The sequence below is a fragment of the Desmodus rotundus genome, chromosome 2, assembly GCF_022682495.2.
Source record: "Desmodus rotundus isolate HL8 chromosome 2, HLdesRot8A.1, whole genome shotgun sequence".
Lineage (NCBI taxonomy): Eukaryota > Metazoa > Chordata > Mammalia > Chiroptera > Phyllostomidae > Desmodus > Desmodus rotundus.
Genome location: NC_071388.1, coordinates 164,985,932 through 165,130,110, shown reverse-complemented (window position 1 = coordinate 165,130,110; position 144,179 = coordinate 164,985,932). Strand labels below are relative to the sequence as shown.

Here is a 144,179-nt window from a genome sequence, read left to right as displayed (position 1 = left end):
AACCTGCATATCTGGATGCAGTAAAGCATCTTACCTTCAGCCACTGAGACCTGAAAGTTAAGCCATTTCATACCACAGTCAGAGCAATTTCTGTGACACTTACATACCTTTGCTACTAAGTTAAGAAGTATTTTGAATTTTGAATTGGACAATGAGAAATAATTCATTCCAAATAATAAGACATGATCTGTCCTTGCAGACTAGAAGCTCTCTGTCTAGATTATGAGCTCGTAGGGGGCGGGAGTCTGACTCTGGATTTCCGATTGTGTGATTCAATGCCTTGATCATAGTGAATGTCTGAGAAATCTTTATTTACGGATGGAAAGAATGAATACAATAGTTGTTTCTCAGCCTACATCTCAGAAAATTACGTTACAGTTAGGACTCACAATTCTGTTTCTTGCCTGCCTTTCTTTGGTTTAGCCTTCTGATTCATAATGATTACCTTCATATTCTACATAATGTTGTTCATTTCCATATTTCTTCCATCCATCCTACATAACCACAATTGGCTTTATTCCTTAAGGATTTGTAAAGCTAGGTATCTGTGTGTTATCCTCTCAGGTTCTTGATCTAGTAAAAGTTTCAATATTTAATCATTTTATGAATCTAGTGATATATGTAGGATGCTAATACTAATGCTAAATGATGAATTAATAATTGAAAACCACCCCAATAGGTGTGGCTCAGTTGGTTGGGCATTGTGCTACAAAGCCAAAGGTCACCAGTCTGACACCTGGTCAGGGCACACGCCTGGGCTGCAGGTTTGTAAGGCAACCATTCGGTGTTTCTCTCTCACATTGATGTTTCTTTCCCTCTCTTTCTCCCTCCCTTCCCCTCTCCAAACATAAATAAATAAAATCTTTGAAAACTAAATAAAAATAAAAATTGACAACCTAGTCTTTCTTATGGGCACTAGAGAAACATACAAAAGTATTTACTTAAAGGAAATAATATTACTATGTACATCATTTCCTATATGCCTTACAGAGAGTGTATGGTTCAATGATCTAAGCCTTGAATATAAGAACTGACTTTTATGTCTGTTTCTGAAGTTCTCTCTGTACAAGTGACTTCATCTGGAAAATGAAAAGTGAGTCCTGTTGAATAGTTGATGTAATAGTGAATCTTTCCAAAACCATCTGAAATATCATTTTAAATAGAAGAAAAAAAACCCATCAAATTCCAGTCAGTGAAACTTTTTTAAGAGGCTATTTTAGGTTTAAAGTAAAAGGTGAAAATTCAGTATAGAAATTGCAGGAGAAAAAAGTTTAGCCATTTATGTGGGGTTTTTTTTTAATATTCTGTGATGTCCAAAGAAATTTGACTCAGCCTTAAGGAAAATCTATTTAACTTAATGACAGTTTAAGGGGATTTTTAAAATCTAAGATGGGGAGTAACTAAAAAGCATAAGCAAAATATTCAAATTCAAGGAATCCAGGATTCCCTGACAACCTTTAGAAAAGTTACTCTATTTGCCTATGGTACTTTCCAGATCTGTAAAATCATTTGCCAGTAAAGACTTTAATAAAGGTAAAATTTAGTGTCAGACAAAGCACTTTGTGGAAAACTATGGAAATCTAGACTTTTAAAATCTCATTTTTCCTTTAGAAAGTAAATTAATATTCCACTTGAGACTAAGCCAATTTTGTATTGGCATGATCTAGTTACAGGTAAGCCAGAAATGAAGAGAATTGAAAGGGTCACACTCAACAGAAAAATACAAAATATTAATTGGAAGCATGGAAGAAGATTTATGAAGCTTGAGACTTTTTCCACCAGAATTAAACTCTTTAGGTATGTGACTCCGAAATCATCGAGTCACGCCTGATGGCTTCTCTACCACAGAGGAACCAATGGAACTCAGCCCACATTCAGACGAGTCACTTTTATAATCACAATTGATATATGTAGGAGTTTCTACTTTACAACTTATGTTAATAAAATAAAAGAAGAGCAAAGGTTTTGCTACCACAGAGGAAGCATCTAGTTCATAGCAAGCACCCACGTATGGTAGCCGGAAGCTGCTGCATACCTTATGTTTCCAAGGGCAAAGGTAGTAAATGATCCATGACTAGGAGTTCAGGCCCTGGTTTGTCTTTTAAGTCATACTCAAAAGGTTTTTGCATTAAACAGTGGCCGAAGCAGTCAGACAATAGGAAAGGTTGTTCAGGAAGGAAGACTTAGGAAGTGATGGGACTGAAAGGATTGTTTCTAGCCTTTTGGAATTTCCTAAATGTAAAACTTCAATACACAGATACACTCTGCTCTGTGTATACCAAAAAGCTTCTTTGCTCCCTGGGGAAACGTCTTTGTAGGGTAAAAGATACAGGCCTTCTGGGCTCCACTGATCACTCTGAAGTAAGAACCAGATGATATATCCTTTTAAACTTCAAATTGTGCTTTTCAGTGTGCATGGTAGAAAGTGGGTGGGTGAAAATTTTATAGATAGTTTTGTAATATTGTACAGTTCTTCATTTCATATGATACATTGTGGGAAAGCTGTGTGCAAACCAATTATTTTTTTAATGTGTTCATTTTGCTGGCTGAATAAAGGCATACAAGCCTGTACTCTGGAAAGTCAACAATAACCCTGCAATCTCCTCTGTGTAAATCTAGACATCATTCATAGTGAGGTTTGATTAAAGCCAGGTCTACATACCTTATTAAATTCCATATTTTTATAGCAATTTTACTTCTTATATGATGTAAATATCACTAATTCTTCCAAATCTCCTTGGAGGATGAGAAGGAAACACTGTTAATCCAATTTTATTTCTATATATGATTAACCAAATCACTTTGACTCAAATGAAAGCTAGTTATTATCTCCCTATCATCCTGCTAACACAGTATTGGAATATGTACGTGAAATCAAAGCTGTTGGAGATTTACCTATAAAACTGGATTTCTGGCTACTACTAGCCAATATTTTAATGTTCATTCCTACCCAGTAAAAGTGGATAGAAACATCATGTGGAAAACATTTATAGCATGTATGAATCTGGTACATAGTACATGGGTGGTCCAATTACAGCCTGTAGAGCAAATCCAGCCCACTATTTGTTTTTGTATGGCCCACAAATGTGGATTTTACATTTATTAATGCTTGAAAATATTCAAGAATATTTTGTGATACGAAAAAATATATGAAATTTAAATTTCAGTTCTCACGAATAAAGTTTTATTGAAACACATCCACACTCCTTCATTTGTATATTATCTGCAGCTGCTTTTATGCTACAAAAAAGAGCTGGATAATTTAGACAGAAACTTTACAACCCACAAACCTAAAATATTTACCAGCTGGCCCTTTACAGAAGTTTGCTGAAATCTTACATAAAGTGTTTGAAGTCATTTGCATCCTAACAGTAAATAGTGTAACAATGAAGAATTGTATCCATGTTGGATTAAAATAAAATATTAAAATATAATAAAGTTGCCTGAGATTGAAATATGTATATATTATGTGGACATATAAGGTCTAATATTACAAAGAGAAAATAGTCATTTGAGATAGTGGCTACACAAATTATTTTATTTTATTTTATTCTGTTTTATTTTTTAATTATATTTTATTGATTATGCTATTATAGTTGTCCCAACTTTCCCATTTTCCCCCTCCACCCAGCACAACCCACTCCCTCAGATAATCCCCTCACCTTTGTTCATGTCCATGGACCATGCATAAAAGTTCTTTGGCTGCTGCATTTCCTATACTGCACTTTACATCCCCATGGCTATTCTGTGACTACCAGTTTGCACTTCTTAATCCCCTCACCTCTTCACCCATCCCTTCAAACCCCCTTCCCATCTGGCAACCATCAAAACACTCTCCGTATCCATGATTCTGTCTCTGCCCTTAGTTTGTTTTTTAGATTCAATTGTTGATAGATATGTATTTATTGCCATTCTATTGTTTATAGTATTGATTTTTTTTCTTAAATAAATCCCTTTAACATTTCATATAAACAATGGTTTGGTGATACTGAACTCTTTTAATTTTTTTTTGTCTGGGAAGCTCTTTTTCTTCCTTTCAATTCTAAATGATAGCTTTGCTGGGTAGAGCAATCTTAGCAGTAGATCCTTACTTTTGATGACTTTGAATATGTCTTGCCAATCTCTTCTAGCCTCCAAAGTTTCTTTTGAGAAATCAGCTGACAGTCTATGGGAACTCCCCTTTAGGTAAGTAACTGCTTTTCTCTTGCTGACTTTAAGAGTCTCTCCTTATCTTTAACCTTTGACATTTTAATTATGTTGTGTCTTGGTGTGGGCTTGTTTGCATCCATCTTGTTTGACACCCTGTGCTTTCTGAACTTGTATGTCTATTTCCTTCACCAAATTTGGGACGTTTTCTTTCATTATTTTTTCAAATAAATTTTCTCTTCTTGCTGTTTCTCTGTGCACTGACCAACAACCTCTGCCCTCTGTGGAGGGTCACCTGTGCAGGGGCAAGGTGGTGGTGATCTGATTTGGTCTGTAGTTGTCCACTGCGTACACAGGCTCTGGGGTTTTCCAGGTGATGCAGGCCAGGGTTAGCCACCATCCATGTTCTACTAGAGGCCACCCAACATAAGCTACAAAGCAATCTGCAGATGGTACAATCTGCAGATGGCTACTACTTGTGCTGGGCTTGGAGGTTCCCATCAAAGCCAAGCTATGATCCAAAGCTGGCTGCTGCTAGTGCCAGGCCCAGAGCCACTTAGCCAGAGATACAGGGACCGGGTGCTCACTGAGGCTGGTTGTAACTTGTTTGAAAGGATTTAGAAAGATATGAAGCTTGAACAGAGACCAGCCATTCATATGGAAAAGTCGCTGTTACAGCTTGGGTGCGCCATAATTTGGGTGGGGGAAAGCCTAGGGATTCATCACGGCAGAGCAAGCTATGTGAGCAAAGTTAAAGGAGCCTCTGATATGGCCCCTCCCCTACCAGCTCTTTGGCTTTGTGAGGGAAGGTCTCAGAAAAGGAAGAATGCCCTCTTCCTGCCTTTCTGTCTGGGAGAGAATTGTCCCCCAGCTCTTACCCTGATGCCAGACACTTTAGTTCCTCCCTGTATGCCACTGGTGCCTTTCAGGCTGGTACCCCACTGCTGGAGCGCAGAGGAAGTAAGTCTGTGTAAGTCTATGTGTGGGCTCTTTAAGAGGAACTGCTTGGGAATTCAGTAGTTTTTTTTCCAGCAACTCAAACCCCTCTGGTTTTTACAGATAGAAGTTATGGGGACTTATCTTCCTGGCACTAGAACCCTGGACTTGGGGGCCTGATGTGGGGCTCAGACCCCTCGCTCCTGAGATATCCCTCCCAAATTTTTATCCACTACACATGGGTATGGGGCCAGGCTGTTCCACATCTCCACATCTCCTACCTATCTGGATGGATGTAGTTTTTTTTAGTTCCATAGTTGTTGGATTTCCATTCAACTTGATTTCTGATGGCTCTGCATGATGGTTGTTCTATAGTTTAGTTGTAATTCTGATGTGGTCGTGTGAGGAGGTGAACCATGTTTACCTATGCCTCCATCTTGACTGGACTCCACATAGATGATTTTAAAATGAAATTAAGTTCCCTTTCAATAGAAGGGAAAAAATAATTATAAATAGATGTGGAAATGAATCTATAGGTCATTCCATTTGGGGCACTTTGGTCTGAGAACCAAAATTTTTTTGGATGTAATTCAAAAAAACAAGGGACAAGCAAATTCAATAAAGAAGTAACTCCATTCAGATTATGGAAAGAGAAATGATAACACTATTAGTAACATATTTGAGTGACTTATAATAGAAGAAACATGCTCAGTGAAGTTTTTAAATACTTCCTGAATTTCATACATCTGCACAATTTTTCAGTGTTTAGTTCTGTTTTGGAAGTGTTGTCTTTCTTTCTGGTAATGACAACAGACCAAAGAAATAATTTTACATTCTAGTAAGTCTAGTAGGCATTTTACAGTGCTACCTGGAGAATCAGCTTGATTCTGCAGCTGTTTAACAATTCTTACATCAGGCTGAGGCCAGAACTTATGAGGTAATGCAGTGTTCTGAGATACTAGAGCCCAGGATTATAGCTTATTTTAATGTAAATGAAGCTATTTCAATCAAGAGAAGAAATAAAATCATTTCTTGTTCATTGATTATACCAACTGGAAAATAAATGCTAATGCTCCTCAATCACACTTGATTGAACCTTTAATTCAGAATTTTCAACTTTTTTCATCTCATGACACACACAAACTAATTTCTAAAATTCTGCAGCACACCAAAAAATATATTATATTTTTTGCTTATCTGACAAAAATATAGGTATATTTGTTATTCATTCACACCAGACAACTATTGTTGTGTTGGCTCTTGTCATTTTTCAATTTGACAGCCTAAGGGAAAAGAGGTCAGTGCCTCTGACTAAAGAGTCAGGTACTTCATGTTTTAAAAACTCTTGCAGCACAATTGAAAATAGCTGCTTTAATTCTAAATTTCTGTGCATGTTAAGGCCTTTTGATACGCTCAGATTGCCTCCAATAATTTATAGTAAGGTAACATGTGGCAATAACGAGAACAGGACTCTCATGGAAGGAAGAAGTGCTGTATCATATGTGGGCCTCAAGGGCTGGGGAAGGAGGCTTGGCCAACTAGAACACCCACAGCAGCTCCAGGTGTAAGGCTATATTTATGCATGTGCAGGAGACTCGCTTCACCTCTCACCTTGATGGTGGCTTATTTCTCCTGTCATCGTTTCTATGGCTCTTGCCATCACCTCCTAAATCCTTAATCTTTAGGATTCAAAAACAAGAAGTCAGAATGCATGGAAATTCTCAAGAATTCTAGAAATCCCAAGTTTTTTGTATTTTCTGTTAACAATATTTGTGTTGTTCAGTAATAATACAGGATCATAATAATTAACAATGATTCATTTCTCTATGATAGGATTATACAAAATTTTCAGAGGCTTTTCTGTAAAAGTTATATAATAATAAATTTTGGTTATTATTATGACCCTAATATATTATCATGTAAATATATATTATATGTGTATAACCATGTAAATATAATTTGTATAAATAAAGACATAAAATATATAACATGTAAATATATAAAATGTTATAAGTATGTGAACATATATACCATGTAAAAATGATCTCTACCTGATTATAAAAATATATGAAAAGGAAGAATAACATTAAAAATAAAATAATGTTAAATAAAAGCAATTTTAAAAATTATAATAGAATGCCATAAATATTTCATATTTAAAATTATCATTCTTAAAGTAAAATTTCAAAATGCACCTAGAATTAATTGCTTGTTTGACATAGAAAATTTTCTTTTATTTTGCATTCATGTTGGTCAAATTGCTAAAGGTGTGTCCAAAAATATCTTCAGGTTGGGGGCATTAGGGTACATCTCTTTTCATAAAGTTTATTTTCTTGTTAATGTTGAAAATATCTGCTTGCCCCAATTTTGGTTTTGCTGTTGAAATCAATGTACTTTTGATAACTCAGACCTTGGATCTTTTTCTGATTTTGTGTAGTAATATTCCACAACATACACACCTTTTTCTCTCTATATATATTTCTGTAACAGTATTACAAAGATCTGTACCCTATAGTGGGTATTCAAACACTGAAAATGTCAGCAATCATTATTAGGTAGTATTCAAATTATCTAACATTCAGATTTCCCAGCAGGTTAGCAACTTGTATCACACTTCATAGAATCATGCATGAAAATTATCTGTTTAAGGACTCATTTTGCTTCCAAAACATATGTCTTAGAACACTATTCATAGGATTTGTATGAAGTGTACTATGCATATACACTTATTAATTTATTTTAATTTGCAAGAATAACTCATCAACAAAAGTTGGGGCTATAAAAATACACGTGTAACATGGCCGCAGCTGCTGTAAAGGGAGTACAGAGCAGGGGTCTCCTAAGGGCGGGGGATCCCCACCATCACTCCCAAATCCTGCGGCGGGGAGAGGGGCGCCCACAGAGCAGAAAGTACAGCATTTAAGACACATTGCAAAACAAATGCAGGTGAACCTCCTGTGCCTTCCTGAAAGGAAGATCTTGGAAGCTGCAGAATTGTGTACGTGACTGTGAGAATGTGCAGTGACTTGCAACGTAGTGAGGGGGAAGCTCACAGAGGGCCTGTGTGAGCTGAGGTCGGGGTGGGGACGGATGCCCTCCTGGATACCTGTGTGCACTGGAAACTCTTGCCCTACTACACATAGCAGTCAAAAGAAGGTCAAAGGCACTGGGGAGCTGACAAAAATGGAGGACACTAATGCACCATAGAAAGATCTGGATGTTAGATCATGCAGGAAGTTCCGAGCATAGCGTTTAAAATTGGAGCGGGAAGTCTGAAAGTCAGTCAGCCAGGAAGTCCGCAGGGAGGTCTGCAGAGAAGGCTGCCACGAGGGCAGGAGGTCTGCCTGGAAGCCTGGAAGTCTGCCTGCAGAAGACTGCAGCAGAGCTGGTGGTGCGGCGGGAACCTGCCTGGCCAATCACACAGAGACCTGAGAGATGCTTGGAGCTGAACTGTGACTGGGAATGCTGAGCTGCAGGCTTCTGCTTTTTTGAAAGACAGTACCTCTGAGTGGTATATTCTGAAACTGGCCTAGTTTGGCAGACAGAGGCAGGACTGTTTGGTTTTGGGTGTTGTTAAAAGGACTTAATGGCAGAAATCTGCCATTATTCTAAATCTGTATAGCCTTTAAACAAACCATCCCTTTCCTTTTTGACCAAACTCTTGCCTTGGGAGTCATGCTTCTTAGTGGTGGGCAGTTGAATCCCATGGCTGTTCCAGAGCACCATTGACGGGTTCTCTAACACTGCAAGCTCATCAGTTCTACATGCTCCTGACCTGTTCCTGGAAAAGTCAACATAGACCTTTGCCTACACTTGTCAGCATTTCCTGTTCTTGCTTTCAGCTTGACATCAGGAGCTTCCATGAATCTCGTGCTGTCTCAAGGTTGATTGTTGGGCTTTAATGCTCACAAAAGAATTGGGTACATTGTCCCTGTTTTCTCAGTTTCTCACCTAATTTTTCTATGGGCTCAGAATTCAGAAAAACAAATTTCCTGAGAAACTCTGAGAAGAAATTTCCACATGGAAATACTATGACCAACCAAACCTCTCCTCCCCGCTTATACTTCTTACTACAGCTTTCCATTTGCCTTCAAAATACTAAGTTCTCTAACTGGCCTGGCTCACTTCTTTTGTCACTTCTTCAGGCTATATTATTGTCTCCAGGTTGTTCTTGGATTAGATGCTTCTCTCTGGTTCAACCAGTTGTGGCTTAGAGGAAATGATGACAAAACATATAGCCTGAAGCCTCAGCTCCAGGTTAGAAATAAGGTAGCTTTTCCTCAGAGTTTGTGGGCAAGCTGTGCATAGTGATTAACTGGTATAATACTCACTACAGCTTACTTTGGAGGAAAACATTGCCTGTGAAGTGAAATAAAATATCACTGCCTTGTGAAGAGTGGATCTCTAACACTGTAGGATATTTTTGTTGTTTAGCATCTATATATATATACTAAAGACTAGAGGCAGAGCCAAACTGCTCTGTATAGCAAAGAGAGGAGAAGCATTAGAATTTGGGCATTTGGGGAGAAGACAGGAGCTAGGGAAGGTGAGGGCAATGTTAAGAGTAGAAGCCAGGAAAAGGGAACTCCTGTTGGCAGCACAACCAAGGAAGGGACTTTAAAATCAACAAAAGAAAAGCAAAAGTAGGAATTGGATGTCTTTCCTTCCAGTGACATATTCTCTTCCTTTGATTTATTTCCTTCCATCCTTTTCCCCTTTTTGCTTTTTTGCATAATTATAAAATGGTTAAAACAGAGCCTTTTGGTTATCCTCCAAAATTTCCACTCCCTTCTTCCATGGTGATAGAGCCCCAAATTTCTACACACAGCTGTCCAGACTGGAGACTACATTTCCCAGCTTTCCTTGCAGCTAAGAGTGGCCTCTTGACTGAGTTAGACCAGAGGGATCTATGCAGGAAGGGCATGTGGCAACTTCTGGGAATTATCCTTCACAGAGGGCATGAGTGCCCTGTGCCTTTTTCCCTTGATCTCTTCCTTCGTCCTACTGCCTGCAAGTACAGACATCTCCATCTTTAGTTTTGAGGCCGCGTTCCTGAATAATGGAACAACAAGATTAATGTCTGTGTGCTGTCAGCATACCAGCCCTGGACAGCCAAATGAATTTTCATTTAACAGGCAAATAAGCTTCTGTCTACTTTAAGCCACTGTTATTTAGGATTTTCTTCACACGTATTTGCTTGAAATCTTGAGCAATTTAGGTATGTGGATTTTGCTATAGGCCACCCTTTTCACTTAATACTATATAATACATTTTTATTGCCAACTATTCTTTGTAACTACTATAGACTGAATGTTTGTGTTTTTCAAGATTCGTGGGTTAAAATTCTACCCTACCACGTGATGGTATTAAGAGGTAGGGCCTTGGGAGGTAATTAAGTCTGGAGGAGCCCGCAGGAATGGGATTAGTGACTTTCTGATGGACTCCAGGGCTCCCTCACCCATACACACTGAGGACACAGTGAGAAGACAGCCACCCACGAACTAGGAAGCAGCCCCAGGCACGAAGGCACTGCTAGTGCCTTGATCTTGGTAACATCTGGAGTTATGAGAAATAAACTTGTTGTTTACTAACCACCCAAACTCTGGTATTCTGTTATAGCAGCCTGAATGGATTAAGACAGTAATCATAATTTTTAATGGCTGTTTACAATTTCATTTCATAAATGTAGCACAATTTATATAAGCAATTCCTATTATTGAATGTTTAAGTTGGCATTTATTTATTAAGCTCTAAGAGCTCCCTAACCTACTAGAAACACTAGTATATAGTACCAGATGGGGGTAATTATTTTTGTGACTGTCCAGTTACCGTGACTCTTTATTCAATAGCATTCTCGTCTTCTTTTGATTTGTGCTGCTGCGATCTGATACTAAATTCTTATACTAGTAATTTCTGGTTTATTTATTCTATTCCATTAATCTATCTGTTCTTAGGCCAATACTCTATTTATTTTAACTATCATACCTGTAACATGACCTATTTAGAAATAATATGTTAAAATACAACTTTTTTGGAGGGACTTGGGTCAGTCTGTTTTACCCATGTATCCTATAACCACAGTTTCTTTTCCAGAGCTCTGTCTGTTATTCAAAAACAATGCTAATAATAATGACACCTTGTTTTTCCTCTAAACAGTATTTATTTCAGAGCCCTTCAAATGTGTTGTTTCATTTGAGTTCTAAATGGAGTTGTTATGACATTATTCAGATTAGCCACATTCAACTACTTAATCTTCCAAAATCTGAAACCAAAGGATTTTAAACAGAGGTTACAGTCTGGCTCTCTGAAACTGTTCTGAAACGCTCCTAAGGAGGCAGCTGTCAACTCTCCTGGCTGCAGCCCAGAGCGTTCACCGCAGATTACTGATGGTGTTCCGCGGTCAGGTCAGAGCCTGTTAGCCTCTTGCTAACTTTGGTTGCAGCTGTCTGCAGTCACGCTGGGCATGTGAGGTCCAGCAGCACAGCACTCAAAAAAAAAAAAAACCCAAACCAAAAACTGTTCTCCGCCTGCTTTAAAAATAAATCCCTATAAAGTAGGACAAGTAATTGAAGCTTTGTAATTTTTCAGCTTGGGGCCTCAACTCTGATCTTAAATTGATGAAGCATTAGTAGATGTGCTTAAAAAGAGGCGAGAAGCCGTTGTTTGAATAATAAAACATGTGAGAGACATTGTACAGATTTTCAAGTCGTACTGCTGACAACAGGATGATATACTCTACGCAGAGTTCAATGGGCTTCTCAGAATAGCGTCGATTTTGTGCAAAGGGATGTGGAAAGAATATAGTCTTCTGTACTTTAAGTGCTTTAACTACCAACAAGATGTAGTGCAAGGGTGGTAGGACAAGAAATTCAAGCAACTTCTAAGACAATGTACTTTTTAGAAAAGCTTAAGTACCAAATAGATTAGCTGGAAATTTTCTGTAACTATATATGTATACCAAGTCTTTAAATGTTATAAAGAAAAGGCTATAGTCACTGTAATCACTAGCAAGAAATTAAAATAAAAGATTAAAAGGAGAATTTAAGAAATTCCTTAGAAATCAACTTTCACATTCAGGCAGTCTAAAACAGAAAGATACATTAGGTGGAAATAATGATCAGATTGGAAAGGAATCATCACGGGCGCTAATCTAGCCATAAAATAGTTCTAACTTAGGCCAGTCCGCTTATACAAGGAACTTCATGAACAAAAAACTAGAGGGAACGGTAGAAAGGTTGCTCTAAATTAGAGTTTCCCAAGTTGGTGCCATCTGAATAAATTGCCACAGAATATGAATATGCATGCCGTGAAAAACTGTTCCATGCTCACTTTGGGTAGGGAAATGCTGGATTAAACACATTTCTACATTACCGAACTTCCTGAGGCTTCAGCAAACTAAAATAGATTTTGCACCTCCAAAAAGGGCTTTAGGACGCAGCAATTTCCCAAATTTACTTGACCTCTGCTGAGGTGAGCTATTTCCATCTCCTGGAACACTGATTTGGAAAATACAGCTCAAAAGAAACATGTAGGTTTTCAGACATTTTTCCTTACAAGTCAGGCATGCTAAGAGAGCAAGTTAACACTTTCTTTGATATTCTGCCAACAGAAAATTCGAGATTCTGCTGTGGTGCCACCCTTAGATGATTTGACTGGTCCTAGGGAATTGTGGAGCTGCTTTTAACATTCAAAGAGTACATCAAAATTGTCTCAAAACAGAAGTTTAAATTAAACTCCTTTAAATTAAATTGTCTTCTTAAAAGAAGAGTTCCATTACTGAGTTATTCGTTTGTTCCATTGGTAAAATAGAATTTTAGACTTGGGAAAGAAATAAAAGAGCACGTTTAGCCAGTCCTCTGATTTATAGATGGGAAAATTGAGGCCCAAATGAGCTAAGTGGTTTGTCCAGGATTATTCGGTGAGTTAGGGTGAGACTCCAGTTCTGACAACTCTCAGGTCCTGCTCTCTTAGTCTCATAACTCCCATACAACAGGCCAGTTATTCTTTTTTTAATTTAGCACATAAAGAGAAAAATGAAAATTAATGTACTCAGTGCTTCACCTCACAACTGTCTCTGGAATTAAGAGTTTCGTGTCTTTTTATTTAGTGGCCAGACATTTGTAGTTCTCTAATGCAATGCTACAGCTTCTGGATCTCACGTGTTAAAAAGATCCAATGACAGCAACGTGGAGAAGGGATTAGAGTGAAGAAGGCGAGAAGCTATGGCAATGGTCCAAGGAAAAAGCGATGAAGGCCTGAAATATGACATGCGAGCAAGAATAGAAGCAGAGAGCCTCTTCTCTGAAGAGAGGTAAAGGTGGTCTAGAAGCAGGATAAAGTGAAGACAGGGAGTGGATTGGTTCAGGATTTCTTTTGGAGGTAATATCACAGGACCTGCTATTAGACTAGATGTTACAGGTGTAGCAGTTAAGGAGAGAAAGGAGTTGAAGATAAATTCCAGGTTTCTGGCTTAAACATTTAGGTAGATGACGATGCCCCATTTTGAGCTGCAGAGCTAGGAGACAAGCTGGATTAGGGGAAAACATGTTAAGTGAGACACTGAAAAGCATGGCAAGTTAACAATTGGATACACAAGAGTTCAGTACGGAAGAGAAGTTTGGGCTCCTCGGCAGATAACACAGATTCTGTGTATAAAGTCATGAAATGGGTGGGATTCTCTCTGGAGAACATGTGTAGAAGGAAGAGAAGGCTCACGGCACAGAATATCAAGGTCAGGAAAAGAAGAGGGTGCGCCAACTCAGAAGACCCCAGAGTGGTCCAAGGGGTGGGAGTAAAGTTAGGTAGGACCTGAAACCTCTATTGGATTTATCCACTAGGAGCTCAGGGGTAGAGGAATGAACGGCAGAAGAAGAAAATGAGATTTAGGAAATATAAGAGAAAGAGGTGGGACTTTGGAAACAGGGAAGGATTGAAGATGGGTAGGGTCACAGAGAGATTTGACGTGGAAGGACAGGAAATTGAGGGAATTTTGTTCCTCTGAAAAATCTTCTTTACTCTTTAAAATAGAAGCCAGTTTGTCTTCTAAGACAGAGGTAGTATGTTGCAGGGGTTTAACTAGACTAGTGGAGAACTACAAATAAATGTTGAGGGAGCCATCAACAGCAGACTCATGAATGATCGTTGAGCACAGTTGACAGCCCAGCTCACGTGGAACTTCAAGATGCTGAGGGAGCCCTGGTCCATTCATTATGAATGTACATGAAGGAAACTTTGGCATTTAGACTAAGAGCTAATTTTAATACAGAACTGATGAGCTTCTGGGCTAGTCTTTCATTTTGGTCAATTGCTCACACCTCAGGTAAACCTGTGCAGTGGAAATAAGCAACCCTAACTCAAAACAATACTGTTCACCTGCTACTGCTGATACCTGGACTGTAGCCTGTCTGCAGAGGAGGGAATAAGTCACCCTAATCCTATAAACTTGGAAATCAAAATTACACAGGGGATTACAAAAATCCCCTCTCATGGATCCAAGAAGAGTTGATGATTTGTCGGTCTGTTTGGCTTTTTCACTTTTGTTAGGGTAGAGGGGTGACTTCCCAGCTTCTTACACTTGGAAACAGAAACCAGAAGTCTATATGTTTTCAAAAATTTTTATTTTTAATTTTAGAGAGGAGAAAGAGGGGGAGAGAAGCATTGATGCAAGAGACAAACATTGACCAGTTGCCTTCTGCACCCTCCCCGACTGGGGACCCAGCCCACAATCCAGACATGTGCCCTGACTGGGAATCAAACCAGTGACTTTTCAGTTTGCAGTATGATGGCCAACCAATTGAGCCACACTGGCCAGGGTCAGAAGTCTATACATTTTAGATGTGAGATCTGTGTATTGCAAGTATCTTCTCTGTGGCTCATCTTTTTATTCATAATAATATTTTGATAAACAGAAGTTTATCATTTTATGTAATCCCCTTTATAACTTTTTCTTCATGGTTACTATTTTTTACATTTCTTTTAAGAAATTTTTACCTATCCCAAGCCTACGAAAATATTCTCCTAAGTTGTATTCTAAAACTTGTTAGATCTTTAACAAGGAGTGTTAGATCTTTAATCCATTTGGGATTGAGTTCTGTGTATGATATGAGGCAGAAGATCAGGATTTTTCCCCACAGTAGATACCAGCTGGCGTGGCATCATATATGGAAAAGACCATGTTTCTCTACTGCAGAAGTGTCACCTGTGTCATAAACACATGACAGATGTGACCTAGAACCAGGATGTCGGTTTCTTTTCTGCTCTCTGCAGTGCATGACCAGACACTGTGCTGGGCCCTCCAGACACTCCCTGGACAGCCAAAGGCCACTGAGCAGCAGCCCGGGGCCCATGACCTCATTCCTCTCCTCTGCCCGGACCTCACTGCAGATCACAAAGCCATCATAAAATTGATGAATTTTGTTATGCTGACTTATTCACAGCTTTATGATAAAGGTCTCAATTATCCTCAAAAAAAAAAAAAAACCCAAAACCCCCCGAGGGGTCTTAGTCTCAAGATAATGTATTTCATTGCCTTGGACTTTCTCAGAATAAATGATCGATATGTTTACCTACCTTCTTGAATACTGTAAACCTAAAATTTACTCACGTCAAAATTCTTTTCTGATATTTAGGAAAGTTTCTGCTTGTTTCTTCGCTGAAATTGCACTCCAAAATATGAAACAGAGACATCAAAGAATGACATAATACTATATCCATAGAGGATGGAGTAAGTAATTCAGAGTGAGAAAATGCATTTCAGGGAGAAGTTTGAGCTAAATAAAAATAATTTTTCAAATAAGACATTAATTATATTCCCATCAGGATCAAAATCTGTAGTTTAATATGTATTTGTATAAACTATTTATGAATATAGATGCAGATACAGGCACACTTCCTAATTGCTTTGTAAGTAAGTGCTCCGTAAATGCAGCATGGCCTTCGAATTTCGCTCCAGGTTCTGGGTTAGGCAATACAGAAGTCTCCCCTTGCAAACCGCGGCCTTCGCTGTGTCTTCACATGGTCTCTCCTCTGTACTCGGGCATCCCCGGTGTCCTCTCTGTGTCTAAACTTCCTTTTCTTATAAGGACACAATTTAACCCATAATAGTACATAACCAAGTTCAATTAATTTTTAAAAAGTTCTTCATATATCCTTGAGTCTGTGTTGGAGTTTAACTTGTAACTTTAAAGAGAATGCAAACTTATTCATGGAACTTAAAGTAAAATACATTCATCTTTAGTATAGTTGCAACAAAGATACAATGAACATTTGAACTCACTACCTTTTCAGTATTAGGAAACAAAAATTTGATTAGCAAAGTGAGCGTTTGGGCCGTGCACTACGAAGGCCTTTTCAGATACAGTAGTTAAGTTAATTAGCTCCTTCTATTGTTCTGTAAATAGAACGAAGATATGGGATCTATTTTAATCCCCCATAGTATTATGTTGGAACCCATGTATAAAATCATGGGAAGCAAAATACATAATTCCTCATGATACAATGCATTCAGTTGGGTTTCATTTATTATATTTTCTTAGGATAAAATATTTCAGAAATAAAATTAAAGGAGAATTTTCTATATTTTTGCTTAAAAATTTTTTTTGGCTCAAAATAATAATTATTTGTCCACATTAAAGGTCAGTTTTTAAATGGGTTTAGAGGAATGTTAATTCTCTACTAAAACCAAAAGCAAAAAAATTCATTTAAAATATGACAGACCATTTCATATTTCTTATCATATTTCACTTTTTGTGGAACAAAGGAGACTATAGTTTTGGGCTAAACTTACTAGGCATTTATTACATTTTATGAAAATGTAAATATGTGTTTGAGTATCTATTACACTTTCTAAAAATAGTTCTTTCAAATGCAAATAAGTATTTATCTCTCCACATAATACAGTGCTCTTCCTCTAACCCCGCCTTTTTTTTCTTTTGAAGAAAATACAGATCACTGAAGATAAAGCAAAATTAAGTGATTTGACTCTTCAGCTGGTGAAATTTCAGTCTCATAGCTGTGCTGTGTTCCTGTTTAAATATTTGCCTATAGAGATGCATTTAAGAAATGGCTGCTACCATGTGGAAATTTCACAGTGGGCAATACTGTCAGTCAATTAGGTTGCCCCATTTTTTCCAGCCTAGTGTTTTCAAGTTGCAAATTCTAAAATTGCATGTCATTACCATCAACCACCAAGTAGAATGATTTAATTTTAAATCCTTTGTCCATTAACTCAGTGAGGAAATGATTTGGTGATTAATTTAACCTTTTATCACCATTAGTGCCAAATAATTAATAATGATAAATTATTATCATCTGAAATATTATAACTGATCATTAAATGCATACATTTCATATGAACAGGAACTATATATTTTCTTCTTTTTAAGATTTTATTTATTATTTTTAAAGAGAGGGGAAGGGAAGAAGAAAGAGAAGGAGAGAAAAATCAATGTGTGGTCACCTCTCAAGCACCCCATACAGGGGACCTGGCCTGCAACCCAGGCATGTGCCCTGACTGGGAATTGAACTGGAGACCCTTTGGTTCGCAGTCCCGTACTCAATCCCTGAGCCATGCCAGCCACGGCTATATTTTCTATAAAATATTAGAAATATTTATTTCATCCATTCAACGCATACTTATCAAGTGCCCACTATGTACCAGAAACTGTCATCGTTAAGTTTATGTTCCTAAACCAAATAAAACAAATGAGTGATATAGTATATTAGAAGATATTAAGTGCTACAGCAAAAAAATAAAATAAAATAAAAGCAAGGAAATGGAATTGAAAATATGTATGTGAGGGTAAGAGAGTGCAATTTTCAATAGGATGGTCAGAGAAGGTGACATCTAAGCAAAGACTTGAAGGAAGTGAGGGAGGGTATGAGCACGTGGATGTGAGGAAGAGGTAAAGGTGACCAACCATCCTGGCTTATCTGAGACTAAGGGGTTTTCTGGGGTGCATCCTGGTGCTAAAACCAGGGTAGTCCCAGCCCAGGCAAACCAGACAGGTGATCACCTGGACATTGTTCCAGATAGAGGAGAAAGGCAGAACAAAGGCTTTGAGATGGGAGCATGCCTGGCTGTTTCAGGAACTACAATAATAAGGCCAGTGCAGCTAAGGAGAGGGTGAGGTCGGTAATATGAAAAGGTCGCATTGTGTTGGGCCTTGGAGTGGATAGTCACTCCACCCCAATCCTCTCCTTGTGGTTGATGCACCCATCCCTAGCTACTGCCAATAGGCTCATGCTGTATCTTTCCATGGTCCTTGCCCTTGGCTGCAGAGAATTGCCTCCCCCAAGGCTGTGTACCTTTCAGGAAGCATCTAGTGACTAGTGACGGCTAATGTGGGAATAAAATGGCCTAGCCCTCTTCTCTCGATTTGGTCCATTGTAGCTTAAGGTGTGTGTTATGTGCCATTGGGTCAGCTCTGACTCCCGGTGACCCTATGAATAAGTGGTGCCCACAGTGTTCTGTCCTCAACAGCGCTGCTCAGGTCCTGTAGACCAGTGGTCCCCAACCTCCAGGCTGCGGACTGCTACCAGTCCAGGCCTTTTAGGGAGCAGGCCACACCACAGGAGGTGAGCTTGAATGTAATGTGCTTGAATCATCCCAAAACCATCCCTCGCCCCCCACCTCCCCAACCCCTGTTCCATGGAAAAATTATCTCCACAAAACCAGTCCCTTATACCAAAAAGGGTTAGGGGCTACTGCTGTAGACTCAAGCCTATGGCTTTTATGGAGTCACTCCATCTCACGTTTGGTCTTCCTCTTTCCCTTCTGCCTTCTATCTTTCCCATCATTACTGTCTTTTCCAAAGAACCCTGCTTTCTCCTGATATGCTGAAAGTAGGGCAGTTTCAGTTTTGACGTTTTTGCCTCCAGGGATGTTTCAGGCTTAATTTGCTCCAGGACCTACTTACTGATTTTTCTGGCAACCCAGGGTATCCACAGGGCTCTCCTCCAAGACTATATTTCAGATTAACCATTTTTTTTTTCTGATCAGCTTTCTTCACTGTCCAACTTTCACATCAGTACATAGTACTGGGAAATACGAGGGTGAGGATGATCTTAATCTTGGTCTCTAATGACACATGTTCGTTCTTGGTGATCTTTCCTAATCCTTGCCTTGCTGCCTTCTGAGTCTCAGCCTTCTCTTGGTTTCTTAGCTGCGGTTTCCATTTAAACTGATGTCCAAACCAAGGTGAGCAAAATTCAATGAGTTCATTGTATATGTAAAAGTTGCATCTTTTTTATGTAGTCAGGATTTTTGTCTCCTTGATGTCCAAATTCAGTCTTGTTTTGGCACTTTGTTCTTACATTTTCCTCAGAGGTCAATTCAGATCATTGCTGCTTTTTGCCAGTAAGCTGCTATCATCTACATAGCTTGATATTGATGTTTGTTCCACCAGTTTTCACTCCTCCTTCCTCTGCGTCTGGCCCAGTTTTTCGTATATGTTCTGCATACAGATTAAACAAATAGGGAGATAAAATGCACCCTTGTCTGATACCCTTGCCTATGGGAAGCCATTCGGTCTCTCCATATTCTGCCCTGACAGTGGCTTCCTGTCCATCACACAGGTTACACAATAGGACAATCAAGTGCCGGGGAACACCCATTTCTTTCAGGACAACATACAGGCTTTCATGATCCACACAGTCAAAGAAAGGCCTCACTGTAGTTTATAAATCATAGACTAACTTTCTGAAAATCTGTGAGCACTCCAGTGTCCAATGAATGTTCGCAATTAGACCCGTTTCTGAATCCAGCTTGAACATCTGGCATTTCTTGTTCTGTGTAAGGTAGAAGCCTTTGTTACATCATCTTAGGCATCACCTTACTCGTGTGGGAAATTAAAGCAGTGGTCCTATCCTTACTGCACTCCTTGGCATCTCCTTTCTTGAAGATCAGGATGTTTATTGAATGTTTCCAATCTGTAGACCATTGTTTTGTCTTCTGTATTTGTTGACATTTTCTTGTTAGGATTTTGACAGATTCAGTCTCCCTGGCTTCAAATAATTCTATTGCTATCCCATCTACCCTTGGTGATTTATTTCTTCCCAATACTTTCAGGGCAGCTTTTACTTTGCTTTCTAAAATTACAGGGTCTTCCTCATAGGAATCATCTTCACAGGTATCTGTCATTCTTTTGCCTCTTCTGTATAGATTTTCAATATACTGTTTCCATCTTCCCTTTATTTTCTCCTGGTGAGATAATGAGCTGTTTTTTGGTCACTTAGCATTCCTGTTGAGGTTTGAACTTCCCCTTTTATTTCTTGAATCTTCTGCTAGAGATACCTTGTTTTTCCTTTTGTTGTTCCTGTCTATCTCTCCTTACATTGACTATTGTAATATTCATAGTTCTCTTTAGCTCTACATGATAGTCATTGAAAACCTGTGTTAAGGATTCTAACCCACTTTTGTCACCTTCGACTTTTGCCTTTTCCCTGTCTTTAATAATTGTTCATGTTTCTTTTGACATCCATCTCAATTTTTCTTTCCTTTTTACTTCTGGCATTGTCTTTTCACACTCTTCCCTAGTGGTATTTCTAGTTTCAGGCCATAGTTCTGGTTCTTATTCAGTTAAGTTTAACAGTTCAAACCTATTTTTTATGTGGACTTCACATTCATCAGGAACCAGAACATAAGCATTATCCATGTTGTATTTTGGCTCTACAGTTCTTTTAGTGTTTGTCTTCAGCCTTACTCTAATGTTTGCTATCAGCAGTTCATGGTCAGTTCCACAGTCTGCTCTTGGTCTTGTTTTGGCAGAGAGAATGCAGCCTCTTCATCTCCTGCTTCCAATTATACAGTCTGATTTCTGTGTTGGCCATCTGCTGATGGCCTTGTGTATAGTCATCTGTTTGGTTGTGTAAAGCATGTGTTTTGGATGGACAAGTTATTGGCTTTACAGAAACCCATGAGCCAATATTCTGCTTAATTTCTGATCCCTAGTCCAAATTTTTCAATACCTGATTCTGCTTTATTTCCTACTTTTATGTCCCACACACCTATATTTATCGTCACATCTTGTTTTAGTGTATGATTGATTTCTTCTTGGATACTTGCAGAAAAGTTTTCAACTTCATTTTCTTCAGCCACTGTAATTGATACATAGCCTTGAATGGTGGTTATGTACTAGGTTTTCCTAGAAGTTTGCCTGATATTATTTGGTCATACGTCACATTGTAACCCCTGGCTGTGCGTGTCTTGCCTCAGTCTTAAGTTGCTCCATTTCTTCTGAGTTTGCCATTTTGAGAGTAAAACGCTTTGTAGCTGTTTGTCTAAAATTGTCCCATTCTGGTCTATTCTTCACAAACACCAAGCATGCTTTATTTAGACATTCTATTTCTTGCTTTACTCTTTCCAGTTTACTTTGGTTCATGCTTCTTACATCCCATATTCTGATTTTATGTGTTGTGCACTATCGTGCTTCCTTTTGCCTTTGTGCACGCCAGCCACTGCACATCATTCCAGCTTCGGACAAGTTGTGTCATTAGCAATAATGCTATTCATGCTTGTTCTCCGCTCTTCCCTAGAGACTGTATGAGAGGTCATCTTTCAGCTCTAGCTCATGTTTCATTTTGGACTGTCTCATCTTAGGGTTTTCAAGGTAAAATGAAAAAAAAAATTAAAGGGAGCTTGGATGTCCCCTTAAAATTGTGTGAGGTCTCCTTTGTAAGCAACTGTGGTTAAGCTTTTTCCCTTTGCCTCACTTCTTTACAGACATATTTCCTGAGAACACTCCCTAGCAAACTCCAGAAGCAACTCTCCATCTCACGATCTGTGTCCAGAGAACCCAGGGTAAGACAGCTTTGAAAGTGATTTTGAGAGATGTGAATGAAGCCTCTAAAGGGTTTTGAAAGGAACTGAAACCTGAAATAATTTGTTTTTCTCTCTGTCTCTCTTTAGGCATAGAAAAATACAGAACTTTCTTAGCTGCCTATTTCTGTTCATTTCTCTGAACTTCAGTGGGTTATTGCACATGATGGAAGAACTGGGCCGTAACCCAACTGGAAATTTTAAGTCTGCTGAATAGTTGGCATTTCCCCTTTTGTCTCAAAATGTGAGGAGTAGGTGGGCCAACTTTTAAGTTTATGCGGAGAAGTTCATATGTCCCTGGGTAGGTTACATCTCACACTGAATTCCACTGTTTTGGGGATTGCAGTTGTTGTTTTAAGTAAAGTAGGTACATCAAAATGCAACAAGGAACAAGGAAATACTCGCCCTCCAGGATTTCATTCCAGTCTTCCGTGAACCATTCTATTGAAAGCGTTCAGTAACAGATGGCTTATTCTAGTGTATCTCGGGGCCTTCATTTCCTGGGGGCCCAGTGAGTAGCGGTAGGGGAGACGAGGAAAACCAATTGTCTCTAGTTACACACACCACCTTAAATGTCCAGCTACCCGGAACACGTATTAGCTGCATTTGATATGATTGAAAATGCTGGCATGTTCACATTTCAGGCTTTACTGAAGAGTTCCTAGGCCAACAGTGGACTCCAACTTCATATTACTTAAGAAAACAATGACTAGGAACATGGTAAGTAGGTGGCAATTCTCCGCTTTTTATCCCATCCCTGAGGAGGCCTTTTGTCCCTCAGTTCAAAATGTTGCTTCGATGGTTTCAGTGTAAAAATCTCCCTACATGTGATTTTTTTCTAAGTGTATATGAATTTTCTACATAATTACAAATTTCTAGAGACTGATATAGTTAATTATGTTTACGGTAAAATTCATGCTAATCATTAAAATCTTTTTATGTCTCTTTACATACGATGTCATTAAATATCATATAAAAATGCCATGACAAGTTGAAAGAGAGTCCATGGAAGAAAGGAAAAAGCTTTATATTTTAGTACCTTTAATAGCACTATTTTCCTGCTTTTTCAAAAGGGCTCTTTATTTTTATTTTGTACAAGGCCTAATAAGTTATGTATCTGGCCTTCAGTATCTGTGTGTTTATGTATGAGAGAGAAGTGGGTAAGAATAGAGCGAAAAGGCGCACATTCCGGTGGTTCAACTCAGAAGATACATATAAACTGATTATGCATTAGGCGCACAGCCTTGTCCTGGGCCCTGACACAAACTGAAGACAGATTGCACTTTGGCTGGTGGAGAATGATTAGTCAAGTGTGGAACCGGCTGAGTTTAAAACAACAGCAGAACTTTCAGGTAGAAATATCTAAAAAATAGCTAGCCGTGTCTGTGTTGTGCTTCTGAAAGACATTAAGGTGGAAATAATTTAAAAATAATTTGCTCATAATAGATGTTATCATAGCAACACAAAGAGAAATGTAAGAATAAACTTTAAAATAAATGTGCATCATTTATACAAAAATAAAAAAAGCACTACTAAAGGACACTTGAACAGAAGACCTGACCAAATCAAAAACATATTATATTCTTGGATTGGCAGACTCAGCATCATAAATATGTCAGTTACTTCTAAATTAATCTATAAATCTAACTTGATTCAAATCAATGTAACAGTAAAAAGTTTTAATTTAGAACGGGACAAGCTGATTCTAAATTTATTTGTAAAAATACATAAGCAAGAACAGCTTGGAAAAATTCAGAAAAGAAGAAAAATGAGAAGGGACTCTGTACTATGTAAATAAAATTAGAGTAATGAAAATAGGCTGGAGCATAGTCATCAATAAAATATAAAAAAATGTCCAAAAATAGAGCACAAAACACAAGAGATGATAAAAATGGCACTTCAAACTGAGGAGGAAAACAAAATTATTAAAATTTTTGGATTTCTACCTTACACTTCGCATGTAAATGAATTTCAGATAGATCAAAGATCTAGACGTGAAAACAAACCCATAAAAGTACAAGAATAAAACATGAGAAAATTTTGTTTTAAATAATATCAGCATGGGAAGAAGGGCTTTCCGAGTGTAACACAAAGTCAGACACCATAAAGAAGCAATTGAAACAAAATCATCCTATATGAATTAAAAACTGAGAACAGAGCCCCGAACACTGTAGCTCAGTTGGATGGGCATCATCCTGCACAGCAAAAATTCACCATTTGAATTGTGGGTCAAATTTCCAGTCAGGGCACATGCCTGGGTTGCAGTTTGGTTCCCACTTGGGGTACAGAAAAGAGGCAACCAATCGATGTTTCTCTCTCACATAGATATTTCTCTCCCTCTGCCTCTCCCTCCCTTTCCCTCTCTCTAAAAATAAATTTTAAAAATCTTTTTTAAAAATTGAGAAATAATGTGTACAACATATATCAGAAGCAAATTCCTATACACTAACAAGAAAAAAGACAAACTATACAATACAATATCAGAATGAGGGGAGCGATGGCTATTAAAAAATAGTGTACTAAAGAGGAAATACAGATTGCTCTCAAACCTGTAAAAAATGGTGCCAATCTTCACCCAATTACGTACTACATTGAGGTGCTATCTTTCACTTATAAGACTAGCAAAAGCCCCCCCAAATAAATTTATAACAATAATTTTATACCAAATATTGTTGGAGGGGCTGTAAATTGGTAAAACCTCAATGAAAGGCAATTTCACAATAATTATTCAAAATAACGAATACACATAGTTTTTGACTTAGCAACTCTAGTCCTAAGTACTTATCCCATAAGGTCAAAATGATGTTTATACTAAATATAACAGACCAGAAGCAAAGTAAATGTTTAACAGTAGAAGCCTGGTTTAAAAAGTTATGATATATTCAAATAATGAAATACAATGCTCTCTCCTGTGTACTGGTAGGAAAAGATCCCCAAATTCTATTATTCAAGTGAAAAAGTAATGTGTAGAAGAGTATACACAGCATGCTAATATTTGTGTGGTAAATATTATATACTCATATATAATTTTATTTATATATATTATAATATGAACTCATATATTTATAAATGTATAGAACATTCTTAGAAGGCTCTGCAAGTGACTGTAATAGTGCTCACCCCCTAGGAGAGAAACAGGATGGCTGAGGGTCAGGAGAAAAAGAGACTTATTTTTCATTGTATATTTTTTGTACTTTTGAATTTGATACTATGCAAATATATTACTCAGAAAAAATATTTTTAGATTAAGAGGATCAGAATTTTAAGTCATAGAACCATTTGGAATAGATTAAATCTCTGAGTGTAAGGACATTTTTGGCATGAAAAGGCCAAGCATCATGACACACATCTCTATGTGAAGGAGGAAGAAATGTCAGTGAGACATGGTAGCAAAACGAACTGAGAAGTAGGAAGTAGGAAAGTCAGTGACACAGACTATGGAAAAGAAGTGTTTGGTAAGGAAATCAAGTTTTCCAAAGGAAAAGATAAATGCATTTAACTATAAAATAACTGTAAAACTTTTCTTATCAATATTTGTAAAATATGGTAGACAAAAAAGGATCGATATACTTAGTATTATATAAAGAAAGAATACAAATTTAAAAAACTCTAATAGAAAAATAATCAAAGAACATGAAGGGATAATTCACAAAAGGAGGAATTACAAATTTTCAATACATGTATTAACTTGTAATTCAGGAAAAGCAAATTAAAAGAAGAAATTTTTGCCCATGCACTTAAAAAATAAAAACATTTTAATGTAATTCTCAGTGCTAATGGGAACATTAATTGAGACAATGTATTTGGAAAGCAGTAGTCAATATGTATCAAGAGACTTTATAATTGTTCACAAATTTGACATGGTAATTTCCTCTACTAGGAATTTGTACCAAGGAAGTAATCAGTGATGTTCATCACTACATATCTGATAGCAAAACAAAAGTCAATCTTAATGTTCATCATTGGGTAAATAAAGTGTAGTTCATAGTACAAAACACTATGCAGTCACTAAAATTATATATTCAAAGATAATCTCATTATGAAGAACGGTGCTCATAGTATATAAGTAATTGTTAAAAGCAGGATATAACATTTTATATAGGATATGAAACAACTTTCTAAAAATATGCACATATGTATAGTTCACTTTAAAAATTTTTTTTATTTTTTAATTACAGCTGACATTCAATATTATTTTGTATTAGTTTCAGTTGCACAGCATAGTGGTTAGACATTTATATAATTTATGAAGTGAGCCCCCTGATAAGTCTAGTACCGCCTGACACCATACACAGTTATTACAACACTATTGACTACATTCCCTATGCTGTAATTTACATCCTCGTGACTAATTTGTAACCACCAATCTGTACTTCTCAATCCCTTCACCTTTTTTACCCAGCCCCCACAATCCTCCCGTCTGGCAACCACCAATTTTTTTTGTTTGTTCTGTTTTGGTTTTTATTGTTGTACAATTACAGTTGTCCCTATTTCCCCTCATTACTCTCCCCCACCCTACCTACTCCCAACTCCCACACTCAACCTCTGTCCCCCACCCCCGTTGTCTTTGTCCATGGGTCCTTTATACATATTCATTGACGTACCTTTCCCTTCTTTCCCCTATTTTCCCCCCTCCCCCTCCCCTCTGTTTACTATCAGTTTGTTCTTTTTTTCCATGTCTCTGGTTATATTTTGCTTGCTTGGTTTTTTTTGTTGATTAGGTTCCACTTATAGGTGAGATCATATGGTTTTTGTCTTTCAATGCCTGGTTTATTTCACTTAGCATAATGCTCTCCAGTTCCATCCATGCTGTCGCAAAGGATAGGAGCTCCTTTTTTTCTGCTGTGTAGTACCACAATTTTTTGATCCACTCACTTACTGATGGGCACTTAGGCTGTTTCTAGCACTTGGCTATTGTAAATAGTGCTTCTGTGAACATTGGGGTGCATAGGTTCTTTTGAATTGGTGTTCCGGGATTCTTAGGGTATAATCCCAGCAGTGGAATCACTGGTCAAAGGGCAGGTCCATTTTTAATTTTTTTTAGGAAATTCCATACTGTTTTCCACAGTGGCTGCACCAGTCTGCAATCCCAACAGCAGTGCACTAGGGTTCCCTTTTCTCCACATCCTTGTCAGCACTTGTTGTTTGTTGATTTATTAATGATGGCTGTTCTGACTGGTGTGAGGTGATATCTCCATGTGGTTTTAATTTGTATCTCTCTCATGGCTAGTGATGCTGAGCATCTTTTCATATGTTAGTGGGCCCTCTGTATGTCTTTCTTGGAGAAGTGTCTGTTCGGGTCCTTTGCCCATTTTTTAATTGGGTTGTTTGTCTTCCTGAAGTGGACTCATGTGAGTTCTTTGTATATTTTGGATATCAAACCTTTGTCCGAGGTATTCCTTTATATAATTATAAAGGGGTTATATATCTAAAAGGAAGGATTGAAGCAGGGTGCAGCCAAGAGGAAGGCCCCAAGAGGGGATTTGTAATGGGGTCCAGAACTCAAGGTGTACCATTATTTACCACCAATTTCTTATCCAGAGTTTTGTGTAACTGGGTACATAATTCCCCAAGTGTATCTATGCAGGAAACCCAGATTTTGTTCTCCCCTCCAGGACTAGGGAGAAGAGAGTTCCCCTTATACCCATAGTAGCCACTGTGAGGATCTTAGGGTCCACCGCACTCAGTGCTGCAGCCCTCATTCAGGGAGAATTAGAGTTGAGACAGCTTTTGCAGACTTTCTCTAAGGACATATCTCTGCTGCAAGATCAAGTAGCTTATTTAGAAAGACAGGTAGACTCATTGGCAGAGGTAGCTCTCCAAAATCAGAGAGGATTAGATTTATTGTTCTTAAGGAAAGAAGGATTATGTGTAGCATTAGGAGAAACTTGTTGCTTTTATGCTAATCATTCAGGGATAATGAGAGATAGTATCAAGGTCTTAACCCAGAGACTAAAAGAATGAGAAAACCTAGAAGAACCAACGTAGTATGCAGGAATCTATTAAGATGTCCCCATAGTTGACTACCCTGATTTCCTCTATTAGTGGGCCTTTATTAATTATACTCCTCTGTTTAACCTGTGGCCCCATCATCATTAGTATGATTCAAGGATTTGACTCATAAGTGCCAACAAGGGAAATGGGGGAATGTTGAGGGCTAGGTGAGAGAGCTAGGCAATTATAGGCATTGCTAAGCAGAAAACCTCTTGAAGGTCACCAGAATAGATAGGGGAGAGAAACAACATTGTCGGCCAAAGTAAGGTAAACAATATGTGATTTGCAGAGGGCTTATTCTGAGTTACAGCCAATTAGTTAGAGGGCCATAAAACTTTAGGCGCCAGACTCATCTCAGGTTTGGACCCTTTAAACTGAGGGTACAAATTAAGTGGGACAGGTGGTTCTTATCACAGGAGACAGGGTTTCAAAAGAAAATTTTAACATCCGGTTAATGTTCCTCCAGAGCCAAGAGCTATGCAGAGATAACAGCAACTCCTGCTTTTGTAACTTGCTTGCTTGCTTCTCACTGTATAAAAGAGCTAGCCTGTGAGCGTTCGGCGAGGCTCTCATTTGCAGCTCTACGGAGCACCGTGACTCCGGTCACTTTGGGAGAGTCCGCCCCTGTGCAGGTAAAAGCTTTGCTTGGCCAATAAACCATCTATAAATCTCTTGAGAGTCAGAGTCTTTCAGTTCCTAGAACGAGAACCCTCGATCTCGCATATAACAGTATCATTGGCAAATGTATTTTCCCATATGGCAACCATCAATTTGTTTACTGTATCTCTCAGTCTGTTTCTATTTTGTTTGTTCATTTATTTTATTCGTTATTTTTCCGCATATAAGTGAAATCATATTATATTTGTCTTTGTCTTTTTCTGACTTATTTCACTTAGAATAATACACTCTGGGTCCATCCATGCTGTCTCAAATGGCAAGATTTCTTTTTTATTTTTTATGGCCAAGTATATTCCATTGTGTACAGGGGTGGGCAGAAGTAGGTTTATAGTTTTTTGTATGGCAAATAATACAATAATTAATAAATGATAATTTATTCACAACTATAAACCTACTTTTGCCCACCCCTGTATATGTACCATTTCTTCTTTATCCAATGCATATTGATGGGCACTCAGGTTGCTTCCATATCTTGGTTATTGTAAATAACACTGCAATGAACACAGTTTTGGATTTCTTCAGATAAATACCCAGAAGTAAAATGTTGGTTCATAATGTAGTTTCATTTTTAATTTTTTGAGGGACCTCCATCCTGTTTTCCACAGTGGGGGACCCATTTGCAATCCCACCAACAGTACATGAAGGTTCCCTTTCCTTTACGTCCTCACCCACACTTGTTTTTTGTTGATTTATTGATGATGGCCATTATGACAAGTGTATGGTGGTAACTCATTGTAGTTTTAATTTGCATTTCTCTGATGATTAGTGACATTGAGCCTCTTTTCATATGTCTATTGGCCATCTGTATGTCCTCTTTGGAGAAGTGTCTATTCAGAGCCTCTGCTCATTTTTTAATTGGACTTTTTTGGTATTAAGTTGTATAAATCTTTATGAATTTTGGATATTAACCCTGTATCAGATATATCCTTGGCAAAAATCTTCTCCCATTCAGTAGGTTGTCTTTTAGTTTTGTTGATGGTCTCCTTTGCTGTGCAAATATTTTTTAGTTTGATGCAGTCCCATTTGTTTATTTTTTATTTTGTTTCCCTTGCCTGAGGAGACACATAAACAAAAATATTTCCAAAAGCAATGTCAAAGAGTTTACTGCCTATGTTTTCTTCTAGAAGTTTTATGGCTTCAGGTCTTACACTTAATTCTTTAGTTCATTTTGAGTTTATTCTTGTATGTGGTATAAGAAAGTGGTCTAGTTCCATTTTTTTGCATGTATCTATCCAGTTTTCCCTGCACCATTTATTAAATAGATTGTCTTTACCCCATTGTATATTCTGTCCTCTTTTGTCATACATTAATTGACCATATAAGTGTGAGTTTATTTCTGGGCTCTCCATTCTGTTTCATTGATCTATATATGTTTTATGCCAGTACCATACTGTTTTGATTACTATGGCCTTGTAGTATAGTTTTAGATCAGGTAGTGTGATACCTCCAACTTTGTTCTTCTTTCTCAGTATTGCTGTGGCTATTTGGGGTCTTTCGTGGTTCCCTATAAATTTTAGGATTCCATGATCTAGTTCTGTGAACATGCCATTGATATTTTGATATGGATTGCATGGAATCTAAAGATTGCTTTTGATAGTATGGTAATTCTTCCTGTGTGCACTATATATGCTTCCATTTGTATCTTTTTCAATTTCTTTCTTCAGTATCTTATAATTTTCCTAGTGCAGGTCTTTTATCTCTATGGTTAAATTTATTCCTAGGTATTTTTGGTGAAATTTTAAATCGTATTGTTTTCTTAACTTCTTTTTCTGATATTTCCTTATTGGTGTATAAAAATGCAACTGATTTCTGAATATCAATTTTGTATTCTGATGTGTAGCTCATACTTTTAAAATTGTCTGTAAATTTGTATTACAAAATCACAGATGGAGTTTTTCTTACTTTTTAAAATGTTCCAAATCATCTGCAAAGAGAAAGGTAATAAATATAAAAACAACAAAAAGAAGAGGGCCAAAAAGGAATCCATGGTTATCAATTCAAGTAGAGACATTTGGGGTGCCCAACCAGAGCACACTCCCCATCTCTGAAAGCATCGCCCCCCACCCTGCTCCTCTTTCCTAATGGGACTCTTACCCACTCCATTCACCATCTCTCACACCTGCGTGCACCCTCTCTCACTCACAAAACTTAAAAGTTGCCTAAGTGGTCTCCTTTCTTCAGCTGAATAGCCTTCCAATTCAGCCTCCATCTTCTTGCAAAAGTGTTATTTCTAAATTACAAATATAATAAGGAGAAGGGGAAAAAAGGAGAATCCCTTTAGGACCTTGCTTAGTACCATAAAATAAAATCCAAACTCCTCTGAACGGCTTCAAGGCCTTCCATGACTTTGCATTGCCTTTCATTCTGGCCTTAAAGTACATCTCGGTTCTTATGTTCCAATGTATACTGAGCTGTTTGTAGTGCCCTGAACATGCCTGGATGCTTTATGTCGCTGTACCTTTACTCATGTGCATCCTCTACCTGGAATGATGCTGTAATCTGTGCTCATCTGCCTGGTCAACAGTACTCTTTCAAGAAAACTCAGGTGTAAAGCTTTTCCTTCTCCACCAGGTAGAAGTGATCATTCCCTCATTTATGGTTCCATTTTTTCTTTTAGTGTTTTATTTCGCTTAGTTGTACATATTTCTTATTTGAGAAGTAGGCTGTAATAAATCACTTGATGTCAGAGAACTATCTTATGTTTTTAACTCCAGACCATAGTTTAAAGACCAGTAAAAACTTAATAAATGTTTCTTGATTAAAAGAAGAAGGGAATGTAATGGTATCAAGTGATATAAAATAGCAAAGAGAGAAAAGAAGTTCATCGAATATGATAAGTAGTCTTTGTTAACTTTGAAAGAGCTGTTCCAGTTCATTAACTGGGGGGGGTGGGGGGGCAGCAAGTAGTGAATGAATGGTGAACAGATAATCATTTCAAGTCTAGATGATTTTTTTCCAAGAAATTTGTCACTGAATTGAAGGAGAAAGAGAAGATAATAGCTTGAAAGAATTCTTTGATTTTGGTTTTTATAAATAAATAGAAACTTAAGTATGTGTGTAGGCACAGAAGAAGAAACCACCCACAATAGTTCTGATGTCACATGGAAAGATTAGTTTCACAGGAAGATTTTAGTCCCATATTAAAACAGGCACATTGTCAGTGGGTCCACTGTTTATGCATTACAGTTATTACTGGTAATAACAGGATGAGGAGCTTCTGTTGGCTCTGCCATTTCCCAATGCCCATCCTCGCCTTCTGTTATTTAGATCTATCTAAAGGAGAAAATGTTATTTAGATCTATCTAAGATTTTGTGGCACCCAGTAAGGCTCAGGGTCGTTGTGTCTGAACTCTGTGGGCTTTATCTTCTGCTCACCTACTTGGTGCTAGGCATGTGGACCATAGGCTTTCTCTTTCTCTCTTCTTGGTAACCTCATATGACTGTTTCCATATCTTTAATCTTTCATATTTGCCATATGCTTACCTTCTGTACTGCATTCTGTATCATTTCTCAGATCTGGCTTTACTTTATCAATATTTTTATTCAGCTATGCCTGATATGTGTTTTTACCAATCAATTTTTTTATTTTAATAATTTTTTTTTATTTCTGAGAGCTTTATTTACTTTGTTTTCAAATATGCCTGGTCTTACAGAAGAGCCTCTTACTGCTTATTTATCTTTTATTTTATCATTTATTTCTTTAAAAATTTCATAGTCATTTTTCATATTCTTTGGCTTATAACTCCAATATTTGAAACCCTTAGGGGACTAGACTTGACATTCATTGTTTCTGATACTCTCATGAATGTGTTTGCTTATACATTTATTATACCCATTGATTATGAAGTCACATTTTGTTGATATTAATCTGTGGGAATCTCGAGGACTTAAATTAGGATTTGGTTCTCCAAGACTCCTCTTCCATGTGTAGCCACATGTCTCACCAGTGACCTGGGGTGACCCTTTCAGGTCTCTGGCTTCATGAGAGAGCTGCTCTCCTTTAGTTCCCCATCTTGCCCCTAGGCTCCTTCTCTGGGTGCTGGCAACCAGCATCAGGTGAGTCTGCCCTGGGGGTTCATGGAAATCCACAGCTGTGTTTCCTTTCCCTCATGTTCTGTGAACCCAGAAGTACATGGCATTTTTGGTTTGTAGCAGAAGAGGCCCTCCTCCTGTGTACTTTCCCATGGACCCCTTCCCATCAAGTTTTCTTTTCCCACCATTCCATCAAAACTGTGCTTCCTAAAGTCACCAATAACCTCTCTGTTGCTCAATGGCCACTCCTCAGGTCATCTTACTTTCTCTGACAGTCACTTTTCTGAGTCAACTTGGCTGAACCACGGTGCCCGATGTTTGATCCAACATTTTTCTGAATATTTCTGTGGGAGTGTTTTTGGATAAGATTTACATTTAAATTGGTGGAATTTGAATAAAACAGATTGCCCTCCAAAATGTAGGTGGGCCTCATCTATTCAGTTGAAGACATGAACAGAACAAAAGACTGACATTTCCCCCAATGTAAAAGAATTCTACAGCAGAAGTCCTTGGGACTTGAACTGTAGTGTCAATCATTGGGTCTCCAGCCTGTCAGCCCATCCGCTGACTTTGGGTTTGCCAGGCCTGTAAAAAGCTAATTTCTTAAAATAAATCTCTCTCCCCTTCTACAAATACATACACACATACACCCTCACACACTACTGGTTCTGTTTCTCTGGGAACCCTGACGGATAAACTCATCCTATTAGCAGCATTTGACAGAGTGGATCTCTCCCCTCTCTTTGAAACTCTACTTGCTTTCCAGGGTAACACATACTCTGGGTTTTTCTCCAAACTGACTGGCTGTTTCTTCTAAGTCTCCTGGGTTGATATCTCCTCATCTTCCCAGTCTCTAAATGTCGGAGCACTCCAGAGCTCACTAAGTCTTCAGACCTCTTCTTTACACCTGCTCTCCCATTAATCTCATGACTTTAATGTTACCTATACACTGATATACCAACAAATTCCCAATGTACATTTTTGATTGAGATCTTTCTCTTTAACTCCAGACTCATATGCCCAGCTGCATATTTTGAATGCAAGCTTATTGTCTGATAAGTATCTCAAATTAAGCCCCCCTGCCCTCTTTTTCCACCCCCCAGATAAAATTCCTCCACCCCACAATTTTCTCCATAGTAAATGGAATGTTATTGTTCTAATAGCTCAGACCACAACCCCCCAGAATTATCCCTGCATTCCTCCTTTTTCCCGACTCCCACATCTAATCTGTCAGGGAATCCTGGTGCTCTATCTCTAACATCCAGTCAAAATCTAACCACTTCCTACCACTCCTACTGCCCGCATGCTGGTCCAAGCCGCCATCATGTCTGTCCTGAGAAGCTCTCACTTCTCAGCGGGTCTCTGTGCTCCCACCTTCGATGTCTCGCCCACCAGGCATTCAGTTCTATACACAGCAGTCACACTGAGTCTTTAAAAATAAAAACCCCACCTACCACTCCTCTGCTCAAAACCACTCAAAGCTTTTTCACTTTGCTCCGACTAAAAGCCTGAGTCTTCACAATTCCCTAAAAGATCCTACACAATTTCTTTCCCCCTTACCCCCTTCTCCTTAACCCCCCTGCCCTGACAGGTAAGATCTCACCTCAGGGCCTTTGATTTGTTGCTTGACATGCTCTTCCCACAGATGTCTGCATTGCTCCCTCTTTCACATCCACCAACCTTTGCTCAATGGCTACCTTCTTGGTGAGGCCTTCCTGATTACTCTGCCTAAAATCCAAACTGTCTCTCCTTCTGCTGATTGCCCCTCCTTTATTTTTCTACATAGCATTTATCTGACAACTTGACATTTTCCTTCTTTACCTAGTCTCCCTCATTACAATGCAAGTTCCAGAAAAGTAGGAATTCTTGTTGTATTCACTGCTGTATCTCAATTCCAAATACAAGTACCTCACAGTAGAAGGCACTCAATACATATTTATTTAATGAATGAAAAATATTACTGTAAATACCCACTCTTGACAGGGGTGTAGGGAAACAGGCAATCTCTCACATTCGGAAGATGAGCATAATTTGGTGCAATATTTTTAGAGGTTTTGTGTCCTCCTCATGGAGAATGCATTTGCACCTAGACCTGCTCAGCTTCACTAATGTTCATTGCCTGCCTTGCCTCTGCAGGCTGTTGAAATTTCCACCCTCGGCCCACAGGTTCTTCTCATTTGGATCCTCCCTTAACTGGTCCCCTCTATACTCATGTACCCACAGCAAGAATAGTCAAAATTCTTCTCCAAGTAGCATGCTTTTTAGTGCCTCTCAGCCACTGTCTACACTCTTTTTTACGATTTTTCTCCCTTTTCCTCACCTAGACAATTCTGACTGTTTCTTCTAGACTCAGTTCAAATGGCAATGCCTCCAGGAAGCCTTCATTAGACACGTTGGCAGTGACTCTTCTCTGGGCCTCAATAGCATTTTGTGTAGAATTTAATGACAAAGCTAGTAGTATGTTCCACGTTGCATTGAATGTTTGGTTGGGCTCCTGTCTCCCAGTGAGACTGAGAGCAAACTCGTAATGTCCTCACCTGAGGGTCTCTGACGCAGTGCTAGCACCACGTTTTTGGTTGCATGAACAAATAAACAAATCATTGAACATCCTTTCCCATGTTTGTGTTCGCTCTCACCTTTTTTCCAAGTAAAATGCTTAAACATTGGTCATATGAAATGAACATAACACATTTTCTTAGATACAACCAGGAATGCAGAATCTCCAAACACTGTTCTAGAATAAGGTACTATTCTTTTGAAGACTCTGGGCACAATTTCTGTAGAGACACAACATCCAGGATTATTTCTCAGAAGGGTCAGCTGAACAACACTTCTTGTCCCAAATTTGCTGTCATCTTTTAAATGGAGAAGTCTAGGCTATCACTTTTCTCATTTTCAGGAACGGTGATGGAATATGTTTCTTGGCTTATTTGCATAATTTTTAATACAAAAACTTAAGGTTTTTGGAATAAAATGTCAATTAGGGCCCACTCCATGTTTCCCTTTCTTTAAGTCCCCAAAGAGAAACATGCTTTTCACTCCTTTCTTTCTCCAAACCAAAGATAATATCAGTGAGGCACGGACCTAGTTGGTGTCACATGTTTTGAGTACACTGATCCACAGGGCCGGAATCAAGTAACTCCACACCCTGAGAAGTGGCTCTAACCCAGGATGACACAATCTGTGTTTGTCAAATCTCCAACTGAAAAAAGAAAGAAATTGTTTAAAGGCTCTTTGTTACATAATAATGTTTTATTCAGAAGGAGAGGAAAAGTCGGACTGATACAAAAGGCAATTCTTTCTTCCTTTTTTTACTTTATCCCACAACCAAGTCAATTCTTTGCTTTTGTGTTGCTAGTGCCTCCTCCAACTTCACGCAATGGGATTTCTTCTGAGCTGCCTGCTGTTCTACTGCTGAAGTCACAGCTGAGTTTCACACACCTCTCTAAGCAGCTGGAGAGAGTAGCAGAGTGGAAGGACCCTGGATTGGTGGAGATTATTTTTAAATGTGGTTTGCCCCTATTTTGTTTAAGAACATAGATTTTTGTTTTTAAATGTAGATGAACAAGAGAGACATTTCTGGCCATGAGAGAAGGGAAGCTAATAGGGAACATTTTAGTCTCTGGCCTCAGATTTTAAGTCTAGAGCAGAACACATCGCTTAATTGCTGAGGTAAATGTTCTTGACCTTTGTCTTCAGGCTACGACTGGAACACATTAGAAAAACAAAAGTCAACCTTGTGACTTGGACAAAGCTTGTTTTTCACATTCTTTTCTGTCTTACTAATAACTAGGAACTAGCCCTATATTAAAATACCATGCAACAGAAACTAAAGAACTTTCTCCATAACTAATACTTTCTAAATGAGACCTGAATATTTCACTATGCAGGTTGAATTTGACAATCAAGTGCTTTTGCCTCTTGAGCTTTGAAGAAAATATTTTTAGATCTAAATTTTTAAAACCCAAAATGCAAATAAGTAAAAATTCTCTGATCAAGCAAAATTTTTCTATGGTATTTTTGGTATTTTTCTACCATAATCATGAATAAACTGAAAGATTTTTCAAGGCTAGGGTTTTAAAGGAGCATCAATACACCAGAGGGAAAAAATGCTTGAGTGTAAGGTTTTAATATAAATTGAGACTAGAAATAATTTACATTATAATTTTAATATTTGTGTGTTAGTTTTCTAAACATATCTTGCTCATATCTTGCAGTGAATATCGATTGCTTTTGTCAGCCTGATGAGCCTTTTCCACCTTTTCCTAACAATTCACCTAATCCTTCAGAGCAGACTTCTTTCCATGATGGAACCCTCCAGTTATGATGCCCAGCCCCTCATCACCCCCCACTCCAGGGCAGTCTTGTTCTACTTGCCCCAGTATTTGAACATTCATGTGACCCCTGATGGTTTTCTACCAGAGCTATCTGTAAACTGGAGGAGTACAGCCAGTGCTACCTGGGACTCCTCTCCTTTGTAGTAAAGCAGACTGGTTTGCTGCTGTTGGACAGAGTGAAGACGAGTCAGAGAGGAACAGGCTTTCAAGAAGGGACTGAGAAAGATGCTGACTTTACCTGGGTCTCTAAAGTCCCCAGAAATGCAGTTCTTCCTTCAATGCTGTTGAGCTACTTCAGTATTGTTCCCGAAAATCCACAGCATTGTTCCAGAAAATCCATTATCCCTTTACCCTAATCCAGTTCAAATTGGCTTTGGCACTTGCAACAAAAGAGTTCTGACTCAACAACACCTGTCTGAACATATATTGTATTGACAATTAATGGTACTTTCTGGAATAAAACTTATTGGAGAAAACTATAAAAAATTGGCATAGCTAGTTTACTATACTCTATTATGTAATGTGTCATACATTGCCAGATCATTTAAAACAATTTGCCTGGACAATTTGCTTTTAACTTGGCCTCTGTTAAACTCTATTACAAAGCTTCTATTAATTAAGAGTGACAGCAAATTAATGCTGAATTAGGAACTTTTCCTTAGTCTGAAATTTTGCTTCATTTTCTATTATTCAGAATACTTTGAAGGCATTATTGATTTTTTTTAAATTTAATTTATTCATTTTTAGAGAGAGGGGAAGGGAGGGGGAAAGAGAGGGAGAAAAACATCAATGTGTGGTTGCATCATGCATGCCCACTACTGGGGACCCAGCCTGCAACTCAGGAATGTGCCCTGACTGGAAATCGAACCAGCAACCCTTTGGTTCCCAGGACGGCACTCAATCCACTGAGTCACACCAGTCAGGACAAAAGCACTATTGATATTTAAGAGATAAATTTGTATTAGCCTAAAGTATACAACACATCTATTTATACACCTACTGATGACACTGCAAATATTCAAATACTTTCTTCAGCTTATATCCACTAGTAGCCAGAAGGCCTAGATTCTTGTCTTTGATGTTTTGTTAACTGACTCTAGAGCTGGGTATGTTGCCTGGTTTCTCTGGGTAGATAGGGTATCTTCCAGCTTTAAAATCCTATGATTCCACAACTAGAAAAAGAAGTTAGTTTTGTTAGAAAAGTTCTTGCTGGTTTTACAAAAAAAAAAAATTCAAGCACAACATTTTAGTCTGTCCTTTGGCCTGTTTACTGAAAACATTTTCTGAATGTGTGATAGGGGGAGGGGGGAGAAGACAAAACAAAAACACAAACCATCTGACACAAGTGAATGCAAACTATGTTGGCCTTGGAAAAAGTTCTGTTGTATAAAGTACTCCAAATACATTGGCCTAGATCTTGAACTAATAGGTGGCCAAAAAACTCCCTCCAAATCCCAAACAAACAACTAAAACCCCTTAAAAGTGTTATTTATACTTTTTCAGGACCATGAAAGTATATTTTAAAAAATATGAGATATTTTTAACTGCTTTAGTGAGAGAGAAAAATTTTGAGTTTAGAATTAAAATGACAAATGTAAAAAGTAATAAACTGAGTGCTCAAAGTAATTTTTAAATAAAGTTATTAGGTATTTTTCTTAAGAAACCAATTATGTGTTAAATATACATTATGAAATCAATGTTACATAACTTTAGATATTAAAATACAATACCTGGACAATTTTTTCAGAAATTGACTTTGAAAGGCTAAAAAAAGAACCACAGATTTCCATTTTTGTTTTGCCCCTAAAGGCAAGAAGTGCAAAATGGAGAAACCAGCCCAGTGCTGCATTCCTGGCGCTACCATCTCATAGCCTGGTCAGTGTGCTGTGTTAGACAACTCTGGTTGCAAGATACAGAAACTCAAACACGCGCCCTCAGGGAATAGGGTTTTGGGGTTTGGTTCATGTTCTTTCAGTTTATAAAGAATACACATGCAAATTAGAAAAACTGAAATCTCAGCTACGGTATCAGTCTTCCCAATAACAGAGAAGTTGAAAAACTGAGCCTCCTAGGAGGAGAGGGATGCAGATTCAGTTTGGATGTTCAGAACCCAAGGCATCAAGAGGAATCTGTGCATCTTTCCTTTAGATCAGGGGTTCTCATCCTGCTGGAACATCCCAATCACCTGGGGAGTGTTTTTAAAATGTACATTTTGAGGCCCCATTGTCAAGGACTCTTGTGTAGTACATTTGGGGAACGACCGGGATCACTTTCTTTCTAAAAAGCTCCCAGCTAGATTTTGAATACCCTGCTCTAGACTTTGTCTGATTTTGCTGTTCTCTTGGTGTCTGCTTCATGATTAGACCACTACCATTTGGCTTCCTCAGGTTCTACTATATGTGTCTTTCTTTCTTTCTTTGACCACAGACTCACTGCCTCATCTCCTTAAAGCCTTAGCTCAAGTGTCACCTTCTCCCCGAGGACTTCCATGTGCCTATTATTCAAAATTGTTCTCCATTCCCTTGGCACTCTCTAGTCCTCTTTCCCTGCATTATATTTATCCACCACTTATTGCCTTCTAATATACTGTTTGACCTATTTATTGCTTATTGGCTGTCTTATCCACCAGAATGCAAGACCCATGAAGCAGAATTGTTTTGTATTTTGTCTATGCTGTATCCCAGCACTAAACCAGAGAAAATGTTTAAGAAATATTTGTTGAATGAACAAGTAAATGGATGTGCGAATGGATGTTTTCTGCTTAGTCATTGGCTGATATTAACACCTGCTCATTGGTAATGTCAGGGGCCCTTCTCCCCCAGGGCCACCACCCTCTGTGTCTCCTTTTGGACTCAGCTTCCCCAGGTGATTGTCTGATTGGACCAGTGTTTTGGGATTGAGTTTCTCCCCAGGTTATTTCTGAATGGGTATGACTTGGCTATTTATAGGTCAGGTGCCCTTCCTGAGTCATCAGCAATGATTCTGGGATTACATAGCACAAAAGAGTACTGCTTGAGGCCATCCCTTTGTCAGGGGCTGTGTGAAGGCAGGTTCTCCAAAAAGCTGCTTTTGAAATGGAGTGAGTGCTCAGTAAATTAACTAAACCTCCTGAGTTTTAGGAAAATGGAATTATAATACCTGTTTGTCTTAGCTCAGTGAGTTCTTCAGAAGTTCCAGGAAACAATGTAAGAGAAACACATGTACAGAAAAGGTGTTTTCAAATATTAACTTGTTATAAAAATAAGATGAGTGTGAGAAGTTATGCAATTTTAGATGATATTTAAATGTGGCATTTAATAAAGAGCCTAAGAGAAGCTGTAGCGGAATAATTAGAAATTTAGGAACTTGTTGCTTGAAGTAGCTTTGGGATTCTTTCCTCCACCCTGAATGCTTTATAAATGTTATTCTGATGTTATTCTGATTTCTATTTGGCAGGGGCTCCTGGGACATAACTTCCAAAATTTAAGAAGGGTAAATGCAAAGATCTGCACTCAGTCTCCAAAAACAAATTACACAAATAGAAATTGGAGAATATAGGGTTTTATAGCTGTATGCATGTTAGAGACTTAAAAAATATTTTGGGGATATTTTTGTTTGTGTTTAATTGGCCAAAACATAATGTTTATAAATAGCATGGGGTAAAAATATTAACCAAACTGAATTTTGAAATATCATTCTAAGAATGCAGAAAACTGTGCTTCTCTACTCCTCTCTTTCTGCCTGGAATATTGGAGTCAGTTCTAGATGCCACATGTGAAGAGGCATTAGGGTTAGATGAAAGTGGAGGAGATAAATGGGGTATTTAAGTGAAGGGTAGTTTCAGAGGGTACATGCTATGGTTGCTAACTTCAAATGTTTCAGGGTTATGTACAGAAGGGGAATTGGGCTGTTCTGTACTCAATACACATTAGTACTAGCTTCAGATTCACTGGTTACCTTAATATACATTGTACTCATATTTATAATAATGATTAAATTCCTATTATTATTATTATTCCCCCCTTATTTCTCTCTCTCTTTTTTTATTGTTACTCTAGAACAGTTGTCCCAATTTTGCCACCTTTGCCTTCCCCTGACCAAACTCCCCCACCCTGCTCCCACAGTCAATCCCCACACCATCGTCCATGTCCATTGGTCATTCATACGTGTTCTCTGACTAGTCCCTTCCCCTTCTTTCCACCATTATCCCCCTCCTCCCTCCCCCCTCCCCTTTGGGTGCTGTCAGTCTGTTCCATGTTTCCATGTCTCTGGTTCTATTTTGCTCATTAGTTTATTTTGTTCATTAGAATCCCCTAATAAGTGAGATCAAATGGTATTTGTCTTTCACCCACTGGCTTATTTCACTTAGCATAATATTCTCCAGTTCCATCCATGCTGCCACAAAGAGTAGGAGCTCCTTCTTTCTTTCTGCTGCATGGTATTCCATTGGGTAAATGTACCATAGTTTTTTGATCCACTCATTTACTGATGGGCACTTAGGCTGTTTCCAGCACTTGGCTATTATAAATAGCACTGCTACGAATATTGGGGTGCATAGTTTCTTTTGAATTGGTGTTTCAGGATTTTTAGGGTATATTCCCAGCAGTGGAATCATTGGTTCAAAGGGCAGTTCCATTTTTAGTTTGTTGAGGAAATTCCATACTGTTTTCCACAGTGGCCGCATCAATCTGTCTCCATTCCCACCATCAGTGTACTAGGGTTTCCTTTTTTCCACAACCTCGCCAGCACTTGTTTGTGGATTTATTAATGGTGGCCATTGTGACAGGAGTGAGGTGATATGTCATTGTGTTTTTAATTTGCATCTCTCTGATGGCTAGTGATGCTGAGCATCTTTTCATATGTCTATGGGCCCTCTGTATGTTCTTTATGGAGAAGTGTCTATTAAGTTCTTTTGCCCATTTTTAAAAATTGGATTGTTTGTCTTCCTGCTGTTGAGTCATATGAGTTCTTCATATTTTGGAGATTAAACCCTTGTCCGATGTATCATTGGCAAAAATGTTCTCCCATTTGGTCGGTTCTCTCTTCATTTTGATGATGGTTTCTTTATCCATGCAGAAGTTTTTTAATTTGATATAGTGTCATTTGTTTATTTTTTCCTTTATTTCCCTTGCCCTAGGGGGTATACCAGCAAAAATATTGCTACATGGGCTATCTGAAATTTTATTGCCTATGTTTTCTGCTAGGACTTTTATGGTATCATGACTTACAGTTTTTTATCCATTTTGAGTTTATTCTGGTGTATGGTGTAAGTTGGTGGTCTAGTTTCATTTTCTTGCATATACCAATCCAGTTCTCCCAATATCATTTACTGAAGAGACTTTTTACTCCATTGTAAGATCATGCCCCCTTTGTCAAATAGTAATTGACCATGGAGACATGGGTTTATTTCTGGGCTCTCTATTCTGTTCCATTGATCTATGTGTCTGTCCTATGCCAATACCAGACTGTTTTGATTACAGTGGCCTTGTAGTATAGTTTTATATCTGGTATTGTTATCCCTCCAACTTTATTCTTCTTTATCAACATTGCTGAGGCTATTCGTGATATTTTTTAGTTCCATATAAATTTTTGGAGTATTTGTTCTATATCAGTGAAATATGCCATTGGTATTTTAATAGGAATTGTGTTAAATTTATACATTGCTTTGGGTAGTATGGACATTTTAATGACGTTAATTCTTCCAATCCATGAACATGGTATATGCTTCCATTTATTTGTATCTTCCCCAATTTCTTTCTTTAGTGTTCTATACTTTTTCAAGTATAGGTCTTTTACTTCCTTGGTTAAGTTTATTCCTAGGTACTTTATTTTTCTTCTGCTACAGTAAATGGGATTTTTTTTCCTAGTTTCTCCTTCTGATAGTTCATTGTTGGTGTACAAAAATGCCATTGATTTCTGAATATTGATATTGTATACTGCTACTTTGCCAAATTCACTTATTAGGTCGAGTAGTTTTTGGAGGAGACTATAGGATTTTCTATGTACACTATCATGTTGTCTGCAAATATGAGAGTTTTACTTCTTCCTTTCCAATCTGGATGGCTTTTTTTTTTTTAAGATTTTATTTATTTATTTTGAGAGAGAAGGGAAAGAAGAGAGAAAGAGAGGGAGAGAAACATCAATGTATAGTTGCCTCTTGTGCATCTCCTACAGGGAACTTGGCCAGAAACCCAGGCATGTGCCCCAACTGGGAATCAGACCAGTGACCCCTTGCTTCACAGTCCAACACTCAATCCACTGAGCCACACCAGCCAGGGCTGGATGGCTTTTATTTCTTTTTCTCGTCTGATTGCTGTGGCTAGAACTTCCAGTACTCTGTTGAATAAGAGGGGTGAAAGTGGACACCATTGTCTTGATCCTGATCTTAAGGGAAATGCTTTTAGTTTTTGCCCATTGAGTATGATATTGGCAGTAGGTTTCTTGTATGTAGCCTTTATTATGTTGAGATATGCTCCCTCTACTCACACTTTGCAGAGTGTTTTCATGATAAATGGATGCAGGATTTTAGTAAATGCTTTTCAGCACCTATTGATATGACCATGTCCTTCATTTTGTTTATGTGGCATATTATGTTTATTGATGTGCAAATATTGTACCATTCCTACATCCCTGGAATAAATCCCATGTGATCATTGTGTATGATCTTTTTAATGTATTGCTGGATCAACATTGCCAATATTTTGTTGAAGAGTTTAGCATCTATGTTCATCAGAGATATTGGCCTGTACTTTTCTTTCTTTGTTGCATCTTTACCTGGCTTTACTGAAGAAAAGAGTTTAGGAGTCTTCCCTCTTCTTGAATTTTTTGGAATAGTTTGAGAAGGATAGGAATTAGTTTTTCTTTGAGTGTTTGGCAAAATTAGCCTGCAAAGCCATCCAGTCCAGGGCTTTTGTGTGCTGCGAGTTTTTGATTACTGCTTTGATTTTGCTAGGTGTTATTGGTCTATTCAGGCTTTCTGCTTCTTCTTGATTCCGTTTTGGAAGATTGTGTATTTCTAAAAAATTATCCATTTCACCCAGGTTGTCCAATTTCTTGCCATATAGTTGTCCATAGTAATGTTTTACAATTCTTTGTATTTCTGTGGTATGGGTTGTTACTTCTCTTTTGTTTCTGATTTTATTTATTTGGGTCCTCTCTCTTTTTTTTTTTCTTGATAAGTCTGGTTAAAGATTTGTCAATTTTATTTATCTTTTCAAAGAACCGGTTCCTGGATTTATTGATCCCTTGAATTATCTCATCGTAGGGGATTTTAAAACCCCACTGCCAACAATGGATAGATTGTCCAAACAAAAAATCAACAAGGATATTGTGGCATTGAATGACACCCTAGATCAAATGGACTTAATTGATATTTACAGAGCATTTCACCCCAAAGAAGCAAAATATACATTCTTTTCAAAACACATGAATAAATTTCAAAGATAGACCACATAGTAGGACAGAAAACGAGCCTCAAGAAATTCAAGAAAACTGAAATCATATGAAGCATCTTCTTGTATCATGATGGCTTAAAACTAGCAACCAACCTCAAGGAAAAAATTCAAAAACATTCAAATGCATGAAAACTGAATAACATGTTATTAACTAATAATGGGTTAACAATGAGATCAAGGAAGAAATAAAAAAGTACCTGGAAACAAATGAAAATGAACATACAATAACCCAAAACCTATGGAACACAGCAAAGGCAGTCCTGAGAGGGAAGTTCTTAGCAATACAGGCCTACCTAAAGAAGACAGAAAAATCTCAAAATAACAACATAACCCTACATCTAAAAGAACTAGAGAAATGACAAAAAACAAAGCCCAGTGAGTAGAAGGAAGGTAATAATCAAGATCAGAGCAGAATTAAATGATATAGAGACCAAAAAAACCCCCAATTTTCCCCTTTTAGAGTTGAGCAAACTCATACTTGGAGCTGTTTTGCACTTGTCCACAATCACACAGCTAGGAAGTTATAAACCATACCACTTTGTGTTTAAATCCAGTGGTGTTTCTACCAATATCATATCTACCTACCCAATTTATAGTGAGACGCATTTCAGTTCAGTGAAGCAATGAACAGGACTGTTCAAAGATGAATACTATTGTGAGGTAGTGAGTGATTCCCTATTCTTGGAGTTCAATCATATGCTTAACAACTGTTTTGCCAGAATCTGGTAGTCCCCCAATTAATATATATACCTTATTAATCAAAGCATTAAAAATGAATGCTAATCGTAAAGCTAGAGGACCTCCAGAAGTGAGGTCTAGTCAGTTTAAGTTGATTGAGCTATGTTCATTCTGTAGTTATTAGAAGATAGAACACCCCAATGTTGTTCTCTGCATTTACAATCTAATGTTTTTTTTCTGTTTCAGCAGTTACCCTTATCTAATAACTGGGTAATAGAGTGTGGAACTAGAGAGTATGGAAAGAGGAAGGGCAGGGATGTTTTGTGAATTCCTAATATGAATTATTTGGCATGCTCTCACTTTATTAAAACAAGCAAAGAATGTGAGTGGTAGTAGGAGAGGGTTTAAAATAAGCAGAGAATGCTACCTGGTAAAGGAGAACAGAATACTGAGAAAGGCTAAGGAAGGCAGGGACTCTGGATTGTACTGTATTTCCCTCTTGTCGAGTAGATGCTTAACATGTATTTGTTGAAATGAATAATGACATCAACACTTCAACAAATATTTAAAGAGAACCTTCTCAGTGCTGAGCAGTGTGCTCTGTCTGGGAGCCAAAAATGAAGTAAACAAAAATCTCTATCCTTTTAAGGAATTCACGGTCTAGTAAGAAAAGACCACCAGGCAAAGCAATGGGCAAAAAAGAGAGTGTTAATGATTATGATAAAGAATAGATCAAAGTTTCTATGCAAGCAGAAAAGAGAGTATTTGATTCAGCATAAATGTGTAGGGTGAGGTTGTGGGTGTGGTGAAGGAAAGATTACAAAGAGAAAATGATGCATTATCTTTATTATCTTGAAAGATAGTAGGAAGCTCACCTGGTTAAATGAGGGATGGATTTCAGACAAGGGAAAATATTACAAAAGCACAGAGACAGAGCCTGACGAGTCTGTGTGTGACATGTGGTGGGAGTTGGAACTGAAGCTGAAGAGGTGTAGGGTTCAGATCATGAAAGGCCTTGTATACTATCGTAATTAAGTTGATCCTGATTGTCCAGGCAGAAAGCCTTGGGAAAATTTTAAAGGAGTCTCTGTGTGTTTGGAGCGTTCTCTGGCAGTCATATAAGACAGAAGCAGAAGGGAGATTAGAAAGGCTTGACCTAAAGAGTGGCAGAGGCTGAAGTAGTGGAGACAGATTATTAGTCACAGAATTAAGAGGAAGGATTCATCCATGGGATGTTAAATCAGAGAACTTGAGTAGAGAGAAATTTAGTTGCCTAGTTGTTGGAAGGGCAAGATTTTATCCATAAAACTAGGTGATGGTGAACTGAGTAGCAGAGTGAGTAATACGGAATGCCGGGGATTGGGAACACATGGCTGCCCTGAGTCTGTATTAGTTGATGACTCTTTTGAAGCGAAATCAGGAAATGGCATAAAAGTGATTTGCGCAATAAAATTAGAATAAAGACTGAAGTCTGTACATTTGGAGAAAAAACCAAGGTTGGTGGAGATGGGGAAGTAGCCATTGTCAGAGGGCGATTTTGGACTGTGCAGTGGAAACATCTTCAAGGAAATACAAATGCCATGAATTCAGCCCTTCCCCACTATAAATTCCCCGCCAAATTCTCCCAGAGGCCTTCATCCTTCAGCCACATCACCGACTGGGGTGTGGGGGTGGGGCGGTGGGGGGAGGGGGGACCATTATCTCTGGGCATTTCCCGAATCCCAACAAACCGAGAATGGCAATGTTAGAATTTTGAGAAATTACACACCACAGTCTCGAACCTACACACATATCTCACGTTGAGGAGAGAAAACAAATGCCAAGGTGTCAGGTACACGGGTGTTTCTTAAGCCTAGCTTTCCTCACTCTCCACACAGTGCCCCTTCTCCTATCCCAGACTGCTTGCCGGCTGGGGGGCTACCGCCCGAGCGCTCGGGGAGAACCCCCAGCCCGCTGAGGCGCGTCAGAGGCCCCCTCCCCGTCCCTCCCTCCCCGTCCCTCCCCCACCCCCAGCTCCGGTGGGGCTCCCAGCCCCGCCCCTTCTCAAGCTGGGCGGGGCCTTTGCTCGGCCGCTCCCCCGGCGCGTGCGGGGTCATTCCGCCGCGGCTCGGGCCGCGTACTCGGAGGTCGTCTGGCCGCCAGCGCCGCCGCCCCTCGCTTGACGCACGCAGGGGCCGGACGCGATTTGCCGCAAGTGGCTGGAGCCGCGCGGCCACCTCCGCTGCGCGGGCCGCTCCGCTCCAGCCCTCCTTTTCCCGCCTAGCCCTCCGCCCGCGTCTCCTTCGCGTCCCGGTGGCCTTCCCACCACCTCGGAGCAGCCGATCCCCGGCATTAGCTAGGTGAGTGTGGCCGCTGTGTGGCCCTGGCGGCCCTGCGGCCGGGCGGCGGGGCGGGCGCGTGGAGGCGGCGGGCCCTGCTTTCTTCCCCTGGGCGGGCCGCGGGGCGAGAGAGGGGCGCCCCCGCCGCGCTGCCCGTGTAGCCCCCGCCGCAGCTGCCGCCCCCGCTGCCGCCGCAGACAAAGCGCCGGAGGTGGGAAGCCAGGCGGGCAGTCCGTGCTTCCGCGCCGCCTGCCGGGTGCGGCTGCGGCCCGCAAACCCGGGGCCTCTCGCGTCTCCCCTCCTGAGCGCCCTTCGTTGTTACTGGGTGAAAGGGACCCGAATCGTGCAACAGGTTTACGCGTTAATCCGTATTTTCTGGCCTGCGGGGGGCCAGATGTGGCGCCCGCCTCCGGGGCGAGTCCCGGTGTCCTGCGCCCGCGGCAGTTCCTTTGTGTGGCGGGTGACCGGCCCGCCTGCTGGGTGGGGGACGCCAGCTCGAGGCCCCGGGGCTGCGCCCAGGCTCCTAGACGCCTCCCTGGTGGAGTGCGGCTTGGCTGCCGCGGGCCTGCAGGAGGTTAACGTCCTTTAAGCCTTTGGAGGAGCCACAAAGGGTAGGGAGAGAGGGTTGGCAAGGATCACTGGTTATGTATTTATTTTTTGTATGGTAGGTAGGCTCATACTGGAAAAGAGCCGCAGACTAGCCGGCTTTTCAGGGTGCGGGTGGGACTTCACCCTGGGATGCACGGTTTGGATTTGGTGCTGCTGTGACAGCCCCTGTGGTTCTCATGGTGCTTTGACATCTTCCTCTCCTGCACAGACCTCACTGAGAAGTTGGAAGCGCTGTTGAGGGGGTAACTTGATAGCAGCTGGTTGACAGGTGACCTCTTTCTTCACGTTTTGTCTGTGCCAAGTATACCCACCATGCACCCTAGCCTAGGTTGGGAAACCTTCAAATTAAAATTGCCACTCAAAGTACACCTGCGTTGGAAAATATTAATCCACCTGGTTTTCTTTGGCTTAACAAACCCTATTTTCTTAGGCGTGAGAAACTTTTTCTTTCCCCAAGGAAGTATACAGAATAAAGAAGAGTTTTATCTTTGTTTACATTCCTTGCAGTCACGCTCTTACCTAGCTGGTTTCATTGGTGTGCTATTTCAGTATAACAATACTAAATAGAAGAAAAATATCTTTCTTTTGCTTTGAGCAATAAAATACTTCTTTGTTCTGGAACCAGGAAGCTTTTATACATAATACTTTGTGTGGACAGAAGTTGGTGACTTTCTTTTTAAAAACCCCATGACCGAAGACATGTAAACATTCCCTAAGGACTTAAAAAGCATTACACAACTCTACAGATTGTACATCCAAAATTCAAGGAATAATTTTTCTGTATGTTTATTCAAACAATCTAGATTTAATTTAACCTTAAAAATTGGGCCTACTCTAAATTCCTCCACAGTAAGGAATGGAATTGATGGTGTTTAAAGAGTTTACCAAGCATTTTAACCCCTGTGAATAATAATTGGAAGGATTAATTGGTGGATGAGATTAGGAGCTGATGATGGATGCATGGACCTAGAAGGCGCACAGCAAAATCCAGAACGTGTGAAGTGGTAGAGAAGAGGATGCAAAATTCATCTGCTTGTGTTTTTGTTTGACAGGCTTATCTAAAAACTAAATGTTTACTAATTTAAAAAGCAGACAGTATTACATTTTGACCTTTTTTATGTGCTTAAAGACTACTTGAAGCTCTTTTTACTTCTGAAAACAATAAAATTTTTTCTTTGATGAAATAACATTATACCAAATTAATATGATCTGTAGAAAGTTTCTCTGGCATAATTAGTAGTTTGAGTTCACTAAAAATATCCTTTATCTGTGTAATATCTAATTTCAAAGAGCTTTTGTAGCTGTTACAAGTAATAGGAACAATCTCTTGAGAAAAGTAGGATATTTACTAACAAAAAGTAGCAGAAACTTAAATTTCTGAAATTATTTTCTTTTATCATGATATAACTCATAAACAGTAAATTCCACTCTTTTAAAGTGACAATTCAGTGGTGTTAGCATATTCACAAAGTTGGGCAAACATATCTCTTAATTCAAGAACATTTTCCTCATCCTGAAAAGACACTCCTATACCCTTTAACTGTCATTCCCATTCCTCCTCCCCTGCATTTAGCAATCACTAATCTGATTTCTGTCTCTATATATAGGTTTCCCTTTTCTGGACATTTCATGTAAACAGAATCTTACAATATGTGTCCATTTCTGTCTTTGACTTAGCAAAATATTTTCAGGATTCCTCCATATTATATTGCACACGTATCAATATTTCATTCCTTGTTATGCTGAATCATATGCCATTGTATGGATATGCCACATTTCTACTTGACTATTATGAGTAATGCTGCTGTGAACGCTCATTTACAAGTTTTTGTGTGAACGTTACTTTTTCAGTTCTGTTGGGTTAGAAGTGGTATAACTTGGTCATGTGGTAACTGTTTAACTTCTTGAGGAACTATCAAACTTTTCCATAGCTGCTGCACCATTTTATATTCCCGCCAAAAAAGTATGAGGGTTCTATTTTTCCAACACTTGTTAAAATGTTGTCTATATTGATGATAGTCATTCTAGTGGGTGTGAAGTGGTATCTCATTGTGGTTTTCATTTGCTTTGCGCTAATGCCCTAATGATGTTGAACATCTTTTAATATTGGCCATTTGTATATCTTCTTTGGAAACATGTCTTTAATTTATGATCATTTCTAAGTTTTTATTTTCACATGTATTCTCTTAGTCTTTGAAAGAATGCTGTAAAATAGGTTTATTTCTATTTTACTGCTAGGAACGGTGTAAAGAGGTCAATTTGCTTGTTTTTAACCTTAAGTAGTTAATAAGAGTAAGAATCTGACTGTGAACTTGGGTATCTAACTCTGCTTCCTACATTCTTTTCACTTCATGAGGCATACAGAAGTTGAATTGTGTTTGCAGATTTACTTGGCTAATCATTGCCAAGGTGAGGGCATGATAAATAAAAATCAACAATGAAAAGCAGGTGTTGTGGCCACATTGCCTCATATTCAACCACATTTTGTTATGCTTTCTCAAATAAATTCTTTCTTTTTCTTTCCCTAATAAGGTAGATGTGATTTCCATATATCCTGTGGGGAAACAGAGGAATTAAATCTAATAACAGCTTCTTAGTGGCATAGCTAATCCTAGAACCCACTGCTCACTGAGACATTGTGCTTTCTCTTCCCTCACAGCTGCCATATTCTCTATTTTCTCACTAATTTATTCCTTTTAATTTTAAAGTAACTGGATAATTTCACATTTTTCATAATTATTAAGATTTTCTAGGTTAAGCTGAAATTAACTTTTATTTTTGAACTAGCTGGTTTGCCAGTCTCACTTTGAATTGGAGGATTATTAGGGTATATATTTCAATTTTCATGTATTAGCCTGTACCATGTATATGCAAAATTCTCAACTCCTTCGAGGGTAGGTAGAGTTCATACGTTACATATTAATCTTTGTATGCTTATTGTCCAGCATAGTGCCTGGCACATAGCAGGGACTCTAACTTTTGTTTAATGAATGAATACAAATACATTTTTTTAATTGCAAAGAAAGAGACAACAATACAAATTATCTGTTACTCTTTTTTAGAATAATGATAGTTTAAATTCCATAAAAACGTTTTTTTTTAAGATTTTTTAAAAGATTTATTTACTTTTAGAGAACAGGGAAGGGAGGGAGAAAGGGAGAGAAACTCAGTATGTGGTTGCCTCTTGCACGCCCCCTACTGGGGACCTGGCCTGCAACCCAGACATGTGCCCTAGACTGGGAATCAAACCAGGACTTTTTGGTTCGCAGGCCCACGCTCAATCCACTGAGCTACACCAGCCAGGGCAGGAAAAAAATATTTTTTTACTCCTGGCATATAACCTAAAAGGTAATAAATCATAAAAATTAGAATGATTTAAAACTCAACATTGTTTCTTACAGAAGTGACTGTTGTTCCATGTCGGATTTTAAAAAATAGGTTCTGAGTGTCTGGTGGCACAAGTGCTTATACACTCAGTGCCCAAACATAGGCCTTGTATCCTGAGGTTTGTTAAATAAATGAATGCCCAATGAGTGAATAAAAGAATTAGTTTTTACTATAACAGGTGGAGGAGATAACAGCAAATTGATGTTTAGGCTGCATTATTCATTTATATATTTTAATTGTCAAACGTGATATACCAAGGTCTGTCCAGAAAGTATCCAGCCACGCACTATGAAAAATAGAGACATTCATTGAAAAAGATACAAGAAACATTGTACACAGGACAATGATGCCCCAGTCCCCTTCAAGGTAGGCACCTTGTGACCTCACTGAGTTCTCCCATTGTCTCTTCCACTGTTCAAAACACTCTGCAAAATCCTTTGTTGGATTCACCATCACCTGCCCTGTTGTATTGTCCTGAAATCTCATTGATAGTCTGCAATCTCTTCCCTTTCAAAGGTGATTTCAGTTTTGTGAAAAGCAAGAAGCCATAGGGCACCAAATCTACGGTGTAGGGGGGCTGAGTCACCTGGGTGATTTGATGTTTTGCCAAAAAACGGCATGACCCGTGTGATGCATGAGCTGGCATATTTCATGATAAAGCTGCCAATCACCAGTTGCCCATAGCTGCAGCCTTCTGAGTCATCCAGATACTTTCTGCAGAGGAATGTTAAAGCTTAACACAAAATTTGATGCCTATTTGTTACTGTTCTTGCTCAATCATTTTGAATGCGAAGGCCTTACAGTACACATGCTCATTCAATGGCATCGGCATGGACATCAGCCATCCCCACTGACTGGTACAGTGAAGTTGTCATTATTCAGGTGTACAAATACAAGTCCACTCTCCTTGGCTTCCAGGTTACATCCATGTTTCACAAACCGCTCATCTTATATTAACAATAGCTGGACTTTTTCAGGACAGACCTTGTGTTAATTTTAAAATTCAAATAATACATGGATATATAAAGTTAAAGCTGAAAATCTCTCATTTACTTCTTGTCCTCTTTCCTTTTTTACTCTAAGACCACTCCTCTCCCAGGTAATCATTGTTACCAGTTCAGGGTATATATTTACAAACCTATATCTTTGTATTTTTGTGTACATATGTACAAATATCGTTACATATCCAATTATACTCACATACATATGTAAGTATACACAGTGTTTTTCTTTTACAGATGGAATTATTCTACATGTATCCTTTGTTTTTCACTTAAATATATTAAGGCATTTGTGTCTATAGTCAGAAAAGATAAGCATATTTGTTTCCTTATTAGTTTGCCATTCTTGCATGGTTTTGGTCTCAAGATTAAGCCAGCTGTTAAGAATGAATGGGGAATTCTCCTTATTTTCCCTGTCCTCTGGAATAGTTTAAAATGTCTATTTTGTAAACATCTTTTAGAAATCACTTGAAAGCCTTAGGGGAAGGAAGAGATCCAAGACAACCTTTTTCATATTTCCTGTTTTTATTGTTCTGTCGAGTTTTCGATCTTATTTTGTATTACATTTTTGGTGAAGGAATCCTTCCACACACACTTATCTTCTCTCTGCTCTGATGAGTTGACAAAAGCAAATGATTAAATGAATCAGTGGATGTAGGAGTATATGTGCTTTTCTCTTAAGGAGATCCCCAGCAAAGTCCTACACTCACTAGCTGTATAACCTTAGGCAAGTTACCCTCTTCAAACTTCTGTTGTCTTATCTATAAAATAGTAATGATCCCTGCCTCACAGGAAACTTGAAAATATTAAATGAAATGAGACAACATATGAAAAACCTCAGTATTTGCATCTAATAAAAATGAAGAAATATGGAATACTAAACCGTAACATGCCATATAGATGTATATTTGTCACCATAATTATTATAAATTGTTTTGGCCTGCCAAGAACAAATTTAAGGAGAAAGGATGATAGAACTATAGGGATGATTTCTGCTAATAAATTGGAAAAATCTGAAAATATTTCCAGGCCATTTAAAATTTAATTTTGGTAGACAATGATTTTTAAATACCTACATGCTTTTGAGGTAGGGTAGTAGAGGAAAAAAATACTGGAGTAAACAGACCTGGATTAAGCTTGCATTAACACTTGTTAGCCTTGTCTCTGTAAAATGGGATAAATACACTTTATAGGCTAGTTAGGAGGAAAGATGTTAGTGTAATACCTAGCCATTTAATAGGTATTCAAATTGTTAACTTTTTTCCTTTGCATGTAATGAGTGCCTGACATTTATGATCATGAAGTGTTGGGTTCTGCTATTTTAAGGCTGCATGGAATAATGGAAAGAACTTTAGGCCCTAAGTCAGAGTTTTAACCTGTATATTACACTTACTAGGCATTGGCCTTGGACAAGTCCCCTGCTCAGCTTCTTCCATTTCCTTACCTCTAAAAAAAGGGCAAGAGAACTAATACTTATTGAGGATCTATTTTATATGCCTTCATTAGGCAGTTTACAAATCCTCTCTCATTTAATCCTCCCAATAACCCCATCAGGTAGAGATAATTGTCATTTCCCATTTTAATAGATAAAGAAACAAAGGTAGAGGAATTGGATTTTCTCCCTCCACTGTCCCCCAGTCCTGTCTGTGTTCTTTTTTCATTACAACTACTCCCTCCTGGGGATGATAGAGTGTGCCTCTTCATAGGGGGAATACCAAATGGGAAGAACACTGCAAACTGAAATACTGACTGTGGGGGGAAAAAACCCTAAACCATTATAGGATTAAACTACTTATTTATTAATGATTTCCATTAATAAAATACAAATAGAGGATTGTCAATGTGTACTAATGCCTATGCTTAAGAGTAGTAATTTAAGTTTGTAAATACTTAAGTTGCTTATGACCACTTTACTTAAATAATTTATTAGTTTTCATTGCATTTCCGATTTGACCAGGTAAAGGAGAGGGGTAGGGAGTTGTCATAAAGGGGCATATAAGCTCAAGCTCATTTGATGATATGCGTGTGTGTTGAGAAGTACTGTTCTCTCTGGTAGTTTAGCATTTACTCAAACTACAGACTCTTGGAGAGAAATAGAGAAAGTCTGCATTATAATTCATTATCTACTATAGCAAACTTGCAGAGTCACTTAAAAAATGAACCTGTCTTTTGTCAACTGGTTTATAAAGAGCTATTGATTATATTCTTGAAAGATAGTGATACTATCTTTGATAGGGATTGCCAATGCTTTAACTGTGGGTTTCATTTTATTTGATCAGATTTGGTGATATTAATATGGCATTTTTGCAAGCCTTGTGCTAGGGGTATGCAAAACAAAAAAAATATCATTGGGGCATTGCAAATTAAATTATGATTAAATAACAGTATAGGAGTTTTAGAAATTCTCTCTATTGAGACTTCAGTTATCATTTTTAGTCAGCTGAGTAGGAGTGGGGATTCCTATGTTTAGGTTAGAGAATTTTTGTCAATAGCTTGAATTGCTCTATAGAAGTTCTCATTGGTATTGAAGGCTACTCTTGCAGAATACATGTGTGGTGGGCTCAGTGTAAGAGGTAGAAAACATGGTTCCTGTCTTCAAAGAGTTTATTTTTATTTAGGGAGGCAATGAAGGAGGAAACCAAGTAAAAGGACACAGTGGATTTTTTATGCTCCTGTTTGTTCTTTGTAACATCCCTTTAGCTCCATTGGGCTTTAGTAAGATGCCATAGGTCTCTCCTGATGGATACTATCAGAAACAGTCCAACGCTTTGAAAACTGGCAGTTGTGTGTTTTATGTATCTAGTACATCCTAGTGTTCTCTTTGCTTTACAAAAATTACTGTTTGATTTAAGTACCAAGAATAGTTCTCCTTTTTAGTACTTTGCTGTTTAGCTCCTGGACTGTACACTGGGTTTTTCTTTTTGTGATGACTTCTAGAAAGCCGAAGCCAGATTTGTGGCACACGTGAGTGGGCATATAGGGTTTTATGCTGTATAATTTTTTAGCTTTTTTCTTGGCACCATTTTTGTTATTTTCTTTATTCTTTTGCTTCTATCATTTAAATTACTAACTTTTCATGGTTCTTGTATTCTCAGAGGTCTCATAGGTTCTTTTCAGATCAAAATAGGGGTATGTATAAATAAATATACATGAAATCCAAGGCAAACAGATTAATGTAGTAGAGACCATATGCAGCAAATGAGTTTATTTCATGGCCAGCTTTGATTGATAACGGTGACTGCATGGAACATGACATTAAGAAGTATTTGAAGGCATCATGTGGATTTAGTGGGAAAGGCTACTGTGATCATTGAGCAATGTTGTCACGAGTGTAGGAGTATTGATGGCCTATATTTGCTATCCCTGTTATAGACAGAATATATAGGATGCTGGATAGTACCAGTGGGTGAGTGGCTTTTTAACTTTAGAGTTAGGTTTTGCCAGGTGAGATGTGGATTTGGGAAACAAGCTGGTTATTTTGCGGGGGGGGGGGGGGGGGTCGGTCAGATTAGTCCAGCTAGAATAAAATGTGTGCAGTGCATTTAGCAGAAATGAAATTGGTGGAGAAAGTGAAGAAGGGGATGTGGGAATCCTTCTTCCATGATCCCATCCAGAATACACATTGCATTTAGTTCTCATGTCTCCTTAGTCTCCTCTGACAGTTTCTTCTCTTTTCTGATTAATTTTGAGGAGTCCTGGTCAGATACTCTGCAGACCATCTCTCAGGTGGGTTTGTCTGATGTTTTCCTCATGATTAGAATGGGGCTATGGATTTTTGGAAATAATATACAAAGTTGAGTTGCCCTTCTCATCTTGTCATGTGAGGGAGTGTGTGGTATTTGCATGATATTACTGGTGATGTTAACTTAAATCACTTGGTTAAGGTAGTGTTTTCCAGGTTTCTCCTCTGTAAGGTTACTATTTTTCTTTTTCCATACTTTATTTTTGGAAGTGATTCACTAAGTTCAGCCTATCCTCAAAGTAGGAAGGGGAATGAAAGGAGCTTTCTTTTTTAAAATGTAGTATTCCTTTAGATGGGTGTAACATTTTATTCAACTGTTCCCCTATTGACATATATTTAGATGGTTTAGTATATCCTGATAGTTAATGGAGCAGCAGATTGATGTTTTTCCTTCTACTTTCTCAAATAAATAAATAACAGTACCTAGATTCAAATCCTGGCTCCATACTAGTTATTTGATCTTGGGCTAAGCTTACTTGGCCTCTTAGTTTCTCCATATGTAAAATGAGGATAATAAGTAGGTGTTTACTGTTATTTTGTCCTTACAATAATCCTGCAATGAATATCTTTGTATATAACATTCCACATAGTGGTGGGGCAGATGGGTCCTAAAAATGGGTACTTGAGTTTGTAATTTTGATAGATATTGCCAAATTTTCCTCCCATAGATGTACCATTTTGCATGTCCACCAGGGATATGTGGTAGTACCTGTGTTCCTACATCAGTGTTAAAAAAATTATTTGAGCTTTGCCAGTTAGTGCGTATCTTTTGTTATGAATTAATTTGAGCATCTTTTCATTGAGCCATTTAAGAGTTTAAGTTTTGATACTGCTTATTATAAAGCAGCTATGCTGCATCAGCTGGGAAGTAGTAAGAAATGTTTGGGGGAAGTAATTATAGTAACTAGAAAAGGAATAGTTGGACCAGGGAAAGACTAAAAGTAGTACTGTGGTTGCAAGACAGTCTGAGAAGTGGCACACTTCAGTTGCTGGCCTCTCTTCTGGTATGACAGCATGGTGTTTTGGTAATTGTTTTTTAAAGTTTTAAGAGGATCACCAGCTTGTGTTTGCAGCCAACAATGAGGGAAGCTGCTGGGGTGGACATTGGAAGGAAAGGTTGCAGTTGCATTAAAATAAAACTGAGCCCTGGCCAGGTGCTCAGTTGTTTGGAGTGTTGTCCCATACAACAAAAAGGTTGTGGGTTTGATTCCCGGTCAAAGCACATACCTAGGTTGTGGGTTCAGTCCCTAGTAGGGAGGCAACCAATAGATGTTTCTCTCTCACATTGATATTTTTCTCTCTCTCTCTCCTCCCAGTTCTTCCTCTTTAAAAAAAGTCAATTAAAAAAAGTATTCTCGGTGAAGATTAAAAAAGGAAACAAAAACTGAAAGCTAATCTAATCCATCCTTTATGGTATGCATGTTTATTATGTTGTATAATATTGGGCAGAAATTAAAAGCAGTTACATATATAATTGTAATTATCTTTAACATATAGTTTTTCAAGTTTTTCTTTCGCATTGCTTTCTCTAGTATGTATAATTGCCAGTCAGTAATTTTTTCCTGATATCATGTATTGTGTACTGATTAATGTCTGTTATCATTAAACTAACCCCTTCCAAACCCCCTTTCCCAACCACACTGTAAAAAATACAAATGTTGAATCTTTTACATCAGCTGCAAGGGGGTGGTAGTGGCAGTGATGGTCTTTTGTTTGAATTTCATGTTTGGGTGAGTCCATAAACTCAGCCTAGCCATTCATGAATTATAGGCACCCTTTTCCCTAGACATTCATGGTTCCTTTACTCACCTGCCAGAGGCTACAAGAACTCTGGGAAGGAGACAGACTGCGGGAGTTTGGAGGGAGAGAGGAGTTACAAAATGACCACCATTCTGAAAGAAGGAAAGGGATATCAAATCAGGAGAAGGAAGTGTACACCATGAAAATGGAATTTGGATCCTTGGAATTTGAGATTCTTAGCTTCCAAATAATGAAGTAAAAGAGTGGAGAAGGCAAAGGAGAACTCAAGTAACATTAGTTGACTCTTTTTACCCAGCTCCCCCAGGCTTATTATCAAGATTAAAGAATTTTCTTATTCGACTCAGCAAAATAAAATACAAACCTCCTGTACCCTCAAACCAAGTTAACTCAAAAGGTGAACATTTCTTCTAGCTGCCTTAAATTACTGAGTGCAGTCCTTGTTTAAGTCCTTTTCTGTTTTGGTAGGGAAACTGGAAGACAGTGGCCTTTTGTGGGTGGGAGGTGTGAAGGATACATTGTGGGTGGTAGAGAACTTAGAAGGCAGGAGAAAGGGAAGCTTAGAGGTAGCTGAAAAGACAAGCATGGACTTTTACAATTATTACAGGATCCTGGGCTGTCTTTATTCATAGGCAAATGAAAGCTCTATTCCAAGTATTTCCTCCCTTACCGGATAGGCAGCTAACCAGACAGACATCTTGAGGTGAGAGGCAAACTACTACTACTACTACTACCCTGTAATTTAGGATTTGTGTCCAGTTTACTTCCAAAATACCAAAGAACTCCAAGGTTAGAAAGGGGAGTGGGTGCATTAGGGTATCCAAATTAAACAGGTAACAACACTTGGACTATAGTACAATTCTATCTTAAACTTATAATTTCTGTTAAAATACCATTTGTGTTAACCTGCTTTTGTACATTGTGGAAATATTTAAGCCCATCAGTTATTTATACTGTAGTGCGAATCATTTAAGCAGATAATTATTGATTTTCTCCTTAATAATTGGCTGAGATCAGATACTAAGGCAGTAAGAATGTTGATAGAAGAGGAGAGGTAATTTTATAATTCACATCTTTTGTGCAGGATCCTGCTGGACCCTGTGGTTAACTTTAGGTGACATTTAAAAATTAAGTCTGTTTTGCAAAGAGAACACAGCATTTTATGAAAATGGTATTTCTTAGACAACTTAATATTACTATGTCCAATAGTATTCTTTCAAGATTTCTTTTAATTATCTATTTTTTTTAATAAGATGGTTGCAGGAACAGTACAGATAATATGGCATTTTCTTATACAGGTCATTGAAACCAGAGTTTTATAAAATCAATAGTATTAACGTGACATTGAGCATTTATATTTCATCAAGAACTGAGATACAGAGTAAGAATACAGTATATTAACTACTTGTAAGAAAGGACTTTGCTACTAGAGCAGAGAAATCAGACAGTAGTAATGATTAGTAAATACAGGACTCTTGCATGTTTTATGATAAAATTGATAGACACTTGGCATCTCAGTAGTGTATTTGACTTAAGAGCTTGATAGAACTCTTAGATTCAATAATGAAAGTTGTTAGGGCAAAGGAAAGAAGGGCAAGTTAGAGGAAAAAGAAAGAAAAAATAGGTGAGTTAACAGAGAACATAAAAAAGGATTAAAGACAAGAATTCAATTAACTTTTGTGAGAACAAAGTCTCCTCTGAGGAAGTAGAAATAAGGTGCTCTAGTTCCTTCTTTATTTTAGGGACACGTATTCAGTTTGGTTTGTTATATATGACCTCTATAAGCAAAATACACAAGGGATTATAAAATGACAGACTTTTTCCCTACAGTTAGTCATTTACTAAAAGTGATAAGTTTCTAGTTTCATATAGAAATTGGCATGACTCGGAGGACTACTTCAAAAGAGCTGATACTTTATCTTAAGTTAATTTTAATGAATGATGGTGAGAGTTATTGGAATATTGTCAAGTTACTTGTCAGATTTTTTTTTCTAAATGTAGTGTATGCTGTAAGTATAGTGCTTTAATATATATTTTTGTGGAACCTAAAAATTTTGAAGGAATTTAATTAATGATTACAGAATTTTTAACAGAAGATTAAGAGAAGGCATTCATTTTTATTATGTCAATAGCTTTATACGGGCTTATTAATATCATTTTACTTATAGAATCATTTTAATATTTGTATGCCATGTTTGTATCTCTGTCCTCTTGGCAGGAGATTAAAGGTTTCAACTCCCATGGATTCTTGTCTCTGGTGAGTGGGGGTAGGGGTTGTCTCCGTACCCCTCTAGGTATTGAGGGATTTTGAAATCACCCTTTTATGCTACTGGAAAGTAGGCATATGACCATATTTTGCACATGTGTAATTACCAGTGCTTATTCTGGAAAATAATCACTTTCTTTATTCCTAAAGAAAATGAAATTTACCACTTAAAATATCTCCAAACTAACTTAGTTGTAGTTGGTACTTGCAGGAAAGAGACAGACATAATAATAAAAAGTAAAATTGACTCAGTTCCTGACCTTCTGGAGCATGTACTTTTAATAGATGCTAAGCTTTAATTTATGCTTGGAAATATAGACTATGACAGAAACATGTGGGAAGGGCCAGGTAAGCAAAGGTCAGATCATGCTGTGTTCCCCGCAAGTCTTTAAGACAAAGTGATCATCAGGAAGCCATCAGAAAAACCAGAAGGGGGAGGTATCAAAGACATCTACAACAGTGCTAATTTCTGATTATGATTTTATATATTTTATGTGATCATATTTCCTTCATGGAAGCCTTCACACGGACTATGATGTCATTACTAATTTAAGGATCTTTTTCTTAAGATTAGAAAGTAATTTCACTTATCCCTGTATTGTATATTTGGAAAAGAGGGCAAGTCTGACACTTGTAATATTTTCCTTTAAACTTTATTCTGATAGAAGATTATATAATCGGCCTAGTTTTAGATCATGAAAGACTAAGCAATGATTTGATTGTATAGAATTGAGTATAAATCAGGAATTACTGCTTTTAAAGTACTTTGGCCAAAATAATGTTCTTGTACTTACGTATTATAAAGTAAAGCTACTTTTGGTTTGGTGTTGTATTATTTCATTTACATAAATTTTAGTCCCAGCTCATAATTTTTAAAGCTTGCAAACAACAAAGTGTCCTTAATCATCAAATTGTAGAAAATAAAAATTGAAAACTATATAGGACTATTTGTTTTCCAAGGATGAGTAGAAAAGAAAAGAAGTCCAGAGCTTATTCTAACTTACATTAAATAATAAGCAGAAGTACATGTCCTCTCCTGTGTGAAATGTTTATTAGTCTCAAAATTATTTTTTAATGTTCTTAGCTTTTACTTTTCAACACATAGATTGAGGCTTTATTAACCTTTTCTACCCTCTCATATGCTTGTGTGTGTGTATTAATTCATGTTAATAAACAGTGTTTAAGGACCTATTATATTCTAAGTAATTCAACAAATAAATATGCATTCAGACAAGAAGAAATAAAAGATCCAAATTGGAAAAGAAGAAGTAAAACTGTCATTATTTGCAGATGATAAAGATTCTGCCCAAAACTACTAGAACCGATAAATGAATTCAGTAAAGTAGCTGAATATAAAATTAATATTCAAAAATTGGTTGCATTTTTATACACTGATCAGAATGGGAAACTAAGAAAATAATCCCATTTACAATTGCAGCAAAAAAAAAAATACATAGCAATAAATTTAACCAAGGAGGTAAAGACCTGTACTAGGAAAATTATAAGATACTAAAGAAAGAAATTGAAGAATACACAAATAAATAGAAGCACATATACCGTGTTTATGGATGGAAGAATTAACATTAATAAAATGTCCATACTACCTACAGTAATCTGTAGATTCAATGCAATCTATCAAAACACAAACAACATATTTCACAGAACTAGAACAAATAACCTAAAAGTTTATATGGAACCAGAAGAGACCCTCAATAGCCTCAGCAATCTTGAAAAAGAAGAATAAAGTTGGGGGTATCATGCTGCCTGATACCAAATTATAAGGCTATAATAATCAAAATAGCATGGTATTGGCATAAAAACAGATACAGATCAATGAAATGGAATAGAAAGCCCAGAAATAAACCCATGCCTTTATAGTCAATTAATATTTGAGAAAGGAGTCAAGAATTTACAACGGGGTTAAAGACAGTCTATTTAATAAATGGTGGTGGGACAGGTACATGCAAAAAAAAAAAATAAAACCTAGACCACCTTCTTACACTCTATACAAGAATAAGCTCAAAATGGATTAAAGACTTAAATATAAGACTTGAAACCATGAAACTCCTAGAAGAAAACAGGCAGTAAAATCTCTAACATTTCTCAGCAATATTTTTTCTGATACTGTATATCTCCTTAAGCAAGAGAAGCAGGAAGCAAAATAAACAAATGGGACTACATCAAACTAAAGCTTTTGCACAACAAAGGAAACCATCAACAAAATGAAGAGACAATCCACTGAATAGAAGATATTTGCCAATGGTATATCTGATAAGGAATTTATATTCAAAATTTATAAAGAACTCATACTATTCAACGCCAGAAAAACCAAACAATCCAGCTAAAAAACGGGCAGAGGACCTAAATAGACAATTCTCCAAAGAAGACATACAGATGGCCAACAGACATATGAAAAGAAGCTCAACGTCACTAATTGTCAGAGAAATGCAAATTAAAACCACAATGAGATATAATCTCACACCTGTTGGAATTTCTATCATCAATATATCCACAAAAAATCAAGAGTTAGTGAGAGTGTGGAGAAAAGGGAACCCTTGCGCACTTTTGGTGGGGATGCAAATTGGTGCAGCCACTACGGGAAACAGTATGGAGGTTTCTCAAAAAATTAAAAGGAATTGCCTTATGACCAAAATTAGTAGTAGAACTAATAGGTGAAAGATAGATGGATAGATAAATTTATCACAAGGAATTGGCTCATGTGGGTATAGTTCACAGTTTTTTCCCTTGTTTACAATGTGACCTTGCTTTATATGTTGCTTTTGAGAAGTCTGATGCCTGTGTTAATTTTCTTGCCCTTGTAAGTTTTTTGATTCTTTTGCTTGGAATTTTTTATTTCCCCTTTTATTACTAAAGTCTAGTCATTTTCCTTAGAGTTTATTGTAGTAGGTCAATTTTCCCTGCTACGTAGTGGATCCTTTTAATATATAAAACTGGGTCTTTTGTTTCTTTTGATTATAGTTGTACATGCTATTTTAGTACAGTGTTTTGTTTTTCTTTTTCAGGGATTCCAGTTATGCATAATTATGTCTTCTTTGTTTATCTTTACTTTATAAAACTTACTATTTTTACTTTATTATCTCATTTCCATTCTCTTTGTTCTTTTACTGCAGCAGTCCCCAATCTTTTTGGTATGGGTGGGTGGGTGGGGCAGGGGATGGAGGTGGAGCTCAGGTGAGCTTCACTTGTGGCCCAGTTCTTAATAGGCCGTGGGCCAGGGGTTGGGGACTCCTCTTTTACTCTTATCTTTTAATGCCTTTAAAATTTTTATTTGATTTTATTCAGCACGTTGTAATTTAGTTTTCAATTCTGATACAATTTTGTCTTTTTCTTCTATTTTCTCACTGAGTTCAGTCACCTCTTCTTTCATTTATTTCTCTTTGCTTTTATCCATTCTGTTTTTAGGTTTTAAATTTCTGCTCCAGAGTGGTGTTTCTTTTTTTTTTTTTTTAAATATCCGAAATGCTTATTTAAAGAGATAAAATTCAGTGTGGAATCTTATATTAACATTTTTGGCTTTGTCTTTTTTTGTTCTGACTTCATTTTTTATAATTTTACATAGATCCAGATTGCTTATGCTTCTGCATTTCTGTGAGCAGGGCTGATTTTTAAGAGGTTTTAAGAGAATACTGATTTAAGAATCCCCTTCTCTGCCCCTATAGTATAGATTGTTGTATGTCTTTATTTACTTTTGTGGGGGAGAAAGGGTTGTGTCCTTCTCACTTGGCCTCAGTGGTTGATAGATACCAAGATAGATTCCTGGGAGATGGAGGGATTATAATAAGGAAGGGGTTCAGAAAGGGTGATTGTCTGGTCTCTTTAATTTTAAGCATTGAGGCCAATGTAATGGGCTTAACTAAAGGGGGGATTTAATGTAAGAATTCTAGCATATCTCCGTACACAGAATGGCACCTGGGCCCTCTTAAGGCATTGAAACTAAGGTGAGAGGCAAAGCAACTTTGCCTAAGGTTTTCAGGGGCTCCACAAACAAAAGTCATTAAAAACAGGAAGTGTTACTTTGGTGCCTCCTACTTAACTGGTATGCTTTGTTCTAGAGCATGGGTGTCAAACTCATTTTCAAGGGTGGGGTGGTCACATCAGCCTCCTGGTTGCCTTCAGAGGGCCGAATGTAATTTTAGGACTGTATAAATGTAACTACTCCTTAACTGTTAAGCAAGAGCTCGGCACTGCCGCTGGGTAGAAACAAGGTGCCGGGCAGGATAAAACAAGGTGGAATAAAATAAGGTGTAGGGTCGGATTCAGCCCTCGGGCCTTGTGTTTGCCACCTGTGTTCTGGAGGCAGCACCACTAGAGAAAGTCCTTTTAAACTTAAATTATTTTTGTGTAAACAAGCACTATGGTTTTTATTAAAAATTGACTTTTTATGACAAAAATATTGACAAAAATATTTTTTTAAATTTCTGTTGCCAAATCTTACCTCTAGAAATATAGTATTAGTTGATGACAGAAATGATATTGCCTCAATTATTAGAAGTACTTGCTAGCAATAACTTATTTTTGACTGTCCAGGGGAATCCTAGCGTTTCCTCTGTGGTTCTTTTGTGGGTTCTACAGAATACGATAATCTGCCAGGTGAGATATGAGTGCTAGAGTCAGGAGATATCTAAACACTGAAACAATAACTAGGAACTGTTTATAGATATTAAAGTGAGAAAGTGAGGTGCAGGAGAGGGTGATGGTGAGTACTGTAATAAAAGAGAAATTGTAGTTTCAGGAAATGGAAAAATCATGCTAAATAGTGACTTTTTTCATGTGTTGAAATATAGATAATGCAAACTCATTTAGACTGTAAATGTAGTAAATTTAAATAAACCATTCTAAAAGGCGAAAGTTGGAGTTGGCTCCGTATAAAGAAGGCTTTATAAAGTGCCTCTCTTCATTCATAATCCCGATGGGCCAGATCCCAAGATGTTACAGTAAAGGTCCTTGAACTATGTAATTTAATATTCTGTTCAGAGTAATGCATGCTCTATTCATAGTGCTTTGTCAAGTTTAAAATTATCTCAATTTGCTTTTCCCTTTTTCTTCTGCCTCCTAATTATTCTGCCCAGTGGTACCTAAGTGAAAAAGCTGGCAGGATCATAAGAAAGGAGTTTATTCAATGAATATTTACTGTGCATTGGTTATGTGCCAGGCATTGTTCTAGTGAAATAAATAGACACATTTAAAGGACTGAGCCAATACCTACATTAATTTCAGAATAAGTTTTTTTGGCTCTGTTGGCTTTATAGGTAAAATAAATTGTTTTTAAATTTGGAACGTGCTCTTGGGTGTTAATATGTGTTACACGCAAAACATTTGGGCCTTCTTTCTTTTCCGGGTCAAACAATATTCTTAATTGATTCTTCATCTAAGAGATGTCTGGTCTTCTTACCAGCCACACATCACAGTGAATGCATATTGTGGACATAAACTTTCGCTTTCCTTAGTTATTTAGTACTCAAAGAGTAGAATATGGTGATGATGATGGAGAGTGGGAAGGTGACTGCTGACAAAATGAGTCTATTCACAAAGTGAAACAGTCCCGAAGAGGGAACAAAAGTCTCCTGTGCCAGCAAACAGCAAGGGCAGGGATGCTGCCTGCATGCCTACCTCTCTTTAGCTTCCCCTCCTCTGCTGGCTTACATGGGGGCTAAATACTCAGATCTCTCTTCATAAAGGACTTTAGAATATGATAGTGAGTATGTGACTATTTTAAAATTATGTATGGTCTATTCTCTCTTGATTTTGAAATAAAATATTGCTAAGTACAAAAAAAGGATTATAGCCTCTTCTTTTACAGTATTGTCATGTTTAAAGATCTAATAATCTTAATTTTATCATGGATATTTTTGAACATATAAAAGCAGAGAGAACAGTAAAATGAACCACTGTTTACCTGTCATAAACTTTCAACAGTTAATCAACGCATGGCCAATACTATTGGATGTATATTCCCCATCCTCTTCAAGGACAACAATACCAGACATATTTCATTTGTAAATATTAAAGTATATGTTACTAAAATATAACATACTCTTTTTAACAAACATAACCTAATGATGTTATATCTAAAAACTGAACAATTCTATTCTAGAGATTTTAAAGACCTGTATTATTCATTATAATAAAGGTTACTCCATTAAACAGGACCATGAGGAGTAATATAATTAAAGTCTTGGACTCAGCCTTAGGTTTATATGCCAGCTTTGCTACTTAGGAGCTGCTTGACCTTGAGCAGGTTAACCTCTCTTCATCTCACTAAGCCTGTTTCCTCAGCTGTTAAATGCTGACAACAATAATTTTAACCTCATGGGATTGTTGTGCGTTATAAGTGAAACAATGCACATAAAGGGAATAGGATACTGCTTTGTGCACAGAACATTCTCAATCATGTTAGTCATCGTTGTTCTTTTTATTTGGAGGTTTAAAGAAATAAACGTAACTAATTTGAGATTTCGCTTTTACTGTAGTATAGGTGATGTTTCCAAAGTGATTTACATACAGTGATTCTCTAAGCTCTGATTTTTAGGGAATGTAGAACAGTCTTAGTATTTTTTTTAAATTCAAAGGCACATTTTATACTTTTCTCAGAAGCAAAGTTGATTTGTTTTAAAACATAATACTGTTGAAAAAATAATACCTTTAATAAAATTTTGGATGTCTTTATGTGTTGGTGTGAAAACTTTGAGATACCCTAAGAGATTTATTTATAAACCTTCCCATAGGTTAAAAACAAAAAGCAAATCTAAGTTGCCTTTCTAGTACCAATTTATTTAGAATAATAATAGAGAGTTTGGGCATCTGTGAACATAAAAAAGCTATCAACAATATTGCTTATATTCTCCTTTCTTCCCTATATTTAATCAATTTAATTTTTTGTATTGTTTGACCCCATCCAGAATGAAAGAAATTTGTCTTTGAAGCTGCAGTTCTTTTATATAGCCATGTGCTTTAATTATATTGGAAATTGGGGGATATATTGCTCAGCATATGCAATTCATTTTACAGATTTTCTGGAACATATCGCTTTCATATTTTTAGTTTTTAGTTTTTAATTCTTAAAGTACACACCATTTTTATCCAGATTTTTCTGATTTACAAAATGGACAGTTTTGTTTATTTTTTAAATTATTTTTGACAGCTTTACTGAGGTAAAATTTACATATGATAAGATTCACCCATTTTAAGTGTACAACGCAGTGACTTTTAGTAGATTTACAGAACCATCACAATTTTATTTTACATTTCCATCACCCCTGAAATGAATTCTTGTGTCTATTACCAGTCATTCCTCCTACCTACCCTCAGCCCTAGGCAACCACTAATTTACTTTCTATCTCTATGGATTTGCCTATTTTGGATATTTCATGTAAATAGAATCTTACAACATGTGACCTTTGGTATCTGGCTTATTTCACTTAGCCTAATGTTTTAAGGTTCATCCATGTTGTACCATTCATCATTCCTTTTTTTAATTGCCAAATAGTATTCCATTATATGGATGTGTCAAATTTGTTTATCCACTCAGAATTGATAGGTGTTTGGGTTGTATCCCTGTTAAGTTAATGTTGTGAATAACACGGCTATGAACATTTGTGTATTAGTTTTTGTGGGGACGTATTTTCCATTTAAAAAATTATTGTATAAAATAATGGTTCTCTGCTACTCATATGTTTTTAATGTTGATTTTATTATGTGACAGCATACTGTGTGTCACCGTGTCTGATGCACACCCATGTTTTGTGTGCATTGTACATGGGATTATTATGCCCAAGGTATGTAATCATTATACCCATGAATAATGTGCATCCTTATTTTTCCTCAAAAGTTTGGGCAAAAAAGTGCACATTGTACATGGCAAAATATGGTAATATAGTGAAGAGAAGCACCCTGCAGAGGTTCAGAAGCCTAGGTTTCAGGTTGTTACCCTTTTACTTAGGAGCGTAAGTCTGTATTTCTAGATGTCAGTTTCTGTTTTAGATTGAATGTTTGTGTTGAAAACTGTTCCCCAATGTGATGGTATTTGGAGGTGGGGCCTTGGGAGTTGATTAGCGCTGTAATAAAAGAGACCCCAGAATGCTCCTTTGCCCCTTATACCGTGTGAGGGAAAAGATGGCCCTCTGTGGATCAGGAAGTGGGCTCTCAGCTCAGACACTAAATCACCAAACATTGAATCTTGTTCTTGGACCTCCCAGCCTCCAGAAATGTGAGAAACAAGTTTCTCTTACTTACAAGCCACCCATTCTATGGCATTTTTGTTATAGCAGCCCAAGTGGAATAAGACAGTCTCCTTATCAATAAAATGAAAAGGTTTGACTAGATGCTCTCTAGGTTTTAAGTCAATGATTTATAAATCTGTTAATTTGTGTATGGCCTTGGACAAACTGCTTAATTAACTTCTCTGTACCTCAGTTTTATCATCAGGAAAAAAATGGGGATATTAATGGAATTGTATGTTGTTCTGAGGATAAAATAATATTCTTGGACCATAAAAAATGCCAGGATATGTTAAATTACTAATAATAAAGTTGTAACCATATTAGTGTTCTAGACCAAGAAGGCCTTAGTGGGAATGCTTTGTCTGTGGCCTCAGTGGAGAATAATGGTATTAAACCAGTAATTAGTGGGGGAAGAAACATTTAGCTACTAATAATAGGTGCCATTTATTGAGTGCTTACCATCCTGGAGTGTATTAAACACTGTACATTAGCTCACCTAATCCTCAGTCATCTAAGTTCAGTGATCATTCCCATAAAAAATGAAATGAATTGCCCAAACCACCTCGCCAGTAATGGCCTGCTTCAGGTATATACCCTGGCTCCAAGGCCATGATGTTTACTACTGCACTAAACTCCCTTTCAGGGAGAACAACTCTTTTGAGCAGAATCCTATAGGGGTTTTCAGTGGATAAGCTCTTTGCTTGTGAAAGATAGCTACTATTGTTAACTGTTCTTACGAGGGATTAAAAAAGAGGTTATCATGCCTTGACCCATATGGCTCAGTTGGTTGGGCTTTGTCTTGCAAAGCCAAAGTTCGCTGGTTGATTCCCAGTTTTGTCTGGTCCCCAGTTGGGGAGTATACAGAAGGCAGCAATGTTTCTCTCCCTCTCTTTTGCCCTGCCTTTCCCCTTCTCTCTCTAAAAAAACAACTAAAAAAGAGGTGATCATTCTATAAATAGTTTCCATATGTATTTTATATCACTTTGTTCCATGTGATAGTGAAATGACATTTAAGTTACTAAATAAATTAAAAGGTTTACAGTATGTTCAGTATTTTTGTAGTTTTAGGTAAAAAAAAAGGTACAATATACATTTTTTTATAAATAGGACTTTTAGTCTGATGGAAAATAACTCGTATGTTCCACTGGCTTCTTTCTGCCTGGGAAATAATATAATTTCTACTTCTTGAATAGTTTTTCATCTTTTTATTAACTTAAATATTTAAAAAAAATTTGTGGTACTTTTTTTTCTTTCCCTAGTGTAGTCTTTGCTATATACCAAATATTTACATCATATATAGAAAAAAACTTAACTAGTACCAAAATTTCAATTCATGTTATATGTATTTTACTTCATTTGAATAAGAGAACCCTTTTGTGTGATACACAACAAATAAACCATTAGATACCAAAAATCAATTTGTGTGCCAGTTATTTGTATTGGGTTGGCCAAAAAGTCCATTTAACTTTTTCCATAAAAGACACATTTTTTATTTTCACCAATAACTTTATTGATTTGTATATTTCGAGTATGTCAGCCATCTCCCACTATTGGCTTATTGTGGGTAGAGGCCAGGGGTACTACTAAACATCTTCTAATGCATAAGAGAGCCCCACAGCAAAGAATTGTTTGGCCAAAATGTCAGTAGTACCACGAAACTTCACAAACCACTTTTGAAACATTCGATCAGTCACAGCACCTTCTCCACAACACTGCACAAATCTTTTTTTATGTTTTAGTTGTGTTTTTACTTTTCTTGAAATAATAAAGCATAATACACTGAAAATGTTTATTTTTTTCCATCTTCAATATTAAAATGGCTGCACAAAAATTCACCAATTTTGTAGTCTTTTAAAAAATGCATGCTGATATGACAGCTGTTAAAAATACAATCTAACAAAATTTTTTTGAAGTTAAAGACAACTAAGTACTACTAGAGCTGTTGTATGGGAAAAACTAACAAACTTTTTGGACAGCCCAATATTAGGAACTCCGTAATACATCTGAACCTATATTCAGATCCATTAGACTATATTATATGTCTGGAATATTGGACTTAATCTGAGATCATCTCAATAAAAGGCATATATGTCTTTGCTAAAGACAGAGGGAGAATACTTTTATTTTCCCAGGATAAAGGTCAGGAGAGGAAAATTTGGTGATGACCCAGAGAAATTTTGAGATTAAGAGGAGGGTAGGACACACCTACAGCAGGTTAAGAGGGGTTGAGATCTAGAAATCAGAGCATGGTTTTATAAAGTTACTGTGGCTGGATTTGTTTCCTCCTCCGTTGGTGAAAGGAGACTTACCCAGCCAGTTGAACTCAGTGGACACATCCATTGCCCTCGAGAAGGAAGTGGTCCAAGCTTCTTGGAGCTCAGTGCAAGATTCGTTGCAGAAGCCCTCCACGTAGAAAGCTCATTGCCGAGAGCTCTAGCCAGCAGATGAAGTTCTAGCCATCCTCTACAGCTGAGGATACTACAAATATCTTTACCTTCCTGCAATTCCACAAGCCTGATTCACTTCTCTAAAGCAATATTCCTTATTCCTTTCACTGCCCCAATTTTGGTGAAGAAGCAGCCAAATTTCTGAGGATTTATCAATAAATAAACATACATAAGAAGAGCCAAAGATTTGAAATATTATTCAATTAAGGAATCTTTGAAGCTGGATCTTCAAAAATGGAGGTTTGTATCCCCAAGGTTGTGGTAGAATAGCCAGAGGAGCGAGGAAGTTCTTAAAAGAAACTGACTTCCCTCAGCTTCTGACTTTGTGAACAACAGTGTTCAGTGACTCCTGTTGAGAAGGGGCAGGGCAAGGAGAGTGGTATAGGGATAGACGCTTATTTTGTAGTCTTTGTAAAAGGCGAAAGATTTATACGATCTGAAGAGAAACCAGAGTATTTTGCAAATGGTTTTTAAGTGGTGGTTTGTCATTACCATTAGACTTTTGAATTTTTGAAGTTTAAATACAGTATAAGACTTAATGTTCTACTGGACTTCTTAATGTAGAATTTTCTTTCAAGGTAAATCATTGATAGTTTCATAGAAAGCTCAAAGTCTCTTTCCATTGCCGCCTTCCCTTTCATCCTTTCTTATTGAATAAGTCCCGATCCATTCATAAAAATTGTATTAATACAGTGATATTTTAGCCTTGAATTTTATTTGGAGGAATTAGTTTTGGATATTCCTGTGTTGTGGTGAAAGTTAACCTTGTTTCATCATTTTCATTTAAAATCTGCCCCAAAGAATTGTTGATCTTTCACTTAGAACTGTCAATACTGTAAAACCAGATTAATAAAGATACACTGGCATCTGCAGTAACAACTCACATAAATTTTTAACTGTTAATCTGCTTTATGGATGTATCATCCTGAAGTTGAAGAATGTTTTATTTTTTGTGTAATTTTATATATATGAATATGTAGAGTGATGAACCCACTTAGGTACTAGTGAGTACCATATTGAGTGTGTGTTCATTTGTTTTAATATCTCAGATTGCTCTTCATAAAAACAGTTGAAAGTTTTCTAATATGAATTTAAGGACAATATTTTTTTCTGGAAATGCAAGGCTGAGGAGCCCACACTCTGATTTTGTTCATTGCTGTTATACATTTACATGATGTATAACGGCAATGGTGTAGAGATGATGTAGTTAGCCTTAGGCTATCCTAATGGGTTTTTACTGGTTGTTAAAATGCTCTTTGAAGAACCTAACTAAATTTTCCAAATAAACTAGTTGATTTATACTTGCTGAGAGAGGAGTTCCAGTGCACCCACTCATATCATCAGTTACAGTCTCTTATGAATTGTAATTTGCCCCATCTTAATTAAAAGGCTTGCAATTCTCTTTTCCTGCAGCTCAACACATCTTCTGCTGCTCAATATATCCTCTGCTGCCCTCTACTGGCTGCCCATTGATAGAGCCCATTGATGTCCGTCTTCTCACCATCCATGGGCCTGCTTTTCTCAAGCATCCAACAGTTTTTGTAGCTGCTGGGTCTGTGAGAGGCTGTCCCAGTAGAAAGAAAGAAGAGCTACTTTTAAGGAAAATCATGTGTGTGTGATCCAATGATTGTGTCACAAAGTGATGACATCCAGGTAGTTGTGATAGTGTTAGGATTCCTAGGGTGTTTTGCTTTTTGTTTCATATGTTTATTTGTTCATTCATTTATCCATTTATCAGATATCTTTTCAGTACCAGGTATGTCTATACCTAACCTTGCCTCAATCTAGTAGGTACTTAATAAATGTACTTACTCGATACAACTCAGTTTGTTAAACGAGTGAGTGAATGAGTGAATAAATACAAAGATAAATAAGGCTTGGTCTCTGTTCTTGGGGAGACAGATACTATTTAATTACTTGGTTGCCCCAGTTTTCCTCTTTTTAACTCTGCAAGATCTTGGAAAGATGTTCAAAGAAAAGGGATACAGATACCAGTTAAAACTTAGTCTTCTTATATTTCTAGTTCTCTGAATTCATTATCACTAACTGTAAAAGGGCTGTTTTACGTAGGGTTTATTTTGCACTAGAAATGATATTCATTTACTTTGATGTATTTTGTTTTTGTTGAAGGTAACACGCAGTATGATTGTACATTTTTCTTTATATTCACCAATCTCCGAGGCACCTCATCTACTACAAAGTCTGGCATTCTGTCTTTTGTAGTCAATAAATTGTGACTTAAGTCGTTTTAAATGACCATATATGAAATAAGACATGTTTTTGTTAAGCATGTTGTGAATTTTTTAATTTTCCTATTTCTTAGCCTGCTTTACTTGGCAAATTTTTAAAAAAATATGTTTTCCTTGCCACTGTTCATTAATTCATATCAGATAAAATGTCTGTCATTGGCTTCATTTCCTGTTTGTGAATATATGTCACTCAAATATATTTAAGATTGAATAAACTACTTCTTGTGAGAAATAATGACCTGTATCTATCCCACTGGAGAAAAGCATGTTAACATTTTATTGTGGTGATGGTAGTGGATAGTTATATTTTGCAAGATTTTTGATTTGTGTGTGTGTGTTTTGTACATTATTTTAACTACTATGAGAATATATAAGATAACCAGAGATAGGCAAATTTATTTTTTGTTTTGTTTTTTATGACTGTGCTGAAATATCTAAAGCAAATAACTCTGAAAAACTAAATTTAATTGTAACTAGTGATAGAGTAATCATTATTGTTCATTACCAACTCTTTTATAACAACAGTGAAAGAGATTGATAGAAAGGAGACTCAAGAAACGAAGGGAGATATACAGAGTAAACATTATAGCTTTCATCTCTTGACTGTTCATAATTTATCCATCAGTTCATTTGATCTTGGCTTCCATACCTAAACACCTATTATTTCTCATTATTTTAAATTAATTTGTCATTACTCTCAGGATGTCCTTTAAAAAGCTATTGAATTAAAAAAAAATTTAGTATTTTGCCATCCTGAGGTCGTTCTGTAAAGTAGTGAAGAGTTTGGATAAAGCGTCTCTCTCTCAGGAGACAGAGATACAATGTAAAATATTTTTTGGATATCATAATTTGCCAGGGTTTTTCTGAAGACTGAAAACATCTCTTTTTTTTGCTCTAAGTGTATGGCGATCACAATAGTGAAAAATTTGGCACTTGCTGGCAAAAAAATAAATAATCTGACTTGTAAAGCTTAGATAACACAGAACCCTGCAGCTGTCATTTCTTTTTGTTTTTTAAGATTTTATGTATTTAGGTAATAGGAAAAGGGAGGGAGAACGAGAGGGAAAAAAACATCGATGTGAGAGAGAAACATCTATTGGTTGCCTCCCATAGGCGTCCTCACTGACTGGGGACTGAACCTGCAACCCAGGCATGTGCCCTGACCAGGAATCTAACCTGTGGCCTTTAGCTTTGCAAAATGGCACCCAACCAACTGAACCACACCGGTCAGGGCACAGCTGTCACTTCTTATGCTTTGTGGGATCGTAGGACTCCAGGTGTTCTTTTTTGTTAGGTACTAGTTACCGTCACTGGGTTTTATGTGGCAAGACTTAAAAACCTCAGTGTATTGATAAACATTTTCATTCAGAATAAATGGCAACTAATTATTTTTTTTAAAAGAAGCATTTAACCGCAGACATGATCTACTAAACTCTAAATTTATACCAGTCAAGTTTATCAACTAAAAGAGAACCGGACTCTTGCTAACTTAAGCAGAAAAAGGGATTTATTGGAAGGATGTTGTATAACTCACAGGACTGATGAGATATATGGAGAAATAGGCTCAGAAAATAAGAAGGAATCAAAGGCAGTTGAAAATTTGTCTGGGTTCATACCATAGGAAAGTCTTGTTAGGAAGCCAGTTACTTCTATTTCTAGGACTAAGTTGTTCCTGTCTCTGTCTACATTACTGCCTCAAGGTTGAAATTCCTTTGTCAGTGAGCATCTCACTGACAGCCTGGATCAGCAGTTCACTTGTTTCTAGCTTTCACGGGTCTGTGAGGTCAAACTAGTTTAATAGTAATTCTTTGGCATTATTTGCCCCTTTCACTGTGTTGACATTCGCACTGATGATACAAAAGAAATGGTGTGCAAAGGTGCCTTAGCATGAATCAAGGCAGTGGCACATACGTATATCCATTCTCTGGATATTTTAATTTTTCATATAGTCTAGAGCTCCGTCTTGCTCAGTTAGTCAAATGTCACTGGATGTTTTCTGAGCTGTTTCATTGGTAAGCTGATAGTTCGATGTGAGAACATTGTTACTGGAACCAGATTGCTTGGATGTGAATTCTAACTTCCCCATTTACTAGCTGTGAGATGTTAGGCAACATTTAGCCTTTCTAAGTCCAGTTAACTCCTCTGTACAATGGGGATAATAATAGTACTTACCTTATAGAAATGCTGTAAGGTTTAATAAGTTAATACAAATAAATCACTTAGCATAATGCATGCCTTGTAGTAAAACACACAGTAAATGTTAATTTTCATAATCATTGTTATCATCATTATAAACCTTCCAAATCACAGGGGAATGGACCATAGCTATGAATCGGAGCTGTCTGGTTCTTGTAGAGCTGAATTTCAGACTCCTCATGTGAAGATACTGATCTGGAAACATGAAGTGTTACTGGTTTTAGATTAACATAAAATAGGAGCTTTTCTCTTATACTTCCTAATAATTTTATATTAGCTTGTGCTGCTATAGAACAAATATGAGTGAATGAATTGCAAGCAAATATTCAAGGATAAAACTAAAAATATACTGTATTTATTTTGATAGTGTGTGTTCTTTGTACACAGGTGCAAATAGTGGTCATTTTTTAAAAATTATATACACGAAAGCTGTAAATTAATGTACTTGTTTAAGTAGTCTTGCTTACTTATTATCTGAAAAATATTGGCTATATTTTTTTCCTTAATACGTGGGATTTTCTTAAAGGCTACTTCTCCTCTTCTCCCCCTCCCCCATCCAATCCAGGGCAGGGCTGTGACTTTAGGTTTTAGCTCTAGCTCAATAGCACAGTGCCTAAAATGGGTAGATTCATGGTAAGTATTTGCCAAATAAATAATATGCTTTTCATATAGAAGAGTCATATTTTCTACTCTCCTAGAAAATTATTTTCAAGAGAGTATGCTTTCTGGTGACTATAGTTGATAATACTCTATTGCATATTTGGAAGTTGCTAAGAGAGTAAGTCTAAAGTGTCCTCTCACAAGAAAATAAATTTTTGTGGCTACATATGGTGACAGATGTTAAGTAGACTTACTGTAGTGATCACTTCTCACTATATACAAATGTTAATGTTATTTGTCAGTTATATCTCAATTTTAAAAACAGGCTGTTTTAAAAAGAGAGTATGCTTCACTAAATACAGTACAATTTCATGGTGTACTCCAAGGAACTATTACTATATACTGTGGTGGTGGGTGGGTGTGAGGTGTGACAGGGGAAGGAGGGATGAAATATGATACAGAGTGCCCTCTCAGACATGAAACTAAATACAGGTGGATAATATAATTGAACATTTAATTTTCTTGTTCTGTTTTGTTTTAAAGGTCCTGCTCTCCTTTAAATCCTTTTTTGATAGTATATAGGGCTGGCCAAGCCCTCAGATGCCTGCCATGTGAAAGCTCCCTTGTAAGGGAAATTATCTTGCCCCTTAGCCCGTGCTGTTTGAATAGTCCCACTTTGTATTAACCATTATGCCTGGCTGTGGCCAAGTGGACACGAGAAAACCAAACCAAGAATTTTGAATCATGGCATGGTACAAAAAGATCAACTGGACTAATCATATTTTTCCCTGGATAATTTAAAAATAGGAAATGTGGAGAGATGGAGATGGTCAACAGGTGGGGGGGGGCAAAAATTGAAGCAGTGCATTAAGAAATATCTTGAGGCTAACATGAGGAAAAGATGTAGTACCATATAATTTGGAGAAACAAAAATGAGAAATCTGAGAAAGCCATTTTTTGGTGAAACTGAATCAGGTTTTTGGAATTAAGCTGTACAGTTAATAGGAGACCAGTGGAGAGATGATTGCCTGTTTGATTGATTGATTTTGTTTTATTCTACAGTTTAGTTTATTGAGTTACTGAGATGTACCCAGGCCCTGTTCTGGCCAAGAGTATTGCTCTGAAAAACAGTTAAGCCAGTGATTAGCAGCTGGCTGTGACTTTGCCTACCAGAGGATGCTTGACAAAGTCTAGAGACGTTTTGGTTGTCCCAGCTGGGAATGGGGATTGCTCATGGTATTTTAATGACTAAAGGCCAGGGATGCTGCTAAGTGTTACACAATGCAAAGGACAGCTCCTTACAAAAAAGAGTAAATGATCCAACTCAAAATGTATGTAATGCTGAGATTTGTAAATTCTGGTGTAAGCCATCATAAGTGTATATTTCATAGAGCAATTATCACCTTGTGGTTGATATTTAACTTTTTGTGTTTTCAGAAGTGAGGAAGTTCACTGGAGTAAATAAAATGGAGGCTTCAGTAATATTACCCATTCTGAAGAAAAAACTAGCCTTCCTTTCAGGTATGTTTTCTTCTTAAAATTGCAAGTGTTTGATGTATAAACTTGTTGAAACTCTCTTTTTTGGGATAAGTTTGACAGAAATGCACTTCATTTTTCTATGAAGGTTTTGTTTCAAAGGTATTTCTGTGACATCTTTCACTGAGAATGGAGCTGCATGAACCAGCTTGTTACTGTTGTTTCTTGGCTGGCCAGTTTTTATTCTGTTCTGTAATTTGGTTAAAATGACCTCTACAAGAGAGATGTCATGATGTCTAACTTCTTATATGAAAATGAAATAATTGATACAGTTTAAGAATAATAGACTGAGCATCTAAGTAATTGTTTCTGAAATATAGAGTAATTAGTTTTTATGGTACCCTGCATCCTATCTTTTGTCTTCCATCTTCCTATAAGAAAGTTTCAGTGTGCCAGAAGAGTTAAGAAATTGATATCAGTTACATGGTTTTCACTGCGTTACAGGCTTGATTTTACCTTCATTTGTTACCTCAGAGTGTCAGCTAAGAAGGGTTAGAGAGGAGCTGCGAGATACTGTGCAGTGTGAGAGCAGGGCATGGTGCCCTGAGTGTCGTGATCTTCCGGAATTTTGGATCACCGAGTACATAGCACATGCTGTAGATTAAAATAGGTACTGCGGTGCACCTTTTTAGGGTTATTTGGATATTATCTCACTTTTTCTTTCTTACTCTCTTTAGATCCTGTCAGAATTTTCTTAATATTTAGTTTGCTGATTTTTTTTTCCAAAGCATGTTATATCTCTCTGTAAATTGGCATGTTTTTCTAGAGTAGTATAAAGGACAAATAAGATAGCATCCACTGGTATTACTGTTTCCTTATTTAATATGTATTTTCTTCTTATAAGGAAACTGCTTCCTTTACTAGTTGACACTTACATTTTCTCCATTCTTTTCTGATATGAATGGTCTTGTAAGAGACATTTTTATTCATAGTTTGTGCATTTTGTACAAGTTCAGTAGTATATATTTCTATAAATGGATGTGTTAGGAAAATTTACATTTAAATTTGTGTTAGGTTTTGTCAGATTGCCCTCTGACAATATTGTTTCAAAATACCTGTTTGGCCACACTGTTGCCAAAAGTGGATGTTATTCTTCTTTAATAATCTTTATCAGTGACATTTTTGCTTCCTTATGACACTTGTCTCAGGGCAGCATTTGACTCTGTTGACGTTACCTATTTTGAAAGTCTTTTTTCTCTTGGCTTCTGTCCTGTTTTATGTTTATACCAGTGATTATTTTATTGTCTGTTAGTGAAAGCTGAGGGCATGAGGTTAAATGGAGTTCTGAATGTGAGACCTGTCCTCTGAAGACAATTCATAGTGGGTAAGAATGTTACATTCCAGATAGGATAACTTTTTGGGGGGTTTGGTTTAATGCAGTGATAAAGCTCAGCATTTTTTGAGGAGCAAATGAAACATCTCTTAGCTCATCCCTCTTGACCTTCTCTGTTGACCATTAATTATTTTAACCATTAAATTGATATTTAATTTTCAAGCTTTTTTAATAGAGAAAACTTTTCAGGCCAACAAAATCATTCAGGGGCTAGAATTCGAAAACTATGGGAACAATCTATTTAAAAAAAATAAAACATATTCTCAACAGAAATCATATGCAATTGAAAGTCACTTCATTATTAAGTTCCACCATTTGAAGTCGCCATTTATCGAGGTTAAATAAAGTTGTTGAATATCAGTAATGTATATGGTTAACCTAATAAAAGGAGAACATGTATGGTTGGTGCATTCATGAATCACGTTCATGTCACTCATAGAAGTCATTTTTGTTTTCACCTCACACCTTTTGGAGTGTATAGAATTGTTTCCTTTAGTGTCTGCAGGTTTCTAGGCTTCTGAAATTGCCACAAGTGTAAGCTGGGTCAGAAGATGGGCTTCAGTGTGAAAAGTCAGTCACATGGGGTACTTTCAAATAAGCTATGTGTGTTTAAAAGTATTGGTTACATTTTAATGCTTCTGGAAAATTATAGAGGAGTTGAACATACATGAGATGTAAGTTCTACTTCCTGGCTTTCAGGCTTCTACATCCAGGTCCCCTATACCCTTCTCAGCTTTGAAAGACAAAGGACTTTGTCTTTATTGCCTCAGGAACAGAGATGCCTAGCTGACCTTTGAGAGTTAACTCTTGTCATTCCTTGTTACAGAACGGTCTTTTGACTTGGTTTATAAATTCTAATTATGTTTTTAAATCTTAAATTTTGTAGGAAACATTCTCTATTTATCACAGCTGTTATAATTTTCTCAATCATTTTTTATAATATTTTATATATATTTTCTACAACATAGCCTAGCAAATAAACTGTCGTATTTCATACTGTTATTTCTTATGGCTTAAAGGTTGTTTTAGGTTCATTGGAAATTTATTTAATTTTACTTGTAAATGATTATTTGTTAGGCACACAATAGATGCTCTATATGTTGATTACATTACTAAGCAGACTAAATAGAAGAAAATTAAAATGATAATTGCTATGTTTAAGTGGAGATTTCATGGGTGAATTTTATCCTCTTATTTTTTCTAAATTTTATGTGATTCTGCTAAAATACTGTAAACATTTACAGTAGATAAAAGAAATAGCTATTAGATCGTTTTTACTGGTGTCTAAACTTGTAATTGTTTTACTAATATTGGATCCCAATATATATTATTTGTTTAGTGCCTTAATATTTTATTACATGTTGAATTTACATTTTTTTTCTTTAATAGGAGGAAAGGACAGGCGGAGTGGCCTCATTCTGACAATTCCATTATGCTTGGAACAAACAAACATGGATGAGTTGAGTGTCACCTTAGACTATCTACTCAGCATTCCAAGGTGACTCTAAAGGTGTCTTTTCTTATATCTCAGTGTGTCATTTACCTACTTGTGACTCCTACTATTGTTAAAGCATACTTTGTTATCTTATCTGCTTTTATCAATAGTGAAGTTATAATTTAAAATACTAGAATGATTTATGATACCACAGCAGATAAAGTACTCACTTATGCTCTTGATTCACTGAATAATATCCAATTTCTAAAATGTATGTATTGTCAACTTTTAAGGAACATGAAGATTGAGTATTTATCATACAACTTGAGAAAAATTAGAGAAATGTGTTGAAAAGAAAGTATCTTTTACTTAGCTAGTTCACTATACAGATCTAAATCTGTAGGTTTTAATATATTGAATGAAGGCTGTTAAAAGTTTAAAACATTTTTAGTTTAAAAAATGTAAAAATATTTATATTTTAATCCAAAGGTCCTTGGATTTTTAATTTTTATATTTCTTGACAAAACTTAAACTTGACCTATTTGCTCGAATCTGTCCCTCACTTCAACAAAAACAAAAAGTTTTCTCCCTGACTTCCTTTCCCATATTGTAATATTTGGGGGGCTGAAGTCTGGTGAGGCCTCCCCAAAACAATTGGATCAGAATCTCTGAAGGTGGACTCCCAGGCATCAGAATTTTGAAAAATGTCTCCAGATTATTCTTAATTCTGTAAAGATCTGACATGTACAGAAGTTACCTTTCCATTTTTCTCAAGTTTTGACTTAAAGTTTTTTTCTAAAAATCAGATTTCGATTTTAAATTGGTTCTTCATAATTATAGAAAAATTCATTTGTGTTACAGAAGAGACATAAGAACACAGGTTTAATGACTTGCCAAAAATTACACAGACATTTAGGTCATAAGTCTTTAGTTAGTCAGTAAATACATGAGATGCTAGAATGAGATCCTTATTGTTCTAGGTGCTGAAGAAATGGGTGAATAACGCAGACCCAGCCTATTTCTTAATGGTCAAATGAATATTACAAATAAATAGAGTATATGGGATGTTCACAAGTATTATGAAAACAAGAGTTGGGAGAGGGATGGGTTGGGAATGATGTGTGAGTCAGTATTTTACAAAATGATAATATTTTACCAGATGTGATTGAAGTAAAAAAAAGGCCCTACAGATATCAAATGAAAGAGCATTAAGGGCCCTGACTGGTGTGTCTCGGTTGTTGTTCCTCAAAGCGAAAGGTCACCATTTCGATTCCTGGTCAGGGCACATTCGTGGGTTGCTGGCCCAGTCCCCTGTTGGGGTACGTACGAAAGCCCATCGATTTCTCTTTCACATTGATGTTTCCTTCTCCCTCCCTTGCCCTCTCTTTAAAACATAAATAAAATCTTTAAAAAAGAAAAAGAGCATTAAGGAAGAGCATTTAAGACAGAGAGAACAGTAAGTGCAAAGGCCCGGAGGCAGGAGCAGGCTCAGCGTGTTGTGGGATCAGTAAGGAGGCTGGAGCAGTTCGAGAGAAGGACAGAGTTCTGGGAGAGCGATTAGAGAGAGAGGCTGGGGCCAGATCATAGAGGGCCTTGTAGGCCATGGTAGGGGCTTCATTTTTGAATGAGAAGGAAAGCTGTTGTTGCTTTGTGACTAAGGAGTGATTTGATTGAATCATGTAACATTTTTAAAGGCCTTCTGTATTTAAAGCACTGTGCTAGAAGCTGCCAAAATATCAATAAGATAATATTCTTGCTTTTTGGGAGCATGCTATCTAATGAAGATAAATTGTTAACGATAATTATAATAAAAGCATAAATGAAATTAATGGCACTATGTAAGTGTAAGCAGAGCTTTATGAGCGGAGGAGAAGAGCCTTTTGTTTTAATCAGAGAAATTAGTGAAGAGCTACAGAATACCGAACCCAGGAAATCCACTGGCAACTAGTCAAAGTTAGTGAGCTTGTTAAGGAGCCTCTTGTCTTTTTACTACCTGTTTAACTCAGTCACCTTACCTTTGAAAGGCTCTTAACAGGGTAGGAACAGGGAGGCAGGGTTTCAATAGATTTTTTTGGTTACTGTTCTTAAAATACAATTGTAAACCTGTTAATGGTAATGCAGGAATTTATTATAGCACTTCAGCTCCTCCAACATGCCCTTTATAAAGGATATAACATACTTCTAAATTAAGTATGTTGTTAAACGTAGTTTAAACTGTCACTCCACTTGTAGGAATGAAGTTAAAAACAAAAACAAAAACAACTATCCCTTTCAAGTAGTTGAAAGATCACTTGGTCTTGCAATTTTCAGATAGTGTCTTTGGATTGTGTGTATTTTCATCGTTTTAGTAAAATGTGAGAAAATTATGATTAAGCGTGTTCTTATGTACCCAGAAAGATAAATTTGGAGAATTTTGTACCCTTAAGATCATTAAAGAGGGTATTTGGTATTTGCAAGCTTCATTACTTTCTTTGTCTTAATGTACAGATTAATTTAGAGTGTGATTTGAAATATATGCATTGTGTAAAACTTCTATAATAAAATGGTTGTATAACCTATATCTGAGACATACAGATGCCAGTGACAAGAAAATACCAAATTATGGGAGTGACACACTTCTCTTGGCCCTACGAGACCAATTCCCAACTAGGAAATGTCATCCATTAGGGAGCTCTGTGTCTTGGCTCTCCCTCTTGCAAATTCCCACAATGAAGTCCCTGACTTGCCACCACTTCTCTGAAGACCACTCAACAGCCACCTACCCTATCTAGCTGGTCTCTCTTGGGCTTTTGTCCTCCCTAAGTCATAGTGGTTTTCCAAGATGTCTTATTGGTGGGGAACTCCTGGAGTTTTCTCCTTACCTACTCCCACAACCGGCCATTAGATGTCAGATTTTCTTCCCCCAGCAAGTCTTTTATGCTAATCCGGAAGTGATCATTATATTGCCACAATTCCCCCTCCCCCCCACCAAACAGTGCTTAATGGTTCCTGTATTTTGTAATGCAAAATCCAAAAATAGAACATCCCAATACCTGAGATATATAATTATTGAACTATAATTTGGATACTATAAAATTTGAATACCCTTTAAAAGTGTGGAATTAAGTGATTGCCAGTATATTCACAAGGCTGTGTGACCATCCCTGTTTAATTCCAGAATATTTTCATCAGCCTAAAAAGAAACCCCATACCCATTAGCAGTCACCCTCCTTTTCTCCCTCCTTGCCGCCTCTGGCAGCCACTCATCTGCTTTCCGTCTTTATGGATTTGCCCATTCTGGACATTTCATTTAAATGGACGCACATCATATGTGGGCTTTTGTGTCTGGTTTTCACTTAGTATAATATTTTCAAGGTTTTTCTATGCTGTAGTATGTATCAGTACTTCATTTCTTTTAACGGTTGAATAATACTGCATTGTATGGATTACCACGTTTTGTTTTCTATTTATCAGTTGTTGGACATTTGGGTTGTTTCTGTTTTTGGCTATTTTGAATTATGCAGCTATGAACACTAGTGCGCAAGACTTTTCTATAGACGTGATTCAATTTGTCTCACCTCTTGAACACTTCTCTCATTTTTTTTTCTGAACCTCTGTTTCTTTCCTTGCCTATAGGCACACCTGTTCTTACAAATCTTTAGCAATATCATCCTCATTCTTGTGATCTTATTGTTTCTCAATAGAATTGGACATCACTTCTCCAAGAATCCTCTTGAGGCTAATGTGAATTCTTTAAGGAAGTAAGGAAGGATTAGTAAAATCCCCTAGACTGTTGGACTTAATCTCAGGAGAGCATCTGCTGTTTACCTTGCCTATAATGTACACAACTGGGAGAACTTTGAGTGGAAAGAGGTTTCACTACCAAGTCCTTGCTCTGCTAGGCACAGCTATAGTTCTTCCCCTGTATTGGAAGAAGAGCAATTGAGATCCCTTCATCAAGTTGTTTTTATAAGTAAAACAACAACAATAATAATAAAGCTATGTGGTTTTGGTTTCATGATGGAGTTTTTTCAGATAGTTGCATTTTATTAGGGTAGGCTTCTGGGAATTGTTAGTAAATACTTGAATAATTGAATATAATATATAGCAATAACACATTTTCCAACACACAAGATAATATTTTGCTGGTCAAGTGACTGAGAGTGCAAAGTGAGAGCAGAGGTGGGTAAGAGATGGTGTACGCAAGCTTCGAGTTGTCATGAACACCAAATGCTACCTCGTCTCATTACATTTCTCCAAAAGAACACAAAAATGTCCTTTCCCAATGGTTTAGTAACAGCTTACTTTATTTTCTCCCTGTTTTACACTATCTCTTTACAAACCTTATACTTCTGACAGGAAGAAGAGACAAGAAGTGCACGTGTGCTTGGCGTTCATTAGTTACCTACCTCACTGAGATCCCATTTTATAGGTGAAGAAATTGAGAGAGCAGTGGGACTGTCTGGATGCTGCGTTGATATGTTCTCTTTTTAAGAAAGTGACTTTCCTTGCTTTTAAAGTAATTTTCTTGCCAGATTAGCTTGTAAATTCTCAATATATCCTGAAATGAGAAAAATAAATTGCTTGAGAAAATTCAGAAGGATAAGTCTGTTTTGGCAGTGTAAACCAAACCAAGTGAGATTAATGCTGTTCCATATACAATTAAAATGTGAACTTCATTTAGGATTATGAAGAATAACATATGAAGCTTATTTTAATACTTTGTAGTTTTGTTTCATTTCAGTGAAAAGTGTAAGGCTAGAGGATTTACCGTGATTGTGGATGGCAGAAAATCACAATGGAATGTGGTGAAAACAGTAGTCTTAATGCTACAGGTAATTTTATTTTTGACTATCAGGAAATGGCTTTATTTTACAATAACAAATAAGGTGATAATAGCAAATGCATTTCATTTATAGGACTGTGCCCAAGCTTCTCAGCAGTGACTGAACTCTGAAATGCACAGCTCACTATTGGGTTGATATATTAAATTCAGTCTTGTAGGTTTGACTTTGAGTAGTAAAATAGACTTCAGCCCTATTCTAAAGGTTTATAAATTATCAAAAATGACATGATGTTTAAGTTATTTAAGCAAGTAGGCCAGTGAGGCTGAAAGTATGAGGGCAGATGTTATCAGACTCACCTGGGAGCTTTTTCAGGCTGTACTGTCTGCATTAAACCCGCTTGACCCCATTCTGATAGTCCAGGTAGGGAGTAGGACTGGTAAGTCTAGTCTGGAAATGCTTCCTAGGTGGTTTTAAGTCGTTCCCTTTCCTCCACAAAGCACCCGGATTCAAGGTGGTCTTACTTATTTCTAGTCCAGAAGAAATGTACTTAACAGCTGTGTCTTCAGGTCAGGGACTCTAGCAGCTCACCAGTTAGCATTTAATAAACAGCTACAATTAAGGTAAAAATTAAATGAGTGAAACAAAAGAGCTTGTATAATTTAAATGAACAAAAGTGAAAAGAGCATTCCTGGCAGGGACACTGACTTAGTGATAGCCCAAAAGTGAAGCTAATACACTGAAGGGAGTTGATGGCAAACCAGTTTGGGGGAAATCAAAGCTGGCAGTTACATGGGATAGTGAACATTCAGTTAGGTAACTATCACTGACTCTGTGAAAGAAAGATCAAGAATTTTAAATGAATTAGGAAATGAGTGGTAACTTAATAGGGTTTGAGGACTGTACTAAGCTTGCTATATGAATAATCTCATTTAATTTTATCCTTACAACCTTGGAAAAGCAGGTTCTGTTATCCTGAAAAGTGAACTGAGGCTCAAGGATTTTAAATAATTTAGTGAGGTTCTTGTAGTGAAAATGGGAAAGAGCCATGATGGGAACTCAGTGTGGTCTTAGCTTTACCCTTTACAGAGTTTATATTTACCAGGTGATGTATCTGAGGTGGTCCCCATTACCTCATTCTTAACGGTTTGGCCTGAGCCTTCATCTTGAGAATCACTTCTTGGGGTGAAAAGGACATAGCCTGCCTCCCCAGTGAGGATCAGTGTTAATGGAGCACAGATTAGTGTCCCATAATAATTTAATTCTGTCAAATATGATCCCAGAACTTTTATATTCCAACCCCAGAAGACTAACTCTTTTCTGTCAAAGTTGTTATAATAGCTAGTGGGTGAGAAATCCATGAATTATGACCTGTGTTCTTCCTTTCATCCTGCCATTCAGCTGTGTCACAGACAAGCTGGGATTGCTGTTTGAATTGGAACTGAACTTTGATCATTGGCAGTTTTGAAGAACAGTCAATGGATGATTTAATCCCCTCTTGTGATTTCTTTTCTGATAGGTATTTTAACAACTCTTGGATTTATTAATAGTTAACATTTTTAGAAATTGCAGTGGTCTGCTGTTCACTCCTAGTCAGACGGTTTCTGCATACAAAGTGATTGCTTTCATTTCAGAAGGTACTGGTGTTTGGAAGCCCACAACTTAGTGCTGGCCCTGCCTATAACTAATACTCTCTCAGATGGGTGGCTTGGTTTCTCTTCTTTCTCGCAGCTTTAATATTTAATGATTTTGAAGTAATAATCTTTCACAAGTCAGTATATGAGTAAGCGTTAATCTACCCTAAACTTTCCATTCCCTCTGATAAAAGTTTTGATTTTATTTTGGTTTCTTTTACCTATTCACAGCCCAGTCATTGCAGAGGACACTAGATTTGTGATGCGTCCAATGACATGTTTAAGTAAAAAGGTTTTCTGTTTTTCCCTAATTGATAAAAATACTATAATTATATAATTAGGCATTGTTATTCAGTTACGCCATTTATGGTCTAGAACAACAGTTAGTCCCTAGTGTTTGTAAATAAAGTTTTATTGGAACTCAACCATAGCCATTTGTTTACATATTGCTTATGGCTTCTTTTACACTGTGAGGGCAGAATAGAAATAGTTGTAACAGAGATTGTATAGCCTTGGAAGCCTAAAACATTTTTTATCTGGATCTTCAGAAAGAACTTAACTGATCCTGGTCTAGAACATTTGAAATGGTGTGATAGAACTTTAGAGTCAGACAGGCCTGGTTACCGTTACAGTGCCATCACTTAACTCTTATTTTCAGTTCTCTGAAGCTCAATTTTTCTTCCATAGAATTGGGAGAATGATATCCACTTGTTAATGTGAATTCATTTATTAACAATATACATATTGTGTGTATGTGTATATATATCCTGTATGCCAGGCACATAGGAGTGACATGATAGATACGGTACCTGCCATTAAGAAACTTGTGTTCTACCTGAGGAGTTAGACAATGAGCAGTTAGGCAAATTACTAGACGATAAAGCATCAGATAGTGGTAAATACTAGGAAGAAAAATACAGTGGTAAAAGAACCCTGAGTCAGATGGTGCTACTTTAGAGAGGGTGGTCAGGGAAGGTCTCTGAATAGGGAATATTTGAGTAGAATCCTCAAATGAACTGAAGGAGGATTCCTACTGTAGGGCAAAGGACATTCCAGACAGAGGAAACATCAAGGGAAGAGTCCTGAGCCGGGAACAGACTTATTACATTCCAGGAGCAGCAAGGTCAGCGTAGCTGTGGTAGAGGAGTGAGGTCAGAGGAGAGAGGCGTGAGGTGAGATCTGAGAGTCACTACAGTCCTGAGCTTGCAGAGCCTTCTAGGCCTTGGTAAGGGGTTTGAATTTTTTCCCGAGCATGAGAAAACATGAAGCAGGGATGCCTGCTACAGGATATTTCAAAGGCTGACTAGTTTGGGATATTAGAAATGTAGTAGTAGAAATGGGCAAATTTCAGATGTATTTTAAAGGTAGATTCTAAGGGACTTGCTGATAAAATATACATGGAATATTTATTAACTCAGTAAATGTTAATTTCCATTTTTAGGTAATAATGAATAGCCATATCTAGTAAATGTAAAATTGTATTTGTCAAAGATTAGCTTTGTCCTCTTCCTCAAGTTAATAATCATACAGAATTTTGGCTTCTTTGTATAATAGCATATGAGAAATTTATTTTGTGAGAAAATTGATTTTATGTTATTTGAAGAATTTTTCAAAGATAATTGAGTTAGAAAAAAATTTTTCATGTCATAGATTTAGTAATTTTTTAACTAAAAGTTGTCTTGCAGTTTAATCTATACATATTCTTGTTTGAGAGATTAAGTAAAACACAAAAGTAATTCACATGTACTGTGTATATTGCTGTTGTAATCTTTTCTGAATCAGCTTGTCTTTCAAGTATTTCTTTTTGCAATACATGTTTTGAAGTTGGGAGCATTTCTTCTACTTTATTATTTAAATTCTTCTCCAAAGGCCTCTTAAATAGTGAGCATAATCATAAATATCTAATAATTTATAACTTTAATAAACTATTCATTTTACATGTATAACTTGTAATTATTTTTCTATATTTTATAGAATGTTGTTCCAGCTGAGGTGTCCCTTGTTTGTGTGGTGAAACCAGATGAATTCTGGGATAAGAAAGTAACACATTTTTGTTTTTGGAAAGAAAAGGATAGACTTGGCTTTGAGGTAAATATAGTCTATTAAAAAAAACAGAAGTGTGTTATACTTTAAAAATAGCATTTTGCTGGTATTGTATTGTTTGTTCAGTTTTGTATTCTAAGCAGTGCTTAAGTAATGCTTAATCAGTGCCCACGCAATGATTAGTAAGTATATAGTCAGCATCCAGATACTAGAGTGAATTATGGTTCTTTGTCAGAGACCACAAATGCTTTCTTGTTTTCATTTATATTAGTCTTTCTTAACTACTTTGAATAAGTAGAAACTTTTTGTTAAAAAAAATTTATCGCATTACCACGAGGACATTTAAGTAATACTGGGAAACCCTAGACATTTGTGATTGAAGTCATAGCATATTTTATATGATATGTGAATTATTTTTTAGTATCTGGTTTGGGTACATGCACACCATTGTCTGTTCTTTCCTACTGACATTTCTCTCTCCCTCTTACTTTCCTTGCATGAAACTACATCTTACTGTAGATCAGAAAAAAAGTCCTAAGGTGAAATACAAATTTAAACAAATCTTCATATTTCCCTTCCACAACCTGTTAATCCCAACTTCCCAATCAAAGAGTTGTAGCAATGGATGCTATCCATTTTTAATAGATACTAAACTTTACATTGGTTAAATAAAATGTGGAAGTATTGTAGAGCACCAACCCTTACCCTATAGAATATAAAGCCTTGGAATGTGTATGAGACTCAGACAGTTAAGACTCATTTTGGACCTTGCCATATGATGTCATTTTCATTTTCAGTAAGTCAATGTCAATGTATTTGTGGTCTGGAGGAAAGGTCACTAAGGTGTCTTGGAAAGATTTAAGAAAGCCTAGTTAATTCTTAAATGAGATAACTTGAAATGTCTTAAAAATGAGTGATTTTTTTTTCTTTACTTAAAGTTAAGTTATAAATTACATGCAGTAAAGTTCATCCATTTCATTGTACTGTTCTGTGGGTTCTGACAAACACCAACAGGTGCATAATCACCATCACAATCAAGGAATCAGGAAGTACCACTCCAAAAGTTCTGTTATGCTCCTTTGTAGTCAGTTCCGTCTTCCATCTCCAGTCCCTTACAACCACTGATCTGTTTTCTGTCTCTATAGTTTCGCCTTTTCTAGAATGTCATATAATTGGAATGATATAGTATGTAGCATTTTAAGTCTGACTTTTTTTACATGGGCATTTGTATTTGAGATTCATCCAGTTGTTGCTTGTATTGGTAGTTATTATTGAGTTACAGTGTTCCCTTGTGTGCACGTGACACAGTTTGTCCATTCCCAGGTGAGGGATGTTTTGAGTTGTGTTCAGTTCTTAGTGATCACAAATAAAGTCACTATAAACATATGTGTGTAGGCTTTTGTGTGAAGTTTTTATTTTGAGAGGTAAAATACCTGGGAATGGGATTGCTAGACCATGTGGTAAGTATATGTTTCACTTTATAAAACTCTTCCATAGTGGAGTTTCAAAGCAGCTGTATAATTTTGCATTCCCACCAGCAAAGAATGAAATTCCCATTGTTGTTGATATTGTCAGTTTTGTTTGTTTGTTGAAAATATAGTTATTCTAGCAAGGGTGTAGAGGTGTATCATTTTGGTTTTAACTTGCATTTCTTTAATAACTAATGATGTGAGTATGTTTTCAAGTGTTTATTTGCCATCCGTGTGCCTTCTTTGGTGGTGTCTCTTCAACTTTTTGTCCATTTTTTAAAAATAAGTAAGGTCTTTGTTTTTTTATTATTAAAATTTGAGAGTTCTTTATGTATTTGGATAGAGGTCTTTCATAAGTTATGTAATTTGCAAATATATCTCAGTCTGTTGTTTGCCTTTCACTATCCTAACAGCATTTTTCAGTATCTTAACTTTGATGCAGTCCCACTTAAAAAAAATTTTTTTTTCTATGAATAAGGCTTTTTGTGTCATAGCTGAGAATATTTTGCCTAACCTGAGGTCACAAAGATTTCTCTTACATATTTAGGTTTTACATTTAGATCTATGATAGATTTGAGTTAATAGTTGTGTCAAGTTATATGATACCATATATTTCGTGACTTTCATTATTGTTAATTTTTTAAGTTGGTTTTTGACTCCGTATATGGTCTGTCTTGATTCCCTTGTGCATGTGACAAGAGTGTGTGTTTTGCTGTTGTGGGTGGAATGGTCTGTAGCTGTCAAGATGCTTCATAATGTTGTTCAGATCGGCGTTCTGTTTGATTTTTTCCATGCGTGTGTATGTTTCACTTTGCGTATTTTCTGTTAATCCATTTTGTAGTTCACTGTTTCCTCGGCTGTGTTGAGTTTGTTGAAGCATAAACTCATTTCATTTCTGTTACCATGTTTTTGTTTTCTGAAATTTCTATTTGATTCTTTCTTGTAGTTTCTATCTCTGCTGAAATTCCCCATCTGTTCTGCAGTTTTTCCATGTGAACCTTTAGCATATACTGTAATAATCTTAAACTGCCCACCTGATATTTCTGATATTTGGATCTGTCGTATTCTGGTTATGTTGTTTGCTTTGTTTCTTGACAGTGGGTTGTTTCCTTTCTTGCTTTTTGTGTGTCTTGTTATTTCTGGTTGTATATTGGACACCTTGTTAGGACAGTAGAGACTGAGGGCAGTTGTGTTTGTGTTGCAATGGGCCCATCTTGTTTTTCACGCAGGGCCTTTTAGGGGGGCAGGGGGAAGGGCTGGTGGGTGTGTTAGTCTAGTCAGGAGTTGAGTTGGCTTTGGCTTTTATTGTTGCTGTTATTTTTCTCAGTGCATCACAGGCTTCAAGTTCCTCTGGCTACTTTGTGTTGAAGATGTGGGCTGGTTTGCCAGAAGGGTTTGTTTTTGTAAGACAGGGTGGGGCAAACATAGTTTTACAGTGGTGAGTCCATGAAACAGAGTTTATTCTTGTATTATTATTTATTAATTATTGTACTATTTTTTCATAAGAACAACTGTAAACCTACTTTTGCCCCACTGTTAGTGTTCCGCCCTCAGCTCTTTGTTTTTCCTTTGCACCTGTGTGCCTCAGAGAAGCTCTCTCCTTGCACTGCTGACTCTCCCTCAGCAGTAGACTGCTGGTACTAGAGAGACATCCTCTGTTGTTCTGATTAGGCCTCAGTCTTCAGCAGGCTCTGTGATGGTGATGCAGGGGGTAGGGCCCTCTTAGTGATGTTGCCCTTTCCCCAACTTCAGGAGGCCTATGGTAATCTGGGCTTATGATATATGTGTATTCCTGCCCACATTAGGATGGAGCGTTATTTTTCCTTCCTCCAGCTGCGGTGGGGCTTTCCTTGTGTCGTCAGGTCATCACGGTTGCCATCTGTACTTCAGTTCCAGAAGGTTTCTGTTCTCTTGGAGAGATAAGATCTAAGGAAAGGCATCAGCTTCATGCCTTTCCCCTAGTAGCTGCTTCTTCCTTCCCCCAGGCCTGCACTCGTTCTCCTGAGTCCCTGGGAAGTCTATGGAGAAGAGCCTGCTACTGAGTTTGAGTTCTTGTTGTGTCTGTACCCCCAGGGTGTTTGTAACTTTGACACTAGCCCACATTTGGCCTTCAGCAATTCATTAAAAATTTTAGCTGAATTCTTTCCAGGCATGTATCATGTCTGGCATTTGCCCCAGGTAAAAAAGTGCTCCAGCTCCATCTGTCCTTGAAGGCACAGGTCTTTCCTTAGATTTCAGGTTAATTGGTTTTCCTGTGAACTTAACTCTCTGATGGATCCAAGAAAACGTGTGATTTTTCAGATTAACGTGCACTATTTTGTTGTTCTTATAAGGGTTGGAGCAATGCTCTTTGCACCTTTTTACTTTTTTTTTTTTTTTAATTTTATTTTTTAATATATTTATTGATTATGCTATTACAGTTGTCCCATTTCCCCCCCACTCCACTCCATCCTGCCCACCCCCCTCCCTCCCACATTCCCCCCCTATAGTTCATGTCCATAGGTCATACTTATAAGTTCTTTGGCTTCTACATTTCCTACACTATTTTTACCCTCCCCCTGTCTATTTTCCACCTATCATCTATGCTACTTATTCTCTGTACCTTTCCCCCCCTCTCCCCCTCCCACTCCCCTATTGGCAACCCTCATGTTCTAGTTGTTTGCCTAGTTTGCTCTCGTTTTTGTTTTATGTGTGGTCGTTAATAACTGTGGGTTTGCTGTCATTTTTACTGTTCCTATTTTTGATCTTCTTTTTCTTAGGTAACTCCCTTTAACATTTCATATAATAAGGGCTTGGTGATGATGAGCTTCTTTAATTTGACCTTATCTGAGAAGCACTTTATCTTCCCTTCCATTCTAAATGATAGCTTTGCTGGATACAGTAATCTTGGATGTAGGTCCTTGCGTTTAATCTTGGGTAATGTAATGATGATGTGCCTTGGTGTGTTCCTCCTTGGGTCCAGCTTCTTTGGGACTCTCTGAGCTTCCTGGACTTCCCGGAAGTCTATTTCCTTTGCCAGATTAGGGAAGTTCTCCTTCATTATTTGTTCAATTAAGTTTTCAATTTTTTGTTCTTCCTCTTCTCCTTCTGGCACCCCTATAATTCGGATGTTGGAATGTTTCAAGGCGTCCGGGAGGTTCCTAAGCCTCTCATTTTTCCAAGTTCTTGTTTCTTCATTCTTTTCTGGTTGGATGTTCCTTTCTTCCTTCTGGTCCATACCATTGATTTGAGTCCCAGTTTCCTTCTCATCACTATTGGTTCCCTGTACATTTTCCTTTGTTTCTCTTAGCATAGGCTTCATTTTTTCATCTGTTTTTCGAATAGATTCAACCAAGTCTGTGAGCATATTGATAACCAGTGCTTTGAACTGTGCATCCGATAGGTTGGCTATCTCTTCGTCGCTTAGTTGTATTTTTTCAGGAGCTTTGAAGTGTTCTGTCATTTGGGCCATTTTTTTTTTGTCTGTCTTGGCGCGTCTGTTACTTTAAGGGGCGGAGCCTTAGGTGTTCACCGGGGCGGGGTAACGCTGGTCGCTGCGCTGTGACGCTGTACGTGGGGGCGGGGCCGAGTGGGAGCAATGGCGCCCGCCTCACTCTCCTCCGGCTTTCAATCTTTCACTCCGCTACCCACAATCAAACTGGGCCACTCTGGTGCTGGTTCCCGAGTAAGTGGGCCTGTGCACACTCTAGGCCCCTGTGGGTCTCTCCAACAACCTCTCCTGTGAGGCTGGGAGTCTCTCCTGCTGCCCCAACCCCCACGGGCGTTTTCAATCAGAGGTTTGAGGCTTTATTTCCCCGAGCTGGAGCCCTGGATTGCGCGGTCTGCTTCGCTCCCCACAGTTCGCCCGGTTTATCTCTGTTCGAATGTGGGGTCGCAGGGTGCTACCCCCTGCTCAGCCTGCCCCGTTCTCCGCCACTCTGAGTCCGGCCCTCTCAGTTTATCTGTGCCAATGTGGGGCCGCAGGGTCTGCTAGTGCTCGGACTGCCTGCGCCATTTGTCCCACACTCCGCCAGTCTCAGTCCCGCCACAGCCACTCGAGTCCTCTCCACCCCGGTGCCCGTCTCCGCCCCTCCTACCAGTCTGGATGAATGTTTATTTTCTATTTCCTTGGTGTTGGTCCCCCTTGCTGTTCGATTCTCTGTCAGTTCTGGTTGTGCGAGGAGGCGCAGTGTGTCTACCTACGCCGCCATCTTGGTTCTCCGACTCACCTTTTTACTTTTTACTTGCTAAGCAGAAGCCAGATGTTTCACTTTGTTGTTGCAGCTTTTGTCATCGTTGACTTGACTCTGGTGTAGACATAGTAGAAGGGGATATGCCAGCACGTAAGGGAAGGCAGCCCTGGCTGCTGGATTACATTAAGAAAGTTTTTATCCTGATAACTGAATGGGAAATGCATCCCAGGGAAGAGAAACAGAAGTGTAGTGAGGGAAGAAAGTAAAAGCAGAAAGCTGGAGGCCTGAATGTTGCCATGGTGAGTGAGTATTTCAGACAGGAAGGACAGCTGTTCCTGCCAGGGTCAGGCAGGAAATGGTGCTCCAGGAGAATGCAAAGTGAACAGGAGGCAGTGGCTCAGAACACAGAGTAAGGGGGAAGATCCCTTTTGTGAGGAGCTTGTCGTGTCCTGCTTAAACATAGGCATCTGCTCAGAAATGCCCAGTTGGGTCTCATGCTTTATGAATTAATTGGGGTGTAATACCTTGACTCTTGGAGGATTAAATAGAAGAGAATTCCTACCTGTCTTGATTTGATGTCATAGATTGATGTTTTAAAACGCAAATGTTAAAGCTTCTTGTGTCAACATATTTTCTGTTAGGCTTTGAAGAGATTCAACTAGAATATTTTCCCAAGTAAATAAGCACTAGGCACTTATTAAAAACCTAATGTCTTAATGAAATGAGAGTCATTTCAAATACTGCCTAATACACCGCCAAACATATTCAACTTCAAGGGGCAGTTCAGCCATTAAATGATACTTAGAGTTATATGTAAAATTAAATTCAACACAGATGCTTGTTTAATATAAAATTATTTTCCTTGTTGTTATTTGGGCTCTTGAAAGTATAACTTTGTTATGAGTACTGGTGTTCCTGTAAGTAACAGTATGTTTTACCTTATAGAATTAATCCATAACCAAGACTTATTACCAGCTGTCCACATGTTCATCAGATAAACACCCACTCATTATTTTAATGGCCTCTTCCCACATGATTTCACATTTTCTTGCTCATCACCCTTCCTAAACTTTTTTCTTCTTAATGAACTTCTGTTAATTTCTCTAATGTTTTTCATTAGCCATTGAATATTATTCTCTCATTGCTTAACTGAATATTTCTTCAGGTATCCTTCCTGCCTCCAAAATAACTGCCTGCCTATTCAGTTTCCTTTTCGGCAACTCAGATATTCAGGTACTTTCTGTTATTCAGCATTTTACTCTGTGGTTTGGATAGATTTTGCTGGGTAGGTGATAGTCTCTATAGTCTGTCTGATGAGATGACACATTTGAAGCAGTCCTGGCCGTAGTCTTTTCCTCAGGTTGGGAGGCTCATAATCAAAAGGATCTCCACCTTCTCATTCTTTATTGTCATTCATGAGAGCAAAAGTGTTATTTACCGGTAATGATAACCAGCCGCCATTCTAAATGGTTTTGTTCTCTTTCATCTCTGTCTTCCTGCATCTAATCCTGTTCTTTTTCTGAGGCCATACTAATGTTGGAGCCAGGACCAAGACTGCCTTCATGTTCCTCTGTCTGTTGTTCTTTCCAGTTTTTGCAGCAAGTTATTTTCCCTTAGAAAAACATTCCCCAACAAACAGAAACAAGCAAACACACATAAACACACATGAGTATGTACCAAGCACACAAAGATGCATTTTAATTCCCAATCTTGCATACACATTCTTAGCATAAGTAAAATAAAAAGTAGAACATGTGAATGCCTGGAGAGTAAAAAGTTCAGTTCTTTGGGATATGTCATTAGGAAAGGATGCGTGTTCCAGTGACACGTGGGAGAGACAAGTCAGTCTTTTCTGTACGTCTGATTGCAGATTAAAGAAAACCTTCACAAGTGTTTTGTTTAAATGTAATATAGCAAATATCTTTCTTTTCAAACTTGTTGAACAATGGTATGTGCTATTTGTCTTGCCTTAACCTCTCTAACATAAATAAAATAAAGGAAAAACTAATATTTATGTAGGGCTTACTGTTAAAACAATTTCATGGTATTTGTTCCTTTGAAAGGACTAGGCAAAGTGATCTTTTTTTTTTTCTTTTGTACTATACTCTTAAATACATTTTATGTCATAAAGTGAATCTGTACTATTTACATTTAAGTTAATTTTAGGAGAAAGAGCTTATAAGACATGCAAATAAACTTTTGCCACATATAACTGAGTATCCACACATTTTCCCTTTGGCTTCTTAAACTTGAAATCGGTTACCAATGATTTTATATGTATTTAGGAACTACAAAATGTAGAAGGGTGTGTGTGTGTTTAATGAGATTTAACCATACTGGGTAGAAAGTGACAGGTGTTCTTCACTGGGCAAGACAGGTCATATGTTAGGGAGAATGGCCCGAATTAAATGTACTAGGTGACAGCTCGTCAGAAGTATGTCCTCTCAGAACTTTTAAAAGACATCATTGATAATTTAAAGTAGCTACTCTCTTCAGCAGATTGGGGAAATAAGCAAGGAGTGAATTCCTTCAGTTTGACTTCTGTTTAGGTCAGTGAATTCGTGGCAGAGCTAGGGCGTAAACCTGGAATCCTTTCAGTTTTAATATTATGGTGTTTAACCTAGAAAAGGAATTTGGAAACACTTGAGAGTATTCTAGTAAAGCCTTTGGCCCTCTGAGCTATTATGACTAAAGGGGCAACAACATGCATATTCATTTAGAGTATTTTCAACAAAGACCCTAGAAACAAACCAGCAAACTTTAATCTACTTTTAATGAAAGTGTTAGGCAGCTGTCTCTGGATTATTGCAGAAACAGAAAGCTGATTTCCTTTGTAGAACCTTATTTATTTCCCAGCATTAGAACACATAACTTCTAGTAAATAATGATTGTTGAACAAATTAATAGCACACTATTAAAAGTTAAGCTATAATATGGGGGACATGATAGAGGGATTTTTCAAGAGGTATTATTCCAGCATTTTAATTAGAGTATTGTGCCAAGTAAGGTACAATGGAAGAGCAGAAAGACCACTTGCTATGTTGTACATTCATTGTGTTTTCTATTCAGTCATTATTTTCGGGAGAAAGTGCTTTGAAAATGTTATCTTTTCAGATGTGAATTGATGGTCAATTCAGCAAGTGGTTTATTTCCTCATAAATACATATCTCTTACTTTCGTTGATAGTATATATCTAGCTGATAGATTGCTAGGCATTTTTAGAGAAAGGAAAAGCCCCTCCCTGGGATCCAATTGTGTTTAATCTTTTAGTGTAGAAGTATCTGGCTTGATCCCAAAAGGAGTTGGTGGCAGCTTAAATGGTTTCTGTGGCTTAACTCTACTTACTTACTGTTTAATGTTTAACTTCACATCTGTCTCTAAGAACTAAAGAAGCTGCATTGGAGCTAGAGAAAATAAAACTCTTTGTGACAAGTTTTTCACTAAGAAAACCATTTTCTGTGTTTTTTCTAATGTTTATTTTAAATTAGCTCTCACTATTATTTAAACAGGGAAACAGTAAAATATGTTAAACTCCTCATACTAGAGCACAGGTGGCAAACACAAGGCCCATGGGCCAAAACCTGCCCTCCATCCTGTTTTATCTGGCCTGGCACCCTGTTTTTACCCGGCGGCAGCGCGGAGCTCTCGCTTAACTGTGAAGGAGTAGTTACATTCATACAGCCCTAAAATTACATTCGGCCCTTTGAAGGCAGCCATGAGGCTGATGTGGCTCCCTGTGAAAATGAGTTTGACACTCCTGTCTAGAGATAACATTAAATGGTCATTTAATATAGACAGATTTTATACAGTTTGCTGTGATTAGACTAACCAAAAATGTAATCCGATGTTCAGTATTTTATTTTTTATTTTTCAAATAGAAAATAAAAGAATCACATGAACTCTCAGCTTCTCTGTCCTTACCACCTCCAGATTTCCCTTTGTTCTCCCTCTGACCTTCTTGCTTGCTGCCACAAAAGAGGTACCCTTTCCTCACTCCGAGCTTGAGGTCTCAGTGTGTTTCTCCTATAAGTCATTTCATTCTTCTCGTGATTCTTTTCTGTTTTCAGTTTTTTAATATGGTACTTGGTACATATTTTTTTGAAGTGTATATGTATATATGAAACAATAATAAAAAAAAACACTTGAGTACCCACCACCTAACCTAGGGACCCAAATATCTATAACTTGAAATAACCTTGAGTGTCCCTCTCTGATCCCATTCACCTATCCCTCATCCCTTACCACCTAAATTATTTGTATTTACCCATCCTCTTTTATGTACTCATTCTGTTTGTGTATGAAAAACTTAAATGTAAAAGACAAAATCTTTAGAAGGAAATAGAGGGTGTTTATCTTTTACTCTTTCATATCTATATACAGTTATTATTTAAGAATAGTATTCTAAAATAATATACTTAGTTTTATTTTTTTAGTTTTATAAAAATGGTATAATTTTGGTCTTACTGACTTGCTTTTTCTCACTCATTATTATCTAAGATTCATGAATATTCTTGTAGTACATACAGTTGATTCATTCTCACTGCTCAATGTTAGTCCATTGTGTGAATAAAAACAATATACTTACTCTGTCGATGGATATTTGGGTGGTTTCCATTCTTTCACTGTTACAAATGATGCTTTATAAACATTCCTGTGTATGTCTCCTGATAAACATGTATAAGATTTTGTTTGTAGAATGTCCTGGCATAGGTTATAGAAATGTTTCAAATTTTAAGATATGGCCAAATTGTTTTTTAAAAGGCATTTTAATTTGTATATCCACTCGCAGTGTATAAGAATTTGTGCTGGGCCCTGGCTGGGTGGCTCGGTTGGTTGGAGTGTACACCAAAGGCTGCGGGTTCAATCTCCAGTCAGGACACACACGTAGGTTGTGGGTTCAGTCCCCAGTTGGAATAGAACAGAAGGCAACTGATGAATGTCTCTCTCTCAAACCTTTCTCACTCTCTTTCTCTCTCTGCCTCCCTCCCCCTTTCCTTCCTTTCCCCCTTTCTCTCTCTTTAAAATAAAATGAAAACATATACTTGAGTGAGGATGAAAAAAAAAATGTCTGCTACCCTATAGTCTTGCTAACACTTGATAGTCCTTCTCAAACTGTCCTTGGGTATCTGTGTTATTTTAGTCTCCAAATGAGTTGAGGGTGTTTCCTTTATATCTGAAAACATTTAATAGTGAAATGATCTGTTATTCGAATTTTTTTTTTTACTGAAGCTTTTTAGACCATGAAGCTAAGCAAAGTAGCGAATAGACCATCAGGACAAATGTGCTGGTTTTACTAGAGCAGGTCACTGAGGCTCCGAGGCTTTTACAGGACTGGCTGGAGAGCTCAGGGCTAGTAGGAAGCAGAGCCGGAGTTGAAACTGGTTTGAGGTCTAGGGTATCTTGCACCATTACATACAAATTCTCACAGTATGATTAGTTAATAAAAGACTTCAGATACTTAAAATTTCTTCTTTGATTTTTAAAACTCATAAACTGTTTGGGCCGTGTATTTTCTTTCTGGGAAGATTTTTTTAAAGATTAATTTTTAATATTTTTATTATAAAAATTACGAACAGAAAAAAGTAAACAATATTGTAAATTAACTCCCTAGGCTTGTATGTCTTCATTGAAAATGTATTTAGCTCTACAGTGGTCTCTTAAGTGATTCTATAATTTGTATTTGAAATCTTTCAAAGTTTAGAGTTAAAAGATCATCATTTTAGTAAGTTTCAAAATTATGAATTCTCTGACCTCCCTACTTTTTAGTTCTGATTTTCAGATTAAATTATTAGCATATCCCAAGTTTTACTCTATTATTATAGGACATATTTTGTTAACGCATAATTAAAGGAATGTAAGAGAAACTTCATATAATTTATTTTATTTTTTTATTGTTGTTCAGTTACAGTTGCACCCATTTCCCCCCCCCATTACCTTCCCCTGCCCTACCAAACCCCACCTTCCACATTCAGTCCTCCCCTCCCCACCCCCTCCAGTTTTCTTTGTCCATGGGTCCTTTATACAAGTTACTTGACTTGACTTTTCTTTCTTAGGAGCTTTTGACAAATTACAATAAAATGATAGACTTGTTACTTCCTTATTACAGAGTGTAATGCAAACGAACAATAAAGTGCAAATTTTTTCAGTTGCCAGATTTATTCATTTGTGCTTATCTTTTTAGTGTGCTTTTTATTACCACTTTAGTGTACAGATTTATTATTCATTTGTGCTTATCATTTTAGTGGCTAATTTTTAGGCCATATGAAAATTCTTTCCTGAATATATTGTGTTAAAGGAATTTTTTAAAACAAATTATGCTTTATTTATACAATGGCATATTGATTAATTAGCAATAAAAAAAGCAATAAGCATAACAACATAGATGCCTCATAAAATATTATGTTAATAAAAGCATTCAGATTATAAGAGTAAATGCTTTATGATTCTTTTATTTTATTATTGTTGTTCAGTTACAGTTGCCCTGTCTTTTTCCCCATTGCTCTCCCCTACCTTGCTCCCCCACTCCCACAGTCAATCTCTCCTGTTGTCTGTGCCCATCAGTCCTCTATTCATGTTTCTTGTCCCTCCCCCTTCTTTCCCCATTATCCTCCTCCCCTCTCCCCTCTGGTCACTGTCAGTTTGTTCTTTATTAAAGGAATTCTTATTACTAATAAATTATTAATATTGATAAAAATGTGAAAATACTTCAACCGAGCTGCTACTTAGTGTTTGTTTTTTTTAATGTGGTATTTATTATAAATAGTTAATGATAGCATATTTATTAGCAATAGCCACAATTTATTATGTATTAAATAAATGATATATCATCATGGTGGAAACAGTATACATAATATAATTTTACTTCCTCATCACTTTTATGGACATAAAAAATGGCTTACTAAATGTTTCTTTTTTTGTTTTTGTTTTTCTTTTTACTTTTATAGGTTATTTTAGTGTCTGCCAATAAATTGACTCGTTACATAGAACCTTGTCAGTTAACAGAAGATTTTGGTGGAAGTCTTACCTATGATCACATGGACTGGTTAAATAAGAGGCTGGTTGGTATATTACAGTGAGATAAAATGTTATTTACATGTAAATAAGATATATTTTGGTCTTTATCATTTTAATCAACTAAAATGTAATTAACTAAAACATAAATTGTTTTCCTCTTTATAAAAATGAAGAAATACAGTGTATACCACACACTAGTATAATGCTTGAAGGCAAACACTCTGTGGAGTCAGATTCACAAGTGTTAGCTATTACTGTTGTCATTAGTAGCAGTATTTGTCAAGGTTGTAAATCTTTTAAGTAGAATAAGAGAGTAGCACAATTTCCTGGAAGATAATCTAGTTGATACAGTATTCTCAAAGAAAATACTTAAACATCAATTTGAATTAGAGAGCAGTTTGGCAGGTTATGGTTTACATTTCTGAAAATGTATCTTTGTCACACTTCTGAAATCTGCTACTCTGTGTAATACAGCATTATTTAACCAAATTGCTGGGGACTAAAAAAACAAATTTCATATTAACTCAGATTGGATAATATGCTAATTTTATTGAAGAATAATGAACTTTTAGATATTTCAGAATGGAAAACCAGTTCTGTTTCCACCATATTTGAACAATGTCATCAGCAAATGAATGTCCACTTTATTTTAACCCAACTTGCCCAAATCCCTTTTTGGAAACATTCTAACAACTCACATTAAAATTACAGCTAATTTATTTTTATGCTATATGCTTGTATGTAAAATTATTGAACTATTACATGTAACCAGTATGGATTGGTAATAGAATAACAAAGAAATGTTCTATAACTGGAAGTAGAGGGTTAAAACTTTTCTAAATACCATTTATGTAGTTAAAACTGTTTTTGGACAGGTGTTTTTAAGGAAAATAGGAATAAAAGTAAACTTGTTGACTGAGGAATAAAAGTTATTTTGTAATATATTTAAATTCTAAAAATGTCTTATACATTGAAACTATTCACTGTTTTAGGAAGTGGTTTAGTCTCTCCAGTATACCGTTGTGCTATGATGGTTGGATGGTACCACGTGACATCCGGAAAGGGAAGGGAATCCTGCTTGGCCAATTCTATTGCTCTTAACTGAAAATCCTCTTGTACATATTACCTTTTAAGATTATTTTTAATATGTTAATCAAATTTCATGTTGTAGGTGTTTGAGAAGTTTACAAAGGAATCTACATCATTGTTAGATGAACTCGCTTTGATTAACAATGGAAGTGATAAAGGAAATCAAGAGAAAGAAAGGTAGGTGGCCAGTCCTGCAATTATACCCTTGCAAAGCTATGATTCATCTGATAAAAGATAACCTCTATTGTTAATGCAAACTAAAATAACTAAGGTAAACAAGTCTCCAATAAAAGTAGACATACAAAATTTGAATTAAATTTTTTAATTTTTGAGAATTTGCTTTACATGTAAAATTTACTCTTTGAAGCAAAGTTTTCTTTACAAGAGACTTAATTTGATAATTAGTAATAACTCTCTTCTTCTGACAATATTTAAAATATTCATTGGCAAGGACATGTTTTCAAAATGAAACCATTTTCTACCTTTTAATAGTTTTACTTTGCTCGCAAAGAATATGGAAGAAGTTGCGGCTTCAAATAAAATTCATATCACCTTACTTAAATACCTTAGCACCTAAGTGCCTGGCTTGCAGAACTCCGGTGTCCTTGTGCAGTATGTGATACTCATGAATTCAGCTTGGGGGATTCAGTGTTTTATGACACTAGATGAAGTAATTGTTCAGTTGTGTTATCTAAATGTAAATACCTAGGTAAATCATTTTAACAGGTTTCTGTTGAACTTTATAACCTTAATAGTTTCTGTTTTCCTGGTGGTGGGCCAAGTCCCTCTTCCCAGGTAAGAAGCACTTTAGGACACAAATTAACTCTTTCTAGTCTCTCAATAACAAAATGATCATTAGAAGAGTAATTTTTTTAATAGGAAATCTGAAAGAGTCAATAGAATCAATTGAATCTCAAGAATCAATCATCCTTGTCTGTCTCTTTTGAATCTGGCCTTACAAATGCAATGGAACTTTGATAAAATTCATCTTGTTATTCCATGAATCCAAATATAGTCATGTACCAATCAACTGAGATAAGAAGACGGGTATAAGAAGGTCATTGTATAACACCAAGTCTTGATTAAAAGAAAGTAAATATATGAAAACAAATGAAGGTAAATCTCATTAAAGTTAGTCATTTAGGAACGTTACTATCCTATAGATGCATTATAAAAATGTGAAATGTAAAAAATTTACAGTTATGTAAATATGTGAGAGCGTATGTGTAGAGATCACACACACTTACATGGTGTGGCTTAGGAGGTGAAAATCTCACACAAGTCACTTGATAAAAATTAGCCAAACTTCTTGCTTTCTGAGTAGCCCAGCAGAGTAAGTTTGGTGTTTCTTAAAGTCCTGTTCCTCAGGAAAGACATATTAAAAGGGTGCCTGTAGAAAATGAGCTTATGGTCATAGGGTTTAATGCTGAGAAAGCAGTGCAGTAAAGAAACCTGTTTAATTGCTTTCTTAGAACGTCTTGTGTTTACATTCCAGTGGCACCCCTTTTTTTCCATCTAATAATATCCTCGTCAGTGTTTTGGAAATTCTTTTGGTATATGCTGGTTCCCATGACTATATGAAGTGTTAAATAAAATACCATATTTGCCAGACCCTCCTAAAGGAACTCAAGTGTTATTGCTTAGTCTCTAAAATGTCAGATGGTAAAGTCCCTGTTGTTGCAAATTTTTATCATCTTTACGGCAGCCATCAGGAAGGATCTAGGCTATGTAAGAACTGAAGGCCTAGATCAGTAGACGAAAGTGAAAGGTTTAGAGCGAGACTTCTCAATTATCGCAGCAAGGTCTTAGACTTTGATTTGCCATCTGTCGTTACCTTTCCTTCATCTCTACTCTCCAAATCTGTTTAATAAAGGCCGTAGTCCAATTCATATGAAGCATAATTAGTACAGGGAAGACAGTACAATTGCTCGGTACACACACACAGATGTGACTATTTACAGCTCTCAAAGGTTGCTGTAGATAAATAAACTTTTGATTGGCTTGTGACTGCATATATTTTTAATGTTAACATTTCTGAGTTATAAAGTTACAAATTTCATTTTGAAACAAATACCCAGTGAAAACCACTAAAATTGATTTTTTTAATATTTGAAATAATATTATAATTAATAATAATAAACTGTGTTTTTCCAAGTACTACATTTTGTGATTTATCACATAGGTATTTTTTCAGGGGTACAAGTATTATTTCTAATGGGCTTTCTAAGGCTTAAGAGAAATTTGGTGAAAGACAAATACCATGTGATCTCACCTGTAAGTGGAACATAATCAAGAAAACAAACAAGCAAGCAAAATATAACCAGAGAAATTAAAATAAAGAACAAACTGATAGTAACTAGAGGTCAGAGAGGAGAGAGTAACAGGTGAAAGAAGGGGAAGGGAAGTCAACGAACATGTATAAAGGACTCATGGACAAAGCAGGGAAGGATTGAGGGTGGGAGGTGGGGGTGGGTGGAGCAGGGAAAAGTGGTGGCAGGAAAATGGAGACAACTGTACTTGAACAACAATATATATAAATAATATAATTAAAATTCATATGGTAGAACAGTATACCTCAAATTTTCATACTTACATATACCTGTTTTAATGTGTATGGATAAAGGATTTTCTTAAGTTTAGAAATAATAGCTTTTAAAAATTATTGTTTTGGTGCTTGCCAGGTCTGTGGATTTAAACTTCCTTCCATCAGTTGATCCTGAAACAGTTCTTCAGACAGGTAAGATGAAAAAAATGTGCCGATTACTAATAATCGTAATCCAGTAAACAAATCCTGTATCGATTGGTTCATGAAATAAATATTGGTTGAGCATGTACAGCAGGTCCTTGAATAACATCATTTTGTTCAAAGTCATTTTGTTACAACATCATGAGATGCTATAAGAACTTAAATCGTGTTTATATCAATTAGCCTATGGTAAAACTGGTCTTGTTATATCTCCTTTTGCTTAATGTTGGAGAGCCTATTGACAGTGCTTAGTGATGAATTATGTGGTAGAAACTCAAAGAAAAAAATTTCAAACTGCTTTTTGGTTTAACCAAAATGTTAATTTACAATATTAAAAATACTAATAGTGATAAATTGCCAAATTAACTCTCCCTTAAAATATTTGGATTTATTTTCTTATCTGTAAAATGGAGATAACAATTTTTATTTTATTGGATTATTGAATACTTACTACATTCCAACATTGGGTGGGGTTTTTTTTGTATTTTTATATTTTATTCTCCTAATACCCCTTGAGATTATTAGAATTACTTTCTCTATTTTGTACTTGAGGAAGCCAAGGCTTAGAGATATTAAAAAACTTGGTCAAGATCAAGTAACTATTAAACTCCTCACCATAGCACTAAAAACAGGTCTAAATCCAAAGCTACTGGCTGTACTGTTTTACAGTCACCTTTGTAAAAATACTTAGCACCTTGCAAAGGCTTTGCACATAGTGTGTCTTCCCTGCTGCATGGCGTGTAGTATATGTCTAAATTCATTAAAGCCGTTAAGATAAGGGTACATTTATTTTCCTGTTTTGACAACTTACCCTTAATGTTTTTCTTGTGGATACCATTTCCATTAGAGAAGCAGCAACACATAATGATTTCAGAGGCTATACTTTGAAACCAGACTGCTCAAGTCCCAACTCTAGTATTATTGTACTCATTGTATTACCTGCGTAATGAGTCACTTAACTTTCTCATGCCTTCCCATCTTAAAATTGGGATGATAACTATCTGCACTTCACTGGGTTGAGCTAAAGATAAATAAATTAACATATGCAAAGTATTTAGAATAGTGCCTGGTACCAGCAAAATTAGAATTATGAGCCATTATTAGAAAATACATTATAAGTTAAATTAAGGTATTTTTACTTAAAAAAATTTCATTGTTTTCTGCTAGAATCTGTGAAACCACTACGAGAGATATTTGGGCGAGAATATGTGTGTATAAATATGTGTTTACATATATAAATAGACTAGACTTTGCATAAGTCTTTAAAACAGTTGTTCTTCCAATTATAAAATGTAATGAAGAGTAAAGACATAAATTCTGAATATTTTTGTTGCAATGATTCAGTTGTCCTAAGCTTTTTTAGTACAATATGTCTTAATTTCTTTTAGAGAACTGAGAAGTAATTGTAATCTCTTGAGCGTTTAGAAGGTACAGTAGACTATCAGTACAAATACAGGGTAGGGGAGAAGAAGTTGTGAGTCCATGAAACACAAGGTTATCCTTGTATTATTACTTACTGTATTATTTTCCATTTGAACAACTGTAAACCTTCCTTTGCCCCACCCTGTATTAAAAGCCATTTAAATTTAGGACATTTTCCTGAATAAAGGTGAAGACAAAAGAATTTAAGTGTCTGCATTTTTGACTCGTAAGTAATAATTGAAAAACAATTGGTTAATTAGTTTATTTTTTAAATTGTTAATATACTTACAGCTTTAGATGTTACACATTCTGCAATTCTAATTTCTCAGGAATGAGTGGATATTCTACATTTGTTTGCTGTAATTGAATAACATTGGATGCAGTTCTTTGGCCTCTCATGATTCAAAGTAATATGTTGTAGAGATTACTTAAATATTTCGTACCAGTAATAAAGACTTTCTACCTTTAATCTAATCAAACATTTGCTATACCATCTTTTCTTTTTAAGGAGCTATAATTAAAAGTATGGATTACTACTGAAATCATATAACACATTGCTAAGTATTGATTTTTACTATCAAACGGAAATTCCAGGGTATAGTTGTGCTCTACAGGGAAGAGGACTGGTTGGCATAATATCCTGAGCAGTGAATCCACCAATAAGAAGAATGCGATAGATATAGATAAAATATGTATGCACCATATACATTTACTATATAGCATAGCATATTTAGTATATACATTTATGATATATTAAATAACACATAAGTATACCATATTGTATGTGTGTACATATATGTGCATATATGCAGTTTTCTCTTTATTTTTATATACATTTTACAATTATATTTCAGTTCTTAGTAGGCAGGTAGACATATAGGTAGGTAGGTTCTAAAAATAAGGGGCTGGAATTGAGAAGAATTGTATTTCTTTATAGATATTGATTATGAGTATCTTTTATCCTTAAAGGGCATGAATTGTTATCCGAATTACAGCAGCGTCGATTTAATGGCTCAGATGGAGGGGTGTCATGGTCTCCCATGGATGATGAACTACTTGCACAGCCACAGGTTATGAAATTACTAGATTCACTGCGAGAGCAATATACCCGTTACCAGGAAGTTTGTAGGCAACGTAGTAAGCGTACACAGTTAGAAGAAATTCAACAGAAGGTGATGCAGGTAGGTATCTGAGTTGAAAAAATTTAACTCTCTTTAATTATAAATGTTGGGTTTTTTAAAAAATAACTTTTACTCTGTGACTGATTTTATGCTAAGCCTTATTTGTATAAACCTTATTTGTAGAGAACCTTAGATATACCAAATCAGACTCTAAAACTATTTTTAATTATGTGTAGTTTTACAAATAGTATTTGCATTAAGATTATGTTCTTTCTAGAACTGACATTGAGCATTCAGCTCACACTATTAGAATGAACTTCAAAGAAAACCTAGTTGTTGGAGACATCTGTGGTCTCTGTGTTCTTACAATAAATAATATTTTATTGTTGATAATTTGATTTATTTCTAATAATTTGTTAGTTTTTTTTGTTAATTTGGGCATTGAGTTTTTCTATCCTAGCAAAATGATAAAATGTAATATAAGTAATTATAATATTAAATTTTATTATATGAAGCTGATAGAAAGCTTTCAATGTATTTAATATTTATAAATTTTTAGTTACTTTTATACTAAAAATCAGTGCCGAGACATTTTTCTTATTTAGGCTACATTCTGAATTTTTGTGCTGCATTATTAAGAAATAAATCTTAAAATATTTTATTTAAAAAATCCAGATTAGAATGTTTTTATTAGATTTATTTATTCATTAGATAATTTTTAAGTGCTTATTATGTAAAAGACATTGTGCTAGGTATTATAAAGCATATAAAGGTAGACTTGGCTTTTGCTATCATCAAACTTAAGGAGGGGAGAATGTTAAGTGTCACAAGGTTATGACTGAAGTTCTATGGGCATTTATAGGAGCGATTATTCCTCTGGTTGCAGGTAATCTAGGAAAATTTAGTGGAGGAGGTAGTACTTGAGCTTGTCCTCCAAGAATGTGTGATTTCACCAGGCACCTTTTTTAGATTTCAAAGAATTAGCATTTTGTGGAGGGTAAAGAACAGCATGAATGAATAATAGCAGCATGAAATCCCAGGATCTATTGAAGAAAAAGGAAGCAGGAAGGCACCATGGGAAATTGTTGGCCTTTGAGTCATAGAGCATCGTAGACAAAAAACATATTCTGAGTCCTAATTCTTCCATATATTTGCTGTGTGATAATGGTTACATTATTTAGCCCCCTGAACCTCCATCTGACTTCCTTTTTTTCCCTTCCTTTTATTATTACTAAAACAGGGATAATAAGTCCACTTTTGAAAGGTTTGTTGAAAGAACCCAGAACTTGATTAATGACAGCGATTTTATTTACTTCAGTCAAACTAGATCTAGTCAACAAGTCTACTTCAGTTGTTGGCATCTTTTCTGTAAAAGACCAAATAGGAAACGTTTAGGCTTTGTGAATCATACAGTTTTTCTTGCAGTTAGGGCTATTTAATCTGCCATTGTAGTACACAGACATTTTGTGAATGAATATATGTGGCTGTGCTCCAGTAAAATTTTATTTACAAAACCAGTGGTAGGCCGTAATTGGCCTGTAGTTTGCTGATGCCTGACCAGATCATCGGGATGTCATAAGGACAAAGGCTTGAAATGAGGCAGGAGCTGGATTATGGAAGATCTTGATTTCCAGGCAAAGGGATTTAGGTTTTATCTCATGACAACCAAACTAAAGATTTCTGAGCATTAATTATATATAACTTTTTAAATGCAATGTATTCATAAGTTAAAGACAACTTGTATTAAATCCAGGTAAGCTTAGCCAAGTAGTTTAAGAGTACAGTAGCCCCCCCTTTTCTGTGAGGGAAATATTTCAAGACCCCCCAAATGCCTGAAATTATGAATAGTACCAAGACCTAAATATACTATGTTTTTTTTCACTTAGAAAAAAATATACCTTTTCACTTGGAGGAAACACTGTATGGCTTCTTTTTAGCCCATCCTAATAGCCAGCATCACTACTCTTGCACTTTGTGGCCACTATTAAGTAAAGTAAGCACTGCTGTACTCGGATGCAGCACTGCAATGCCATGTTAGTCTGATAACTGAGAAGGCTAAGTGACTAATGGGCAGAGAGCATGTATAGTGTGGATATGTTGGACAGAGGGATGATTCACATCCTGGGTGGGACAGTGTAAGATTTTATCACACTGCTCAGAACAGCACGCAATTTAAACTTACGAGTTGTTTATTTCTGGAATTTTTCATTTTAATTATTGGACTACTGTTGACCATGGATAACTAAAGCAGCAGATAAAGGGGTATCTTTGAAAACCATAATGATGGAATAGCATAGTGGTATCAAGTCACCCAGGTAATCTGGGTTCACCCTTTTCTACGACTTTAAAATTGTTTGACCTGGGGAATAACCTGTAACATGTTGATGCCATAGCTTCCTCCTTAGTAAACTGAGGATAACAATAACAGCAATAATAATACCTACTTAATAAGCCTTTCACAAGGATTAAAGAAGATAATTTTTATAAAATGGTTAGTGTTTGGCACATAGTGACTTTTCTATTAATATCTATTGTTTGCTCACTCATTCAAATACCAATGTGTATGTCAGTTGTGACATTGTGCTAGGTGGAATATAATGGTGAGTAAAATAGACAAAGGTCCCACCTTTATGGTGTGTGATTAAACTGTTGTGAAATTGCAACCATTCAAGTCCCCAGGAGGAGAGTGCTGGGACTAAGGGTGAAAAAGAAGATATCAGAGGTGAGTCATTTTTGTGGCTTGAAAGATTTGATGGATGGTGGTGGTATACAATTATAAAATACTACATGGTGTTTGGGTGTAAGTGTGGGTGGAAGAGTGTGGAGAATCAAGAATTTAGGTTTAAGTATGTTGCATTTGAGGTGACTTGGAGACATCTAAGTTAAGATGTAGAAGGGTAGTCCTGAACAAGTCCAGAAATCAGCGAAGTCTGGGCTCGTGACATTTGTCATTTGTATATGAATGGAAGTCAAAGGCTTTGAAAGGATGAGAATTGCCCAAGGAAAGAGCTGAGAGTAGATGAGAAGTGAGCCTGTTAACTGAGCGTTCAGAAACTCCTTTATGTAATGGTCAAGTAGAAGAGCGTATTCTTGAAAAGTAGGCAATGAAGGATTGGCCAGAGATGAAGAAGAAAAATGCAGAGTTCTGCATCCAGGAAGCCAAAAGAAAAAACATTTCAGGAAAGGCATTGAGAACCTTGTCAAATGCTGCTGAAAGATTAAATAAGACTGAACATGTCCATTAGAATATACAAGATTGAGGTCATTGGTGAAGCCAGAAGATGAGGGGCAGGGCCAGAAGCACACTGGCATGAATTCAGGAATGAGCAAGTTGTGGTGAAGGAGACGCTGAGTACAGTTGACTCTGAGAATTTTGTCTTTGAAGGAAAGATTAACACTTGACCAGTGCCTAGAAGTGGTAGAAGAGGGGTTGTATTAGTTTACTGGGGCTGCTGTAACAAAGTGCTAGAGCCTTAGACAACAGAAATATTTTCTCACAGTCTGGAGGCTAAAAGTCCAAGATCCAGGTGTTGGCAGGGGTGATTCCTTCTGAGGACAGTGAGGGAAGGATCTTGTCTTGGCTGTGCACATCTTCTTCCTGGGTCTTCATATCACCTTCCCTCTTTACCTGTATCCAAATTGCCTCTCCTTTTAAGGACACCAGCCATTAGAGTAGGACCACCCTAACAACCTCATTTTAATTGAATTGTCTCTTTCAAGACCCTATCTTTAAATAAATATGGTTACATTCTGAAGTACTGAGGATTAGAATTGGTGGGGTGGGGGGCACAGTTCAGCCTACAATAGGTGTCAGGTGTGTAGTGTTTTTGTTTTTTTAATAATAATAATAATAAATAATAATAATATGAAAAACTAAGAGCTTTAAAGCCTAGTGGTATGTATCTATATTTTATATTCAATGTACAAAAGAGAAAGAGTAATTAATCCTATCAAGTTCCTGACAAGGTGAAAGTGGATGGACTCCAAAGCACAGTTGAAGAGATTAGCTTTAGAATGAAAGAGGGAGAACTTCCCTTTTGTAACAGGAGGAAGGATGGGTAGGATGAATCCAGAGGTGCTTCTGTGTATAAGTCAGACATCGGGAAGATGAAGTTGTTGTGTGATGTGTTCTTTTTTTGCAAAGTAAGAAACAAAGGTCATCTGCTTGGTGGTGTAGGTTTAGGGGCAGGGTAGTAAGAGAGGAGTAGAAGTTTAGATGAGGTAGAGATAGTTCCAGATTTTCTTTGTGGAGATTGGAAGAGTGAAATTACCGCAGAAATATAGTTGTAGTTTTAGGTAGGTCGATACCGACTTTATGGTGGAACCTTTCTGGCCTGTTGTACAACCCTGCCAGTTTATGGCTGGCTGTTGAGGTGCAGCATAGAGATGATATTCATCAGCATTTGTGCTTTGCTACCTGGGATCAGTGGGTATGATAAAAAGACAAAGGGGCAAAGGAATTAATTAATGTATTGCCAAATGTGTTACTGAAATGATGGGCCAGCCCAAGTGGATAAAGAAGAAATAGAGAAGGGAGATGATAAGAATATTTATAATGGTGGTGATGATGGTAAGTAATGAGATTATTGTTAAAAACAAACTTCGTTACTATTCAGTTTTCTTTATGAGCATTACTTGTGAATTGGTTAGAACATTAATATTCACCCTCTAATGGTCCTATATACTCTGTCACATTTTAGGGAAAGATCTATTTCCCTTGCCAAATGATAACTTAAATTTAGCTATACGGTAACATATATTGATCATGTCAGCACACAGAGAGCATAAACTGTAATGTCTTCAGTCTTATGGATTTGAGGAAAATGGAATGAAATTTTTTGGTTATATGAAGATAATCATAAAGTTGACTATCTCTGCTTATGTTAAATTAGTGAAAATTGAATTTTTCTAAATTTCTTTTTTTCACTGACTTATCCCTGAAAACGTAGAGAGAAATCAGTCATTCTAATAAATAAACTGTATGATAAATAATATCCATTATAGTGATCAGTCACTTATTTCCCACAGTTCAAATTGGTAGCATCAGACTTCATGTGGTATGCAGAGGTTCTCCATGCTGTTGCTGCTTACTTCATTCTTTCATTCATTTCATTCATTTTTACTTACTGATTTTAGAGACAGAGAGGAGAAAGTGGTGGGAGAGAGAGAAGCATCAATTTGTTGTTCCACTTATTTGTGCATTCATCACTTGATTCTTGTATATACCCTGACTGGGGATCGAACCCACAGGTTTAGCATATTGAGACTTGACTCCAACCAACTGAGCTATGTGGCCAGGGCTGCTGCTGCTACATTTAAAAATTAGACTTCACATACTTCTGGGTAGGAGATAATGCCACTTCCCTGAAATATGCTCTTGTGATTCTTGTTATTTATTGTGGCAGTAATTACTGCCAGCATTGCAAATGTTAATTCTGGAATCATTCATGGTGCTTTTCTTGTTTGTAGAAAGGAAACACAGAGGCAAAATAGGACACACTCTGAGTTGCATAAGTATACAGCTGGAGGATATGTGCCCATTTCCTCATTTTCTTTTGCCAGGTCAGATGTTTGACATGCCCTTCTGCCTGATGTGACTTCATATACTTCCAAATACTCTCTTGCATTCTTTAGAAATCACCTGGTCATGAAAGAATGGTGGATAGTCACACGCATTTTTGGCCTTTGCAGATATTTGTCGTGGTAGATTTTAAGAACACATCTTCAAGGTTATACTTTGCATATAAATGTAACCATTTGAGAGGTTACACTGATACAGATTGAGCGTGGAACTGCTTTTGCAGTAAGTTGATATTAAGATTGACCGAGCGAGATGTCCTGGTTGAAATTAAGTTTTATAACCTGGTTTGTTAAAACATTATCATTAATGTATTTAAATAAATTTGTTTACTAGGGCATCGATCTCAATTTGCATCATTTTTATTAGAAATAGTCATACATTTACTGATGTTGCATCCTAAGGGAAATTACTTTTAGCATACATTAAAGCTGTATGTGCACTTGACTATGGAACTGGGTTTTTGGCACCAGAAGCCTTTACTTTATTTATGGCTCTTTGAAAATTACATGTCAGTGAGTTGTTTTTACCCAGTTATGATTTATGGTAACCTGCTTTTGTTTCTAGCATATTCTAAAAGCAAAGTTTAAGTGTTTAAATAATGTCTTCAATTTTAAAAAATAATGTATAATTGTTAAAGTTAAATATTTTTGAGATGCTTTCATTCTGCTCTTATTTTTAGAATTTAGACATTTCTAATGAAATAATTATGTTAATTGTTGAAAATAATTAAAAGCCATTTTACATCTGATTCTGTATTCACATTTGTATTAGATAATAATGAGAACAATATAGGATTAGAAAAATGCTATATATAACTATAAAATACTATATATATCATGCTGAGTATAAAAATGTTACATATAATGTTCATTATGGAATTACTTAGAATTGGTGGAAATTGGGAGCATTCTACATGCTCAACAATAGAGAACTGGAGTCTTGAAATCAGTTATAATTGTTATTTGAGGTAGTACATTACCTAACTCTTAATAAGGATGGACGGGTTGTGTGTTTGGATGGATATGTGAAGGAGGGAGGGAAGGAGGAAGGAAGGCAAGGAGAAAGGCAGGCAAGCAGGAGACAAGGAGTTAAGCCTTCTTAAAAAAGGTTTATAAGCATTGAGAATTATACTGTAGCCACATGGAAAATCATTATAGTATAGTTTAATGTTAAGTGAAAAACACAGGCTAGAAATTACTTGTATTCTATGAGAATTGGGTGTGGCATTTAAATCTGGAGCAACATATGAAAACACTATGCATATAAAAACTAATGGAAGAAAATATATATATGATTTTTTATAGTGTGTCACTTTTATATAATTATAAAAAATTACATGAGCTGTTAGATTTCAAAATGAATGTACTTTAACCTGGTAGTAACAGAAATGCATTATGGGTCTGTGATACTCTGTTATAAACTTCTAAGCTAAGCCTATTTATCCCCTGGTTTGATAATATTATGCTTCAGAGACACCCTCATTCACTTCTTGGGAGCATAACCATACATCTGTTGCTGAATTCCTTACTCTAATTTTAGGAACAGGTAAATCTTAATAAAATTATTTTTTCTGTTAAAAGTACTTCATTGTGTCTATGTGGATTCAGAGAATACATGTTTGTGGATAAAGAGTTAATAAAAACCTTTTTTCTTCTTCATGGAAATTTGATCTTTTACTTAACTATCTAGCTCGGTTCTCTGGAAAACCTGATAAAAATTTGGAATGTCAGTTATGTTACTAGACAGTACTGTTTATAGTAAAAAATATTCTGGATCTGGATTGGGAAAACTATTAATACTTGATGGAAGACTTAACATTGGGCAGGTTCATTGACTTTGTAACAGGCATGACCACTGTGGTGGGCGATATGAGGTTCTGATCCCATACCTGTACCATATGGATCGCATCTCCTTACACCTGAGCTGTTGGGCTGCTTCAGCTGTTCAGCAGAAGAGAAATGCCCAGTGCTGCTGTTCTGGGAAACTAGTCCCCACCCTACATCCTTCTGAGTAGACTGTTTGTAATTGGGACTTCAGATAATCTTGTGGGTCTGAATGTTTTGTTGATCTTAATATGCCTAGAGTATATTGCAGTAGTATAATTCCACTACTACCTGATTTTTAATTTTCTTTTCAAAGTAAGAAAAATAGTATTCTAACTTTATGTTAGTCAATTCATTCACTTATCAGTGCCTTGGGAAGAGTATGAGGACAGACACATGACTTTCAGGCCTAGCTTTTCAGTAATGGATTATGTTACTTTGGGCAAGTCACTTAATCTCTCTAAAACTCAGAGGTTTCCTAAGGGTTAGATAAGAAATTTGACAGATGTCATTTCTAACTCTAAATCCTGTAGTTCTTTTATTTTCTTATCATAAGTTAATTTTTAATCCTCTTTTTGTGGCAGATGATCAGATAGCTGAAAGCCTGAGGTACTGGAGCATATATTCCTCCAAATTTAGGTTTTGGATAAGTCCTGTTACAGCTATATAGTTCTAAAATAAATATTTACTGCCTGTGCAATACAATTTAAAGAATTTAAGTGAAAAATACATGAGCAACTTTGGGAGGGAAAACCAGTTAGAATGAAAGTTTGAAAAGCTTTGCTTATTTTAAAATTTCATCTGAACTTCTACTTAATAGGTTGTGAACTGGCTTGAAGGACCTGGGTCAGAACAACTAAGAGCCCAGTGGGGGATTGGAGATTCCATTCGGGCTTCCCAGGCCCTGCAGCAGAAGCACGAAGAGATCGAGAGCCAGCACAGTGTGAGGGCTTTTTTTCCTCTGCAAGTTATAATGCTATTCTTAATGTGGATAATTAATAGCATGTGTAGTGCTAACTTCTTATAAACTTTGGTAAAGTGCCCATGTTTTGCTGTGTATAATGTGCACCCACATTTTAGTAGTAATTCCCGTGTATAATTCACATTTCACATGGGAATTAGCACTTCCCATGTATAATGCGCATCCTTATTTTTCCCTCAAAAATTTGGGCAAAAAAGTGTGCATTATATATGGCAAGTACTGTACATTTTGACCACTAGGTACATAGTCATTGAAGTTTGACTTTGGTTATATCTGCAATACAGTTAACTAACATATATTTATAGATACAATTCATGTGAAATTTTAAAAACTGTAGTAATGGAAGAAAGAGTGATAGTACAAAAACAGGACTTTCATCTGTAGTCCTTGAGACAGAAACTGTGATTCTTAAGTCATCAGAGGGAAGCCTGTCCCTGCTTTTTAGGGTGCATAGTACAATTAAATGCCTGAGAGTTAATTGTAGAATTGTTACATTAATCATAACTGATGGAGAGTGAGGACATAGGGTACAGGATAGGTGTTTGTACTTTGTGTGATTGAGGGTTTACATTTGTAACTGTGAGGGAGATATGAAATCACAGTTATGAAATTGGGAAGTAAACTATTCTATAGGCAGATTATAGATAATAATTGTTCAAGAGGGTTTAAAATGTAACATCTTGTTACGTGGAGGAAACTGATATGTGCTAATCTTATGCCGTGTTATAGTTAACTCTTCATTGTTGAGTAAGTAATTATCCAATTTGCAGGTCAGTTACCTCCTTTTCTCCTCCAAGTTATATTCTTATGGTAATTTTAAATAGAGTGACTAGAAAATTGGAAAAATAAAACTCAAATTCATATCTATCTCTTAGATTACCTGTCTTAAAAAATCAATTTATACACATACACTTACAGTATTCAGCCTTACACATAATATGAGGAATAAAACCTTTCTTCATAAATAGGTAGTAAGAGAAGTCAGCCCACCTTGAGACGCAACTCCAAGTGATCAGAATATACTCTGATTGGATTTATGTATTAATTGGGGGGGGGAGGAGGACGTGTTCAAGGGTGAATGTAATAGGCATCTTGACCTTCAGGATCTAAATGCACAACAATGGAGAACGGTACAAAAAATTTATCGATAGTAATGTTAAACTCTGGGCCCAGATAAGATTTAAGGGTCATCTGAACATTATATTTCTCTAATTCTTTCCCCTTCAACTTTCTTAGTTTAAGTGGTAATAAAAAGATGGGGATAGTATTAGTAAATGTATATTTAACTAAATGAGATTAAAGAATAAATACTAACTATGCTTTTCTTGAGAATAAATTTGAATTGTTGACCAAGAATCATTTGCTCTTTATTAGAGATGCATTTTGACAATATATGATCTAATTATTTTCCTTTTAAATATATAGCACTGTGTTTGGTTTCCTTATATTATTTTCTTTATAATATTTCCCAAATCAGCTTTAATGATTAGCTATCTTGCAGATAAAATACAAACTGTACCCTATAGGAATTGTAATCTAGCTAAGGGAGTAATATGTAAGCAGGTGGTATCACAAGATTTGGATAGTATTTACTAAAAATTTACAATTTAGTAAATATACTTTTAGTAAATACATATTTACTAAAGTCTTTAATGTATATTTACTAAATATATTGTTTTTGCCCTTTCCCTACTTAGTCCTTGTTACAGATTTACAAATGAAGTTCTGTGATTGAAAAATGTACATATTTCCCGTATTTCATAGGTTCCAGCATAATGGTTTTTTTCTTTTATGCTTAGAAAATATTGAATAATTTGTATTTAATTTATAACTTCGGTTACTGAGGTTACAGTCTTTAATTCTCTTGGTACATTTTAAATAATTTAATACTGTTGATATTTTTGACATAGATTGTGATTTATTTGAGCTTTGTGGATTGTTCTGGAACATGTTACTACAGAATTAACTATATTCTATGGTTTGTCCTCCTTTTTAGTTCTTGAAAATATTATTTGCTATAGAACATTCTAGACTTCATCTAGGGGATAAAGTTAAGAAGTTATCCAGAAGTTATTTAAATATGGATATGTGACACATGAGGATCTTAAAGACAGGATTTATCTATATTTTATATTTTTAAAAGCTGCCAAGAGGAATAAATGCAGTTATAAATTAGATTATATTATAAAGAAGTTCACAAAATTGGATTACATACATATTTTAAAGAAGTTCCCGAAAGAAGTATAACTATATGCAAAAAATACATATTGAAAAGCACATTTTCACATTGCATATAGTTGGATGAAAGTGCAAATGGTATACATAGAGATTCCTCTGTTTAGGTGCTTGTTTCTGTATTTTTATTATATTTATAAGGTTTTAAAATCAATTTAAGGAAACAAGTTACGGATGACCCTTTTCATGACCTTACATATACTGCTAATGTAAATCAATAATAAATTTCAGAACTTTTGAATTAAAAATAATCTTATACATTATTCTAATACCAATCACCTTATTTTATACATGAAGAAATTGGGAGAGTTCGTTTTTTGGTGGATAGCTAGACTAAGGTTAAAACACCAGTCTCTTGATATTAGATGAGATCCTTTCTCCCTCTCCCCTCACCATCTCTGACCCTTCCTCCATGCCTCCTTCCCTCTCAGAGAAACCTATGTTTCATGGACCTGCTTAAGATGTAGCATTTTTTCCATTCTTGACATATTTGCTTACATTGACATCTGCATTCATAGACATGGTGCTGAAGAAAAGAAACAATGATGGCTTATTATGGATCTCATTTCTTTAAATGAGATAATAACTGGAATTTGTTTCAGAATTAGGAGGTGGCACAGATTGGTTGGGACCAATGAAACAGGATTGGCCCTGAGTTGATGATTACTGAAGATGGATGATGCAAAGGGGTTCATTGTAGAGTTCACCCATGAAAAATGAGGGAATTGGGGGCACAAAACCCCCTCCCCTGCCTCACTGTCAAAAATCCGCACATAACTTTGACTCCCCTAAAATTTACCAGTAGCTGACTGTTGACTGGAATACCAATAACATAAACAGTTGATTAACACACCTTTTGTATGTGTTTTATGTATATTATTACAATAAAATAAGCTAGAAAAAAGTGTTATTAAGAAAATGGTAAGAGAAAATACATTTACAGTATTTGTTGAAAAAAAATGCATGTATAAGTAGACCCATGCAGTTCAAACCTGTGATGTTGAAGGGTCAACTGTGCCGTTCTTTCCACTTTTGAATAGATTGGAAATTTTATATTCTAAAAGGTTTACAAAAAAGAAAATTGCACCATTTTAACCAATAGGTGGCACTGCATTGTCACCTTGAGAATAGGTTGATGCAGGATAAGTATATTAATTTATGCTGTTTAAGATATTCTAATATTTTATTAAAAGCTTTCTTTTCTCTTTGTAAAAGGAAGTCAACACTTTAAAACATTAGAATCATTTTATGAAATTATGACAAATTTCTAGCATATTGATTGGTTAATAGGAGTAGAATTTAGAGAAACTTTTAATGTACCATTTTGTGTTTAAAACAGTCAAGTACTAAGTTTTAGATTTTTTCTGAAAGCATAATTAAATGAAGCTAAAAATAAATGTATTAGCTGAGAACTGATTAATGTTTTCTGAAAGATCACTGGCTATTATATGGAGAATAGGCAGTAGGGACTAACAACAAAATAGGAAGAAAGGAGGCTAATAGAATGAAGGCAGTAGAAGTAATGAGAAATTGTCGGATTCATGGGTTAAGCCAGCAAAACTTGCTCTTGTAAGAAGAATCAGAGGTTTGGCCTTAGCAGCTGATATTAAGATGGCAAAACCTGGGAGAAAAGTAGGTTGGGAGGCTTGAAAATTAGTGTCTTTGGGGACAGGTTAAATTTTAGATATCTAAGAGGTATCTGGATGAAGATGGCTAGTTGAGTGATCAGTATCTAGGATGGAGGATATTAATTTGGGAGTTATAAGCCTCCCAAATATATGTTACTTAAAGGCATGGGACTAGATGAAATCATGCAATCCCAATGAGTGTTGATTTAGACACAAAAAACCTTGGAACCTGAACTCTGGGTCACTCCTAAATTTAGAGGGCAAGAAGAGGAAGGAGAGCCAGCAGGGAGGCCAAAAGGAGCTGTGTGTCTGAGGAAACAAGAGAAAAAGGCATTTTAAGGAGGAGGAATTGCTCATCTTTGTCAAATGCAGCTCAGGAGTCCAATTAAGATAAGACTCAGAATTCGACAAAAGTGGTTTCACAGGATTCGGAAGCACAATTAGAGAATAGGAAATGATAGAATGAGTATAGAGAACTCCTTTAAGGGGGATTTGTAGGGGTTTTTGTGGAGATTTAATTTACAGTAAAACACGCATCTTAAGTGTTTGTTTTATTTTTTAATGTAAGATACTTATATTATTTGTATGCTAATGGAAATAATGTAATTAAAAAATGAGACTTGATGGGAAAGAGAGAGAAGAGAATTAATAGCAAGAGCAAAGCCTTTGTATAGGCAGCAGAGGATAGCATATAACACACAAGCAAAGTGGTTGGCCCTTAGGAGCTGGGACAGTTCATTTGTTATTACAGTAGGGAGGGTGAAGCATAAGGCTACAGAAGCAGGGAAGGTCACAGATTTGTTGGTGAGATGAGAGACTCATCTGATTACTTCCTAGTGAGTTAAGAAGTTAGATTTCTGTTTGAGAGTAAAGAGGTGAGAAGAAAGTTGGAGATTTAAGGAGTTAAAAAAATAATCATGTGAATGGAAAAGTGAATTGACTAGAGAAATGTAGTAGGATTGCTAACGGCCTATTTGATAGTAATTTTTTAAAATGATTTTATTTATTTTTGGAGAGAGGGGAAGGGAGGAAGAGGGAGAGAAACATCGATGTGAGAGAGAAACATCGATGCATTACACACTCCAACCAGGGACTGGGCCTGCAACTCAGGCATGAGCCCTGCCTGGGAATCAAACCGGCGACCTTTCATGTTGTGGATCGATTCTCAACCAACTGAGCCATGCCGGTCAGGGCTTCTGGTAATTTTTAAAGGAGAACCATGAGTAGCCATATTTACCTGTTTGTATAGGGACAGTAGGCAAAAAAAGTAGGACTGAGGTTTGACAGGTGAATTTGATGGAAGGGGGAGAGCCCTCTGATCAGAGATAGAAGTGAGGACAAAGGGCTCCTGAGTGCTGGACAGTAAAAGATTCTGAGGTGAATGGATTGGTAGGCTCTGTGAGGTTGTAAGAGTGAGCATACTAAAGGATGTGAATTGGAGAGCTGGAAGCTGGTGGTTGGAGAATGGAATTCTTAAAATTGAGATTTGGGAAGCTGTTACATAAATACAGGATTTTATGCTCATTGGAGTGAGTAGCTGAGGTCGGATGAGGACAGGATAGTTGGAGACAAGGGAAGGAGTCAAGGAACTGAGAGTTCAGTGTTGGGTAGATGTCTGCATGGTGGAAATCGGTAAGAAGGCTGATGCTGAGAGGAAGGCAATGACCTTTGCTAAACAATCTGGATGAAAGTATGCAACAGGGAAGGTTGGGAAGGTGTACCGTAATCTCACAGCATGCACTTCAAGTGAGATGTGGTTTTTGGAGAAATGGTCTGGAAATAGTTATAAGAACTGAGGCAGCTATTCCCTCATCTGAAGGCTTGGGGTATGCCAGCTGTGAAAACAAAAACAGCACAGGACTAACTGCTTTCTCTAAAAGTGGACAGGTTCAACATAAAGCAAGAGAAAGGAACATTTAGAGGCCAGGATGAGGCCGTAGGAGATTTTGCTCTTGGCAGGAGTGAGTTTCAAGGATTGCAATGGAAGGAGTTGGGGGTTAGAGACTTTTCATCTCAATTTAAATAATTTTGCCTAAGAAAATTCTTTTGTATGTTACTTAGTGTATCTGGAGAAATTAGGAAATATGATGTAGTTCTCTAGCATAAAATAAAGATAATTTTCTCTTTAATTTACTTTATTGTAATGTCTCTATTATAGGAATGGTTTGCAGTATATGTGGAGCTTAATCAGCAAATTGCAGCACTATTAAATGCTGGGGATGAGGAAGATCTTGTGGAACTGAAGTCCCTGCAGCAACAACTTAGTGATGTTTGTTACCGACAGGCCAGTCAGCTAGAATTTAGGCAAAATCTCTTACAAGCAGCTCTTGAATTTCATGGGGTTGCCCAAGATGTAAGTGTCTTCTCTGATTGCTTTTCTTTTCTTGAAATTATCTGAACACTTATCTGCACATAATTTTTCCAGGTTTGCATGTCTCCTAATTATTTTTCTGGAAAAGTAAAATAATGTACTGGAGGGGGAAATGAGATAAAATCTTTGATTTTTAAAAAAAAATGTTAAGTCAGTCTGCATGCAACTAAACCTTTTTTTATCTACGTAGTGTCCCAACTAGTAGATATTTTTGTTTTGATGGTTTCTCAGTGTTTGTGCTTTATCAAGTGGAATGAAATGGAAGTTTCATAACTTTTATACTGCTGACCTGAATAATTTCTTTGCCTTTCTGGTGCATGCATCTCTGTGCTCTGTCTTTCAGATAACATGTATTCTAATTATCTGTTCTTGTCTTTTAACAGCATAGTCTTTTTCGAGTATAATTGTGATAACCTCATTAGAGATAAACCTCATTAATCATTAAACATTTTAGATGCTGATTACATCAGGGTTATCTCTTTGGTGTCCCTCTGCTTTAGTTGTCTCAGCAGTTGGATGGCTTATTAGGGATGTTGTGCGTAGATGTAGCACCAGCTGATGGAGCATCGATTCAGCAAACTTTAAAACTGCTTGAAGAGAAGCTGAAAAGTGTTGGTAAGCAGATTTTAAAAATGCTGAAACATAGAGGTTCTTTTAAAAAAGTATTAACCATAGTTAGATAAGTCATGCATATTGAACTCATAATTATTTACAGGAAACACAGGAAAAATTAGTATAAAAAAGGTTTTTTCCCTTGAAGGGCATAATTGATCAGTCACTCTTCCTTCATTGGACCTTTAGCCTTTCTTATTTACCCAGCTATATCTACAGGTGCTATGTCTTGCATATACTATGAACAGTTATTTGTAGTGCATGCATAAACTGTAATTAGCTGTGTAGTGTTTTGTGGTAAACACTGTATGCCCAAAACTGTGTTTTATGCAATGATTTTTGTTGTTGCTATATCCTAACCTTGTGAAAAAATAGTTGGTTTGGTTCTGTTCATTTGTTTCTCCAAATTGGAAATATTGCCAAGATTACCTGCCCTCTAAGGAGAGAGTGGTGTAGTTCTCTCACTTGACATTAAGGCCTTTAACATTTAGTAGAGTGGTAAATACAGTGACTTTCCCTAGGTCATTCCTGGTAGACAGTGGATGTTAAAAGTGGGAAGTAGGGGTGGATTGAGTGGGACAGAAGGGCAAAGACGAATGAATATAGGAGAAGCAGCAGAAACCTAAGGCAGAGGTTTGATAGAAAGTAGTAATAGGTGTTTGGACTAGTTTGGACTAATGAAAAGGTTTTGAAAAATAATGTTTGCATTGGTATTTTCTATGCTTAGAGTTTTTGTTATTTTAACAGATGATATGCTTGATACACATATTTAGTATTTAATATGCCAAGCAAAATTTATTTGAAAATGTCAGAAGTTTTCTTGAGCACAGTTTTTCTTTGAAAAAGAAAAGAAATTCCTGTTTATTTCTCTAATTTGCAGTATTGCTAACATATTCTAAGTGTTGCTTCTCATTGAATATAAACTTGGTAGTGCTTATACTCAGAATGTTCAGCATCCTTTAATATTGCTTAGTGATATTAATAAAACTTAGTGAGTGATTTGAAGTCTTGTAACTCATATCTTTTTTGGAACTAAATATTTACCTTGTTCTCCTAAAAATTGGACTATATATAAAAGCATACGAAAGAAAAAATGGAAAAGTCTTACTTAATAAAATAAAAATTCTCATACTTTTTTCCTGCTTTCAGTTTTAAAAAATATTATTATCTGTGGAAATTTACCCCTTTGAAATTCTCTTTAAGGAGGATTTGGCATTGGGAGGGGAACACTGGTTTGAGTCACATTTAAAGAGATTTTGTTGCTGAAAATGTTCGGAGGACTCCATTGCAAGATAGTTTAATGGAATCCAAGTACAGTGTCTGCTAGAGGGCTTACTGGGAGGGAAAACACTTCCGTTGTTTAAGAGATTAAATCTAATAACTTTTGTTTTAGATGTAGGATTGCAAGGTTTGCGTGAAAAAGGTCAAGGTCTGCTGGATCAGATCTCCAATCAGGCATCCTGGGCCTATGGAAAGGATGTAACCATTGAAAATAAAGAAAATGTGGACCACATTCAAGGAGTGATGGAAGATATGCAGCTTAGGAAACAAAGGCAAAGTTTGACTGTTAATTGTACTTTTGCTAAGACAACATATTATTGATTAAGATGAAAAATGATATAATATATATTTTTTATTCAAACTAAAAGTTTTTACTGTTACATAGTAGATATGTAGTAAGTTTTTGGTGAATGTAATAATTATTGTGTATAATTTTACTAACAAATTATGACAGTTTGTTCAGTTAATGAATGGGAACCTTTTCCCTTTTACTCAATAGTGAGAATTTCAGTTACACTTAAGTACTTTGCATTCCTGTCCCCAATGTAGCCTATGATTCTCCTGTCCTTTAAGAAAACCCTTTTTGGAGAATTTAGTTTTTCAGTTTTCATTTGGTTTAGTTGCTGCTAGCTGTCATCTACATTGATCTGTTTCCTCATTGAAACTTCTTACTAACAAATTGTCAGACATCCATTGTTCTCATATTTGCTGTAGAAGGATTAGACTAGAGACTGATGTTTATTAGAGTAAGATGATGGAAAAGATGGGTAAGGGTAAAATGATGTTTGGTTTCATTTGATTAAAGAGCTAGGAATTTAAAGGATTCTTTGAAAACTCAATTTGCAATAGCAATTGCAAACTATGGTTGTCCCTTTGCATCCAGCGAGGATTGGTTCCAGGACCCCGCAGATATGAAAATTCACAGATTCTTAGATCCCTTATGTAAAATGGTATTGTATTTTTATATAACTGTGTACATCCTCCTGTGTACTTTAAATGATCTCTAGATTATGTATAATACCTAATACAATGTAAATGCTATGTAAATGGTTGTTATACTCTATTACTGGGGACTAATAACGAAAAAAGTCTGTACATGTTCAGTACAGATGCAACTGCCATAGGCCTAACTACATAGTACACATCAGGAACAACGTAAAATATTTTCGGCGAATATTTCCAGGGTTAAACTCTACCTTGCACTCGCTCTCTATTTTTTTCTGAATCTGTTGAAAAATGACAAATGCTTTTCCATTTAAGAGGACTCCATGAAAACCACGGAGTGAGGGCACTGAAATAGTTTCTTCATTTGTAATAAATCGCTATAATATTTACTACAGGTATACATCAGGAACTGCATAACTTTTTTCCAAACATTTTCAATCCACAGTTGGTTGAATCCATGGATTTGGAACCCACAGATACAGAGGGCTGGCTATATTGTGAAGTGATGGATTAAATTATCTATGCATGTATACACAATCTAGCATACTTGTATGAAAATTTTTTGCACACTTAGAAATTTTAAAGTCATTTTTAAAACCTACAGAAACTTTCCCCCTACATCACAGAGAAAATAGGCAGAAATTCTTCTACCCTCATATCTGCAAATGTATCCATTTCACTATTCATTCTCATCACAAAAGGTGATGTAGCTCTGCTCTTATCAGAGTCAGTCCTTTCGTATACCCTCATGTCTCCTCACTCCATTGACTCTCATTCTCTACTCTGATCCCTGTCCCTCATTTAAATGCTGAAATCCTATTTTTTTAAAAATACACACACACATGTATATATGTTCCCCTTCAATTCTCTTTTTCTTCTAGCCCTAGTGCTCTCATTCTTGACAGTTAAGTTTTTTGAAGGTCTCATCTACACTCATACTACTTCCTCACTTCTATTTACTTTCCCACCCTCCTCAATCTGACTTCTACACCATTTCACTGAATTTGCTCTTGCTGATGTCTCCAATGACTTTGTAATTGCCACATAATAATAAGCATTTGATTGCTCAGAATCCAGGAATACTTTTAGTCCTGACTTTGCTTGACCGCTCTGAATCGTCTTAGACACAACTGAGTTTTTCCCTTCTTGAAACTCCCTGACAACTGTGTCTTCTTTGAAAACACCCTCAATGGCACTCCTTCTGGTGCTGTTTCTTCTCGGTTTTCACTGTTCCTTTGTCCTCTAACTGATGTCACTGATTCTATGGTTTGTTCTGAAGCCAGATTTTCTTCTCAGTTTGTGTGTTCTCCCTGGACAGTCTCACTACTTTAATGGCTTTCTTTAATATGATCACAATTGAGTAGTTATGGCTCTGACGCAAACCCCTCTCCTGTGCTTAGGCCCATAATTCCACTTACCTACTGAGTATCTCCATCTGGATGCCCCAGACACTCATCAAACCAGTATGTCAAGATTGGAATCATTCTCCCCCAAAACTTGCTCTTCTCCTGTAATTTCCTGTCTAGGAAAGTTACCAGCAGCTGCCCAACTTGGGGTTTATCCTAAAATCCTTACTCTTCCTCATCCGTAAGTACATCAAATGTCAGAAGTTCTGCTCTTTTGTTATCCTGGACATTTCTTTGTTCAGTATTTTTCTGCCTTGTCTTGCTCCTCTCTATTCTGTTATACACAAGAGCATATCTAATTACACAATTTCTTTGTACAGAACCTCTCTCAGTGACTTCCTATTTTCTCAGATGAAATTCTGTCTCCTTGGAATAGTGTAGGAAACCATAATCGAATCCTGTGGTCCCATCTCCTGTAACTTACCCCAAAACCATATAATTGTTTTCATTTTCCTGAGTGCATCATGCTGTTTGATGCGTTCATGATTTAGACTGCTTCCTTCCTCATTTTCTGCCTAATGGGTTTCTACTTTTCTTTGAGACTCGAGGATACTTGGAAGCCTTTTTAGGTTTCTAAGACAAGTTAGTCACTGGTTCTCCCTACTCCCATAAATCCTTTACACAGCTCTACATTAACATCACATTGTTTATTTAAACATCCATCTCCCAAAATGGGACCATCTTAGAGACTGTGTCTTACTTTTTTCCAAGCACATTGCTCAATACATGATAATGAGTTGAATATATGAATGATACCATCTTTATCATTAAAGTGCCTTACATTGTTTTTTAGCTTCATATTTTAGAAATAATTATCATCATCATTTCCCTTCAGTCCTTTGTAGAATTACTTTAACCAAGTTTCATTTTAACAGTATGCTATGGGATTTTATTTAGAACATCCTTATAAAAATAGCCTTGTGACAATGACGTCTGTAATGTTATTAAGTCTTCTTTAAGAACATTAATTATAGTGGAGCCCAGTGCCTCCTGGTTAAGTTGTTATTTGTATTGGGAATTGCAGTGAGATTTCTACCTCCCACCTGAAGTACATAATAGACTTGCATGTGAATGAAGGGAATGGATCAGAGCTGAGTTAAGTCAAGTCACCTTAAAACTTTAGTCTGTGTGTCATCCAGGCAGACCATAGTAAGTTTAAAAGTACTCTATATTGTATTTCTGTACACCCAGAGAGCAATAGTTTTTTTCTTCTTAAGGACATAGGTGGAGTTTTTGTGGGTTTTTTATTCAAAGTTAGATATTACTCTTAGTAATGTAATGGAATGAAAAGTGTTAATTTTTTTTATTTCCTTGAACATCATCTTCTAAATTAGTATTTGAGAAACTTTGCACTTTTATCTTTGAAGCTAGTTTAACAATGATTGACAAGCAGATCTTTGGGTTTTAGTGTACTACTTGCGTTTATGCTTTGCTTCAGTCCTTTGCAGGATCCATGTTGTTCTCAAGAGGGTTTGGGGTTCAGCATCGTTCGGGTATTTTGAAGTTTTGATGTGACATAGATATAGATATCCTTAAAATTATTACAAATCAATACAAAATAGTCTCCATAGTGTTGGACTAAATATTTCAGTATACTATAGAATGTGTGTGCCAGATAATGATGCTACAAATCTAAAATGCTGTTCTGAACTTATGGTTGTGTTTCTTAGATGTGAAGACATGGTAGATGTACGAAGGTTAAAGATGCTTCAGATGGTGCAGTTATTTAAATGTGAAGAAGATGCTGCCCAGGTATGGATCCAGCACGTTATGTACTTGACTTTAATTAGAAGATTGATTTTACCTAACTATAAACAAAGTATATGTTTCATGGACCTAAGAAAGTAACATTAAGTCAGATTCTAGTTTATACTGTTGAAATAATAGAAGTCTTATGTCCCTGGTTATCTTACTGGTTTCACTTGATTTACCTTCTTCATGAAATCCTCTAATGAGCTAGAAATTGGGGTTATTTACTATTTATTATTGTTGACTTGTTATCAGTTATATCCCAGAATAAGGGCTGGATAGTACATTGCTTTTTAACCCTCAAGGATGTTTTTCAACTAGGTAAACAATTGCTATCTTTTTGTAGTTAGCATAAGAGAACATCATTTCAGCTTGACATAGAGGAAATTTATGACTTTAAATGACAACATAAATCTGTAATGAGATTCAGTAAGATCTAGATTATATAAGCATATGATCTATTAAAATAAATCATGTGGTAATTTGGAAAGAGTGCTTCTCTTTAATAAGTTTTGTCTTTAGATTTTTAAAAATATTGAGTAGGAGGCAAGATCATTAATTCCTATAGCTTGTCATTGATTGAAATAAGCTGTTAGAAACTTAAGGTATAACTAGTAAACTAATCACATGATATGCTTTTTTATAAATATGATATTTTGATATAATAAGCAGAGACTTATGAATCCAGCTTCACTGTTGTTTCTTTTCATTTAGGCAGTAGAATGGCTAAGTGAACTTCTGGATGCGCTGCTTAAGACCCATATCAGATTGGGCGATGACGCTCAGGAAACGAAAGTTTTACTGGAAAAGCATAGAAAATTTGTTGATGTTGCACAGGTGCAGAACTGATTATCTTCCTTTTCTACAAGCTCAGTGTTTGAGTAGCTTTCTGCATGATTATAATGTAACTTAACCCTCCAAGTCCAAGAAGGTTAGTTATGTTATTCCAGAAATATCACGGAACCAAGAATGTCAGCTGGTGCATCAAAACTAGCCTGCATAATAAACTTGAGAGGGTTTATTTTCCCTGAATACAGGTTCTGTATGCTCCCTGAGATTTGTATTATATATTATAGCACTGTTTTTAGGCAATCTAACTATGCATTCATGAAAGTTAACATAAAATATATATTAATATCAGTAAATCAAAAACCCCAGTTTCTGCATATCATCAGTGTTAGATAACAACACAGATTTTTTTGTTGTTTTTGTGGAAAGTATCTTAATTAATTTCCTAACAGTTGTGGTTTACTATATATGGAATATAAAGTGCCTGTTTTCACCCACTTGTCTCAATTAATGACTGAACAGACATTCTTTGTGACTCATGTAACTGAGCAGACTGGGATGGGGAAAACAGAATAAGAAAGAAACTTACTGGAAACTAACTAAAGTATTGCTTCCCCTTCATTGTTTGTGCATGCTGACAATTTGCGGTAATAAGTGTCAGTGGAGTCATTGGGTATTGATATCCAGTGGCGTCATTTAATGCCAACCAGAGTCCTCCTGCACACTTTGCCATCCCTCTTTTCCGAATTCTTTTATTACAATTTGATGTTTGTTTATTTTTTAGAGCACTTATGACTATGGAAGACAGTTGCTACAGGCCACAGTTGTGTTGTGCCAGTCTCTGCGCTGTACTTCTCGATCATCTGGGGATACACTTCCTCGACTGAACAGAGTGTGGAAGCAGTTTACAATAGCATCTGAGGAGAGAGTACATAGGCTGGAAATGGCTGTTGCATTTCATTCAAATGCCGAAAAGGTTTGCTTTTTTAAAAAACTGTGGTCACAATAGTATTGTGTATGTTTAAAATATGTTAATTTTAATAATTTAATTATATGATGTAATTTTTAAGAAATTTATAATGTGTTGTTTAAAGTGTGTTTAGGTACATTGTCTTAGAGAGTTCAAGTCCAGTTCTCTTAGTGATTGATACCAGTGGTGGAGTACCATGGTCAGAGAAATTCAAAACCATTCAGTAGTCCCCTGTCTGCGGTGCTTCTCTCCTCCCCAGACCTACTGCCCAGAAGGTGCTGTCCATTCTTTAGGATGTCATGATTCCTGTATCATTCATTGTTCCAGGAAAGGAAACTATGCTTTGACAACTGCTATAAATTGTCATGAGTTATTTAAAAGGACACTTTTAAATTTTTTAATGTTTAAAATAGTCTGTCCAACTAAAATGAGGGTAAGGATAAAAATTAAAAGCTTTTTTCATGTGTTATCATTTAAAGAGTAATTCTAAAATTTATTATTTAATGAATTATTTAGTCCCAGAAACCAGAAATGAATATGCAGTATTCCTGGGCAATTTTCAATAGAACTTTTTTTTTTTTTAAACTCAGAATAGTGAAAATTTATAGCACCTGAGCTTTACATTTCCATTCTGAAAGGAGCTTTTTTTGTAGTTAACTTTGTTTTGCTCTCTTAAAATGAAAGTTTCTATGTAGGACCTGTTTAGTACAGTTTAGGATATGAGAAACCTCAGTTGTAAATATGATAGCCTCATCTGTAGAACAGAAAAGATGTTGCCAGAATCCTCAGGAATTAAGCAGTTTATGTCTGTTTTATGAACTACATTTGTTGGGCAGTGTTCGTAGTAAATTTCTGAGGTGGTCACTAAACTCCAAGGGTCAGTGTTCTCATTTAGAATAGACATAATGATAATGAATAAAAATATGCAAAATGGGTGAACTTGTTCATCTACTGATTATTTAAATGGAAACTTTTTATTGACATAGAATGTTAACATAGTGTAGAGATCATAAATGTTTTGGTCAGTTAATTTTAACAAAGTGAGCCCACGTTTGTCATCAGTGCACTATGCAGACAACAGAACATTACCAGCATCTCAGAGGCGCCCCTAGTCCCTTTCGACACACTGCTTCTGCTGCCCCTCCCTCCTGTCCAAGGGTGAGGACTGGCACTGAAAACCTTTTAGGGTACTGCTTTTTAAAGGTGCCAGCAAGGACATTTTAAAATCTAGAGGTCATGTAAGAATATACATGTTTGGTAGTTTTTTGATAGAAGATTAACATTTCTGTTCTTTCTACTCCATGGCCTTTATCATGCTTATAATATACTTGACTTAAGGTTATTTTGCTGTGTGAACCTATGATAAAACCTTCTGTTATCAGATTTTATTTTCTTCTGTGTTCGGTTTTATACCAGTAAGTGTGAATATAACAACTATAAACAAATTGTATAGTACAGTATGAAAATATCTAAATTGACTCTAGAATTTTAGAACATAAAAATGTTCTCAGTGAGTAATACTGAAATAAACACGATTGGATTGAGTAAAGTATATTGTAAAAAAGAAGTTGCAAAAATAAGTACTTTTTCTTTTCTCTTCCCCAAATTTTGAAGGGGTTTTTTTTTTTTTGGTAGTTTAATTTAAATGGTAATAGTTAAGGGAAAAGAAAATAATATCAATGGCTGTAGAACTTCCCTATATTTGAATTATAATCATATCAGTTTACATCAGTTAAGTCAGCAAATGAGTTTCTAAAATAACTATGAAGTGTGTAACTATATCATCACATCAGCTATGTGCTTGTACTTGAAGTATATGTTGTTTTATATTTATATAAATACCTGGAGATCAAAATCTATGTCTCATTTATATCCCAAGCACTAAATAAACATATAATAAGTGTTCAATAAATAGTTACTTAATGAGTAAAAGAGTACTTCTTAAGTACAGTATGAGCTTTCTTTCCAAATAATTGTCTAGTTTTTTTTTTTTCTTGGAAATCACTATAGACCTTTTCATACTCCAGTTATGTATTAGTAGGGATTATATATTTCATTTTGTTTGACTTTCTTGAGCCAGTTTTGCCAGTAATAGATCAATCTTGTACAATAGCGTACATGAAAATGATAAAATAAAACAAAATATAACACCTTCATTAAATCTACTAAATTTGCATGAGCTTTATTTCCTTTCTCTGTCTCTTGATGTTGCTGTTTTGTTGCAGATTTTGCAAGACTGTCCAGAAGAACCTGAAGCTATTCATGATGAGGAGCAATTTGATGAAATTGAAGCAGTTGGGAAATCACTTTTGGATAGATTAACTGTTCCTGTAGTTTATCCTGATGGGTATGATGCATGGTCTTATACTTATGTCTTTTTACCAGTGAAATCTTCAAGAGAGGAAAATATGTTTGTTTAAAAAGCCAAGTCAGTTAGCTTTGGTCCACATTTTTAGTTCTTGCAATGAACTGGTTTAAAATGAAAAGAAATCCAAACTCAGCTCTTAGCAACAGTAGTACATGATACTTGCTATTGTCAAATGTGTTGCTTCTTGACAGCTTGTTGTAGAAGAAAGATCATTGCCTAGGTTGACATCCTGGGTTCTAGCCTTGGCTAAATGATGATGGGGAGTAGGGTGACTTTGGGCATCATTCAGGGAATGTGTGGAGACTAATGTTTAGTGAGGTCAATATGTTCCTGGCACCAAGTTCAACATCACCTTTATTACTTTTGACCAAACAGAGCCAGGCCAGTATGGTTATTTCTGATTTACAGATGGAGAAACTGAGGCTCAGAAATATTAAATAAGGTGCCCAGGATTTCACAGCCTCCAAGTAGAATTAGGATACAATGTCAGGTCTTTCTGACTCCAAACCTATCTGTTTTCACTGCGCTATGTGGAATCCCAGTTTCTTCATTTGTAAAATGATGGGATTCTGATTCCCATGTTTCTTTTTATTTCAAATAGTCAATGATAATAATATGAAACTCATGCAAATAATAAATGGGCCAGTAAATGAATCAGAAGAAGCTTTATCCCTGAAGATCTAGACCTTCTTAGTGAAAAGGATTTAGAGGTAATCCAGATGCTATTTAATTCAAACAATAGGGAAACCAAATGATTGAATACATCTCTCCTTACATTTTAGTAGAGTGTAATGATTAGGATTGTGGATTCTAACCAGATGTCTCGGGTTAAAATCTCAGCACCACTATGTAAGCCACTTATGAAGAACCACTTAACCTTTCCTATGCCTCAATTTTCTCACCTAAGAATAGATTCATACCTCCTCAGGTTATAGGGTCAGGGTAATTATGTGAGGTAAATCTGTATAAACTACTTAAAATAAATATGGCACACGGTACAACTACTGCTGTGTCATGAACATCAAATGATTATTAGGAATTGATATTGAGAAGGTAGGACTTCCGGCCAAGACAGAGGCGTAGGTAGATACACTGTGCCTCCTCACACAGCCAAAAGAAGGACAACAGCAAATTTAAAAACAAAAAACAACCAGAACTGAAGGAAAATCAAACTGTATGGAAGTCTGACAACCAAGGAGTTAAAGAAGAAGCATTCATGGAGACTGGTAGGAGGGGCAGCAATGGGAAGCTGGAGTGGAGAGGACGTGTGGCAAGGCAGAGGCTGGAGGACCAGGTTGGGCAAGGTGGCAGCTGGCAGAGCAGGCGGTCCCACATTTGTGTGTGGACAAACCAGGAGGAACAACAATAAGGGATCGAGACAGACCACGCAACCCAGGGTTCTAACGCTGGGAAATAAAGCCTCAAACCTCTGACTGAAAACACCTGTGGGGGTTGCAGTGGTGGGAGAAACTCCCAGCCTCATAGGAGAGTTCATTGGAGGGACCCACAGGGTCCTAGACCATACACAAGCCCACCCACTGGGAATCAGCACCAAAAGGGCCCAATTTGCTTGTGGGTAGTGGAGGAAGTGACCAAAAGCTGGCTGAGAGCCGAGCAAGAGGTGCTGTTCTCTCTTGGACCCCTCCCCAACGTATAGCTCCACAATGCAGCGACGTGGGTTGCCCCCTGCCTCCTGTGATTACCTAAGGCTCCATCCCTTACTATGTAACAAGCACACCAAGACAAAAAATATGGCCCAAATGAAAGAACAGGTCAAGGCTCCAGAAAAAAATACAACTAAGTGACCAAGAGATAGCCAGCCTATCAGATGCAGAGTTCAAAACCCTGGTAATCAGGATGCTCACAGAAATGGTTGAGTGTGGTTGCAAAATAGAGGGAAAAGTGAAATAAAGGAAAATGTACAAGGAACCAACAGTACGGGAAGGAAACCAGGATCAACGATTTGGAACAGAAAGAAAAATAAACACTCAACCAGAACAGAATGAAGAAACAATAATTCAAAAAAAATGAGGAGAGGCTTAGGAACCTCTAGGACAACTTTAAAGGTTCCAACATCAGAATCATAGGGGTGCCAGAAGGAGAAGAAGAAATTGAAAACTTACTTGAAAAAATAATGGAGAACTTCCCTAATCTGGCAAAGGAAATAGACCTCTAGGAAGTCCAGGAAGCTCAGAGAATCCCAAAGAAGTTGGACCCAAGGAAGCACACACCAAGGCACATCATAATTACATTACCTAAGATTAAAGATAAGGCGAGAATCTTAAAAGCAGCAAGAGAAAAGGAGAGAGTTGCCTACAAAGGATTTCCCATAAGACTGTCAGCTAATTTCTCAAAAGAAATCTTACAGGGAAGAAGGGGCTAAAAAGAAGTACCCAAGTCATGAAAGGCAAGGACCTACATCCAAGATGACTACATCCAGCAAAGCTATCATTTAGAGTGAAAGGGCAGATAAAGTACTACTCAGATAAGGTCAAGTTAGAGGAGTTCATCATCAGCAAGCCCTTATTATATGAAATGTTAAAGGGACTTATCTCAGAAAAAGAAGATCAAAATATGAACAGTAAAATGACAACAAACTCACAACTATCAACAACTGAACCTAAATGACAAAAACAAACTAAGCCAACAACCAGTACAGGAACAGAATCAGAGAAATGGAGATCACGTGGGGGATTATCATCTGGAGGAGCAGGGAATGGGGGAAAAGGTACAGGGAATAAGTAACATAAATGGCAGGTAGAAAACAGACAGGGGGAGGGTAAGAATAGTACAGGAAATGTAGAAGCCAAAGAACTTATATGTACAATGCATGGACATGAACTAAGGGCGGGGGGGGGTGAATGAGGGTGGGAGGGGGTGTGCAAGGTAGAGAGAAATAAAGACGGGGGAAATGGGACAACTGTAATAGCATAATCAATGAAATATATATATTTTTAAAAGAAGATAGACTGTTTCTCCCTTGAAAAAATACTGGTCTTATTTATAGCCTAATATGTAGATAATCTCCAGTGATACAATCAGAGATAGCCTGAAGTCATGTTATACATCTGCAGTGTATACGAGAGAATAAATCTTAAAATTTATAAATGTTAGTGTGCTGCTTCTGTTTGTTCCATTCTACACCCCTCCCCCGCTCAAGCCCCTATTTCTATGTTTCCCAGCCACTTGTCAGTCTCCCTTTCTGTTCAGGTCAGCCTGGAAATATCTTTCCCTGATGTTTTCGCTTGAGCTCGCCCTCCTGTGTTCCACAAATAGTGTGTGTGTCATTTCCTCATCCTTTTAAGATAAAAGAATAAGTTAATATTGTATATTCAAATTTCACAACCATCACCTCTAACATTTGGAATTGTTATTCCATTTTGTATGATAATCTGTGTCACATAAATTTTGATAGTAAGATTATTCAGATTTATCTTTAGTAATATTCTCCTGGAAAAATATTTCAAAAATGGATGGTCTTTCTGGATTCACTACTTGAAGACCCAGATTCAAATCTTAGTTTTTCCATTGTCATCTTAGTTAAGTTACTTAATTTTCTAGACCTTAGTTTTCTGATCTAAAAAATGAAGAGCTTGACCAGGTAATTTTCAGGAACTTTTCAGATTTTGTGACTCTGAATACAGTGTCTTTGTAAGGAGGATAAAATTAAATGATTTTATCTATTAATGTCCCAAACGATGCCTTACCATTAAATGGATATTTTACTTGCCAACTGTATTGGACAATTAGTGTACATAGCCCTTAGCACTGAAGTGCACATACAGACTTTATATTTGTGTATGCTATGGACCCGAAATAGAAAAACAAAATATCTCCAATGTTACATTGTTTTGTTTATTGTTGCATCGTTTGGTTGCATTGGCTTACTGAGATGATCCTGAGTACACATATGACATCTATATCACTAATATGTTTGTCTCAAGATCTTCAATAATTTGTGCCATTTAAAAAATGTGTCTCCTACTGCATTACTACTCAAAGATAAACAGTATGGTCTACAAAGGAACTATTATCACAGATATCACAGATAGTAATTTTTGCTTCTTTTTGCATTTGATGTGGTCAGTGGATTTGTATTAATCTGGGGTTTTTCTGTTTTGATTTTTCAGAACTGAACAATATTTTGGGAGTCCGAGTGACATGGCTTCTACTGCAGAACATATCAGAGACAGGATGAAACTTGTTGGTCTCAAAAGGCAGCAGCTGAGACATCCTGAAATGATGACCACAGAGAGTTAATAGCTACCAGCTTCCCAGAGATCTGCGTTCATAATAATCCCGCATGTCGTCAGCATACTATAGCATTAGCCACAATACATTAAGATACATTTCACAGCCAAGATATGCCTCTTTTCTTTTCATTACACATTTCTCTGTACATGTTAACACCTTGCAACTACCAAGGCATAATTATTTAATATGCTTTGAGACCATAGACTCCAAGTATCTTAAAAGAAGGAACTGTAAACATTGCACTGAAAACTTGCTTTAAAGCTTTACCTGACCTGTCAGTTTGTTAACAACTGATAATAAGCTTTGAATGGTGCTAATAAGAGTTTAGGAATTCTCTATATAAAAATGGTTGCCCTTCCTCCCCAGGTGATCAGCAAATTTAGGCTATAGTTAAACGGTTATCAGTAAACAGTGGTGTCCTCAAAATTTTACTTTGTAATTATTCTTCAAAATTGATTATTTTTATCATGTCAGTATGAAGAAAACCTTCAGATCTTTGACATATTCATTAAAAGAGATTTTTCTATTTGTACTGATAATGTATTAAAAGTTGTTTGTGCTTAATAAAAGGTTTCTTTTAAGCATCTTATTTAATTTGGTGGTTATATCCTATTTCCGTTTCCAAACATGAGTACCTTATTAAGGGCATTCTTAGGATTGTGAGGGTGGTTTACTATTTGTTTTTTCAAGTTGGTTGCATGTGTTTTAGCCAGGAAGTTTGTATGTACGCATGTGTATATATTAAGTAAGCATGTTTTGTCATGAAAAAATAAATTGTGAAGAACAATTTAGATCTTTAAGAACTTACACATAATGAAATATTACTTCAAATTTTTCTCTACTTCAACTTGAAAAATATTATCCAAATTATTAACTGCCTTCAAGATACTTTGTCTTTGGAGGAAGAAGGCTGGGGAAGAAGTCATACATAATTACTTACATGTGATCCTATAAGTCACAGTTATCTTTCTGAAACTAAAGTAGCAATTGTTAAGTTTAATTTGTCAAGATAGACTAGAGCAAAATTCTGAACTAGCCTAATACAAAAACTGCAACTTCTAGTAATAAAATTTATAAAATGCTAGTGCTTTTAAGTTTATATAAAGTTTAAATGGCAAATGTATATAATTTAATTTTGTGTCAATTTTTATTTCAGAAAATGTTTTTGAAAAAGATTAAAAATAACTTTTTTAGTCTGTGATCAATATAAAATTATGCAAAGAATTGTATGCTAGTTCCTTTTCTTCAAAAATGCTCGTGTATCCTCCAATGAAAAAAGCTCCCTCTGAACCTGCTGGTTCCTCTAGCCTTCTTCACACTGCCAGACTTCTTGGAGAAGTCCATATCCGTTGCCTCTACATCCTCACTGCTCACTGCGCAGCATCTTGCAGTCTGGTTCTACACAGCATTGTACTGCAACTGCTCTAAATGGGCTCCCAGTTAGTGCATTGAATGACTTTGTTCTCAGTCTGCATTCTTATCCTCCTTTGTCTCTGCAACATTTACACCATTGAGCAACCTTTCCTGGGCAATGTCTCCTCCCTTGAAGATACTATCCTCTGCCATAACTGTGAGTACAGTCACATCACTGTTTAACATGTATCTACAAATGTGCTCTCTCAGATTCTGTCTTCATAATATCATCTTCAGGGTTTCCGTTTTATCTCAATGTCCTTTTAACCTAGATGAAGTTATTTATAATATTTTTATCTTTCTCCTCTTGGAGCAATTTTGGTTAAAGGTGCAGCCTTTTTTCTAGTTAGACATGCCAGAAAATCTGGGGGCAGCATTCAAATGCTCCTCCTTGTCTTGTGCTACCACTGCTTCTGGGAACAGCCAGGAAGTTCTTTCTATATTTGATAATCCTCAGTCTTTTAGGGCTTAACTTCTATGAGTATAAACTTTGGTGATTCTTCACTTTAGTCTTCGTGATGGTGCTAACCACTTGCTACCATTCTTTGTGCTCTCCTGCTACATTAAAAGCTCTTTGGAAGGAAATAATCCCATGGGTCTTGAGTTCCCAGACTTGCTCATACATAGTAGTTGCTCGATTTCCCTGTATGCGAATGGTCTTTATAGGCATTAGTAATAATCCCTCATATTGTAGTCTGATGTGTGTTTTGAACATATTTTCTAAAGTTAAGACTGAGTTACAAGTGAATCTACTTATAAAGAAGTCATTTGGTATTTTAGATAATTCGATATTAGCTAATTTACTCAGTTGTACTCAATAACTATTTGTTCTACTGAATTTCACAGTAGTTAAAATGCTTTCATTAAGATTTTGCTAATAAAGGATTGGTTGTAAGTAATGAGACTCATAGTTCTACCATCAACTCACCTGCTTATCAAATGAGTTAATTTTTATATGCCTTAAGCTATCTTGCGTACAGCAAAAGAAAATAAGGTAACACCTAGAACTGTTATTTGTAATTTGAGTATTTCAGATGACGCTAAATATGTTTTTACCAGAAATATTGTTGCTCTTCATTTATAAATTTGCTGCTACTTTCTGTATGTCTTTATATACACATACAGTTATGAATGAAAACCCAGCAATGCCCTAATGTGATTTTTTTCATAGTTCAGTTAGAGCACATGTGAAGGAAGTAACTGCAATCTGTGTGATATCACAAGGTTTTTTGTGCATAATAAAAACGTTGGCTGGAAACTGGAGAAAGAACTGTCATTTCTAATTGATATATGCCACAACTTTCCACATTACTTTAGCCCATCTCAGGGAATTATTGAAGTGTTAATTGGGCTAGTTTTGTTGTGGTTTGTTTGTTTGGTTTGGGGGACTTTTTTTCCTTATTATGTATTTATTTCCTCTTATGTAAATTCACTCCCTGCAGTTTTGGCATTTATTGACACATGTCTAGCCCAGCAGCATTAAAATGCTAAGATGATAACTTCATCACAGATAAAAATTGGCTTTATTCCCAGTCCTCATGGTTGATGACCTTACTCTGCTGGGGTGACATCTGTGATAAGGAAACTGCTCAGCCTGCCAGCTAGGATGTTGATTTCAGGTCTAGGATTCATTGCTATGGAGAAGATTGGATACTTCTCACTTTATAGGCATTTTAATTGGCCAGTACTTCCAAGTGTTACCCAGTATTAGTGTGTGTGTTGTTTGTTTTCATTGCCCTATCAGTTGACAAATGGTGTGCTATTTAGTTTATTATTATAGTTTGTGGCACACTGCTTAATAGGAACATGACCATTAATTTTCTGATAGTGCCGAGCAAACTATACTCTTAGGATCTAAACCCATTGTGACCAGTGGTGTGATTGTGAGATTAGCTGACCCTATCTCACTGTACTGTCCGTCAGCTTTTGGAGAAAGAATCCAGAGTTCTGTACTGCATTTTAAGTTCCTTGCCAGAGAGATTGAGTATTACTATGTACTTTTGCATCACAAGACCATAGTAAAAGAAAAACTAATAAAAACTAAACATGGCATGGTTGCTAAAATCCTCCACATCTTGAGCCTATTAAAAATGGTTCAGGAAACTAACATCAGTAAATATCATCAATGACAGTATTTCCATGATGGAGGTATCTTTGCTTAAACCCTCAAAGGAAAATGTCTCTGGGATTAAAAAGGTAGGCTGGAAAATAGCTGCACATAGTTAACCTAATTAGCAAGCTTAACCACTTCCCAGTTCTAAAAATAAAAAGCTTCTGTTGATAGTGGAAAATACTCTTGTGTAGGGTAGCAAATACACTGATAAGGCAAAATGAAGTGCAGATTTAACATCTGATATTATTTGATCATAGTATGTGCTACTGAAAAGTAGTTTTGCTAAGAAGCATAAATGATAGCAAGAATAGTACAGATCGTAAAAGCTAAAACAACTATAGTTTGACTACTTGACTTCAGTATCTGGCTTTGCCATTTACTGACCTTGGTAAAAACTGCTAAACAACTTCTCTGGATCTGTAAATTAGAGACATCATATCAAATAATATCAAGCATGAATGAAATGCAATCATATTTAAAAATGTATTGAAAACTAAGATGTTATCCAAAACGGAAGGTATTATTACCATAATTATCTTCTCAGAATAGAAAACAAGGTATTCCTTAATTTTGCTCTCATCTCAGATGACAGTCACGGGGTGATGGAGGAATGCCACATTGTTTATGCTCACCTCCCTGCCTCCCTAAGCTCCATCTCCCCTATGTTCAGAACTGCGTACTGAAAATTCTAAGGGTGTGGTTGGTGAGCTCACCAGTAAATAACAAGACTTTTAAATCTGACAGATTAACTCTTTTTATGGCAGGATAATAGAGCAGCAAGATGGAAGACAAGTGAGGAGTATCACCTGCTTTGAGGTTGGCAGGACATGGCACAATTTCATTAATAAGTAAGTAAGAAAGTAAGTAAAAGGAAGTCATACTTGGAGTGGTTCTTAGTGAGTCAGCACCAATCTGTAGAAACAAGAGCACAATACTGTTAAGATACTTATAAAGTGTCCAAATAGGTAAAAACATGACTTGAGACCACCCTTAGTGTTGTTATGAAGAGAAACCTTAGAGAAGAACTGTTAGAGAACAGAAATCTTGATAAACTTTGGTAGTGATCATAACAAAAAAAAGACTGATCCTGTAATACCGATGGATAGAACTAGGGCTACTCCATTAGACAGCATAACTGTATGAGCATGTTTAAGAATGAAAACAGTTCACAGCTGTGATGCTGAATAGCATGACTAATGTTTTAAATCAAACTTGGAAACTTGACAGGCCTAGTCTGTGTGCTTCAAGAAAAGACAAAGGAGACTGTACTAGAACATGAAGGATTTGGAGATCAAAGCAAAGCCAGACCTATGACTAAATGTTCTGAGAGCAGTGAGTAAATTTTTTAAATAATCAAGATTAATTTTGTTAAAAGAACTCTTCTGGGGCAGTATGTATAATGCTTATATATGGTGATAGAGAAATTCTTAACAGATAACTAAAAATAGTTACCAACTGAGAGGTAAAAGCAGTGTTAAGAGGTTTTTAGTCAAGCCCATGGAAAACTATTTCTGATAAAGATCTATTGAAGTCTAAATCCATTCTTAGTGAATCCCAGAGTCATGTTAGAAGCATTTCCAAGTAAAGTGTCATCTCCATAGAGTGTCCCCAAATGTGTCCCTCAGAGACAGGAGGGGATGATTCAGATGTCCTTTCACTCAGAAAATAGGGACCTGTTCACTAAGATCAAGCCTCACATCATGTCTTGGGCCTACACATCTTTTCTGATAATTACTCTTTTTCAGTTTTGAAATCATGGCAAAAACAATTTCTAAGTTTGATTTTTCTCTTGAGACCATATCTTCAACTTAGCTCTTATGTTAGTCTACACAGCCAATAGATGGGTGTAAAATGTATGGTCAGTATATGTGTTGTATTTTGTAAAGGTGTGAGGGATCGTAATATCACTGACAATTTTGAACCAGCACAGATCTGAGAACTGATTGCTCACTTCACACTCAGTGATGTCCTTTCACAAGCTCTTAAGTTTTTAAATTGACACCGATTAGATGAATTTGATGGTTATATTGCCATGGGATCAATATTGAAATTCTCAGCATTATTCAGTAAGCTTGCACCGTGGATTTTTCCCACCAACTATTTATTTATTTATTTATTATAAACATTTTTTCAAAGTCACTATCCAATGCTAGTTTCCATTAACTATGCTTACATTGTCACACACCTGTTCGTCCAGCTCATCAATTCAGATCACTTGTTGATGTGTTTTAAATTACAGACATCCTACACTTCATACTAAATACTTCAGCATATCACATCATTCACTAGAGTTCAATACTTGCTTATGCTTTTTATATAAAGTTAGCATACAGCGAAATGTAGAAATCTTAAGTATACATCCACTGAGTTTTGGCAAATGCATACAATGCTATCAAAATATAATATCAAAAAATTCACACATGGCCCTTTCCAGTCAACCCTTGTCCCTACTCAACCCCCAAAGGCAACCACTGTTCTTTTTTGTACTGATAAATCAGATTTGTCTGTTCTAGAATTTTGTGTAAATAGAATCACACAGCATGTACTATTCTGGAATTACTATGTTTTAGAGATTTATCTAGGTGGTTGGGTGTGTTAGCAGTTCATTTCTTTTTGTTGCTGTGTAGTATTCTATTGTATGACTATAGTGCAGTTTATCCATTTTCTTATTTATGAATACCTGGGCTGTTTCCAGTATTGGCAATTATAGATAAAGCTGCTATGATTATTGTTAACCTAAGTCTAATGTGAACATAGGACTTCGTTCCTCTTGGGTGAATACCTAGGATTAGAATTTCTGTGTCATAGGGTAGTTTTAAAAGAAACTGCCATACCTTTTTCCAATGTGGTTGTAATGTGTGTTGGATTATCACTATATTTTTGGATGTGTAGAAAGGTGTAAACTTTTTTTATGGTCCATATTTGAAATACTAGAAATGGGTTTGGGATAGAATTGATATTGTTCACAGTTGGCAGTTGGTATTATTTGAGGGAAGCAAATACCTGTCTGCCCGAAACAGTCCCCAAGGGGTTCCTGTACCTTAAATTTTAGCATTGGTTTCCGTTTTTGAGAGATTAAAGCACTTATCCAAGTGTGGTGATACGTTCACTAGAAGAAACCACATTGATTCATTTCTGCTACTAACTTTTGCCACCCATTTTCATTAGTTAAAATAAGATTGATAATCAAGCAGAAAAGATTATGTCTGTTCAATGGGGGCAGAAGGGGTAATAAAAAACATGTACTACTAGTCAGTTCCAGATACAGCAGTGTGAGAACCATCTGGACGGGTTCCCCCAAATGGTGGTAAAGAAACCAGAAAACTGGCTGGGAAGAATTCTACCTCACAGTTGTGCATAGAGGATAGCTATGTTTTTGCAGGGCATTTTAGGGTTTACAAGTCATATTTGCAATGTCTCTTTATTCAGTACCATCCAGCTATAGTTATTTCATACTCTAGTGACTTTCTTATTTACTGTTTTACCCTTCTCACCTGTTCTATTACATATAACAGTTAACTTGTATAAACCTGTAAAATTATTGTAATGTTTATGTTTCCAATGCTCATGTTCACAGATATCTATGTACGGTTCATCCAGTCTTTCCTATTCAGCTTTTAAGGGCTGGGATATTTGGCTTCTACTGTAAATCCTTATAATGTTCTATACATTGTAAATGCAATAAAATGTTAAAAACTATAATTAATGGCAGCAGATTTGGATATGTATTTATTTGATATGTTATCACTTTGGATATTAAATTTGGTTTCTGTTAATAAAGATTGTTCTTGAAGCCTAGGGAGAATTAAGTCATACTAGTCTCGATAACAATCTGATAAATTCTGCATCTAGTCACATTACTTTTTGTAAAACTTTAAATTTGTGCTAACAAAATTTTTCTACAATCTTTTATTAAAACTGAAATGTAACTTGTTATAAAAAGATTTTATTTATTTATTTTGAGAGAGAGGGGAAGGGAGGGAAGTAAGGAGAGAAACATCAATGTGTGGTTGCCTCTC

At 36.6% G+C, this 144,179-nt stretch overlaps 1 protein-coding gene across 2 annotated transcripts; it reads left to right on the top strand.

Moving 5' to 3' along the window:
* The first annotated feature begins 47,135 nt into the window (after positions 1–47,135).
* SESTD1 (SEC14 and spectrin domain containing 1) lies at positions 47,136–143,862 on the top strand. 2 transcript variants are annotated; one of them, XM_053918811.1, is made up of 18 exons: positions 47,137–47,389; positions 77,301–77,384; positions 80,122–80,230; positions 84,891–84,981; positions 88,539–88,652; positions 101,193–101,306; positions 102,434–102,528; positions 105,033–105,088; positions 107,489–107,700; positions 115,865–115,987; positions 122,048–122,242; positions 122,761–122,875; positions 124,266–124,425; positions 128,175–128,256; positions 128,968–129,090; positions 129,827–130,018; positions 132,238–132,359; positions 136,511–143,862. In XM_053918811.1, exons 2-18 carry the CDS (start codon positions 77,330–77,332, stop codon positions 136,638–136,640), a joined length of 2,088 nt encoding a protein of 695 aa, XP_053774786.1. In that variant the 5' UTR covers positions 47,137–47,389; positions 77,301–77,329; the 3' UTR covers positions 136,641–143,862. The 2 variants fall into 2 exon arrangements, with proteins under 2 accessions (XP_053774787.1, XP_053774786.1); XM_053918812.2 differs by lacking the exon at positions 115,865–115,987 and having other exon boundaries at positions 47,136–47,389.
* Positions 143,863–144,179: the final 317 nt, after the last annotated feature.

Coding starts and splice junctions, on each gene's coding strand:
- SESTD1 (XM_053918811.1), top strand. CDS start 77,330: ATGGAGGCTTCAGTAATATTACCCATTCTGAAGAAAAAACTAGCCTTC. Junction 122,243..122,760: donor TTCATGGGGTTGCCCAAGAT/GTAAGTGTCTTC, acceptor CCTCTGCTTTAG/TTGTCTCAGCAGTTGGATGG. Junction 132,360..136,510: donor CCTGTAGTTTATCCTGATGG/GTATGATGCATG, acceptor TTGATTTTTCAG/AACTGAACAATATTTTGGGA.